The following is a 124,065-nucleotide window of genomic DNA, read 5'->3' as shown; positions in this document are numbered from 1 at the left end:
CATTGTTTTCTCTGATTCTTCTTCCTCTACTTTTTCTCTTCCTCTTGTTTCTTCTCTTCTTTTCATGTTCTCCTTCTTCCCTCATTGTTCATCCTTCTCTATGGAGGCCACTATTTCCTAACAGACTTCTATATTTACTTTCTTTTCTTTCTTATTTTCTCTGACTTTTTCTTCTCTCTTTTCCCTATGTATTTATGCGTTACTTCTCTTTCACAGAATCTTACATGGCTTTATTAGTGATTTTTCTCAATAAAAGAGAAATTCAATTTGATATATACAATTTTTTCAAAGACTATTCATCAATCATTTCTTTTTAACTTTGAAAAATTCTTTAATAGTTACTATGCATTCTTAACTATAATATCACTTCAGAAAAAAAAATAAATTAAATATTTGTAGTAAGCTTTCTGTGAATCTCTTCAGAAATAATTTTCAAATTATTTGAAAAGATGGAAAAATGTTATTTTCAAGCATTGTCTTACAATTCTTATAATTCCTAAGCAAATAAGAACAAATAAGTTGAGTCCTTGCTTCTTTTGTGGCTCAGCTGGTAAAGAATCTGCCTGCAATGCGGGAGACCTGAGTTTGACCCCTGGTTTGGGAAGATCCCCTGGAGAAAGAAAAGGCTACCCACTCCAGTATTCTGGCCTGGAGAATTCCATGGACTATAGCCCACGGGGTCTCAAAGAGTCAGACATGGCTTGGCAACTTTCACTCACTCACTCAAGTTGAGTCCTATGACAATCCCAGTGTTCTGCCTTGAGGCACTATCTGGACTCCAATTGAAAGAGGAGTGAGACCAAGAGAATCTTGTGGTAATCCTCAGGTGAAGCCAGTAAGATCAGTTTCTGTGGGTCAAGGGAGCTGGTTTTGCATAACTGAATACAGTGAGGAGGAAACTTTGAAAGAAATAACTCCAAATATTGGCTTAGATTTCTTGATTCTATTGCTGAATTTAAGCTATGCATACATGGGGTGCAACTAAAGAAATGAAGCAAAAAATAACAAAGAATCTATACTACTTACAGGAGTTCTGTAGGACTGGAAGGCATTCAAGTTAATAGCAGCTAGAAAGAAGAGCTTTCATTGCACATATGGGCCCTGAGAAAACATCAAAATATGGGCAAATCTAGTGGTAAGACAAAATTAATTACATATTCAAGGCTACCCTAATCTTGATTTGACAAAATCTAAAACAAACCTTAAAAGAACCAAGGCAATTCTTCAGTAACTAAACTCTGTGCCAGACAAATTCAATACTCAAAAAAACAAAACACAGAAGCCAGCAGTCAACAATATAATATTCAAACTATCCAACATCCTACAAGCAATTACTTACTAGGTGAAGGAGAAAAGTGTAATCCATAACTAGGAGAGTAAGATTCAAAAGAAAAACACCTACAATGGCAGATATCAGGGAATTAAATACTGGTTTAAAGGTAGTATTTGGTTTATATTATTAATATAAACATTAATTTAAAAAACATAAAATACAGCAAGAAAAAAATACAAAGTACAAAAAGACAACAGAATGCTTAAGGAAAAAAAAAACAGTCTTTGAAAAATTAGCTTACTGGATAGGGGTAAATATTAAGCACTGCAGAAGCAAAAATATTAAAATTTGAGACAAAAATTATAACCAAACTAAAGCACAGATAAAAAATGGCATCAACTGAATTGACATACATGTGTTTTAGATCCTAGAAGCAGTAGAATGAGCAGGGACAGTGAAGAAGAAATAATTGTCTAAATTTCTCCCAATTTTATAAAACTAGAAAGCCACACCTGACTCCAAACTGGATAAACAAAAAGCGTTCCTCACTAAGACACATTTTTTAAAAATCTGGAAGCAGTCAGAAAAAAAGATATTTTAAGAAAAATAAAATAAATACAAGAATGTATTTCTTACAGTTCTTTGTCATTAAATATGCAAACTGTAAGACTATCATATCACAACTTGAAAGTCTGAAACTGAAAAAAAAAAAAGTAAAACTGGAATTCTATAGTTAGTGATCAGATCAGATCAGATCTGTCGCTCAGTCGTGTCCGACTCTTTGCAACCCCGTGAATCGCAGCACGCCAGGCCTCCCTGTCCATCACCAACTCCCAGAGTTCACTCAGACTCACGTCCATCGAGTCAGTGATGCCATCCAGCCATCTCATCCTCTGTCGTCCCCTTCTCCTGCCCTCAATCCCTCCCAGCATCAGAGTCTTTTCCAATGAGTCAACTCTTCGCATGAGGTGGCCAAAGTACTGGAGTTTCAGCTTTAGCATCATTCCTTCCAAAGAAATCCCAGGGCTGATCTCCTTCAGAATGGATGGGTTGGATCTCCTTGCAGTCCAAGGGACTCTCAAGAGTCTTCTCCAACACCACAGTTCAAAAGCAGCAATTCGTCGGCGCTCAGCCTTCTTCACAGTCCAACTCTCACATCCATACATGACCACAGGAAAAACCATAGCCTTGACTAGATGGACCTTTGTTGGCAAAATAATGTCTCTGTTTTTCAATATGCTATCTAGGTTGGTCATAACTTTTCTTCCAAAGAGTAAGCATCTTTTAATTTCATGGCTGCAGTCACCATCTGAAGTGATTTTGGAGCCCCCAAAAATAAAGTCTGACACTGTTTCCCCTGTTTCCCAATCTATTTGCCATGAAGTGATGGGACTGGATGCCATGATCTTCGTTTTCTGAATGTTGAGTTTTAAGCCAACTTTTTCACTCTCCACTTTCACTTTCATCAAGAGGCTTTTTAGTTCCTCTTCACTTTCTGCCATAAGAGTGGTGTCATCTGCATATGTGAGGTTATTGATATTTCTCCTGGCAATCTTGATTCCAGCTTGTGTTTCTTCCAGTCCAGCGTTTCTCATGATGTACTCTGCATATAAGTTAAATAAACAGGGTGACAATAGAATCTTGACGTACTCCTTTTTCTATTTGGAACCAGTGTGTTGTTCCATGTCCAGTTCTAATTGTTGCTTCCTGACCTGCATACAGGTTTCTCAAGAGGCAGGTCAGGTGGTCTGGTATTCCCATCTCTTTCAGAATTTTCCACGGTGTATTGTGATCCACATAGTCAAAGGCTTTGGCATAGTCAATAAAGCAGAAATAGATGTTTTTCTGGAACTCTCTTGCTTTTTCCATGATCCAGCGAATGTTGGCAATTTGATCTCTGTTTCCTCTGCCTTTTCTAAAACCAGCTTGAACATCAGGAAGTTCATGGTTCATAGTTAGTGATATATCCTTCAAAATTAAGGAGGGAAAATCATTTTTAAAACAAACAAATGTAGAAGCTTATGTTGCCAGAATAGTGCCACTACAAGATAGAAGTCAATGTTTTTTTAGAATGAATGAAATAAAACAAAAATAGAATAAGAATGTATGGAAGTTACATAGACAGAAATGATCGGAACTTAAATAGCGAGAGGTCCAACACTGAAAATTTTAGATGTGAAAAACAGACATCCTGGAGCAAAGGGAGCCAACAAATGGCTAAATGGCTTATAAATTTTTTTTAAAGCAGGGAATCATAAAGACATCCAGAAACCAATTTCTCAAAGAGCTTCAGGCAAAAAGGATATCTGAAAATGTACCAACTTTTTTCTGAAGTTGTTCTGATAAATATAAATGCAAAGATCAATGTAAATTTCATGAGATAGACACAAGATATAAAATTTAAAATTATTGAAATATTTGTATTTAAAATTTACACTATCAGGATGCAGAAGACTACTCACACTCACACACACAGAGAAACGCACAGGGAATCAGAACTCACTTTTTATATGGTTTGTTTTCTTTTCTTTGGGCTTTGACTGCTGTTAAACATACAGTCATTTTTCATAATGTGGTAGCTACATGTGTAAAGTTACTTCAAACACTGCATTAGAGAAAACAGAATCACAGCTCCAAAATTGCCTAACATAGAATTAGGTTTCTGGGTGCATCTATGCTCAAAGATTTTGTCCACCAGTTATTATGGAATTTTGTTGAATTTGAGTTTGTTTTAAACCAGCCTTTAAAATGCTGATCTCCACTATATTACATGGAGGGAAAAGTACTAAATGACAGTAAAGGAGGTTTAAATCAAATGATCTGGTTTTTTAAAAGAGAAATCTGGCATATCATAAACCTTAAACACATTGAAATTTCAAAGGAATCCTGATAAAATTAATGAGAAAACAACTCTCTGTTCCTTTGATTGCAATAAGAAGACCAATCAAAGAAGTAACAATGGGGAAAACCGAATGGCAAATTAAGAGGGCAACCTCAGTTGGAAAAATAAATTAACAAGACAAAAATCAAAGAAAAATATGTGTCTATGTGAGTTGAAGAAGGAGATCCTTGCTTGTTGAAGGTAAGGGTAAAAATGTAAGAAAATGTAAATGAAGTCATTCAGTCGTGTCCAACTCTTTGCGACCCCATGGACTGTAGCCTACCAGGCTCCTCTGTCCATGGGATTTTCCAGGCAATAGTACTGGAGTGAATTCCATTTCCTTCTCCATGGGATCTTCCCCACCCAGGGATCGAACCTGGGTCTGCCACATTGTAGACAGACACTTTACCGTCTGAACCACCAGGGAAGTACAAGGTAAGGAAGGTAAGGATACAAGAAACAAATGAAATAATGACAAGATCCCCAGTGGAATACATTATTGGTACTTTCCTTTTTACTGTTCACTGTCCTCTAAAAAGTAGAAGGGAAAGAACAATCCATTCCAAATGGAAGCATTTTGTCAAGAAAAGAGATGGACAAAATTGAAAGCCCTTTTATAATTTACTCTTTGGTATATATTGACTCAGGTCTTACAGCATGGCCTCGTGATAAAGAATATGCCTGCCAAGTAGGAGTCCCGGGTTTGATCCCCAGGTTGGATACATGACATGGAGTAGGAAATGGCAACCCACTCCAGTATCCTTGCCTGGGAAATTCCATGGACAGAGGAGCCTGGTGGGCTACACTGCAAAGTGTTGGGAAGAGTTGGATACGATTTAGTGACCAAATAACAGCAAACGAATAGAAAAGAGATGTTAAATGTAACTGATGAGGTATCTATATCAATTGAGCTTATCCTGGAGAAAAATGATAGGCCAACAAATTAGAAAACACAAACTTGGCACCTATCTTAGAAATAAAATTCTGTTCAATAAAATTCTGGCCATGACTAGAAAGACAAGACAGGTAAAAATGCCATAAATTGAATAGCAAATGAAAGTGGGTAACTTGAGTTGGATGAATAAGATCCTCACATAAAAGTATGTAAAATCATGTCTCGTTTGCATTCAAGAGAGATGATCTTTAAGAGTTGAAGGCAAGAACATAAGAAATAGATGAGAGAATGACAATGTACACAGCGGAACACGTTATTGGTACATGTTTTCCTATTCATTTTCCTCTGAAAAGTAGAAGGAAGAAATAAGCGATTCATTCCAAATAAAAGCATAATGTTAAGAAGGAAGAAAACAAAAATTTGGACTTCTTTCATAGTGTACTGTCTGGTCCAACTTGATCTATATTTGTGGAAACTGGAACCATAAATTTCCAAAGGACATGTTACGAATCAGAAGCTGGGTTGTCTTACATCCCTCCCCCACTTTCTGCTAAAGGAACTAAATTAGGAAATTAAACCATAATAGGAGATAAAGCCAGAATTTTTAAGGGATGCACAATATCAGTCACTCTTCTTTTGTTAGGCCATCCTATTTTACACTGAAATGCAGATATGCACATATGAGGGCTTTCCAGGTGGCTCATGGTAAAGAATCCAACTGCTAATGCAAGAAATGGGGGATTGGACACAACTTAGTGACTAAAGAACATCAACAGGAAACAGGTTCTTAAAAAGATGAAGAGGCATACAGTGAAGGCATCTATCTATGCAAAAATGTAGCTGTAGCAGAGTCATATGAGACTTACTATATACATTAAAGATATATGTTCCTAAATTCCATTCCCCAAAAATAATATAACTGAAATTGTCATGAGAAAGTGGTACAACTGTTTTGGAAAACAGTGTTAGGGTAGCCTGAAAATATAGAAATAAGTTTCCTGTTATGTTCCAGAATTTATTTTCCAAGGAAAAAGTAGTAAAATAGAATTACTACACATATATTTGTTTTTTATTTTTATTTTTGCAATTTAATCAGGTTTAATTTTATCTTTTTAATTAATTTAATTAGAGGCTAATTCAGTTTAATTCAGTCACTCAGTCATGTCCGACTTTTTGTGACCCCATGAACCACAGCACACCAGGCCTCCCTGTCCATCACCTACACCTGGAGTCCATCCAAACCCATGCCCATCGAGTCAGTGATGCCATCCAGCCATCTCATCCTCTGTCATCCCCTTCTCCTCCTGCCCTCAATCTTTCCCAGCATCAGGGTCTTTTCAAATGAGTCAGCTCTTCACATCAGGTGGCCAAGTATTGGAGTTTCAGCTTCAACATCATTCCTTCCAGTGAACACCCAGGACTGATCTCCTTTAGGATGGACTGGTTGGATCTCCTTGCAGTCCAAGGGACTCTCAAGAGTCTTCTCCAACACCACAGTTCAAAAGCATCAATTCTTCGATGCTTAGCTTTCTTTATAGTCCAACTCTCACAACCATACATGACTACTGGAAAAACCATAGCCTTGACTAGATGGACCTTTGTTGGCAAAGTAATGTCTCTGCTTTTTAATATGCTGTCTAGGTTAGTCGTAACTTTTCTTCCAAGGAGCAAGCATCTTATAATTTCATGGCTGCAATCACCATACACTATGATTTTGGAGCCCAGAAAAATAAAATCAGCCACTGTTTCCACTGTTTCCCCATCTATTTGCCATGAAGTGATGGGACCGGATGCCATGATCTTCATTTTCTGAATGTTGTGCTTTAAGCCAACTTTTTCATTCTCCTCTTTCACTTTCATCAAGAGGCTCTTTAGTTCTTCTTCACTTTCTGCCATAAGGGTGGTGTCATTTGCATATCTTAGGTTATTGATATTTCTCCCGTCCATCTTGATTCCAGCTTGTGCTTCCTCCAGCCCAGCGTTTCTCATAATGTGCATCACCGACTCAATGGATGTGGGTTTGGGTGAACTCTGGGAGTTGGTGATGGACAAGGTGGCCTGGCGTGCTGCTGTCATGGGGTCGCAAAGATTGGACATGACTGAGCGACTGAACTGAACTGAACTCTGCATATAAGTTAAATAAGCAGGTTGACAATATACAGCCTTGACATACTCCTTTTCCTCTTTGGAACCAATCTGTTGTTCCATGTCCAGTGCTAACTGTTGCTTCCTGACCTGATATAGGTTTCTCAAGAGGCAGGTCTTAATGTTACAATACTGTAGTGGCTTTCACCAAACAGAGACATGCATCAGCCATGGGTGTACACGTGTTCCCCATCCTGAAACCCCCTCCCACGTCCCTCCCCATCCCATCCCTCAGGGTCATCCCAGTGCACTGGCCCTGAGCGCCCTGTCTCATGCATCAAACCTGGCCTGGCAATATATTTCACATATTTCACATAATATACATGTTTCAATGCTATTCTCTCAAATCATCCAACCCTTGCCTTCTTCCACAGAGTCCAAAAGTCTGTTCTTTATCTCTGTGTCTCTTTTGCTGGCTCGCATATAGGGTCAACATTACCATCTTTCTCAATTACACATACAAGTGTTAATATTCTGAATTGGTGTTTTTCTTTCTGACTTACTTCACTCTGTAAAATAGGCTCCACTTTCATCCACCCCATTAGAACTGACTCAAATGCTATTAGCTGAGGAATATTCCATGTATATATGTATTGCTGCTTTCTTATCCATTTGTCTGCAAATGGATATCTAGGTTGCTTCCATGTCCTAGTTATTGTAAACAGTGCTGTGATGAACACTGGGATACACGTGGCTCTTTCATTTCTGGTTTTCTCGGTGTGTATGCCCAGCAGTGGGGTTGCTGGGTCGTATGGCAGTTTTATTTCAGTTTATTAAGGAATCTCCACACTGTTCTCCATAGTGGCTGTAGTAGCTTGCCTTCCCACCAACAGTGTAAGAGGGTTCCCTTTTCTCCACATCCTCTCCAGCATTTATTGTTTGTAGACTTCTTGATAGCAGCCATTCTGACTGGCATGAGATGGTACCTCCTTGTGGTTTTGGTTTGCATTTCTCTGATAATGAATGATGTTGAGCATCTTTTCATGTGTTTGTCAGCCATCTGTATGTCTTCTTTGGAGAAATGTCTGTTTAGTTCTTTGTCCCATTTTTCCGTTGGGTCATTTATTTTTCTGGAATTGAGCTGCAGGAGCTGCGTGTATAGTTTTTTGAGATTAATTCTTTGTCAGTTGCTTCATTTGATATTATTTTCTCCCATTCTAAAGGCTGTCTTTTCAAATTGCTTATAGTTTCCTTCATTGTACAACAGCTTTTAAGTTTAATTAGGTCCCATTTTTTTATTTTTGCTTTTATTTCCATTACTCTGGGAGGTGGGTCATAGAAGATCCTGCTGGGATTTATGTCAGAGAGTGTTTTGTCTATGTTTTCCTCTAGGAGTTTTATAGTTTCTGGTCTTACATTTAGATCTTTAATCCATTTTGAGTTTATTTTTGTGTATGGTGTTAGTAAGTGTTCTAGTTTCATTCTTTTATAGGTAGTTGACCAGTTTTCCCAGCACCACTTGTTAAAGAGATTGTCTTTTCTCCATTGTATATTCTTGACTCCTTTGTCAAAGATAAGGTGTCCATAGGTGTGTGGATTTATCTCTGGGATTTCTATTTCATTCGATCGATCTATATTTCTGTCTTTGTGCCAGGAACGTACTGCTTGATTACTGTAGCTTTGTAATATAATCTGAAGTCAGGCAAGTTGACTCCTCCATTTCCATTCTTCTTTCTCAAGGTTGCTTTGGCTATTCGAAGTTTTTTGTTATTTCCATACAAATTGTGAAATTATTTATTCTACTTCTCTGAAAGATACTGTTGGTACTTTGATAGGGATTGCATTGAATCTATAGATTGCTTTGGATAGTATACTCATTTTCACTATATTGAGTCTTCTGATCCATGAATATTGTAAATTTCTCCATCTATTTGTGTCCTCTTTGATTTCTTTCATTGGTGTTTTATAGTTTTCTATATATAGGTCTTTTGTTTCTTTAGGTAGATTTATTCCTGAGTATTTTACTTTTTTTGTTGCAATGGTGAATGGAATTGTTTTTCCTTAATTTCTCTTTCTGTTTTCTCATTGTTAGTGTATAGGAATGCAAGGGACTTCTGTGTGTTAATTTTATATCCTGCAACTTTAGTATATTCATAGGTTAGCTCTGGTAATTTTCTGGTGGTGTCTTTAGGGTTTTCTATGTAGAGGATCATGTCGTCTGCAAACAGTGAAAGTTTTACTTCTTCTTTTCCAATCTGGATTCCTTTTATTTCTTTTTCTGCTTTGATTGCTGGGGCTAAAACTTCCAAACCTATGTTCAATAGTAGTGGTGAGAGTGGGCACCCTTGTCTTGTTGCTGACTTTAGGGGAAATGCTTTCAGTCTTTCAGCATTGAGGATAATATTTGCTGTGGGTTTATCATGTATGGCTTTCATTATGTTGAGGTATGTTCCTTGTATGCCTGCTTTCTGGAGGTTTTTTTTTTTTTTTTTTTTTATCATAAATGGATGTTGAATTTTGTCAAAGCCTTTCTCTGCATCTATTGAGATAATCATATGGCTTTTATCTTTCAGTTTGTTAATGTGGTATATCACATTGATTGATTTGCATCCCTGGGATAAAGCCAACTTGGTTATGATGTGTGATCCTTTGAATATGTTGTTGGATTCTGTTTGCTAGAATTTTGTTAAGTATGTTTGCATCTATGTTCATCAGTGATACTGGCCTGTAATTTTCTTTTTTTGAGGCATCTTTGTCTAGTTTTGGTATTAGGGTGATGGTGGCCTCATAGAATGAGTTTGACAGTTTACCTTCCTCTGCAATTTCTAGAAGAGTTTGAGCAGGATAGGTGTTAACTCTTCTCTAAATATTTGGTAGGATTCACCTATGAAGACATCTGGTCCTGGGCTTTTGTTTGCTAGAAGATTTCTGATTACAGTTTCAATTTCCATGCTTGTGATGGATCTGTTAAGATTTTCTATTTCTTCCTGGTTCAGTTTTGGAAAGTTGTACTCTTCTAAGAATTCATCCATTTCTTCCAAGTTGCCCATTTTATTGGCATATAGGTGCTGATAGTAGTCTCTCAAGATTCTTTGTATTTCTGTGTTGTCTGTTGTTATCTCTCCATTTTCCTTTCTAATTTTGTTGATTTGATTCTTCTCCCTTTGTTTCTTGATGAGTCTGGCTACTGGTTTGTCTATTGTATTTATCTTCTCAAAGAACCAGCTTTTAGTTATGATGATTTTTGTTATAGTTTCCTTTGTTTCTTTTTCATTTATTTCTGCTTTAATTTTTATGATTTTGTTCTTTCCTCTAACCCTGGGGTTCTTTATTTCTTCTTTTTCTAGTTGCTTTAGGGGTAAAGTTAGGTTATTTATTTGATTTCTTTCTTGTTTCTTGAGGTACGCTTGTATTGCTATGAACCTTCACCTTAGCACTGCTTTTACTGAATCCCATAGGTTTTGGGTTGTCGTGTTTTCATTTTCACTTGTTTCTAAGCACATTTTGACTTCTTTTTTTATTTCTTATGTGATTTTTTGGTTATTCAGAAGTGTTTAGCCTCCATATGTTTGTATTTTTAATAGTTTTTTTTTTTTTTCCTGTAGTTGACATCTAATCTTACCTCATTGTGATCAGAAAAGATGCTTGAAATGATTTCAATTTTTTTGAGTTTACCAAGGCTAGATTTATGGTGTAGGATGTGATCTATCCTGAGGAATGTTCCGTGTGTACTTGAGAAAAAGGTGTAATTCATTGTTTGGGTGGGAAGTGTCCTATAGATATAAATTAGGTGTAACTGGTCTATTGTATCATTTAAAGTTTGTGTTTCCTTGTTAATTTTATGATTCATTGATCTATCCATAGGTGTGAATGGGTATTAAAGTCTCCCACTATTATTGTGTTACTGTTAATTTCAACTTTAATACTTGTCAGCATTTGCCTTACATATTGTGGTGCTCTGCCAGGAGCCAGCACGGGAGTCCCCACCCATAACAAGGTCATGTGGGAGAGTTCTGGTGGGCAAGGTGAGCCAGAACTTGAGGGGTGCCCCTCTGGGCCTGCCTGAGCATCTACCCCAAAACCAGAGTCTGCCTACTTTACTGCTTTGTGCTCTCACCTACACCTCTGACTTTATGGGGGGCTGTCCCCCACCACCATCTCTCTCTCTGAAAAAGAGTTAACTTACAGCTCCAGTTAATAAAGTTCCTGGGCGTGACAAGAGTGTTTTAGTTCACAAACCCCTCAGATGGCTGTCTAACTTGCCTGACAGTCTTACCTGGACTCCTACAGCTATGCATACGATTGTTTACAGTCTCCCAACCATGAGAGGCACGGGAAGCTTAAGATATTCAAATAGTACAGAGCCTTGCAGAGAGTTAGAAATTGTCAGAATAGAACTAGTAGAAGATTTCATTGTTGAGCCAATGCTTGCTGCCAAGTTTCCACATCCCCTGTATTGTATCCTTGGAAGTGTATTAATTGATATAGTTGGTATGTAGAAAAAATAAGTAGTGGCCTTGGTGTTAACAATTTTAGACCCTTAAGGTAATAAATTCTTTCCTTTGTTGTAAACCCACTGCACCTTTGCCCTATAGGAATGCAACTTTATCTAACACCTTCAGAAGAGGGTGCCATACTTTAAAATAATTACTCTTAGAGAAAATAAGTCTTATGGTTGACAAACCTTTGTCAAAGTCATAAAATGTTAACAGGCCTTCTGGCCAGAAGATGATGTAAATCACCTAAACCATTTGTATACGATAAATTTGCAGAAAAGAAAGCCTGGTCTCAATAAGGATCAAAGACTGCTGACTTTACATGATTTCACACCCCCTATTATCATCTATGTGCAACTTAGGGTATAAAAGCCCCTGTTGAAAATAAAGCTACCGGCCTTGCTCACCGAAGCTTTGTCTCCCCGTGTCGTTCTTTCTCTCACCTTCTGGCTGAATTCCCATCTGGAGCATGGAGGCTCGTCAAGCCTACTAATTTGCCTGCGCTTCTAAGATCTGACTGGGGAGGCCTTAGTGTCTCCTCTCCTTCGGGAGCATGGAAGGATGCCTGCGGCCTACGTAGGTGATGCAAACTCCTTGTCTCGGAGTTTTATTGGTTTTCCACATAAACCAAGTTATTCAGCCTCTTTTCTCCACTGAATTTTCTCACTGAGCTATCCCTATTTAACCACTCTTTATATCTCTAATTAATACTTAATTAAGCTACTGCTATTCTAAATCGCTGACGCTGTCATCCTGAGGGAATCCCTGGATCCAACCGGGGCTGGACCCTGGCAGTGCTCCTATGTTGGGTGCATATATGTTTATAATTGTTATATATTCTTCTTGGATTGATCCTTTGATCATTATGTAGTGTCCTTATTTGTCTGTTTTCATGGCCTTTATTTCAAAGTCTATTTTATCTGATATGAGTATTGCTACTCCTGGTCTCCAGTTGCATGAAATATCTTTTTCCAGCTCTTCACTTTCAGTCTGTGTGTGTCCCTTGTTTTGAGGTGGGTCTCTTGTAGACAGCATATATAGGGGTCTTGTTTTTGTATCCATTCAGCCAGTCTATGTCTTTTGGTTGGGGCATTCAACCCATTTATATTTCAGGTGATTATTGATAAGTATTAACCCATTGCCATTTATTTTGTTGTTTTGGGTTTGAGTTTCCTGTTTTTCCTGTGTTTCCTGTCTAGAGAAGATCCTTTAGCATTTTTGAAGAGCCGGTTTGGTGGTGCTGAGTTCTCTCAGCTTTTGCTTGTCTGTAAAGTTTTTTATTTCTCCTTAATATATGAATGAGATCCTTGCTGGGTATAGTAATCTGGGTTGCAGATTTCTCTCTTTCATCACTTTAGGTATGTCCTACCATTCCCTTCTGGCCTGAAGAGTTTCTATTGAAAGATCAGCTGTTATCCTTATGGGGATTCCTTTGTGTTATTTCTTTCTTTTCCCTTGTTGTTTTTAATATTTGTTCTTTGTGTTTGATCTTTGTTAATTTGATTAATATGTGTCTTTGGGTGTTTCACCTTGGGTTTATCCTGTTTGGGACTCTCCTGGTTTCTTGGAATTAGGTGGCTATTTCCTTCCCCATTTTAGGGAAGTTTTCAACTATTTTTATCTCCTCAAGAATTTTCTCATACCCTTTGTATTTGTCTTCTTCTTCTGGGACCCGTATGATCCAAATGTTGGGGTGTTTAACATTGTACCAGCGGTCTCTGAGGTTGTCCTCATTTCTTTTAATTCTTTTTTCTTTTTTCCTCTCTGCTTCGTTTATTTCCACCATTCTATCTTCTACCTCAGTCATCCTATCTTCTGCCTCAGTTATTCCACTGTTGGTTCCCTCCAGAGTGCTTTTGATCTAGTTATTGCATTATTCATTGTGATTGACTCTTTTTTTTATTTCTTCTATGTCCTTGTTAAACATTTCTTGCATCTTCTCAATCCTTGTCTCTAGTCTATTTACCTGTAACTCCACTTTGTTTTCAAGATTTTGTATTATTTTTACTATAACTATTCTGAATTCTTTTTCAGGTAAACTCCCTATGTCCTCCTCTTTGGTTTGGTTTGGTGGGCATTGACATGTTCCTTTACCTGCTGATTATTTCTCTGCCTTTTAATTTTGTTTAGATTGCTGTGTTTGGGGTGGCCATTCTGTAGGCTGGAAGTTTGTGGTTCCTCTTTATTGTGGAGGTTGCTCCCTTGGGTGGGGTTGGACTAGTGGCTTGTCAAGGTTTCCTGGTTAGGGAAGTCTGTGTCTGTGTTCTGGTGGGTGGAGCTGGATCTCTTCTCTCTGGAGTGCAACGAAGTGTCCAGTAGTGAGTTTTGGGGTGTCTATGGGTTTGGCATGACTTTGGGTAGCCTGTATTTTAATGATCAGGGCCGTGTTCTTGCATTGCTGGAGAATTAGCGTGTTATGTCTTGCCCTGGAACTTGCTGGCTCTTGAGAGGATTTGGTTTCAGTGTACATATGGAGGCTTTTGGATGAGCTCTTTTTGATTAACATTCCCTGGAGTCAGGAGTTTTCTGGTATTCTCAAGTTTTGGACTTAAGCCTCCTGCCTCTGGCTTTCAGTCTTATTCTTACAGTAGCTTCAAGAGTTCTCCATCCATACAGCACTGATGATAAAACATCTAGGTTAATGGTGAAAAGATTCCCCACAGTGAGGGACACCCAGAGAGGTTCACAGAGTTACATGGAGTAGAGAAGAGGGAGGAGGGTGATAGAGGTCACCAGGAGGAAAAGAGGGGGAGTCAAAAGAGGAGAGAGCAGTCTAGCCAGTAGTCAATTCCCCATGTGCTCTCCACAGTTTGGAACACTCAGAGAGGTTCATGGAATTACATAGAGAAGAGAAGAGGGAGGAGGGTGATAGAAGTGACCAAGCAGAGAAGAGGTGGAGTCAAAAGGGGAGAGACCAATCTAGCCAGTAATCAGTTCCCTAAGGAGGAGAAGGGGATGACAGAGGATGAGATAGTTGGATGGCATCACTGACTCAATGGACATGGGTTTGGGTGGACTTCAGGAGTTGGTGATGGACAGGGAGGCCTGGAATGCTGCAGTTCATGGGGTTGCAAAGAGTCGGACAGGACTGAGCAACTTAACTGAACTGAAGTGTTTTCTCAACAGCCCAGAACACCCAGAGAGATTTGCAGAATTAAGTAGAGAAGAGAAGGGGGAGGGAGGAGATAGAGGTGACCTTGGGGAGAAAAGGGAGAGTCAAAAGGGGAGAGAGCAATCAAACCTGTAATCATACCCCTAAGTGAAAATGGATACCAAAGATTAGATTCTTAAAGGTATAAAATTGATAACAAATACCAAAAAGCAAAGGATAAAAATATAGAGTAATGGTTAGACTCTCAAAAATACAATATTAAAAGTATAAAACAAAATCAATCACAAAAATTATTAAAAATATATATGTGAAATTTGCTTTAAAATAGTTTGTTTTTTTTTTTTGCAAGGTAGGTTATAAAAATGAAAATTAAAGGAGTAATAAAGAACTTAAAAATAAAAAGATTTTAAAATTTTTAAAATGATAATAGTAAAAATATATCTAGGAATTTCTCTGGAGCTGTTGTTGGCAGTGTGGGGTCAGTTCAGTTTTAGATAGTTCCTTGTTCCAGCTTGTACTTCTTCTCAAGATCTATAGGCCCCTTCCAGTGCTTAGTCAATGTCAACTACAGGGTTTTAATCTGTTGTACCTGTCAGTGCCAGAGTGGTTCCCTCTTCTTTGTTTATTTTGGCTTCCTCTGTTTGCAAGTCTCTTCAGTATCTAATTTCCGCCTTGACAAAAGGGGGAGAAGGTGGTCACTTATTTAGGCTCACGTGTTCAGTTGTGTTGAGAGGGAGGAACACTGCAAACAAATATCACTGGTGTGTTGGGGGGTGCTCGCAGTATATGGACCACCCTGTGTTTGCCCAAGCTCAAGGCAGCATGTGCTTTCCAGGTCTACACTGCTAAGGCTCCAGGTTGCTCTGCAGGGGAACTATCCAAAGCGGGTCCTGAATTTTGTGCACTTCCCAGGTCTGAGCTGCTCAGGTTCAGGTTCTCAGGTACTCCACAAGGGCACAGACTTGGTTGGGCATGCATTTTGTGTCCTTCCCAGGTCCAAGCAGCTTAGGTGACCAGATGCTTGATGAATACACTGTCCCAGGTGGCCCGTGTATCTTAATCACCTTCCTGGTCCTGGCCACTCAGTTTCCTGGGTGCGGTGTGAGAGCACTGTCTCAGGTGTGCTGCGTGTCTCCTCTGGGAAGCTGATCTCAGGCTGCGACCCTCTTGGCAGACATCAACTGTTCAGGATCCCAGGAAGGCTTGGTTAGCAACTGGAGCCAGGAGCCTGCTCACAGTTTGGTGGAGGATGCCAGTCTCTGGGGCCAAGATGGCCCCTTGCCTTCTGCCTCTGGCTGTTGCATGCCTACCTGTGCCTCCGGCAGCAGGGGAGGGTCCTGTATGCAGCTGGCTAGCTCTCCTTTGGTATTTGTTCAATCTTTTGTTCTGTGAGCGGGCCAGCCTGTGCATTAGGTTAGAGCCTTTCATGGGAAAGTTCTCTCTGTTTTTTCTTTTTTCCCTTTCTCTGGCTATCCCACAGTTTGGGTGGCTATCTCACGAAGCTCCCTCAGATTGTCCTCAGGGGATTCAGGCCTGGTCCTTACCTTAAGCATGCAACCCACGCCTCCCTGTCCAGGCCTTCCTCACTTGTGGCAGACGCGAGCATCTGGGCTACTTCTACTCTGGGAGTTGCAGTTAGGAGCATATTGTGTGTGTGTGTGTGTGTGTGTGTGTGTGTGTGTGTTCTGGTTATGTTGCCCTTAAGATTCCAAAACTCCCTACAGACGTGCAGGAAATGGTTTCCTGGTGTTCGGAAACTTCTCCTCCTTTACTACTTACTACTTCCTCAGAATGGGTCTCCATCCCTAAATCTTTTGTCTCTTTTTTTGTCTTTTATATTTTGTCCTACCTCATTTTGAAGAGAATGGGCTGTCTTTCTGGGTGCCTGGTTCATCCGTCAGAGTTCAAAAGTTATTTTGTGGAAATTGCTCATCATTCAAATGATCTTTTGATGAATTTGTGGGGATGAAAGTGGTCTCCCCATCCACTTCCTCTGCCATCTTAGGACCTCCTCTAAATTGAGTTGAGTTTTAAGCCAACTTTTTCACTCTCCTGTTTCACTTTCATCAAAGGCTCTTTAGTTCTTCATTGCTTTCTGCCATAAGGGTGGCATCATCTACATATCTAAGGTTATTGATATTTCTCCTGGAAGTCTTGATTCCAGCTTGTGCTTTATCCAGCCTGCATTTTGCATGATATACTCTGCATATGGATGGAGGTTCATGACATTATACAGGAGACAGGGATCAAGACCATCCCCCCAAAAAGAAATGCAAAAAAGCAAAATGGCTGCCTTACAAATAGGTATGAAAAGAAGGGAAGTGAAAAGCAAAGGAGAAAAGGAAAGATATATCCATTTGAATGCAGAGTTCCAAAGAATATCAAGGAGAGATAAGAAAGCCTTCCTGAGCGATCAATGCTAAGGAATAGAGGAAAACAATAGAACGAGAAAAACTAGAGATCTCTTCAAGAAAATTAGAGATACCAAGGGAACATTTCATACAAAGATGGTCTTGATAAAGGACAGAAATGGTATAGACCTAACAGAAGCAAAAGATATTAAAAAGAGGTGGCAAGAATACACAGAAGAACTGTACAAAGAAGATCTTCATGACCCAGATAATCAAGATGGTGTGATCACTCACCTAGAGACAGACATCCTAGAATGTGAAGTCAAGTGGGCCTCAGAAAGCATTACTATGAACAAAGCTAGTGGAGGTGATGGAATTCCAGCTGAGCTATTTCAAATCCTAAAAGATGATGCTGTGAAAGTGCTGCACTCAATATGCCTGCAAATTTGGAAAACTCAGCAGTGGCCACAGGACTGGAAAAGGTCAGTTTTCATTCCAATGCCAAAGGAAGGCAATGCCAAAGAATGCTCAAACTACCACACAATTGTGTTCATCTCACATGCTAGTAAAGTGATGCTTAAAATTCTCCAAGCCAGGCTTCAGCAATACATCAACCATGAAATTCCAGATGTTCAAGCTGGTTTTAGAAAAGGCAGAGGAACCAGAGATCAAATTGCCAACATCCATTGGATCATGGAAAAAGTAAGAGAGTTCCAGGAAAAAAAACATCTATTTCTGCTTTATTGACTATGCCAAAGCCTTTGACTGTGTGGATCAAAATAAACTGGAAAATTCTGAAAGAGACAGGAATACCAGACCACCTGAACTGCGTCTTGAGAAACCTGTATGCAGGTCAGGAAACAACAGTTAGAGCTAGGCATGGAACAACAGACAGGTTCCAAATAGGAAAAGGAATACGTCAAGGCTGTATATTGTCACCCTGCTTATTTAATTTATATGCAGAGTACATCATGAGAAACGCTGGGCTGAAAGAAGCACAAGCTGGAAACAAGATTGCCGGAAGAAATATCAATAACCTCAGATATGCAGATGACACCACCCTTATGGCAGAAAGTGAAGAAGAACTAAAGAACCTTTTGATGAAAGTGAAAGAGGAGAGTGAAAAAGTTGGCTTAAAGCTTAACATTCAGAAAACTAAGATCATGGCATCTGGTCCCATCACTTCATGGCAAATAGACGGGGAAACGGTGGAATCAGTGGCTGACTATTTTTCTGGGCTCCAAAATCACTGCAGATGGTGACTGTAGCCATGAAATTTAAAGACACCTACTCCTTGGAAGGAAAGTTATGATCAAACCTGACAGCATATTAAAATGCAGAGACATTACTTTGCCAACAAAGGTCCATGTAGTCAAGGCTTTGGTTTTTTCAGCAGTATGGATGTGAGAGTTGGACTATAAAGAAAGCTGAGCACAGAAGAATTGATGCTTTTGAACTGGGTGTTGGAGATGACTCTTGAGAGTCCCTTGGACTGCAAGGAGATCCAATGAGTCCATCCTAAAGGAAATCAGTCCTGAATATTCATTGGAAACACTGATGCTGAGGCTGAAACTCCAATACTTTGGCCATTTGATGCGAAGAGCTGGCTCATTTGAAAAAATCCTGATGCTTGTAAAGATTGAGGGCAGGAGGAAAAGGGGATGACAGAGGATGAGATAGTTGGATGGCATCACCGACTCAATGGACATGGGTTTGGGCGGACTCCGGGAGTTTATGATGGACACGGAGGCCTGGCGTGCTGCAGTTCATGCGGTCACAAAGAGTTGGACACGACTGAGTGACTGAACTGAAATGAAATGAACTTTGCCTATAAGTTAAATAAACAGGGTGACAATATACAGCCTTGATGTACTCCTTTCCCAATTTGAAACCAGTTTGTTGTTTCATGTCTGGTTCTAACTGTTGCTTCTTGTCCTGGATACATATTTCTCAGAAGGCAGTAAGATGGTTTGGTATTCCCATCTCTTGAAGACTTTTCCACAGTTATTTGAGATCCACACAGTCAAAGATTTGGCTTAATCAAAAAAGCATAAGTAGATGCTTTTTTTTTTTTTTTTTTTGTATTCTCTTGCTTTCCCAATGATTCAACAGATGTTGGATCCAACTAATCAAACCAATCACATGAGCCAAAGCCTTTCTTAGTCATCGAAACTATGAGACATTCTGTGTGGGCCATGCAAGACATATGGGTCATGGTAGAGAGTACTGACAAAACATGATGCACTGGAGAAGGTAATGGCAACCCACTTCAGTATTCTTGCCTTGAGAACCCCATGAATAGTATGAAAAGGCAAAAAGATATGATACTGAAAGATGAACTCCTCAGGACGGGAGGTACCCAATATGCTACTGGAGAAATAACTCAAGAAAGAATGAAGAGATGGAGCCAAAGTGAAAACAATGCCCAGTTGTGGATGTGACTGGTGATGGAAGTAAAATCTGATGCTGTAAAGACCAATATTGCATAGGAACCTGGAATGTTAGGTCCGTGAATCAAGGTAAATTAGAAGTGGTCAAACAGGAGATGGCAAGAGTGAACATCAACATTTAGGAATCAGTGAACTAAAATGGACTGGAATGGGTGAATTTGATCCCCTGGGCTACCTGGACCAAAGGGAACCTCAGAATCCTGGAAATCTGATGGAGAGAGACAGAAAGGGATGGGAGATAGGGAGGCAACAGAAAGACACATGCGGCATGAGTCTCTCAAATCTGGATTCTGATTGAAGTCTGTGAAGGACTGAATGTAAGGAAATTCTGAGTCCTTTCCCTGTTTTTGGCAAAAGCTAGTGTGCCATTCACAGGCCACTGTTTTGCGGAGTCCTCCAATTTGTATTGGGCCAAGCCTTTTTCAGGGTCAAAATTTTCCAGTTTCTGAGAGTGTAGACAGGAGTGAGTTTGAGAGAGGCTCCTGGGATGTACCAGAACCCACTCTTAGCCCACCTGCCATAGAATGGGGTACTGAGAGTCACCAGCTGACACTGTCCCTTTGGTCCCAGTGATCTCTCTGTGTGACTAATGGCACAAAATGGCCAACCATCCCAACAGTTACATCCGAAGTGAGAGGTGGCCCCTGAGAAACATGCAGCTAAGGCACCATATGACAGCTAAGGCACCATGTGACAGAACTGTGAGGCTGACCCAGGCAGACAGACATTCCTGGGAGCCACCAGCTGGCTCACTGTTAGGTGATTTCCTGAAACATGGAACGTGCTCTTGGGATGGCTCAGAGGCAACATATAGGCTCCTGTAAATCAATCCAGACCAAAAGGGGAGAAGTGAAAGTGACAGGGAAGAAGGCTGAGGAATCTGCCCTACAATCCTATTGGGGAGGCGGTGGCCAGGGGACAATGGTCTCTGTTTTGCTTCAACCACTATGTGCCTGACACGTGCATGGAAGTTATCTTGCTGGGGGTGGTTGCCCTTGTGGCCTGATCTGTTCCATGTCCCCCTTATCCTCACGTGGGAGTCTGCATGTGGCAGGTGCCCTAATGGCTTTTAAGTGCCTGACCCATGCCCACACTATATTGGTTGGACTAGTTAGAAAGGAATCTAAAGGAGAGACCCTCACCTATTCGGGCGGCAGCTACTGGAGTGCAGTGAGCAGTGGGGCCTTTGGAATACACAAGAGGGTAATGCTGGCCAGTTCCTCAGTTGTTTCCACAGCACTTGCCTGTTTGCAGAGGGTCCCTATGAGAAAGGAGAAGTGAGGAGGTAGGGAAGAAACCCCAAGTCCCCATATGGGGCACAAAAAATGTTATGGTACAAGTGTGGTTTGGAAAAGAATTTCCAGAAATGAGGCAGAATTAGAGGCGAATAAAGTTTATTAGAGTGAGAGATACCGTTAGAACAGCGGGCCAGCTCAAGGGAGAACTGACATTGAACAGGGGTCTTTAGTCCACTTTTATACCCAGGGTATAAGGAGTGGGATAGGTGTCTTGTGGGTCATTTGCTGATTGGATGAGACATGTGTACTGGGTGTGGGAAGAGTAAAGCAAATACCTTCTCCCTATGGGGTAGGAGGGGAGACAGGTTATACTGCTCAGGAGGACCTGAAATCCATTAATAGTTATGATATAGGGGAGGGAAGGATGGAAAGGGTCTGATTTTTCCATTCTTGCATTCCAAAACCCTTTTGGTTTTATCTGCTTTTTCATCCTTGGGTCACTACATTCATCCCCTGTTTTTAGGACCAATTCTTTGGACCCCTTTGGCAAGCCTCAGGCAGGGGATGTGTTATTTTCTTCCTTCCTGCTGTCCGCAGGTAGACAGGGTTCTGAACAAAGGCACTTCAGTTTAAGTCAGGCAGAGGAGCAGGATTCTCTGAGGCAAATCACTCTGTATGATTATAATAACAAAAGCAATGAAAGCAAGTCAAAGAAACAGTTCCATCATGGAGTCAGAGTTGGCTTCCATGGTTTACTTATTGTGAGGGGGTAGGGGAGCTGATTTAATTATTGTGAGGACTATCAAATCTAAAATCCATAGGGCAGGGCAAGCTGGCAGATTCTATTTGTTTTGACTGCTTCACTTTTAGGGTTGAAATAATTTAGAATAGCACTTTCTAGAAAATACAGCAACCTATAGAATTTTATAATTTTTAAATTAGAAAAGATTTGAGCACTTTATTTAATCAAGAGACTAATCACAGAACTAATGTTCCTTGGGACCATACTTTGAGAATTAATAGCTTGTGGTCATTTAAACTAAGAGCTTTAACACCCACCATTTAACTATAAAGTGAGTTTATCAGCTGGTGTTAGTGGTAAAGAACTCATTTGCCAATTCAGCAGATGTAAGAGACATGGGTTTGATGCCTGGGTTGGGAAGATCCCCTGGGGGAGGGCATGGCGATCCACTCCAGTATTGTTGCCTGGAGAATTCCATGACCAGAGGAGCCTGGTGGGATTCAGTCCATGGGGGCACAAAGAGTTGGCCACAACTGAAGCAACTTAGCATATGTTTACTATAACTCTCTTTGGTCACATTGCTGTTGATTTTACTTCTTTAATCAGAAACCTGTAACTGGTCTTCAGCATGAAGTGTATGTATCACGATGCTTTGGCCTATATAAATAAGAAAAGAGTGAGTTTGTTTAGCAACAGTTGCCTTGGATTTGTGGAGTTAAAAGACTAGGATTTTAGTTCCAGTTCTGGCATCTAGTAAATGCATGACTTTGGAAAATATTAAAATATTATATTTATAACAATATAAATAATCAAAGCCTTACTCCACTCATCTGTAAAATAGGAATTAAGGATATTGATAGCTTTAACATGAAACAATGGGTATTAAGGCATGTGGAATCATGAACACTGAAATACAGATATAATTATCATAGAATTAAGTACTTTTCATAAATTCATTACAATCTTAGAATTTAAAACTTTTTTTCTATGTTGGTTTTCAACTGTTTCATGAAATTTATATAAATGCAGAAATTCTCTGGAGTTTCTGTAACAGGTTTTGGGTTATTATTTTTTTTTAAAGAATAAATCATCAGATTGTGTTTAACAAAACAAAATAAAAAAGAGTACATTGGCTTGCTATGACTATTAATAGACTATAATAAAGTATCACACATTAATTAACCTTAACGACTGAAGTTTATTATATCACAGCTCTGGGGGCAAGAATTGTGATACTAAGGTGTGGCAGGGCAATGCTCTTTCTGAAGGTGCTGGGGAGGAATCTGTTCCAAGTTTCTCTCCTAGCAGCTGGTATTTTGTTAGCAATCTGGCGCATTCCTTGGCTGTGGAAGCAGACTTCAGACTTCACATGGCATTCTCCTTGTGCCTATGTGGATGTCTAAATTTCCCCCTTTTTTAAGGTCAACAGTCTTACTGTATCAGGGATGCTGCTGCTGCTGCTGCTAAGTCACGTCAGTCGTGTCTGACTCTGTGCGACCCCATAGATGGCAGCCCACCAGGCTCCCCTGTCCCTGGGATTCTCCAGGCAAGAACACTGGAGTGGGTTGTCATTTCCTTCTCCAATGCATGAAAGTGACTCCATCTTTAATGACACCTGCAATGACCCCATTTCCAAACAAAGTCATCAGAGGTACTGGAGGTAAAGGATTTCAATATGTAAATTTAGGAAAGGTGGTGAGGGAGATACAGTTTAACCCATAACCTAGAGTATATTCTGAAGGAAATGGGAATCAGAGAAATACAAAAACAGTTTTTATATAATTATTTTGAGAAATTTATGAAAGCAGAGTATAAAGGAGGATCTAGAGTTGGTAGAAAATTGTATTGTTTTGATTTTTAAGGTGGACAAGATTTTGAAAAACATAAGATTCTTGGGAAAAAGCTCGTGGAAAGTCTGAGAGGAACAACTGAAGGATCGAAGTCCAGAGAGCACTGTACAGAATGAATAAAGATGGGTTGGTGTTCCCTGTGAAGAAAGGGAAATACTTCTGTTAATAACACAGTGAGAGAGGAGTAATGGAGAGGTGGAGATTTAGATTTGTTATATTTATTATTACAAAGATGAGATAATTATCTTCTAATTGATTATTGTTAATTTTCTTTTTCAATATGGGAACATGGTCATATATTGAGTATAAGGTGGGAGTAGATTTGGAAGTTGAATGAAGGTAGATTTTTTAATGAATGAGAGGATTACTTGATAGTGCTGGTGTCCAAGTTGTGATAGGTAATCACACACGTAAAGAGGAACCATCTGCTCATATGTGTGGATTTCTATAGCATGTTTAACTGCCAGTATGAGAGATAGGTAATTAGATTTACCCATATTTGGAGGTTTTTTTCAAGTACATGTGATATAAGGGCAATGAGGCCAGAGATTTTTACTCTCTAGTAAGATAATATTTAAAATTATTAACCATGGTAACCACAAAGGAGAGGGTAGGAAGAAAAATCAAGAGCGACTGAAGATTCAGGGGAAATTGGAAGACCCTAATGAGACTGACACACTGGAGTAGCTGAGCAAGCAAGTACAGGACTTTACATTTCTGGTTTCATCTGGATATTCAGCTGTGGATGTCACCTGCTACCATCCTTAAAGGGAGGATGCTGAGTTAGTATTGGATTCAGTTGCAACAGGCAAAAATAAAACACACAAATGGTTTAAAGGTACAAAATTTGTTTCTTACTGGAAGTAATTCAGAAAGTGAGCATATAGTAGTTTCATAAAGCTGTCAAAACTCCAGAATCATTCTATTATATCTTCTTTTCTATCCATATCATATTACATGATCAGAGATATTCTTAGAGATCCACCCATCATGCCACATTCCAGCCATACAAATAGTTAGAGAAAAGAAGAAAATCACATAATTTTCCTTTAAGAACACATTCCAGAGCTGATACTGAATGTAGTTATTTAGTTGACAAGTCATGTCCAACTTTTTGCAATGCCACAGACTGCAGCACTCCAGGCTTCCTTATCCCTCCCCATCTCCCAGAGTTTGCCCAAGTTCATGTCCATTGACTCGGTGATGCCATCCAACCTCTGTCATCCTCTTCTCCTTCTTCCCTCAATCTTTCCCAGGATCAGGGTCTTTTCCAAAGAGTCATACAGAATAATTCATCTTAAAATGCACTGGTCATAATTTAGTCACATTCAGCAGGGGATGCAGAGAAGGCAATGGTACCCCACTCCAGTACTCTTGCCTGGAAAATCCCATGGATGGAGGAGCCTGGAAGGCTGCAGTCCATGGGGTCACTGACGGTCGGACTTGACTGAGCGACTTCCCTTTCACTTTTCACTTTCATGCATTGGAGAAGGAAATGGCAACCCACTCCAGTGTTCTTTCCTGGAGAATCCCAGGGACGGGGGAGCCTGGTGGGCTGCTGTCTATAGGGTTGCACAGAGTCAGACATGACTGAAGTGACTTAGCAGTAGCAGCACGGGATGCTAGGAAATCTCATCTTTCTATTAGACTGTCATAGGCATAGTAATAATTGAGAGACCTTTAACTTAGGAAGAAGGGGAAATTAATATGAGAGGCAACCATCAGTGTGTGTATCAGAGCTTCATCTTAGAATAAACCAATAAAGGAGGAATAAAAAAATGAATTTGTGTCTAGTGGGGAGAACTCTAATCATCGTGGAAGGTTAGGCATATGAATTACAGCATCATTGTATTCTACTCCACCTGGACAATGGTCAGAGGGCCTGAGTCAGAGGACCAAAGTCTAAAAAGTGGTCTTATAACACCAGAAAATGTTTGTTTGGAAAATGTGTAGATGTGGGATCCATCTTTCATGTTATAGAAAGATACATCTCCAGCCACACAATCAAGGAATACTCCCACCCTACAGGGTTTTTCTTTCAGAGTAAGAGAAGTTTCTGGGTATGTGAGGCCCCAGTACTGCCCGTCATAGAGCCTAATGGCCCAGAAACCATTCTGTGGTGACATTATGACCCTCCCATTCCTTTCTACATAATTCCTACAAACTCCAAGGTCCCAGGAATGTGCATTCTGAACCTCTACCTCCCAGAAGTATCTCCCTGAGCTGGCATGCAGCTGACCAAGCACACAGGGAATGGAAGCAAATCTCTCTGGGGAGATGGGAAGATCTTGACATGGTTCTTGCCAGGTTATTCTTCTCCCCTCTTCAGACAGGAAAAGAGCAGGATGGGCAGTGGCTGCATCCAGAGTCAGATTTACTGCAAACATAAGAGTTCATGAGGTTTCTGGGAAGAGTCTCAGTAGGCTTAGGTCAGAGTCTCCCTTCTGTGAGGGCTCCTCTGGCCCTGGGAAGATCCACTTAACACCCGCCCTCCCCATCTTCCCTGGGATTACCCCACAAGGAGCTAGGTCTTTCTTGGATCATTACAGACTCACCAGTCTGGAACTCTTCTTTTCTCCAGTCTGCAAGGAACAAATGAACATAAGAATCCACAATCTGACAGAGTTTCCTGTCTGTCCAGAATACTATGGTAATAAACTCCTTAATTCAAGAATAATGACAACCAAAAAAGAAAAAACAAACAAACCTCTTTTTATATACTTGAACCTCTTTTTACAAGATGATAAATTATGTATGACTTGAAAACCTGTGCCAACCCTATGCTCTCCTCATCCAAAATTCATATAGGATAAATATTTATAATTTATTTAGGTTGTTTGAAAGGAAATATAGGATATGATGAGTCTGACCAAATAATATATTATTCACTCTCAATTCCTCAGATTTTAGCAGATGGTAACCATTCTACCTACAATCAAAAGATAATATTATATGCAATTAAAAACAATAAAACTACTAAAATGTAATATTCTAAACATATTATTATCTGTTAGAATAATGAGTAGTCTACTGGATTCATGAAATAAATCCCTGGAGTTTCCTTGATTTTCAGCAAATCATTTTGCACATAGTAGATGTTCATTTAAAATATCTTTGATAATAGGATTGTCTTCATCAGAACCCGTGTTGCTCACCAGCATATAATGGTATATCCCTCCATACTGCAAAAGAACAAAATAGAAAAAACTTTACTTTTATCCTTGCATGTTTCTTTTACTGTCTTATTTTATTACAAACAAATAAAAGAAATATTTGTCTTTGTTCTATTTCTTCTACTGAATCCTTTGAACTTCCTCTTTCTATCCTATATCCTCATATTCCAATTTTCAAATATGGTGGTAAAAATGATCAGGTGGAGGTTAGATAGAAATATAGAAAAAACAAAGGTGGCGGGGATAGGAGCATGAAGGAAGGGGCATAGAAGGAAGGAAGGAACAAATGAATGAAAGGGGAGAGGAAGAATTACAGGCTGAGTCATTCGTGGCTTGCACTTCAGAGAGAATTTATTGAAAGCATCGATATTTATAAAGATAATGCTTCCAATGCCGCTTTGCTTACGCTAAACATTTTTGTTGTATTTCTGCATTCTATCCCACTATAATAAGGTCAGACTCTAAGAAAAGCAGAACAGTGAAGGTTTCTGAGAGATACTCATTACTCACCGGACTTGAATTGATCCTTCTTCCTCTCTGAAAGAAAATATACAATGATGTATGTATATATAAATAGATTTTGTTAACATCATAAAGAAGATGTGAGTAATGCTATGCATCTGTCAATATTTGTGTCTGAAATTCGCTAAGTAATGTACATTTCAAAAGCAATGAAAGAAATGTCTGAAGTTCATTCCATCTGGAAACTTTACTAAAATTTGAAGAATATAATCTGATATGAAAGGACACCTTGTTGCTGTTCAGTCACTCAGTCGTGTCTGACTCCTTGGGACCCCATGGACAGGCGCATCCCTGTCCTTCACCATCTCCCAGAGTTTGCTTAAACTCAGGTCCATTGAGTCAGTGATGCCATCCAATCATCTCATCCTCTTTCGTTCCCTTTTCCTCCTGCCTTCAATCTTTCCCAGCATCAGGGTCTTTTCCCATGAGTTGGGTCTTTATGTCAGGTGGCCAAAGTATTGGAGCTTCAACTTTAGCATCAGTCATATTGCATCATATTCCAATGAATATTCAGGACTGATTTCCTTTGGAATGGACTGGTTTGATCTTCTTGCTGTCCAGGGAACTCTGAAGAGTCTTCTCCAGCAACACAGTTCCAAGGCATCAATTCTTTGGTGCTCAGCCTTTTTTACTGTCCAGCTATCACATTTATACATGATTACTGGGAAAACCATAGCTTTGACTATACGGACCTTTGCAGGCAAAGTAATGTCTCTAAACAGCATATTTTAATATGCTATTTAGGTTTGTCATAGCTTTTCTTCCAAGGAGCAAGTGTCTTTGAATTTCATGGCTACAGTCACTGTCCTTTTGGAGCCCCAGAAAATAATAATTCTTGAAGTAGGATACTAAAAATAATGTAGAATTACATTAGAAAATAACCATAGAATTTAGAGATATAATATCAATGAAGTTTATTTGACTGACTGAAAAAGATATGTTTAGGACCCTGAAGGAAGAGAAATTTGTTGAATTAACTATTAAATGGTTAAAATAAAAATGAATGTACACTAATAATTTTGGTTGGAAAGAAAAGATGATATAAATTCATGTGAAAATATTTTTATACCTTAGATCACTGGAGATTATGGTCAAGCAAAATGTATCAATATTACATTTGACATTAGTATATGCAAAGTGTTTAGAAGGTCAACAAAAGAGGAAGTTATTCAGCTGCTTTGGAGTCTGAATACTATTCTTAAATTGAAAGAAGATAATATATATATAAAAATGGGGACTCCATCTCAGAGCACATGAGGAAAAATCAAAGTTAAAGGAAACTTCCTATTGAAAGGAAATAATCACATTCTTCTTAGACTAATCCCTTTCATCGCACCAATTTTTTTCACCAACTTTATAATGAAGCTATGAGAGTCAAAAGGAAGATAAAAGAGAAAGAATAAAAAGTAGGGGAGAGAATTAAGAGACTTAATATGGGAGGAGTTCAGAAAGTCAAAGAAAATGGAAAAGATAATTTGAAATTCACAAGAATGCAAAAGAAAGACAGCAGTATGTAAGAGGTGAATGTGAAGAAATGAGGAAAACATTTATCTGGAAACATATCTTTTTTAAAAAGCCATAAAACTTACCAATTTCTTTCTTGAGTTGTTCTGAAAAATATAATGGAAAAATTCGTATAAATTTCAAAGAAAACCAATACAGAAAATGAAAATAAAATTTCCATTGTATAGTAGATAGAAAAGATTAATATAATTTTTTTAAAAAAAGAAAAAGAAACAAAAGTCCTGAAAAATACCAAGGAAGCAAATATTTTTATATTGGAAAAATGGTGAAAATTTGTTCTTGCAGACAAAAAATGTTGCCTGACACTTTGGTAAACAATGAATGTTGCCAACCATGAAGCCATCAGAACTTGATGATGTACCCTGAGGGGATTCAGGATGGAGAAAACAAGATACATGGCCCCAGTATCAATGATGCATATCAAAGGAATAATTTCAGTGAGCTGAGACTCTTGTATTTTGCCAAGTGTAGAAAAGCGTTAACATCATTTACTTGAGATGCCTGTTTTGTTTTTGTTTTTTTTTTAATTATTGTTAGAAGTAGTCTTGATGTGTCCACTACAGTTTTGTTTTGTTTTGTTTTTTCCCCAGTTAAAATTCCTAGATATCTTGAATCCTTCCTTATCTCTCTGTAAGAGTTCCTCAGAACTCTCTGACAGGCTGTATCCCAGGTTTTAGTCCTGAGTAAGGTCCCCAATAAAATAGAACTTGAAACTTTTAGCTTGTGCATTTGTTTTTCAGTCAACAATTTTGGTTTGGTGACCAACAACAGAAGGACCAAAAACAGACTTCTCTGTTCACCTGAACTCCTTCACCTGAACACGAGGACCTTTAGCTTTGGTACCAGATGAAGTTCCCTTGTGCCCGTCTACCTCCTTAGAGTTCCAGATAATTCTGGGTGCATCTTGGGTCTCCTGTTATTAATTGATGTGCCTGAGTTTTAATCGGTGGTATTAAATCTCTGGCTGGAGTAGTAGTTTTTCCTTGAAATTTAGTTTCAAGAAGAGATGCCTGGGTGAAAGACACTGAGAAACTTTTGCTCAATTGAAAGACACTGAGAAAGTTATCCTCAATTGAGATACACTGAAAAGATTTTATCGTGTAAGTATAGAATTTGTACATACAAGTACTTGCTTTGTTGCAAATTAAAGGACATCTCACTATCAAAATGGCCAAATTGAAGCTCTTTTGACATACCCAAATTATGTTTTTGCATGCACAGCTAAAAAAAGCTGGCTTGATGGAATATTTTTTCAGAAATCTGACTTTAAAGGGAAAAAAAAAATCTGCTATGGAGGAACTTGCATTTTTCTCCCTGTGTCTTTGAAATGTAAATGTTCTACCTGCTCTTCTCAGATATTTTTTCTGTGTTTTGAGAGCTTGGTCTCTGTCTTCCAGAAGGTACACATATGGCAAGAATTTGGCAGGCAGTCAGATAGACTAGGATTCTGAGCAATCTTTTTGTCTGGCTATGCCAACTCTTGGTAAGGAATCTGCCTGCAATGCAGGAGACCCAAGTTTGATCCCTGAGTCAGGAAGATTCCCTGGAGAAGGGAATAGCTACCCACTCCAGTATTTTTTCCTGATAGTCTTTGGACAGAGGAGCCTAGTGGGCTACAGTCCATAGGGTCTCAAAGAATTGGACATGACTGAGCAACTAACTACATGATAACTCTCAAAAAATTTGTCACAAGGGGCTCCAACACATAAGGCCTTTGTCATCTTAACCTTCAGTGCATCTGCCTATACAATGATAGCCCTTTACTTAGACAAGTTTTAAGAGTAAACATTTAAAGTCTTGTGAAGATTGCATCCTTTTTGTTCTCTTGTGGAGATACCTTTTGTGTCTTATTGGTGTGAGTTGCTATTAAGATTCTACTTATCAATGGCCAGACAATGAAGTCTTTAAATTGAAGAAACGTTTAAACTGGTGAATTTTTAGAAAGTTCTCACTATGAACAGCTATTTTATTGGCATCTATGGAAAAAAAAAACAAATTAGAAAGTGGATAAAAAATATGTATGAAATGGGTAACGTAAAAACTCACTTAGTTTAACATAAAAAAATTTGAGAAGCCTTATATTTGGTCTCAGCTGCCCATCAATCAGTCTTACAAATGCTAATAAAACATTAGATCAACTTTTAACTAGGTTGATTAATAGAGGAATAAGAAGCTGAAGGAAAATCAAAAAATTTCTTCTCTAATAAGTACAAATTTTAAAGGGCCTCATCCCCAAAAGAGAAATCTTTCCATGGTTATTAAGAAACAGAATTTTAAAAATGAACATTAATGTGATTAAAGCAAAAACTTTTTGCAACACTACTTCAGGTTTGATAGGCCAAAGGAATCCCTTATTGATCCTCAACATGGTGTGCATGCATGCTAAGTCGTTTCAGTCCTGTCAGTCTCTTTGTTACCCTATTGACTGTAGCCTGCCAGGCTCCTCTGCCCAGGGAATTCTCCAGGGAAGAATACTTGAGTGGGTCGCCATGCTTTCTTCCAGGGCATCTTCCCAACCCTGGGATTGAACCAGCATCTCCTTCAGCTCCTGCATTGCAGGCAGATTCTTTATCGTTAAGCCACCATGGAGGCCTCCTCAGCATTAAAGGGCCCCAAATAAGTTTACCTTATTTACCATGGAAGAATAATTACAGAGCTATCTGATAAGCAGTTGGTCACTTGGGGCAAAAATTAGGCCAATTAATCAAGTTAAAATATTGACAAAAGAGCCTTCATCCTTTGGTTCAATCTCTCATTGAGGATGCTGAAGAACTTATTTAAAAAATTGATAATATGGTCAGTGGATAAAAAGAAAACCTTCTGGTACTCTTGGAACACCAAGGCTTGTTAATGGGGTCTTAATGAAAATTAAAGTTAAAGATATAAATTGATATAATTGAGATCAAAGTTTATAAAAATTGCTGTATTTAAATGAGTTTCTGTATTTTAAGATTGTTACATCTCTTTTGCCTGATTATATTGTGGTATAGACATTATGCCTCACTGGGGAGTGCTTCTGGTATTATACCAGAATACCAGTGCTCACTGGTATTATAAGACAAGGCATATAAATCTGTTCCTCAGGAAATATTAATTACATATACTAAAGGGAACCAATAGGGTCACCTGAATGTATACAATGTAAAATAAAACTGAGAGCTAATATTTAAGGCTAATAAAAACAGTAATAGGGATTTTTTGCTGTATGTTTAATTTGTGCACTCAGAAAGAAGATCTTCATTAAATGCCTTGTGCAAATTTTAAGGGATGATAACATTTGAACCCTACAGTTCTAGAAGATAGAAGGCTTGATTTTCAGTTTAGTTGGAAATCTTATCAGTGATATAAAATATCAAGTTAAATAAAATATAGTAAGACAAGTCAATGTTTTAACACCATTTAGGTGGCAGACTGGGCTTCCCTAATGGTTCAGTGGTTAAGAACCTGCCTGCCAATGCAGGAGATGGGTATTCAATACCTGGGTCAGGAAGATCCCGTGCAGGAGGAAATGGCTACCAACTAACTCCAGTACTCTTGCCTGAAAAGTCCCACGGATGGAAGATCATGGTGGGCTACAGTCGATGGGGTTGCAAAACAGTTGGACTGACTTAGCAACTAAATGACAACAACAGGTGGTAGACCTGTTATTTGGGGAATTTAAAGCAAAACTGTAAGAATCAGAAGGATAAATACAACCTACAATGACCTGAGTCTGAACCTAATTAGCTCAAAAAAGTAGAACCTGAAATCAAAGTTAGAGGAAGGGTCTGGGCAGCAGGGAACTGGGGAGGTCTTTTTAAATTCAAATTGGTGGAAAGGCTTCCTCACCCAAAAATCTCATTCACAACCTCCTCAGGGATTTATCAAGAACAAATACGAATCTTAAATGTCTTTTCCACATGAAGTACAGCCTTAATCACCTGAGAAAATAAATTTAACTTATTTCAATTCTTATTTATAAACTAGAAAGTTTACTCCTTATTGCCAAGTTCTGACTTAAATTGAAGAAAGTAGGGAAAACCACTAGATCATTCAGGTATGACCTGAATCAATTCCGTTATGATTATACACTGGAAGTGAGACATAGATTCAAGGGATTAGATCTGATAGACAGAGTGCCTGAAGAACTATGGACAGAGGTTTGTGACATTGTACAGGAGGCAGTGATCAAAACCTTCCCCAAGAAAAAGAAGTGCAAAAAGGCAAAATGGTTGTCTGAGGAGGGCTTACAAGTAGCTGTGAAAAGAAGAGAAGCAAATGGCAACGGTGAAAAGGAAAGATATAACCATTTGAATTCAGAGTTCCAAAGAATAGCAAGGAGAGATAAGAAAGCCTTCCTCAGCAGAAGATATTAAGAAGAGGTGGCAAGAATACACAGAAGAACTATACAAAAAAGATCTTCATGACCCAGATAATCACAATGGTGTGATCACTCATGGAGCCAGACATCCTAGAATGTGAAATCAAGTGGGCCTTAGGAAGCAACACTACAGACAAAGCTAGTGGACGTGACGGAATTCCAGTTGAGTTATTTCAAATCCTAAAAGATGATGCTGTGAAAGTTCTACACTCAAGATGCCAGCAAATTTGGAAAACTCAGCAGTGGCCACAGGACTGGAAAAGGTCAGTTTTCATTCTAATCTCTAAGGGGGCATAGCCAAAGAATGCTCAAACTACCGTGCAACAGCACTCATCTCACACACGAGTAAAGTAATGCTCAAAATTCTCCAAGCGAGGCTTCAACAGTACATGAACTGAGAACTTTCAGATGTTCAAGCTGGATTTAGAAAAGGCAGAGGAACCAGAGATCAAATTGCCAACATCCATTGGATCACTGAAAAAGCAAGAGAGTTCCAGAAAAACATCTATTTCTGCTTTGTTGACTATGCCAAAGCCTTTGACTGTGTGGATCACAATGCTGCTGCTGCTGCTAAGTCACATCAGTCGTGTCCGACTCTGTGTGACCCCATAGACAGCAGCCCACCAGGCTCCACTCTCCCTGGGATTCTCCAGGCAAGAATACTGGAGTGGGTTGCCATTTCATTCTCCAATAAACTGTGGAAAATTCTTAAGGAAATGGGAATACCAGACCACCTGACCTGCCTCCTGAAAAATCTGTACGCAAGTCTGGAAGCAACAGTTAGAACTCGACATGGAACAACAGACTGGTTCCAAATGTGGAAAGGAGTATGCCAAAACTGTATATTGTCACCCTGGTTATGTAAGTTATATGCAGAGTACATCATGTGAAATGCCAGGCTGGATGAAGCACAAGATGGACTCCAGATTGCCAGGAGAAATATCAATAACCTCAGATATGCAGATGGCACCACCTTTATGGTAGAAAGGGAAGAACTAAAGAGCCTCTTGATGAAAGTGAAAGAGGAGAGTGAAAAAGTTGGCTTAAAGCTCAACATTCAGAAAACTAAGATCATGGCATCTGGTCCCATCACTTCATGGGAAATAGATGGGGAAACAAAACAGTGAGAGACTTTATTTTCTTGGGCTCCAAAATCACTGCAGATGGTGATTGCAGCCATTAAATTAAAAGACGCTTGCCCCTTGGAAGAAAAGCTATGACCAACCTAGACAGCATAATAGAAAGCAGAGACAGCTTTGCCAACAAAAGTCTGTCTAGTCAAAGCTCTGGTTTTTCCAGTAGTCATGTATGGATGTGAGAGTTGGACTATAAAGAAAGCTGAGTGCCAAAGAACTGATGCTTTTGAACTGTGGTGTTGAAGACTTTGAGAGTCCCTTGGACAGCAAGGAGATCCAACCAGTCAATCCTAAAGGAAATAAGTCCTGAAAATTCCTTGGAAGGACTTATGCTGAAGCTGAAACTCCAATACTTTGGCCACCTGATGGGAAGAACTGACTCTTTTGAAAAGACCCTGATGCTGGGAAAGATTGAAAGCAGGAGGAAAATGGGACAACAGAGGATGAGACTGTTGGATGGCATCACTGACTCGATGGACATGCTGCTGCTGCTAAGTCACATCAATCGTGTCCGACTCTATGTGACCCCATAGATGGCAGCCCAACAGGCTCCTCTGTCCCTGGGATTTTCTAGGCAATAATACTGGAGTGGATTGCCATTTCCTTCTCCAATGCATGAAACTGAAAAGTGAAAGTGAAGTCATTCAGTCATGTCCAACTCCTAGTGACCCCATGGACTGTAGCCTACCAGGCTCCTCCGTCCATGGGATTCTCCAGGCAAGAGTACTGGAGTGGGGTGCCATTGCCTTCTCCACGATGGACATGACCTTGAGTAAATTCCAGGAGTTGGTGATGGACAGGGAGGCCTGGTGTGCTGTAGTCCATGGGGTCGCAAAGAGTCAGACACGACTGAGCTACTGAACTGAACCAACAATATTTATATTTAATATTTGATTTATGACTAAATTTTAAAATGAAGCCATGAGATCTATAGTTCTGTCAATTTATACGTATGTGTGTATTATACATATGCTATGTCTCTACCTTCAGATAGTATTATCAACATTAAATTATTAAAGAACTCTGTTTAATTAACTTAAAAGTAGATGGTTACAAATCAAATATAAAGGAAACTGGTTCAGATAATTTTAGATTCATGTGATCAGAATTAATTTAATATCAGGTATTAAAATTACTTTAGGCTTTTAATGATATGGACATGGTTTTGGAGTCATCAATATTGAGTATGATACCCTTTTGTACCTAGGTTTACTGTCAGTCATTAAGTTCATGTTATTTCTATTGCAAAGTTTGTCAGCAAGAAAAATAACTTGGCGTAATGATATTTTTATATAGTATAAAATAAAAATAAATGAGATTAGAATTTTCATTGAAATCTAAGAGTAATTGTTTTGGTATGTCTAAAATAGTTTTGCCAGATAAAATTTTAGTTATGATAAGTTAAACAATGGGAAATCACTGAATACTAAGATCATTCATTTAAGATAAAATAATGGAACATTGACTACTAAACCTTTTTACATTTATCTGCTTTGTCTTCTTATGAGAGGAAAACTAATGATGACTTGATTTATTAGACATGTGTTTTGTACCACACTGAGGAAAGAAATTGTGCTATGAGAAGAGGTATATTTCTAGAGGATGTGGAATATTTTTAAGTTTGCCAGTCAAGAAATTCTAGTATGACAAACAGTTCACAATTATGTGCTTGTTGAGTTTCACTAGAGATTAAGGTTTTTAAGGGTTAAGATTATAATATGTGTAATTAAAGTTACTGGGATGACAAGTGAAACATTTCACTATGTAAGGAAAGTAGGAGGTTCAGGAAAAGAAGGTTTGAAAAATGGGGATGTATTTTGTTAAGGGGAAAAACATGATTTTGTCCTAAAGCTGGTTATTCCTAAATGAGGAAGTCAGAGTGTTAGTCGCTCAGTTGTTTCTGACTCTTTGTGACCCCATGGACTGTAGCCCACCAGGCTCCTCTGTCCATGGAATTCTCCAGCAAAGAATACTGGAGAGGGTAGACATTCCCTTCTTCAGGGGATCTTCCCAATCCAGGGATCGAACCCAGGTCTTCTGCCTTGCAGGCAGATTCTGTACCATCTGAGTCACCAGGGAAAAGAGGCTAAATGGGAAAAGGAGGGGCGGGGGAGGGGTTAACTAATGTAGATACAGAAAGTTGTGAAAAATGATTCTGAAAAAATAATTCTGTACATGTTAAGGCTGGAGTGGAATTGGATTTATTAGGTAAATAAATTATGTTCTTGAGGTCGAACTGGGGCAGGACAGGAGTTTTCTCTTTCTGTTAAGAGAATAAAGATTTTTGGAATGTTGAGCTACACTTGATAGCAGATTGTGAATTTCTTTGCCTTCTAAATGTTCTGTATTTGCCTTAAAATATTTTATTGTCACTTTGGTTAGATAAATAAATATTGATTTACAGTTTCTTATGATCCTATTTCGGAGAAGGCAATGGCGCCCTACTCCAGTACTCTTGCCTGGAGAGTCCCATGGACGGAGGAGCCTGGTGGGCTGCAGTCCACGGGGTCGCTAAGAGTCAGACACGACTGAGTGACTTCAGTTTTACTTTTCACTTTCATGCATTGGAGAAGGAAATGGCAACCCACTCCAGTGTTCTTGCCTGGAGAATCCCAGGGACGGGGGAGCCTCGTGGGCTGCTGTCTATGGGGTCGCACGGAGTCAGACACAACTGAAGCGACTTAGCAGCAGCAGCAGCGTGATCCTATATGACCAAGTTTTTTAAAACTTTTTGATACCTTTGACAAACTTACCCAAGGAAAAGACAGAAAAAATTACTATGGCAAGAAAGAAAATAAACCTGGGAAAAGGTATGTAAAATATCTGTACAAGTGAGAGAAGACTTTAGTAAATGGTCAAGGGCATTGGAAGTATGAACCTAAAGTCCACACTGGACCATGCTTTGAAAGGACAATGAAGAAAGAAATATGAAACAAATTCACAAGCAAAACTTCAGGTTAGAATGGGAGACATTCAGAACTGTGAGCCAATAAGTGGCTAATCCATAAAAGTGTTGATTTTGAAAAGTTTTGTGGCTATAAAAGAACATCAGAAATAATTTGCCAGCTTCGTTCTGAAATTCTTCTGCAAAATAAAAAGAGCTATGTAAATATTATTGAAAATAAATGTAAAGAAAATTAAACATATTATATTTGAAATGTACAGTTTCAATGTACATTTCAATTTAATGTACATTGAATTAAATTTAAATGTACATTAAATTAAGTTTAAATGTACATTAAACACATGCCAAAATGAAGCCTGTCTTAGCTCAGTTACATGAAGGGAAGGATGGTAAAGTATAACATGGCAGGGGAAGCGAAAGTGTTAGTAACTCAGTCGTGTCCAACTCTTTGCGACCCCATGAGGTGTAGCCCACCAGGCTCCTCTATCATGGAATTCTCCAGGCAAGAATACTGGTGTGGATTGTGGTTCTCTTCTTTGGGGGATCTTCCAACCTAAGGATCTAACCCATGTCTCCTGCATCGCAGGCAGATTCTTTATAGTGCAAGCCATCAGGGAAGCCCACATGACAGGGAAGGGGGTTCAGATCAACAGAACTGAGCCTGACTCAAAGCAAACATATCAGAAATGTTAAAAATATCAAAACTCCACAAGCACATGGTTAATAATATTCACTAGACAGAAAGGACATCTCTCCCTGGATTGCAAAGGCAAGAGAAATCAAATGAGTGGCATGGGGGAAACTGAAGAGAAAATGAAGATTTCACACTTCAGTTAGATAATGACAATGAGAATAAATTATGGAACACTGAATAGATGTTTGGGTGGAGGAAGCTGATCATTAAGAGACAAATACAGAGATCTAAGTAGCAGATTAAATAGTGACTAGGAACAGAATGAAATACACTTTGTTATTGATTGAAAAGCTACCTTTTCTCTATGCTTCTGGAATAATGAATTATTTCCCTAACAGTCTTCTACTTTAGCCATGTAAATGTGAATTATTAACAACATGTGCATATTTAACACATTTAATGTATTTAAATTTTTTTCCGGTCATAATTCCTTTGATATTCAGTCTCTAACATGACTGTGAAGTCAGATTTTATTCAAGGGAAACCTGTATCCTCTTAAAATGACCTTAGACGGCTTTTACAGCTTGCTCACTTGCTGGTTTAACAAGATGTTCCCAAGTCATTATGACATTCCCCAAGTGACCTGGAAATGGCACAATTTTTTTGAGAGATTTTCCATTCTTTTCCTGAGCTATGGCTTATAGAGATCATGTTCTTGGCCATGGGGCTTTGGCCATGGTGGCTGTAATTGTTGGGGGAAGATCAAAATATCTGGATATATTCAGTGAAACAAAATATATGTATATCTTTCTATACATATTAACTATATTATTGACTTGCCTTTTTCCTGTTCTTTCTTGTTTGAAAAATAAAAGGGAGAAAAAAATCAATTTACCAGAATGAAAGTACAACATCAGGAATAAGGATGATCAACAATTTGATAACATCCATAGTTTTTTTCAAAATGACCAATATTTCTGAGAATTAAAAGGTTCTGTAAGTTTTTTAACTCCGCGAAACCAGTCAGAAGCAATGTGTACATCACTCAGTTCTTAGAGCAAAAGAAGTTAAGATAGGAAATGACACTGTGAGAGGGAGTAGGTGATATGTCCTCTGGCATAAAAATGACAATCATTGCTCTTTCCTTGGACCTTCTACCTTTTTCAGAGTAAACTACAAACACCTTGTATGCACAACAGAGGCTACTAAGAAAGTGATGAGGATGCATGGAGGCAAAGCCTCCATATGACCAGAACTGTGTCTGTAGCAGCAGTCATAGGAAGCCTGCTGTGCACATTCAAGAGATATAGTTCCCAACTCCATCCAATTTGAAAACAGAAAAAAGTGATTGAGAAATACTGTTATAATGCTGCTGCTGCTAATTCGCTGCAGTCATGTCTGAGTCTGTGCGACCCCATAGACAGGAGCCAATCAGGCTCCCCCGTCCCTGGGATTTTCCAGGCAAGAGTACTGGAGTGGGTTGCCATTTCCTTCTCCAATGCATGAAAGTGAAAAGTGAAAAGTGAAAGTGAAGTCGCTCAGTCATGTCTGACTCTTAGCAACCCTATGGTCTGCAGCCTACCAGGCTCCTCCATCCATGGGATTTTCCAGGCAAGAGTACTGGAGTGGGGTGCCATTGCCTTCTCTGACTGCTACAATGGAGGATGGTAAAATTTTGGAAACATCATATGCTATTACCTTCTCTTCCTGTTTACATTAAAAATTCAGAATACAGATATGTATTATCAGAGAACATTTCTGAAGAAAGTGCTTCTAAATACATCAAAGAATTGCATTTGTAGAGTTACTATTATGCAAATCAAAGTGCAAAAATAGAAATAATTATAATGGTTGGTAGAAAAAGATGCCAGGAAACTTTGTGTGAAGTATATACTTGAGAATGCTTTGTACTATGATCAAAGGTAGTGGAAAACTGAGATTCAAGCTCTCCGTTCCCAAAGGATGACATCGGAATTGACTTATCTTTCACAAGGCAAAACACAGCAAAACTTACAGAATAAGTGATTTATCAAAGTTTGGGGAAATATCAGTTGCATAAACTCTTATTTCCCCAGTTAGTCCTAATATTTGAAATTCGTGACAAAGGTCCAAATTTGGTGTCTTCAGAAATACATACAGGGTATAAACCAGGTGGGGAAAATTGAGCAACATGGGAAGATGGCAGACATCACTTGGAAAACTAAAAGAGTAAGATGAAATCATGTAATAGTACAAATGTGGGAGTTGAGGAAGATGATCATTGATAGTTGAAGACAAAGGCACAAGTTACAGATGAAACACCTGCTAAGAAGAGGCAAAAAAAAAAATTTTTGACTTGCCTTTTTCCTGTGCAATCTCATCTGAGAAAAGAAAAGCAGAAAAATAAATTCAACAGAAGCGGATCTTTACACGAGAAGAGCGATGTTGAGTATAAAAGGAAAGAGTGGCAAAAGATGGGATTTAGGTCACATAAAAAGACAGAACTTTTTTTAAGGTGCAAGGAATAGATGAAACAACGAAGAATATGTGAAGAAAAATTTGACTTACTTTTTTCCTGTGCAATCTCATCTGAGAAACAAAAAGAAGAGAAAAGCAGTTAAAAGAAGCCAGTTGTTTTAGGGGAAGATTGACATGAATTACAAAAGGAAAGTATAGGAAAAGATGGAATTTAGGTGACAAAACAATGACAACTTTTTTTTTTTCTTAAAGTGCAAGTTACAGATTAAACAACAAATAAGAATAGGCAAATAGATTTTGACTTGCCTTTTTCCTGTGCAGTCTTATCCGAGCAAAAGCAAAGAAGAAAAAAGCAATTCAAAACAAGCTGATCTTTACAGGGGAAGTGTGTAGTAAAGTAAAAGAAGGAAAGGATGGGAAAAGATGGAAGTTAGGTTACAGAAAATGACAGAACATATTTTAAGGTGCAAATAAAAGATGAAACAACAGTTAAGAAAATGTAAAAACTTTTTTTTCACTTGCCTTTTTCCTGTTTCATCTTCTCTGAAGAAAAAAGAGGGAAAAAAATATTTTGTCAAAATGCAGGCCCAATGACAAAAAAAAAGAGGGCAGAAATTTGGAACCCTTCTATAGTTTACTCCAAAGGTCAAATTAACCACTATTTTGGGAATTGGAAAGGTGACGCCCCACAGGACATCCTGCAGTCAGGGGCATTGTTGTATTACATCCCACCACCCCCATCTCCAGCTCCTGAAGCAAAGGTAGCAAAGACAGATAATGACTCAATGAGAGGAAGTAGAACAGGACTGCTAGGGCCAACAATATCCATCATTCATCACTCAGTGGACCTTCTTTTTTTCAGGGTGCAGTGCAAACAGGCACCACCATGTGAAGTGTTTACTGGTGAGCCTTTGGAGGCTTCCCTGGTAGCTCAGTTATTTGCCTGCCATGCAGGAGACCACCTGTGGTGCAGGAGATCCAGGTTCCATCCCCGGTTTGGGAAGATCCCCTGGAGAAGGAAATGGCAACCCACTCCAGTATTCTTGCCTGGAGAATCCCATGGACAGAGGAGTTGGCAGGCTATAGTCCATGGGGTTGCAAAGAATCAGACATGACTGAAGTGACTTAGCACACATGCATGCAAGGAAGGAACACTTGGGACTATGGTCAGTATCATCAGAAGACTTAGATTCAAGATTACATTTGACCACAGAAGGACATCAGAACTGACTGATCTTTCACAGGACAAGAGATAGTGAAAACTGCCAAACAAATAATCTCTCCAGGTTCGGGAAAAAAATATCAGTTGTATAAATGTTGGTCCTGATCTTTGAAATTTCCGACAGTGCTCCAAAGATTTGGTGTCTCTAGTAATACATATAGGGTAGAAACCAAGTGGCTATTAGTCGAATGCCCTTTATCTCACCACTTCTTAGTGAAACTATGGGAAATCTCTGGAGAAAAAAGAAGCCAGTGTTTCTAGGGGGACAGTGGTGTGGAGTACAAAGAGAAAGAATGGGATGTGGGAAACAGAAAATGACAGAACTTAATGAGGAGTAATCCAGCACAACATTTGGAGAGAAATGTGTATACACCCAGGAGAAGATGGAGCCCATAGATGACATACAGATAAAAGGGCAGAACATATTATGGCGAAACCAATACAATATTGTAAAGTAATTAGCCTCTAATTAAAATAAAGAAATTTAAATTAAAAAAAATAATAAAGTCACTCAAAAATGAGTTTGTTTTAAAGGCATTTTGGAGTAGAGAGTTGTCAGAAAATTTACCTAAATTGTGCAGCAGTACTTCTGAAAAAGAAAATGGAAGGATCAATGTAAATATATTGTGAGGGAAACATGAAGAAAATCCAGTGTGCTCAAAAAATTTTTATTTAACATGAAACAAATCAGGATGCAGATAAATATGAAAACATTGTTTGCAAATATACACACACAAACACAGAGACACTGGCTGAGAGCTCACACTGAGAGCAGACGGTTATCCAGAGAACAGTCTGCAGCAGTGCACACAGAGATAAAGAAGAGAATTTACTGACTGAGAAGTATCTTAAAAATACCACATATGATGACTACATTTTAAAAGTGTTATTATTATTTTTTTTTTACATTTTTTTTTTTTTTTATGCTTGTACATTCTCCTGCTGATGAATATCTGGTTTGTTTCTGGCTATTACAAATAAAGTTGCTATGGAAATTCTCATATTAAAAATAAATTAAATAAATACAAAAAAAAAATAAAAGTGTTATTATTTCCTTTTGACAATACTGAGACTTTTAGTACTCGACTTCCTAGCTTTAGAAGGCATTGGCTACCCTAACTTGAAAGAAAGAGAACTGTGGTATCAATGCCAGTAGGAAGAGTTCTAAATCAAATGACCTGAGTTTTTCTTGAACAATACCTTAACATCAGATAATATAAAACTGCTGAACTTTTTAGGTATATTAATAATAAAGTCTATCTGACAGTATGGAAGTGTCTACATTGATTCCTTGGCCAAAACAAATGAAAGAGGTAGGAATAGGGGAAATTGAGCCACTTGTGAAGATGGCAGACATCACTTGGAAAACTAAGAGAGTAAGATGAAAGCATGTAATTGTACGAATGTGGGAGTTGAGGAAGATGATCATTGATAGTTGAAGACAAAGGCACAAGTTACAGATGAAACACCTGCTAAGAAGAGGCAAAAAAAAAAAAAATTGACTTGCCTTTTTCCTGTGCAATCTGATCTGAGAAAAGAAAAGCAGAAAAATAAATTCAACAGAAGCGGATCTTTACACGAGAAGCGCGATGTTGAGTATAAAAGGAAAGAGTGGCAAAAGATGGGATTTAGGTCACATAAAAAGACAGAACTTTTTTTAAGGTGCAAGGAATAGATGAAACAACGAAGAATATGTGAAGAAAAATTTGACTTACTTTTTTCCTGTGCAATCTCATCTGAGAAACAAAAAGAAGAGAAAAGCAGTTAAAAGAAGCCAGTTGTTTTAGGAGAAGATTGACATGAATTACAACAGGAAAGTATAGGAAAAGATGGAATTTAGGTAACAAAACAATGACAACTTTTTTTTTTTCTTAAAGTGCAAGTTACAGATTAAACAACAAATAAGAATAGGCAAATAGATTTTGACTTGTCTCTTTCCTGTGCAGTCTTATCCGAGCAAAAGCAAAGAAGAAAAAAGCAATTCAGAACAAGCTGATCTTTACAGGGGAAGTGTGTAGTAAAGTAAAAGAAGGAAAGGATGGGAAAAGATGGAAGTTAGGTTACAGAAAATGACAGAACATATTTTAAGGTGCAAATAAAAGATGAAACAACAGTTAAGAAAATGTAAAAACTTTTTTTTCACTTGCCTTTTTCCTGTTTCATCTTCTCTGAAGAAAAAAGAGGGAAAAAAATATTTTGTCAAAATGCAGGCCCAATGACAAAAAAAAAAGAGGGCAGAAATTTGAAACCCTTCTATAGTTTACTCCAAAGGTCAAATTAACCACTATTTTGGGAATTGGAAAGGTGACGCCCCACAGGACATCCTGCAGTCAGGGGCATTGTTGTATTACATCCCACCACCCCCATCTCCAGCTCCTGAAGCAAAGGTAGCAAAGACAGATAATGACTCAATGAGAGGAAGTAGAACAGGACTGCTAGGGCCAACAATACTAATTTTCATCTTTTAGTAAACTTTCTCCTTTTTCAGGATAGAGTGGAAACAATGACACATATTTAGGAAGTCATAAAGAAAAGTCCATGGTTTAGTGGAGACTGGCATGCCACAGTCTGTGGGGTTGCAAAGAGTTGGAAATGACTCAGCAACTGAGCACAAAGAAGTCTACAGGCTTCTCAGGTGGTGCTGGTGGGAAAGAACCCATCTGCCAATGCTTGAGACATGAGATGTGGGTATGATCCCTGGGTCGGGAAGATCCCCTGGAGGAGGGCATGGCAACCCACTCCAATATTCTTACCAGAAAAATCCCATGGACAGAGGAGCCTGGAAGGCTATAGTCCTTAAGGTTGCAAAGAGTCAGACATGACTGAAGCAACTTGGCACACATGCACTCAAAGAAGCCTACAGTAAAAGTAACCATCAGCCCTATATGGTATCTGTAACTATAATCTTATAAAGGCTGCTCAGTATATAGAAGAGGTGTGCTTCTAAGTTCATTAAATTGTAAACACAATATGACTGAAAACCATCATTAGGAAATCAAGGATGTTAAACTTTTGATGTTTATATTATTGTATTATGAAGAAACCTTTTATGAGTGTATAGGATTATAGTTTTTCACATCATCCATATAACATTTCAACACAGAAATTTTTTGTATATTTCCTTTTAAAAGTCCTTCTACCAAAATCTGAAAATAAAGGCAGTTTGCTAAATTAATAATTATGTCAGAATAAAAATGAAGAAAAAAATGAAACTATTACTACAGTAAAAAAGAAAATAAACCAAGGGAATACCATTAAATGTTTATTATTTAGGGCACTTGGGTGATATGCTCAACGGCAGAGGAAGAGGGAGTCTGAATGCTACAGTGGAACCATGAAGGATATCTGAGTTTTCATAGTCCTTAATGCTTAAAATTCTCCAAGCCAGGCTTCAACAGTATGTAAACCATGAACTTCCAGATGTTTAAGCTGGATTTAGAAAAGGCAGAGGAACCAGAGATCAAATTGCCAACATCTGCTGGATCATCGAAAAAGCAAGAGAGTTCCAGAAAAACATCTACTTTTGCTTTATTAACTAAGCCAAAGCCTTTGACTGTGTGGATCACAAAAAAAACTGTGGAAAATTCTTCAAGAGATGGCAATACCAGCCCACCTGACCTGCCTCCTGAGAAATCTGTATGCAGGTCAAGAAACAACAGTTAGAACTGCACATGGAACAACACACTGGTTCCAAATCAGGAAAGGAATATGTCAAGGCTGTATATTGTCACCCTGCTTATTTAACTTCTATGCAGAGTACATCATGCAAAATGCCAGGCTGGATGAAGAACAAGCTGGAATCAAGATTCCCGGGAGAAATATCAATAACCTCAGATATGCAGATGACACCATCCTTATGGCAGAAAGCGAAGAAGAACTAAAGAGCCTCTTGATGAAAGTGAAAGAGGAGAGTGAAAAAGTTGGCTTAAAACTCAACATTCAGTAAACTAAGATCATGGCATCCGGTCCCATCACTTTATGGCAAATAGATGGGGAAACAGTGGAAACAGTGTCAGACTTTATTTTTTGGGGACATGAGTCTGAGTGAACTCTGGGAGTTGGTGATGGACAGGGAGGCCTGGCGTGCTGCGATTCATGGGGTTGCAAAAAGTCGGACATGACTGAGTGACTGAACTGAACTGAACTGAAAAATGAAATCTATTCAACATTATTTTTAAATGTTATATATTATTATAAGGAAATTAAAATATCATATCTTGTTAAGTAAAGAGCAGGAAAAAATGTTATCAAATAGGTCATTACATATTTAAATAAATTATTTACTTTTTAAACTATTATTATGTGGTTAATTAAGCTATCTTCTTATCTTTTAACAGCCCTTCAAATGGCTATAGGTTATCATCCTCAGGTCTGAAACTTCCCTTTGGCCATTGACTAAAATGAATAAAATGAGTGTCAAAAAATTTGGAAAATCTCTATTCTTAAAGGCAATATTTACTTCTGCTAAACCTTAACAGCACTTAAAATCTGTGTCATGTATTGATTGTACATAGACTTGCCTTGTTCTTTATTTCTGCCATAATTTTATGTATATTAAACTAAGCTCCCATAGATAATGGAAACCTACTCTATAGCAGAAGGAACTCTACTCAGTGCTCTGTGGTGACCTAAATAGGAAGGAAATCAAAAGTGAGTATATGTATATACATATAGCTGATTCACTATGCTGTACAGTAGAAACTAACACAATATTGTAAAGGAACTACACTCCAATAAATTTTTTTTTAAAAAGAGATGAGGAAGGAAAGAGAAAAAGCATTCATTTTCCAAAAAATGTATAGCAATAGCAATGAATCTTAATACATGCATTAAAGAAATATATTCCTAAATATCATTACCTCCTTTGAAAACAGAATTGTAATTGAAATTTTTCACTAGAAAAGAAGGATGTTAAGTTTAAAATGAATATCAGGGTGATATAAACAAAAAATAAAACAACTATAAAAACCATTAAAAAAATTTGCTACATCTGATTCAAGGAGAACAGAAATTTGTAATCCTTTTATAGTTTACTCCAAGTTTCAAAGTGACCAATATTTTTTAAATTGGAAGCAAATATTTCTGAAGGACATCTTGTCAAATAGGAGCAATGGTATATCACACACACACACACACACCACTTGATGCAAAAGTTATAAAGATGGAAAATGACACTGTGAGATAGAATAAGGCTTCTGAGATAAGCAACATAAGTCATATGTATTTCGCTGGATCTTCTCTTTTTGTCAGAATACAACCCAAACATGCACACATACATGAGTACTTAAGGTACTTAGGAAGTCATGAGGAAACCTACAGAAAAAGCACCCATCTAGCTAAAACTCCACCAGTAGCAGTAGTCCCATGAAGCATGATTCATGCATTAAAGACATGTATTCCCTACTTACATTGAACCTATAACCAAAAATATAGCTGAAAAATATCATTATAAAAGGAAGAATGTTAAACTTTTAATGGTTATATTAGAATTTCATTAAAAAAATATTTAGGAGTATCCTAGAAATCTAGCCTCTCATGTCATTCACATAAAACTTCAAAATGGAGAAATATGTTGTTAACAATCTTGCTCAGTATACAGAGTCCTTCTACAAACACTTCAAAATTATTGCTGCTTGTCACATCAATAATTATATCAATAAAATACAAAATAAAAACAGAAAAATTACTCTGGTATGAGGGAAAATAAATCCAGGAAAGGGCATGCAAAATACCTGAGAGAAGACTAGTGAATAATCAAGGGCATTGGACGTGTGAGCCTAAAGTCCACACTGTATCTATGAGTGACACCTGAATTTATAGTCTTTGAGAGGACAAGAGTTGGAGAAAATTCACTCAGCAAGTGTGGAGTCTTATCTCATAAAGCTTGGGAGGTATCCATGGTATGTTAATAGCCACCTGAACTTTCAATACATGACAGAAAGCCTAAGTTATTGAAAGTGTACCAGAAAATGAACACAGAATGTAAACAGTGTGCCCCTCAGTCTCATCCCCATCATCTCACAAAATTCATAGTGAAACTGAGAAGGCTCTGGATGACAGAATAAGACAGTGTTTATAGGGAAGGAACATAGGAAATGTACTGCGAAAGACTTACACAGGTTTAGGCTAATAGATGGAGAGAATTGAGGAGAAAAGAGTAGATAATGAGATACAGTGTGAGCCAAAAGATGAAGTGAAAATAAAGTGTTAGTTGCTCAGTCATGTCCAACTCTTTTGTGAGTCTATGGGCTGTAGCTCACCAGGTTCCTCTGTCCATGGGATTTTCCAGGCAAGAATCCTGGGGTGGGATACCATTTCCTCCTCCAGGGGATATTCCCTACCCAGGGATCTAACCTGGGTCTTTTGCATTGCAGGCAGATTGTTTACCATCTGAGCTATCAGGGAAGCCCCAAGTCAAAAGATGGCATATAGAAAAAAAAAAGAAAATGATAAAAGAACCAAAAATGTGGTTGTTTAAAGCTTATTGGAACAAAAATGTCTTCAGGGATATTTACCTATTTTTTCCCAAAGAATACCTGAAAAATTAAGAGAAAAAATAGCTAAGTTTAATAGGATGAAAGGTCAAGAGAAACTAAATTTAGTGAAAATTTACATACAATTATAAATGTAATAGGATTTAAACAAACACAGACACACACAAACATATGCAGGCATATACAATGTGCCAAAGTAGCTGACAGCTTTCTTTGGTGCTGATCAAAAATTAAATGAGGAAAAGGAATAATCTTGTTGACTTGAGGAAAAATTTCAGGTGTATCAGTAGTAGTGATTACCTTTTGAAAATGTTCTTGAATTATTTGGACACTACTTGGGCTGTTATGATTTGGTTGGTTACCTTTAATACAGTCTTTTGCTGCTACTAAATATAAATCATCATCTCACATAAAATATCCACAAGGAATGAATTCAAGTGTACTGAACTACTTCTAGAAAAATGCAGGATTTGATTCTTAGGAACCACTATTAACATTTTCTTATGCAATGATGATATAACTTTATTTTTGGTGAATTGCTATTTTAGTTCATGCCAAAAAGAAGCTCATCTTATTTCAATCACCTTTTCAAAGAAATGTAAATATGAACCCATGCAAACAGAATTTGTTAAGAAGAGATGAGGAAAAATCACCCATATGTTCAAAACATTATCTGTAGCAATAACTACATGAACTCTGCTGCATGCATAAAAGAGATGTTTCCTCCAAATACAAATGTATACTGAAAAATGTCCTTAGAAAAAAATAGGATATTAAATTTTAATGAATAATTTTGTGTTTTATGGAAAAAATCTTATGGAAAATTACAGAACAGAGATTATGATTTCATTCACATAAAATATTCAAGTTAGGAATATGTACTATTTTTTAACATTTCTAACAGTATAAAATCTTTTCACAAATAGCTGAAGTAATTGCAGTTGTCTGTATTAACAACTGTGTTAATAAAAGTAAGAATGAAAATTACTCTCTTTGGATATAAAAAAATTTCAGGAAAAAAAGAAAATCTGGGTACTACTCTTAGATTTTAAGGCAGTGTAAGGATGACCTTCATCAATGAATCATTTCAGATTTTAATCAGGCTTTCAAAGACTAGAAAAGAGAAGGATATGAGAGAAGGTGACATGGAAAATATTGCCTTAGAATGGTAGAAATACTGTAGAGTGCAAACCAATGATGACCATACATATTGATGAAAAGGTGGAATATTTTTAAAACATCAGGAAAACAGGCATTTTAAAGTGTTTTGGGATTACCAGGATGTCACAGATACTTTATAATAGTTTTTCTGAATTTTGTCTGTGAAATACAATGAAAAATCAATGCAATTTTCATTGAAAAGAAACACAAAGAACTAAACTTTCAGATCAGAAACTTAAAAATTGCAAAATTTTACAATTAAGTTCATATTTGTATACACTTTACAAAGAGCAAATATCTGCATAAATTGTACAGATGGGACAAGTTAAAGCAAAAGTAATGGAGCACTGAATAACCCATGAAGAGGAAAACCTTCAGTTGAAATAATCCTAAAATGAGAGAAAAGTGATGTAAATTCACATCTACATTGCAGTGGAGGAAGATGATCACTGAGATTTGAAGACCAAAGTCAAAGAAAGGATGAAACATTACAAGGTACCAAGTGTGAAATATTATTGGGACTTGCCTCTTTCCTGTTCACCCTTATCTGAAAAATAAAAGGAAGATATAACCAGTCAAACCAAATGAAGGCACAATGTAAGGAAGAGATGGCAATAATTTAATTTCTTTCCATTATTTATTCATTCAATAAAGTGATCCCGCTTTAAGAATTAGAAACTCATGTCCCAAAGGCCATGTAACTCAAGAGAGGCAATGCTGTTTTAAGTTCCCTCATCCTTTTCTGCAAAGGAATTACCACATGAAAACTTTCTTTGGGAAAAACTGAATCAATATTTGGTCTTGAATTGGGCTTTCCAGCTCTTTATTTAAGCTCATAACAAATGACAAACATGCTCAAATATATGAAATAGGTACTGTAAATGTGATTCAAAAGTATATAATGAAAGTATTCCTCTGTCACCTGCTAAATATCTTAAAAGTGTATGTTCCCAAGTTCTATCCCATCTGTAAACCATGAGGTAATTGAAAATGTCATTAGAAAAGGAAGATGTTATGCTTTGAAATTTGAAGTGCTTTATGAAGAACAATTTTGGAAACATCCTAGGACAACAGTTTTCCTTTTCATTCATATAAAAAGTCCTGAAAATTGAGATATATCATTTATTAATTTTCCTCAAGATATAACCGCCTTGTTTAATTATTGAAAAGGCATTGCAGTTTGCAGAAATAATAATTGTATGAATAAAAATAGAAAAGAATAAAGAATACTTTATGGGAAAATGACAGGGAAATATTATAAAATAAACCTTAAACCTGAATATTTGTAATATATTCAAGAACAGTAAACTAGTAAACTATTTACCACACTTATCTAGTGGATTGCATAGAGTTTATAAGATGTTTAACAGGACAATGGAGGGAGAAACTTCATTATCAAATTGGGAGTTTTCTCATCTCTTAAGACTGGAAAAGTATTAATAGTTTAGTAAAGGCCCCTTGATTTTGGATACTTATAAAGCTTCTAAATTATCTGATATTTCTCAGAAAACAAATAGAGAATGGTAAGTATTTGCTGGTTAGTTCAATCTCTTCATCTCAGAAAATCATGATACAAATATGACAAGTCTCAGAGAGCAGACAAAACCAATGTTATAAGAAGGAAAGGGAAAAAAAGATGCTGTGAGCAATGATGGAACATAGGGAAACAACAATAGAAGGAATGAAATAAAAAAGAGGATTACATCCAAAAATTGGATAGAGAAGAATGGATAGTCAGGTGAAAAGTGAGCCAGTGGATGGCATAATGAGAAAAGAGCAGGGAATATTCAAGACAACATGGAAGCAGTCACTGGAAGAATTACTGGAGTGAAGAGTTGCTAGAAACTTACCGATTTTTTTCAGAAGATCACCTGGAAACAAAATGGAAAGCTTCATGTAAATACCATGGAAAATAAACATGAATAAAAATAAAATATTTTGAAGAGTCCAAAAGTAATGTTAACACTATCTAGATGCATTTAAACACATTCACATGTATTCATGGTGAACACAAAATAAACTCACCAATAGTGGCCGACATCTCCTCTGTTTTATCCAGAGATCATTCGATTTTAAAAAAAGAAAGAAAGAAAGAATAAAAAGGGAAATACAGTCAATTTTAAATGAAGAGAGATTTTTAGAAATATTAGTTCAAGTAGTTACATTTTCAAAGTTTTATATATTTTTTTATTTTATTTGGGCTCTTATTAGTCACTGTGCTTCTCTAATAAGCTTCTTGAAGGTTATTAAAATTATATAGCCCATTCTCAGTTTTATTTTAGCTCTGTTGTATGACGGCCATAAACACTGAATCCAGGATCTTGAGCCACTGCTCCCAGCAGAAAATGAATTCATTTCTGGGTGCCTCTATTCACAACATCTTCATTAACCAATTAATTTATTACCAAGTTGTATGTGTGTTTCTATTTCAATTAATGCCTAAATGAAGTTTATCTTAATTAAATCACATGACAGGAAGGAAACGATATAATCAATTTAAATAGAGTTCTAAATCACATGACTAGCGTTGTAAACACTAGTGTTCACTTGTTTTCACTACATGTATAGTGTTTACACATGTTGTAAAACTTTCACATCAGTCACTGAAAATGCCAATAATTCAGAGGTATATGATTAATTAAAATTTCATGACTGAAGGCAGTTTCATGACAGTTGAAAACACAGGACAAATCTCAGAGTTATAATGGCAGAAGCAGAATGAAAAATAAAGCTGTCAAATTCCAGTCAGAGAGACTAGACAGTGAGAAAAAACATGAAAATATGAATATGTTTGACAAACAAGATGTTTATCCAAACTTTGACTAGATTTATAGGACTTGGGATTTTTCCCTTCAAACTTACTGATATCATAAAAAGGGAAAGATCTTAAAACACATTCAAAATGAAGGTACCAGGGCAGGAAAGGAAAAGAGCAAATATTTGAAAATTTTTCATCCTTTACACTGTGGTACAGTCTGACTCACATTTTCTGAGAACTGGCACCATTCACAGAAAAGACTTAATGGCCGTCTCAAATATCAGAGAAAACCTTTTTAACTTTCATTCACCCCTTGGTGCCAAAGACATAATGAAAATGACACTGTAGTAGGAGGCAGAACTTCCTCTGGGATAAACAATACCTATTACGGGTACTGCATTACTTTCCAGTTTTTTCAGAATCAGTTGCCTACACAACTCACAAGGTTATTTAAGAAGTTATGAGGAAGCAAAAAAAAAACATTCATTGTCCCAAGCTATATGTGTACCAGTTGTTACATGAGGCCTGCTAAAATACTCTAAAGTAATCCCTATATTCCACTTCTTCTGTAAAAAAATTAAATGAAAAAATGTTATTGAGAAGGAGAATGTCAAGCTTTCAGTAATTCCATAAGTATAGTAGGGGAAAAGATCCATGAACATTTGGCTACATTCTCATGGGAAGATGACAGGAATGTGGAGTGCTTCTCTAGTTTCCTCCAAGTTTCAAAGTAAGAAGTACTTTTAGAACTGGGAGCAAAGTTTTCCAAGGACATCTTGCCCCCCAGAGGCATGTTTTATTGTATCCTCCCCTGCCACCATGACCTCTTGATTCAAAAGTACAAAGATAGAACAATGACACTATAAAAAGAGGTAGAAAAGGACTTCTTCTGGGAATAAATGTTGTTCATATACATTCCATTGAAACTTCTTTCACTGTACTATTCTTTTCTAGAATACAATGCAAGCATGCACACATACAGGAGTCAGATACTTAAGGAGTCATGAGGACGCCCACAAAAAAAGCACCCATCTAGCTAAAATTCCATCAGTAGCAGCATTCATATGAGGAATACTTCATACATAAAAGAAGTGCATTCACTACTTTCATTCAAACTGTATTCAAAAATATAATAGAAAATATCACTACAAAAGGAAGGATATTAAATTTTAATGGTTATATTAGTGTTTCTTTGAACATTTATGAGTATCTTAGGACTCTAGCCTCTCATGTCATTCACGTAAAATTTCAGGATGGAGAAATGTGTTATAAAGGAACTTTGCTCAATATACAATACAAACCCTGAAAGTTATTACAGTTTAACAAGGTAAAAATTATGTCAATATAATGCAAGAGAAAGACAGTAAAATTACTATGGTATGAGAGAAAATAATCCCAGCAAATGGTTTGTGCGCTTGAGAGAAGACTAATAAATGGTCCAAGGCATTGGAAGAATGAGTCTAAAGCCCACAGTGGTCCAGTGAATTACACCTGAATTTACACAGTCTTTGAAAGGATAAGTGTTGGAAAAACTTCACTCAGTGAATACGGAGTCTTGTCTTACCTCCTGAAGTTTGGGGAAGTATCAATGGCATATCAATGACCCCGTGAACTTTGAAACCATGACAAACTTTCCAAGTCAATGGAAGTGCTCCGAGTAATAAATATAGAATGTAAACCATGTTTTCATCAGTCCCATTTTCTTCAACTCACAACATTTATAATGAAACTAGCAAAACTCCGAATGATAGACTGGGACAATGTTTAGAGGGAAGGAACATAAGAAATGAAAAAAGAAGCATTGGGAAAGAATCAGCTGTAGGGTAATAAAAGTGGAGAGAATTTAATATGCATGAAGTTCCTAAACAAATAATTTGGGGAGTTAAAACAGACATCCAGGAAAAAGATAAGCAAGCCAACAGATGGCAAGCCAACAGAAAATATTCAAATTGCTGAGAATGGATACTTTAAAGTCTTTTGGAATATTAATGCTGTCAGATATATTTACCAAATTTTTTCTGAAAGTCATCTGAAAAATAAAAACAGAAAACTACTGTAAAAATCATGCCACAAAAGCACAAAAGAATTCAAATTTAGTGAAATATTCACATACAATGGTAAAGGTTACAGGATATAGACCAACACTGATACATACACACAATGTGCAGGCACACACACAGGTACCAACGTAGCTGAAAGCTTCCTTATGTCCTGATAGTACTGATCAAAAATTAATAAAAGGGAAAGGAGTGATCTTCCTGACTTGAGGAAGAGTTTCAAGAATGATACTGTTAATGGTTTTCCTTATATAAGTTATTGATTTTTTAGAATTACAGGTGATTACTTGTTTGGTTAGTTAGCTTTAATAAATTTATTGGTTGCTGTTAAATATAAATAATCACATCTCATATTTGTTGTAGCTTTGATGTATAAAAAACCTACAAACAATAAGTTAGAGAATACTGAACTGCTTTAGAGAAAATGCAGTGTTTGGTTCTTGGGAACCTATATTCACATCATGTTAAAAATGAAGGCACAACTTTGTGGTGAATTGCTAGATTCACACATGTCAAAATGAAGTCGTCTTATCTCAATCATCTTATCAGGAAAAACATTAACATGCACCCATGCCAACAGAGCTAGTTAAAAAGAGATGAGGAACTAGAGAAAAAAGATTACCCATTTGTTCAAAACAGTATCTGTAGCAATAACTACCTAGCCTTTGATGCATGAATTATAGAGATAAATTTGATTTCCCTGAAAACAAAAGTATACTGAAAAATGTCATTAGAAAAATAAGATATTAAAATTTTAATAAATAATTTTGTATTTTATTTCAAAAAATAACTTATAGAGGCATTGCAGGACAACAATTTATGGTGACATTCTCCTAAAATATTCAGATTTGAGATATATGCTTTTTTTAAATCATTCGTAAAAATTTAAAATCTTTCCAAAATAGCTGAAGTATGGCTAAATTGACAATTGTGTTGATAAAAATAAATAAGAATGAATTTAAATTACTCTCTTTGGATATAAAAAAATTCCAGGAAAAAAAAATGTGAGTATTTGCACACCTGGGATTATTAGACTTTAGCCAGGGTAAGAAGGACCCTCATGTTTACGCTTGATCAGTGAATGATTTCAGGTTTTATTCAGGCTTTGAAAGACCAGAAAAGCAAGGAGTACAAGAGAAGTTGATAAAACAAATATTGTCTTAGAATGATAGAGATCCTGGTGAGTGCAAACCAATGAAGGCTTCTTGATGAAAGCTGGGATTTATGTAAGACATCAGGAAAGCAGGCCTTTTAAAATGTTTTGAGAGTAGATGGATATCAAAGATACTTTACCATCTTTTTTTGGAGTTTTTTCTGTAAAAAATACAATGAAAAGTCAATATAAATTTCACTGGAAAGAAACATGAAAATTCAGATTTGTTGAAAATTGTATGCAAATTTAAATTATCAGGATGCAAATAAACACTCAAAAACCACATACACTTATACCAATACACACAGGATGCAGTGTTTGAAAATTTCCTTTTAAGAAAAGAATAGTATTCAACAAATGAAGAAGGGGAAAGGGATACATTTTCTGAATTGAGAAAACTTAAGAAATACTTGGTAATTACTTCATAAAGCTTTTATGATTCCTTTTGGCAGTATATACTCTTTTGTTACTCAGATTTTTATCTTTAATAAGAGACCTGTGTACTGTTAAATACATTCACTCAACTGTTTGAGAGTGGTAGCTTTGCCATATGAAATGACCAAACACTGAATTACACAATTCTGAGCTACTGCTCTTGTAGGACATCAGTGTCAGGTTCATGAGTGCCTCTTTTCACAATTTTCTCAACTGCTTAGTGAATTAACTGCATTTTATGAGACTTTGATTTCAACTCATTCCTCAATGAACCTTACTTTTACAAAGTAAAATGAAAGAGTGGTTAATAAAACACTAAATGGCAGTAAATGGATTTCTAAATAAAATGAAGGAAACATCTTGGATAAAACTTTCAGAATAGAAAGTTAAAAATTGCAAAACTTTGCAGGTAATTTCGTACTTGAATATATTTTACAAATAGGAAATGGTTGTTTAAATGGCACAGGTGGGACAAATCAAAGGAAAAGTAATGGAGCATTGATAACCCATGAAGAGGGCAGACCTCAGTTAAAGTACTCATAAAATGAGATTTTAAAAAATGATGTAAAGCTATATGGTATGTACATTGCAGTGGAGGAAGATGATCACTGAGAGTTGAAGAAAAGCCAAAGAAAGAGATGAAACATGACAAGGTACAAAGTGTGAAATGTTAATGGGAGTTACATTTATCCTGTTCACCTTTATCTAAAAATTGAAAGAAATAACCATGCAAACCAAAGGCACAATGTGAGAAAGAAAAGACAATAATTTGATTCCTTTCCGTTCTTTATTCATTCACTATAAATGAAGACACTTTTCTAAGAATTTGAACCTAACATTTCAAAGGCCATGTAACTCATGAGAGGTAATGCTGTTTTAAGTTCTCTCACCCTTTTCTGCCAAAGAATTACCATATAAAAGTAGATCAAGGTAAAGTGGAAATTCTTCTGGGATAAACTGAATCAATATTTGGTTTTGAATTGGGCTTTCCACCTTTTTCATAACAAAAGACACACATACTCACATTGATGAAATAGTACTATAAGTATGATATAAATGTGCATAGTTAAAGTACCACTCTTTAGAAACCTGGTCTGTGGCTATTTTCATTTGAAGCCTGCCAAATGCCTTTAAGGGATATGTCCCTAAAATTTATCCAGTATGTAAACCAAGATGTAATTGAAAAATATCAAGGAAAAAAGGAGGATGTTAAACTTTGAAATTTGAAGTGATTTGTGAAAAATTTTTTGGAATTATTCTGATACAATAGTTCCCTTTTCATTTACATACATAGTTCTAAATTTTGAAATATACATGATTCTTTCTTAAGATACAATATCTTGTTTAATTATTGAAAAGACACTGCAGTTGGCAGAAATAATAATAGCATTGATAAAAATTTCAAAGTATGAATGATACATATAGATGGGAAAAAGACAAGAAAATATTGTAAAATATTTGTAGAACTGGAACATTTGAGTAATTTGTTCAAGAATAGTAAAAGAGTGAGACTCAATCTCACACTATCCAGTGGATGGCATCAGATTTTATAAGATCTTTGACAGGACAATGGAGGGAGAAACTTCATTATTAAATTGGGAATCCTCTTTCTCTTAAGCATTGGGAAATAGTAACAGTAGAGTAATCGCCCCCTTCAACTTGGATACTTGTAAACGTCCTAAAATAACTGACATTTATCAGAAGACAAGGAGAACATGGTAACTATGTGTGGATGAGTTCAGTCCCTTCATCTCAGAAAATCATGATACCATTTGGGAAGTCTCTGGAAGACAGACAAAGCCAATGTGATTAGCAGGAAAGGTAGAAAAGATGCAATGAGCAATGACGGAACACAGGGAAAAAACAACAAAAATGATGAAATAAGAAAGAGGTTCATATACAAAAACTGGACAGAAGTGAATGGCTATCCATGTGAAAAGTGAGTCAATGGATGGTGTAATAATAGAAGGACAGGGAATATTCAATACAGTGTGGAAACAGTCACTGAAAGATTTACTGGAGTGAAGAGTTGTTACAAACTTACCAAGTTTTTTCAGAAGATCAACTGGAAATAAAAGGGAAAGTGTCACGTGAATATCATGGAAAACAAACATGAAGCAAAATAAAATGTTTTGAAGAACCTGAAACTGATGTTAACTGTGTTTGTATACATATAAACACATGCAGGTTTGTACATCATGAACACAAAACAAACTCAACAATAGTGGCTGAAAGCTCCTGTCTTTCAAACATAGAACATTGTATTAAAAAAAAGGGGGGGGGGGCAAACACAGTCAATTTTCTAAATGAAGAAAGATGTTTAGAAATATTAGTTCAAGTAGTTACACTTTCAAATATTTTGTGTACCTTTTGACTTTATTTAGGCTCTTATTATTCAATATGTTTGTTCTAATAAGTTTCTTGACAGCTACTGAAAATATATAGTCAGCTCTCAGTTTTACTGTAGCTTAGTTATTTAAGTTCATCATAAACACTAAGTTAAGAATCTTAAGCCTTTGCTTCTAGCAGAAAATATAGAACTAGGTTTTTGGGTGCCTCTGTTTGTATCATCTTTATTTTCAAATTGTTTTATGTATGTTTCTATCAATGAATGCCTAAATGAAGGCAAAGGTACAAGAAAAAGGTGAACCTTTAACTAGGTTCATAGGGAAATACATCAGTGGGGTGTATTGGGATTTTTCTCTTCATACTTATTGATAAAATACTAAGGGAAAGAACTCAAAATTCATTCAAAATGAAGGTGCAATGTCAGGAAAGGAAAAGGACAAACATTTGAATAACTCCATTCTTCAGAGTGTGGCTCAACCTGACCAAAATTTTTGAGAATTGGCACCATTTTCAATGAAGGCTTGGTAGTCTTCTTGGAAGTCAGAGGAACCTTTTTTTTTTTTTTTTAATTTACATTTACCTCTTTGGTGCCAAAAGAAACAAGACTGGAATGACAGCATGGGAGCAGCTAGGTCAGGTCTTCCTCTGAGATAAGCAGCACCCATACAGGGACTGTATTGCTTGCTTTTTTTCAGAATCAAATGCAAACACAATTCAAACACAAGAGTGCTATTTAAGATGTTATTAGGGAGATCTCCCAGACAGTTCAGTAGTTTAGATTCTGTGCTTTTACTGTAGGGAGCACGAGTTGGCTCCCTGGTCAGAAAACTAAGATCCCACATGCCATCTTTGGACTGTCTTTTCTCATTGATCTATATTTTTTGTGAATTGACCTAGAGATTGTCATACAGAGTGAAGTAAGTCAGAATGAGAAAAACAAATATCATATAATATCATTTACATGTGGAATACACAAAAATAGTACAGATGAACATATTAGCAAAGCAGAAATAGAGTCAGAGATGTAGAGAACAAACTTATACACTACTATGTATAAAATATATAACTGATGAGAACTATAATATATAATAACTAGAGCTACTGTATAGCACAGGGAACTCTACTCAATGCTCCCTGCTAACCTGGGAAGGAAATCTAAAAAGGAGTGGAAGTATATATATTTACAACTGTTCCCCTATGCTGTAGAGCAGGAACCAACAAAGCATTGTAAAGCAACTATAATACAGAAACCAAAGCAAAACAAAATACCAGAAATAGCAACCGTACTACCTCTTCAAAAAAGCATAGGTGCTATTAGAAGAAAAAAAAAATCCCACAGCCCTCATGGTGCAGGTAACAGAAATAAAGACACCAAAAGTACAAGCATGCACTTGCCCCAAGCTGTGTGTTTACCAGATGTTATTTGGAGCCAGCTAAATACACTAAAGTAACTCCTGTACTCCACTCCCTTGTAAAAAAAAAATGTACACAAAAGATGTTATTTGAGGAGAATGTTAAGCTTTCGATGACTCTCTAAGTACAGTAGGGGGGAAAAATCCACAAACATTTGGCTACATTCTAATGGGAAGATGACAGAAACATAAAATGCTTCTATAGCTTGCTCCAAGTTTCAAAGAGTCAAGCATTTTAAAACTGGGAGCAAAGTTTTTCGGAAGATACCTTGCCACTCAGTGGCATGCTTTTTCATCCCCACTCCACCCCCACCTCTTGATTCCAAAGTACAAAGAAGATGACGCTAAAAGAGGCAGAAAACGGTTTCTTCTGGGATAAAAGTATCAATAATATACTTGGACCTTCTTTCACTGTACTATTCTTTTCCAGAATACAATGCAAGCATGCACACAGATCGGAGTCAGATACTTAAGAAGTCATGGGGAAGCCTACAACAAAAGCATGCATCCAGCTAACACTCCATCAGTAGCAGTATTCATAGGAGGCATGCTTCATACATAAAAGAAGTGTATTCCCTACTTTCATTCAATCGGTAACCAAAAAATATTGAAAGATATCACTATAAAAGGAAAAATGTTAAACTTTTAATGGTTATATTGAAAGTGAAAGTGAAAGGTTTTCAGTCATGTGGGACTCTTTGCGACCCCATGGACTGTAGTCCATGAAATACTGGAGCCAGAATACGGAGTGGGTAGCCATTCCCTTCTCCAGGGATCAAACCCACGTCTTCTTCATTGCAGGTGGATTCTTTACCAGCTGAACTACCAGGGAAGCCCAATGGTTATATCAGTGTTTCTTTAGACAAACATTTAGGAATTTCTTCAGAATCTAGCCTCTTGTCATTCACATAAAATTTCAAAATGAGAAATGCATTATAAATGATCTTTGCTCAATATACTTAGTCTTTCTACAACACAAACACTGAAATTTATTGCAGTCTGACAAGTTAAAAATTATGTCAATAAAATGCAAGAAAAAGACAGTGAAATTACTATTGTATGAGAGAAAATAATCCCAGTAAATGGTATGCAAAATATCTGTGCATCTGAGAAAAGACTCGAGTGAATGGTCAAAGGGCATTGGAAGTGATCCTAAAGCCCACACTGGACCTATGAGTTAACACCTGAATTTACAGTCTTTGAAAGCCCAAGAGTCGAAGAAGCTTCACTCAACAAATTCATAATCTTATCTTACATCATAAAGTTTGGGAGGCATAAATGGTGTATCGATGACCCCTTGAATTTTGAAAACATAGCAGAATTTCCAAGTCAGTGGAGGTGCTCCAGATAATAAATATAGACTGTAAACCATGTTACCATCTTCATCTCACAAAATTTATAATGAAACTGGCAATACTTTGAATGATAGTATGGGGGCATTTTTATAGAGAAGGAACATAGGAAATGAAAAAGGAAGCTTTGGGAAAGAATCAGTTGTAAGGTAATAAAAGTGGAGAGAATTTAATATCAATGATGTTCCTAAAGAGTTAAAAAGGGAAGTTGAGTAGACATCAAGGATAAAGGCAAGCCAACAGATGGTTTAGGGTTAAAAAGACAGTAAATATTCAAAATGTGGAGAAAGAAGAGCATCTTGATGAAAGTGAAAGAGAAGAGTGAAAAAGTTGGCTGAAAACTCAACATTCAAAAAACTTAAGATCATGGCATCCAGTCCCATCACTTCACGGCAAGCAGATAGGGAAACAATGGAAACAGTGACAGACTTTATTTTCTTGGACTCCAAAATCACTGCAGATGGTGACTGCAGCCATGAAATTAAAAGACGCTTACTCCTTGGAAGGAAAGTTATGATCAACCTAGACAGAATATTAAAAAGCAGAGACATTACTTTGCTGACAAAGGTCCGTCTAGTCAAAGCTATGATTTTTCCAGTAGTCATACATGGATGTGAGATTTGGACCATAAAGAAAGCTGAGCATCAAAGAATTGATGCTTTTGAACTGTGGTGTTGGATAAGATAATTGAGAGTCCCTTGGACTGCAAAGAGATCAAACCAGTCAATCCTAAAGGGAATCAGTCCTGAATATTCCTTGGAAGGACTGATGCTGAAGCTGAAACTTCAATCCTTTGGCTACCTGATGCGAAGAACTGACTACTTAGAAAAGACCCTGATACTGGGCAAGATTGATAGCAGGAAGAGAAGGGGATGACAGAGGATGAGATGGTTGAATGTCATCACTTTGGACATGAGTTTGAGCAAGCTCCGGGAGTTGGTGATGGACAGGGAAGCCTGGCCTGCTGCAGTTTATGGGGCTGCGAAGAGTCGGACACGACTGAGCAACTGAACTGAACTGAGAGAAACTTACCTATTTGTTTTTGACTGTCATCTGAAAAAGAAAAACCAAACATCATTTTAAATATCATGGCTCAGAAATAAAAAGGAATTCAAATTTAGTCACATAATCACGTACAATGCCAAATGTAATAGGATATAGACAAACACAATTTAGCAGCTAAACAACAACAACAACAACAAATAGACAAGCACAGATACATAAACACATGTATGAAGCACACACAAGTACAAATGTTGCTGAAAGCTTCCTTTTGTGCTAATCATATTAATTAAATAAAGAGGAAATAGGAGCGATCTTCCCAACCTGAGGAACAACTTCAGGTATAATACTGCTAGTAGTTTTCCTTTAAATAGTTTCTTGATTTACTGGGCTTCGCTTGGGCTGCTAGTATTTGGTTGGTTGTTGTTGTTACTTGGAAACATCACAGGACAATAGTTCTTGATGTCATTAGCATAAAATATTCAGGATTGAGATATGTATTATTTTTCAACTTTCCTAACAATATAAACTCTTTCTGCAACCAAGTAATTGCAGTTGACCAAACTGATAACTGTGTCAATAAAAGTCAATAAGAATGAAGTAAAATTACCCTTTTCTGACTTAAAAGAATTCCATGTAAAAAATTTAAGTGAGTTTTTTGCATATATGGAACCCTAAGGTAGTTTAAGAATGACCCTCAAGTTTACTTGTGACCAGTGAATGATTTCAGATTTTATTCAGGTTTAGAAAGACCAGAAAGAGAGGAATATGGGAGATATTGACAACAAAACTGTTGCCTTAGAATGGTAGAGATTCTGAAGATGGCAAGTCAATGATGGCATTTTGATGAAAAGCTGGGATTTTTGTAAGACATCAGGAAAGCAGGCTTTTTAAAGTGTTTTGGGAGTAGAGGGATATCAAAGATACTTTAATATTATTTTTCCAAATTTTGTCTGTAAAATACAGTGAAAAGTCAAAGTAAATTTCACTGGAAAGAAACATGAAGGCAGCATCCTCTGCTCCCCTTCTGATGTCCATGTCAGAAGCTTTCTCTGTCCCTTTTCTTACTTTAATAAAACTGCTACACAAAAGTTCTTGAGTGATCAAGCCTGGAACCTGGTCCCAGGTTATATCTTCTTCTTCAGAGATCACAAATCCGACATGTTCACTGTAAGCTGTCATCTTGGGGGTTTGTCCGGGATCTTCAGGACAAGATGGGAGTGAGCAGTTCCAGAACCAGCCCTTTAAAATGTATTTTTTAAAAAAGCTGGGACAAGTTTGATCCCCAGAGTTTAAAAAGACATGCCTGATCTTCTTCTGTGATACTAAATGGTTACAAAAAGAGAGGTTTGGACCAAATCAGCCCAAACTGATCAGTCCAATCAGAAAAGCTGTTGCAGCTGGCTCCGACAGTATATTACAACAGAGAATATGAGGAGGAAAATATTGGCAAAAAAGAACCAGGCAAAACACTGAAGGCCCAACAATGGCTGTTAGATCTGCCCTGAAACAGTCTGAGGAAAAATGCCCCTGGGACCCAGGTGAAAAGGGATGGGCTTGTTATTACTGTGGAAAGGAGGGGCATCTCAAGTGGGATTGCCCTTAGGCATCTGAGCCACCACTGGCTCCATGTCCAATCTGCAAAGGACCATACTGGAGAAGAGACTACCCTCTCAGGTGTAGGCACCAGAAGTCAGGTGCCTGGTGGTCCCCACACAAGCCCCAATCCTAATAACACCTGAGGAACCCCAGGTATTAATAACTGTGGAGGGTCAATCAGTCTATTTCTTTTGGACACTGGGGCAAATTTCTGTGTGCTCACTGAAGCCCCTGGTCCACTTTCCTCCTGATCCAGTGCGGTAATGAGGCTGTTTGGATGAGCCAAATGCTATTATTTCTGTTATCCTTTTAAGCTACAACTGCGACTCTGCTGTTTTCTTGAGTTTCTAATCTTGCCAGCATCTCCCTCATTCCTTCTGGGGAGGGATATACTGAGCAAGGTCCAGGCCTATGTTCCATGAATATGGAACCTGTTCTCTTTAACTGAACAAAATGTAAATCCTAAAGTGTGGGCTGATGGAAAAATTGTGGGTGGAGCACAAAATGCTGTTCCTGTCTTTATCAAGCTCAAAGACTCTCACCTATTTTCATATCAAAAGCAGTTTCCATTAAAGCCTGAGGTGTTAAAGAGGGGTTAAAACCCTTCACTGAGAATTTAAAGGAACAGGGGCTATTAATTCCCTGTAACAGTCCATACAACACTCCTATTTTGGGTGCAAAAAAGTCAAATGATAAATGGAGACCTGTTCAAGATATAGGAATGCATGCATGCATGCTAAGTCGCTTCAGTTGTGTCTGACTCTGTGCAACCACATGGACAGCAGCCCACCAGGCTCCTCTGTCCACAGGATTCTTCAGGCAAGAATACTCGAGTGGGTTGCCATTTCCTTCTCCTGATAGAGGAATATAAGTGTCTAATCCTTATACTTTATTGTCTGAAATTCCTAAATGAGCCAAATATGACTTTAAGATAATTGAGAGGATTCTTGGGCATTACAGGCTATTGCTGCATTTGGATTCCGGGTTATGGGGAAGTTGCCCAGCCTTTATATAAAACTTATAACTGAGACTCAGTAGGCCCAAACCAACAAGCTGGTTTGGTCCCCAGAGATTCAAAAAGCTTTTAAGGCTCTTCAAACTTCTCTCTTACAGGCTCTAACTTAGAGCTTGCCCACAGGATCAGAGTTTAGTTTGTTACTGAAAAAAGGTTATGGTCACATTGCTTAAGTGTAATTGTTACTATTGTTTTGCTAATTCCTAAAGCTTATAAGTTCACTAATGGGTGAAATTTTACTATACTGACTTCTTCTGATGTAAGTGGGATCTTCAGAGTGACAATGGCTTCATCTTTAAAGCTGTTGTAACTCAAGGGAGGTCAAAAGCTCTAGAAATAGACTATCACAATGTTTCTGGAGACCCCAATTTTCAGAAAAAGTTGAAAAGGCTAAAGACATTAAAAGACATCCATGTAAGCCAACTCAGGAAACACAAGACAGTTGGTTTACAGTTTTACCCATAGCTTTAATGAGGGCTCTAACTGCGGGCCCCACCCCACCCCTCCAAAAGAAGGGACTGTCTCTATAACAGGCTATTTTTGTGCACAGATATTGTCATAGATCCTGAAGCCCTAAAATTAGCTAGGTGACTCAGATTTTAGCTTTTCAACAGACGTTATCGGAAGGTTAACTCCTGACCCAGCCTTTAGTCAAACAAGCCGCTATTTGAGCTAGGAACCAAGATGGGCCTGAGAATCTATGTGGGCTTGCTTCTGCTGACTCCAAAAGTCCTGAATCTGCCGTTTGACCCTCAAGACAACGCCTTCCTGTCCTGGGCTCATTCCTAAGAAGCATTCCACAATTGACATAATTGCTGGGTCTGTGGAGCACTCCCTCCTCACCAACTGAACACTTCCCATGGTGGGTTTCTCTGCTTCAAGGAAGACTTTCTTCAACTCTGTGATGACATCTAACAGTGCTACGATGGACTGATGTAACTATGGACATAATGTAACTTTTAATTTTGATTAGGTTTTAACTTGGTTTAGTGACTATTTTGCCTTACATCTGTAACTGTAAAATGGAGTTTGTTTCTAACTGTTTGAAAGCTTTCAAGTTACAAATGATTGTCCAGGCTCCTATGAGTGCCACCGCCTCCTCTAACTATTACTTGGGGCCCCTGGATCAGAGACCCTCTATATGAGGGTTATGAGATTATGTTGTCTCAACAATTTAGGGATGATGCCCCTCAACAGCAGGAAGTAGTTATGGAATAAAAACCATGCCCCTTTCCCTTGGCAGCATAATTCTCCTAAAAGAAAAGTGGGTAATGAGAGAGTCAATTCCTAGGTAAGTTGATAAGAAGTCCAGGGTTCCCAAGGAGGAGAAAGGGTTCCAGAGGCCCTCGAGAAGGAGAAAGGGGCCCGGGGGTCTCAAGGAGAAAAGGACAAACGTTCTTTTCTACATCGCTTTGTCTTAGTCAGTGTAACAATGTATCTTGATCGAAGACATATTTCTCCTTAACAAGAACCTTCTGACTAATTCTGTCATCTTAAAATGTATATTATGGGAGTGGTCTGGTAAGATCTTTCTATTGTTCCTTCTAATCTTGTTAATTTAAAATGTGTTGTGGGAGTGGGTCTGAAAAAAGTATATAAAGCCTTGGTAAGACTAGCTGGGGGGCATCTTTTGTCCCTCTTCTCATGTCTGTGTTAGAAGCTTTCTCTGTCCCTTTTCTTATTTTAATAAAACTCTGCTACACACACAGACACACACACAAAAGAAAGAAACATGAAGAAAATTCAGACTTATTGAAAATTCTATGTAAATTTAAATTATTAGTATGCATATAAACATACAAAAACCACACACACGTACACAGATATATACATACGCATATATACAGTGCTTGAAATTTCCCTTTTGAATAATGAATAATTTTTGAATAATGAATTTGACATTATGCACTACTTTGTTACTCAGTTTTTCATCTTTAATTAAGTGATGTGTGCTGTTAAATATATATACTCATCTGTCCTAGCATAGAGCTTTACCATATGAAATCATGAAACACTGAATTACAAAATCCTGAACTACTGCTCTTGTAGGATATCAGGGTCAGGTTTGTGGGTGCCTCTATTCACAACATTTTTCTCAACTAATTAATGCATAACTGTATTTTGTGAGACTTTGATTTTAACTCATTCCTCAGTAAAGCTTACTTTCACAAAGCAAAATGAAAGGGAGGTTAATGAAATACTAAATGGGAGTGAAGGAGCTTTTATATCAAATAAATGAAAATATCATGGATAAGACTTTTAGATCAGAAACTTATAAAAATTGCAAAATTTAATACCTAAGTTAGTATTTGTATACATTTTACAAAAAGAAAATGTCTGCATAAATTACACAGATGGGATAAATGAAAGCAAAAATAGTGGAGCACAGAATAACCCATGGAGAAGGAAGATTTCAATTGAAATAACCATAAAATGAGAAAAAAAATGATGTAAATTTATATCTACATTGCAGTGGAGGAAGATGACCACTTAAGAGTTGAAGATCAAAGTAAAAGAAAGAGATGAAACATGAAAAGGTAAAAAGTGTGAAACATTAATGGGACTTACATTTATCATTTTCACCCTTATCTGAAAAATAAAAGAAAGAAATAACCATTCAAACCAAATGACGGCATATGTGAGGAAAAGAAGACAATAATTTGATTACTTTCCATTATTTATTCATTCAACAAAATGGCCCCCTTTTTCTAAGAATTTGAACCGAATGTTCCAAAGGTCATGTGACTCATGAGAGGCAATGATGTTTTAAGTTCCCTCATCCTTTTCTATCATACCAAAGGAAATCAAGGTAAAGTGGAAATTCCTCTTGGATAAACAGAATCGATATTTGGTCTTGAATTGGGCTTTCCAGGTTTTTCATAATAAAAGACACATATGCTCACATAGATGAAATGGTTCTATAAATGTGATATAAACGTTTATAGTTAAAGTACTCCGTCAGAAATTTGATCTGTGGCAGTATTCATATGAAGCCTATGAATTCATATGCATCCAAATTTCATCCAATATGTTAAACTAAGATACAGTTAAACATATAATTAGAAAAGGAGGATGTCAAACTAACTTGAAGAGCTTTATGAAAAAAAAAAATTTTGGAATTATACTAGGCCAACAGCTTTTGTCATTCACATACAAAATCCTAAATTTTGAGATATACTAGAGAATTTTGTAAGATATAACATCCTTGTTTAATTCCTGAAAAGATAATTTTCAATTATTTATGCAGTTTGAAGAAATAATAATTGCACAAATAAAATGTAAAAGTATAAAGAATAATCTAGATGGGAAGAAAGACAAGAAACTAGTGTAAAATATTTTAAAAACTGGAATATTTTGAGTATTATGTTCAAGAACAATAAAGAGTGTGACTCAATTTCACACTTAAGCAGTGGATGGCATCATATTTTTATAAGATCTTTGACAGGACAATGGAGGTAGAAACTCTTTTATTAAGCTGGGAATCCTCTCCTCGCTTAAACACTGGGAAAATATTAATAGTTTATTAATGGCCCCTTCAACTTAGGTACTGGTAAATGTCCTAACTTTACATGGTAACCATGTGCCGGGTAGTCCAAACCCTTCCTCTCAGAAAATTATGATACAAGTTTGGCGAGTTCTGGGGAGACAAAGAAAGCCAATATGATAAGATGGAAATGGAAAAAAGATGCAATGAGCAATGATGGAACACAGGGAAACATCAATGGAAAGAAGATAAGAAAGCTCACATTGAAAATTGGATGGAAATGAATGGACATCCACGTGATGGTGGGCCAGTTTGATAAAAGGGCAGAGAATGTTCAAGACTATGTGGAAGAAGTCACTGGAAGTTACTGGAGTGAAGAGTTATTACAAATTTACCAATTTTTTTCAGAAGATCACCTAGAAAATAAAACAGAGAGCTCCATGTAAATACCATGGAAAACAAATATGAAGAAAAGCAAAATATTTTTAAGAATCCAAAAGTAATGTTAACACTATCGAGATACACTGAAACACATTCCCATATACACATCATGAACACAAAAGAAACTCACCCATAGTTGCTGAAATCGCCTCTGTTTTATCCAGAGAATATTCTATGGTTAAAAGAAGAAGAAGAAGAAAAGCAAATGCAGTCAATTTTCTAAATGAAGAGAGATTTTTAGAAATATTAGTTCACATAGTTACATTTTCAAAATTTTAGTGTACATTTTGAATTTATTTAGGCTCTTATTATTCAATGCTGTGCTGTGCTTAGTCGTGTCTGACTCTTTGTGACCCCATGGAGTGCAGCCCACCAGCCTCCTCTGTCCATGGGGATTCTCCAGGCAAGAATACTAGAGTGAGTTGCCATGACCTCCTCCAGGGGGTCTTCCCAACCCAGGGATCAAACCCAGGTCTCCCACATTTCAGGTGGATTCTTTACTGCCTGAGCCACCAGGGGAGCCCAAGAACACTGGAGTGGATAGACTAAGCCTTCTCCAGGGGATCTATCCAACCCAGGAATCAAACTGGGGTCTCCTGCATTGCAGGTGGATTCTTTACTAACTGAGCTACAAGGAAAACCCTCTTATTATTCATTATGTTGGGTCTTATAAGTTTTGTGACGGCTACTAGAAACATGTGGCTAGTTCTTAGTAGTTGTGGTCAGTTGAATAAGTTAGTTGTAAACACTGAATCAAGAATCTTGAACTTGAATCAGGACTTCCTCTGAGATAAAAGAAAAAAAAAATAAAAAACACCCATCACGGGGACAATATTGCCTTCTCCGTTTTTTCCAAAATCAAATGTGAATACAACTCACACACAACAGAGATATTCAAGAAGTTATTTGGGGGACTTTTCTGGAGGTCCAGTAGTTAAAACCCTGTGTTTTCACTGCAGGGGGCATGGGTTTGATCCCAGGTCAGGGAACCAAGGTCCTACATGCCTGGGTTTATCTCTGGACTTTTTATCTTGTTCCATTGATCTATATTTCCCATGGATGGACCTAGATACTGTCATACATGATGGAATAAGTCAAAAAGAGAAAGAGAAATATCATATAATATTGCTTATATGTGAAATCTAGAAAAATTGTACAGATGAACTTAGTTGCAAAAGAGAAATAGAAACACAGAAGTAGAGAATAAACTGATGGCTACCAAGGGGGTGGTGGTGGCAGTGGGATGAATTGGGAGATTGGGATTGACTTATATATACTACTATGCATAAAATAGATAAATAATGAGAACCAAATATATAACACAGGGAACTCTACATGGTGCTCTGCGGTTACCTAAATGGGAAAGAAATCTAAAAAGAATGGACATATGTAGAGTATTACTGATTCACTTTCTCGTAGAGCAGAAACTAACAAAACATGGTAAAGCAAGTTTACTCCAATTATAAGAGACAGGAATAGCAAACTGTATTACCTCTTCACTCAGGATTAGGTGTTATTAGAAGGAAAAAATTTTCCACATGCCATGTGGTACAGGTAAAATTAAAAATTAAGTTATGAGGAAGCAAAATAAAATAATCCAAGCTGTATGTATAAAAGTTGTTATATGAAGCCTGCTAAATACACAGAAGTAAATCCTACATTCCACTCCTTTTGTAAACAAAATTTTAAATGAAAAAATGTTATTACAGAAGAGGAATGTTAAGCTTTCAATGACTATTAGTTTTGCAGGGTTAAAAAACCCACAAACATTTGAGTACATTTTAATGGGAGGATGATAGAATATGAAATGCTTCTACAGCTTATTCCTAGTTTCAGTGTGAGAAGTATGTTAAGAACTGGGACAAAATTTTCCAAAGGACAACTTGATTCAGTGGCAATTTTTCTTGCATCCTCCGGCCCCCACATCTTGACATAAAAGTACAAAGATAGAAAATGATATTATGAGAAAAGGTAGAATAAGACTTATTCTGGGAGAAACAATATCTATCATATATCTCTCACTGGACCATCTCCCTTTCCAGAATACAGTGCAAACACGCACACATACATGTGTCAGATACTTAAGAAGTCATGAGGAAGCCTATAATCAAAGCACCTATCTAGTGAAAACTCTATCAGTAACAGTGTCATAGGAGGCACACTTCATACATTGAAGCGATGTATTCCCTACCTCTATTCATCTGTAACCAAAAATATCATAGAAGAATATCACCACAAGACAAAGGATGTTAAACTTTTAATTGTTATGTCAATGTTTCTTTAAAAAAGCTTTTAAAATTATGCTAGGACTCAAGCCTCTTATGTCATTCACTTAAAATTTCAAAATGGAGACATATGTTATAAATGATCTCAAAATTATTACATTTTCCAAGTGAAAAATTATGTGAATAAAATGAAAAAAAAGGAGAGAAAATTACTATGCTATAAGAGAAAATACACCCAGGAAATGGTATATAAAATACATGTACACATGAGAGAAGATTCTAGTGAATAATCAAGGGCATTGGAATTGTGAGCCTAAAGTCCACTGGACCAATGAATTCACACAGTCTTTAAAAGTACAAGAGCCATAGAAACTTCACTCAGCAAATTTGGAGTCTTGTTTGAACTCATAAGATTTGGGAAGATATCCATGGCACATTAATGACCCCTTGAAAACATGATAGAGGTTTCAAATGAATGGAAGTGCTCCAGAAAATAAATATAGAATATAAACCATGTTTCCCTCAGTGTTATACCTTTCACCTAACAAAACTTATAATGAAACTGGCAAAATTCTGAGTGATAGAGTGGGACAGTTTATAGGGAAGGAACATCATGTACACCCATGGCTGATTCATGTCAATGTATGGCAAAAACCACCACAATACTGTATAGTAATTAGCCTCCAATTAAAATAAATAAATTAATTTAAAAAAAACTGGGATCCAAAAAAAGAAAAAGGAAACATTAGGAAAGAATCAGATGTAGGGTAACAGATGTGAAGAGAATTTATTATTGGTGAAGTTTCAAGCAAATAATATGGGAAGTTAGAATAGACATGCAAAAGGAAAACAACAGATGTTTTAGGGTTAAAAGGACAAGAAATATTCAAATCATTGAGAAAGGATAATTTAGTGTGTTTGGAAGATTAATGATATAAAAGAAATTTACCAACTGTTTTTTGAAGGTCGTCTGAAAAAGGAAAAGGAAACACCATTATAGATATCGTGGTTTAAAAACAAAAAATAATTTAAATATAGTGGAAAATTCACATACAATATTAAATGTTACAGAATATAGATAAACACAGATACATACACACAAGTGTGCAGGCACACACATGTACCAGTGTGACTGAAAGCTTCTTTTCATCCTGAGAGTATTGGTCAAAAATTAAAAAGAGGAAAAACAGTGATCTTACTGACTTGAGGAAAAATTTCAAGAATGCAATTACTAGTGGTTACTTTTAAATAAGTTTTTTATTTACGGGACATCACTTGGGCTCTCGCTGTTTGGTCTGTTTATTGCTGTTGTTTTTTAGTTGCTAAGTCATGTCCAGCTCTTTTGTGGCCCTATGGACTGTAGCCCATCAGGCTCTTCGGCTCCTGTGTCTTTTCCCAGGCAAGAATTCTGTGGTGAGAAGGATGTCACAGTCATCTGTGATTCCAGCCCTCCAGGGCACTCAGGAAGGAGAACACCTGCTCAATCTGGTAGCCCTCAGACTGCAGTCACTCCTTGTGGTGAGCACTGAGGAATTCAGGATGTGAAAAAAACACAGGATACTGGCCCCAGGATAGCTGAGATGCATATTAAAGGAATTACTTCAGTGAGCCCAAACTCTTGCTGCTTCCCATACATAGAAAAACACTAAATTCCTCAATTTAGGATATCCAGTTCTCTTTAATTCACAAAATTACTTTTTGTGTTCACACTGCCAGCCCTTCGTTTCAAGTTTCTACAAAACCTGACTTCTTCCCTCTCCTCCTTGGAGCAGTTCTCTCAGGGTCACTTGAGATGCTGTCTTCTAGGTTTGAAGTCCTAAAAGTTCCCAGCAAATAAAGTGTAACTCAACTTTTAGGTTGTGACTGTTTTTTAACTTGACAATGGAATTTTTCATTTTCATTGAGACCTTGACAATTTGGTTCAAGGAAATAATGTTGATTCACAAATACTTTTATGTTTTCTTTCTCCTTTCAGAATTGAGCTTGCTCAGTCTTGTTTTGGTTAAGAATTTGCAGGGTAGGGACAATTGCAAGACAAATGAACAATTAGTCTATGGTTTTCTTCCATAAATTTTCAGTGGTCTGCATAGTTTAAGAATCATTACTCTTGATTTACCAGAGACTCTGAAACTAAGACTCAGCTTGATTTCATTTAATTGAGCTATACTAATCTATTGGGCTAAAGGAGTCACTTTTCACAAATAAATTTTCTCAACTTAAAAAAAAGTATACTAGAATGGGTTGCCATCTCGTTCTCCAGGGAATCTTCCCAACCAAGGGATGGTAAGTCTTCTGCACTGGCAGGTGGATTTTTTTTTTTTTTTTTTTTTTAACCACTGAGTCAACTGAGTCACCAGAGAAGCCCCTTTGGTTGGTTACTTTTAATAATTTCTTTGGGTGCTATTAAATATAAATTATAAAGTCTCAGATTTATTGTAGCTGTATTGTATAAAATATCCACAGCAGTGAGTTAGAGAATACTGAACTGTTTCAAGAAAAAATGCAGGGTTTGTTGTCATGGAGCATCTATTAAAATTTTGTTAAGCAGTGATGACATAACTTTGTTTATGGTGAATTGCTATTTTAGCACATGCCAAAATGGAGTTCATCATATCTCCATCACCTTTTCAGAAAAAAAAAAATATTAACATGCACCCATGCAAACAGAATTAGTTAAAAAGAGATGAAGAATCAAAGAGAAAAAAATCACCCACTTCTTCAAAACAGTACCTGTACCAGTAGCTATATGACCTCTGCTGCCTGAATTAAAGAGATACACTTGATTTCTTCTGAAAACAAAAGTATATTCACAAATGAATAACAGGATTCATTAGAAATCCTGTTTTAGATTAACAGGATTTTAGAAAAACAGAATATTAAAGTTTAATGAGTAATTTCTGGTTTTATGGAAAATCTTTTGGAGACATTGCAAGATAATAGCTTTTGGTGTCATTCACATTTAAGTAGTTTGGTTTGAGATATGTATTATCTTTGAACTTTCCTAACAACATAAAATATTTCCACAAATATCTGAAGTAATTGCAGTTGGCCAAAATGACATTTGTGTCAATAAAAGTAAATAAGAATCAATTAAAATTATACTTTTTGGATATAAAAAATTATGTTAAGTGTTTGCATACCTGGAAGTAATAAACTAAATGGCCATGTAAAAATGACCTTCAAGTTTACACTTGAAATATAAATGATTTCAAATTTTATTCACATCTTGAAAGGGAAGAAAAGGGAGAAATAAATATGGGAGAAGTTCACAAGCAAACTATTGCCCTAGAAAGTAGAGATCTGGGAGTGTGCAAGCCAACGAGGGCAAACTGATTAAAAGCTGGGATATGTTTAATACATCCCCAAAGCAGGCATTTTTAAGTGTTTTAGGATTATAGGAATGTCAATGATACTTTACCAATTTTTATCTGAAGTTTTTCTGTAAAATAAAATGAAAATCAATGTAAATTTCATTAGAAAGAAACATGAAGAAAATTCAGATTTGTTGAAAAATTGTATGTAAATTTAAATTATCAGAATGTAGATGAATACACTAAACACACACACATAAAAACATACACACACACAGAGTTTGAAAGTTTCCTTTTGAGAAATCAATAGTACTCAATAAATGAAGAAGGGAAAAATGAATATACTTTCTAAACTGAGAAAATTAGAAATGTTATATTTGGTAATTACCGAATAAAATTTGTCATGATTACTCAGTCATTAAAAAGAATACATTTGAATCAGTTCTAATGAGGTGGATGAAACTGGATCCTATTATACAGAGTGAAGTAAGCAAGAAAAACACCAATACAGTATACTAACGCATATATATGAAATTTGGAAAGATGGTAACAATAACCCTGTATACGAGACAGCAAAAGAGACACTGATGTATAGAACAGTCTTTTGGACTCTGTGGGAGAGGGAGAGGGTGGGATGATTTGGGAGAATGGCATTGAAATATGTATAATATAGTATATGAAATGAGTCGCCAGTCCAGGTTCGATGCACAATACTGGATGCTTGGGACTGGAGCACTGGGACGACCCAGAGGGATCGTATGGGGAGGGAGGGGGGAGGAGGGTTCAGGATGGGGAACACAGGTATACCTGTGGCAGATTCATTTTGATATATGGCAAAACCAATACAATATTGTAAAGTTAAATAAAATTAAATTAAAAAAAATTTGTCATGATTTCTTTTGAAAGTATTTACTCTTTTATTACTTAGCTTTTTTATCTTTAATGAGTTCTCTGGCCCTGTTGAATATATAGACACACGTCTCTTATACTGGTGTTTTTGCTGTACATAGAATCATCAGATGCTGAATGACAGAATCCTGAACCACTACTTTTATGATATTCAGGGTCAGGCTCATGGGTACTTCTTTTCTCAACACTTCATTAACTGATTAATGTGTAACTGTATTTTATGGGAGTTTGATCTTAACTATGCCTCAATGAAGTTTACTTTCACAAAGTAAAAGAAAGGGAGGGGAAGGAAATATTAAGTGAGAGTGAAAGGACTTTTTAAGTCAAATGACTGAAACTATTTGGACAAAGCTTTCGTATCAGAAACTAAAAATAGAAAAATATTACAAGTAAATTCTTTGTAGTATGTACTTGAGAAAAAGGACATTTCTTTATAGATAATAAGGACTGGATAAATCATACAATAACACATAAAAAGGTAAACTTCAGTTGAAATCATAATAAAATTTAAAAATGTGATGGAAAGTTAGGTGTATAGGTTGGAGTTGAGAAAGATGACCATTGAGAATTAAGGACAATATAATAAAAGAAAAAGGTGAAACGTAAGCTATGAAATGTAAAAAAATAGGGGGACTTACCTTTATCCTGTTCACCCTTAACTGAAAAACAAAATGAAGCAATAATCATTCAAATATATGAAGGCACATTGTCAACAAGAAAATTGGACAGTAATTTGAAACTTTTTTATTCCCTATTCTTTTCTTAAAACTGGCCCATCTTTCTAAGGATTGGAATCAAATTTTCCTAATTCCATGTAACCCATGAGAAGCAATGTTGTTTTATAGCCTCTTATGTTTTCTGCTTTTTTTTTTTCATTTATAGAGTGAAAACAAAACCAAAATATGACTTTATTATTTCCCAAGGACTTTTCTCCTTTTCTTTTTCATTTTTTAATTGGAGGATAATTGCATTACAATGTTGTACTGGTTTCTGCCAGATAACAACGGGAACCAGTCAAAATTGTATATTAATATGTATCCTCTCCCTCTTGAGCTTCCCTCCTCCATCCTGTCCCACCCCTTCTAGTAGTCACACAGAGCCACCTGGCTGTTTATACAGCAGGTTCCCACTAACTGTCTGTTTTACACATGCTACTTTCTCAGTTTTTCCTATCCTCTCCTTCCCCTACTGTGTCCACAATTTCATTCTCTATGTCTGTGTATCCATTCCTTCCCTGCAAATAGGTTCATTAGTACTATTTTTCTAGATTCCACACATATGCATTAATATACGATATTTGTTTTTCTCTTTCTGACTTACTTCACTCTGTTTAACAGACTCTCGATTCATACAACTCACTCCAACTAACTCAAATTCATTCTTTTTTATGGTTGAGTGCCACCTTTATGGCAGAAAGTGAAGAGGAACTAAAAAGCCTCTTTATGAAAGTGAAAGAGAAGAGTGAAAAAGTTGGCTTAAAGCTCAACTTTCAGAAAATGAAGATCATGGCATCTGGTCCCATCACTTCTTGGCAAATAAATGGGGAAACAGTGGAAACAGTGTCAGACTTTATTTTTGGGGGCTCCAAAATCACTGCAAATGGTGATTGCAGCCATGAAATTAAAAGATGCTTACTCCTTGGACAGAAAGTTATGACCAACCTAGATAGCATATTGAAAAGCAGAGACATTACTTTGCCAACAAAGGTCTGTCTAGTCAAGGCTATGGTTTTTCCAGTGGTCATGTATGGATGTGAGAGTTGGACTGTGAAGAAAGCTGAGCGCCAAAGAATTGATGCTTTTGAACTGTGGTGTTGGAGAAGACTCTTGAGAGTCCCTTGGACTGCAAGGAGATCCAACCGGTCCATTCTAAAGGAGATCAGTCCTGGGTGTTCATTGGAAGGACTGATGCTAAAGCTGAAACTCCAGTACTTTGGCCACCTGATGCAAAGAGTTGACTCATTGGAAAAGACTCTGATGTTGGGAGGGATTGGGGGCAGGAGGAGAAGGGGCCGACACAAGTTGAGATGGCTGGATGGCATCACCGACTCAATGCACATAAGTTTGGGTGAACTCTGGGCGTTGGTGATGGACAGGGAGGCCTGGCGTGCTGTGGTTCATGGGATCACAAAAAGTCGGTCACAACCGAGTGACTGAACTGAACTGAACTGAGTATTCCATTGTATATATGTACCACATCTTCTTTCCCATTCATCTGTCCATGGACATCTAGGTTGCTTCCATGTCCAGGCTTTTGTAAATAGTGCTTCAATAAAAACTGGGGTACACGTGTCTTTTTGAATTGTGGTTTTCTCAGAGTATGCCTCCAGTCGTAGGACTGCTGTCACATATGGTAGTTTTAGTCCTAGTTTTTTAAAGAATCTCCATGACTATTCTCCTTAGTGGCTGTATCAAATTACATGCCCATCAACAGTGCAAGAGGTTCCTTTTCTGCACACACTCCCCAGCATTAACTGTTTGCAGGTTTTTGAGGATGGTTATTCAGATTGGCATGAGGTGATACCTTCCAGTAGTTTTGATTTGCATTTCTCTAATAATGAACAATGTTGAGCATATTTTCATGTGTTTATCTGTATGTCTCCTTTGGAGAAGCCCCTCATGGTTTTGTGCACAAAGGATTAAGATGAGAAAGAAAATAATGATAAATGTAGAGTAGAACTTTCCCTGCTATAAAAGCCATGACAATCGTTGATCTTACATTGGACCCTCCAGCTTTTTCACAGTAATAGACAAAGATGGTCACACGTATAGTACAGGTATCTACAGTTTTTACTTATGAAAGCATATGGTAAAAGTACCCTGTGTTACAAACTGTATCTGTTACTGTACCCATATGAAGTCTACTTCATGTTATTAACAAATATGTTCCCTAATTTCTTTCAATTTGCAAATCAAAATATAATTGGAAAATATCATTAGAAAAATGAAGATGTTAAACTTTGAATAAATATATTAGTGCTTTATGAAAAAATCTTTTGGATTTATGCTAGGACAGCAGCATCCCTTGTCATTCAAATGAAAACTTCTAAATTGAGATATATATTGTACATAAACTTTTCTTAAACTATAACATCCTTCTGCAAACATTGTAAAAGGATTGCGTTTTGAAGAATTAATATTTATGTGAAAAAATACAAAAGAATAAAGAACATTTACTATAGTTTTTAAAAAGTCAGGAAAGTATTGGAAGGTATTTGTAATATTGGGAAAAGTTAGGTAATATGATAACAGGTTAGAAAGGGAGGAGGACAACAATTTAAAATACCTTAGTGTCCTGTGGGATTCTAACATATATCTATTTCTGACACTGAAAATGTGAGATTCCAAGGTTATCTCAGTAATTAGAAGATAATGTTTTGTACTTCCATATATGCCTGGTTGCAAAAAAGAAAGAATATTATTGAAAATGTCACCCAACTAAGTCATTGTATAGCACTCCCTCTAGGATAAAAAGATATCAATCATTGCTCTTGCATTGAGCCTTCCACCTTTTCAGAATATGATGAAAACATATACAAACTCATTCACCAGAAAGGTAATTGAAAATAGATGACAAAGTAAAGGCACCCATCTGTCCATAGTTCTGCTGTTTAACAGTGGTCAAATGTCTGATACATAAATAAATTTAATATATGACTGAATTGAATTCTTTCTGAAGTGAAAATTGTCATTAAAATATTTTTTTAAAATGTCAAAGTTTTAAGGATTATATCCTGATGTAGGAAAATTTTCTTTGGCAACTTCCTAGGACAACGTTTTTCTTTGGCTTTCACTTCACTGACTCAGTGGACATGAGTTTGGGTAAACTCTGGGAGTTGTTGATGGACAGGGAGGCGTGGGGTGCTGTAGTCCATGGGGTCGCAAAGCACTGGACACAACTGAGCGACTGAATTGAACTGAGGACAATGTTCTTCTTTGACTTCCACATCAAAAGTTAAGAACTGAGTGAAAGTTATCAATCATTGAAAAATTTTTGGCATATAAATTTCTTCTAAAGCATTAAACAAAATTCAAGTTGTCAACATGATCATTGTGTCATTCAAACTCCAAAAAAAGAAAACAAATATATGAAGGAAAATTACCATTGTTGAAAGAACAATTCCAAAACCAATCTCTGGAAATATTTTTGTGCTTGGGAATGCTAAGGTAATGTATTTGGGTTCAGTGGGTCAATCTTTTTCAAAATTCAATTAAAACAGACACAGACTAAACTACAGGAGAGGTACTTGACAAGGATGAGGAAGAGCAGAGTAAAGACACCCATCTGTCCACAATCTACCTGCAGCGGAAGTTATATCAGTCTTCCTGCACAATTTTGACATATAACTGAATTAAATTATCTTTGAAATTAAAAAAATACCACTGAAAGCTATCATTAAAAGATGCTAAAGTTTTATATATTCTATCATGCTGTAGGAAAAAAAAAATATTTGGCAGCTTGCTAGGGCAATGCTTTCTTAGTCTCTCACACTGAAAATTGAGAGAGGAGTATAAGCAATTAAAAATTTCCTAGGACATACATTTCTTTTAATATCACTAAACAAAATTCGGGTTGCCAAGAAGATCATGTATTATTCAAAGTGCAGAACAAGATTACGAATATTGGAAGAAAAAATTGCAAGGATAACATCAAAAATATTATTATATTTGAAAATGTGTTCAGGCACAGCAGAAGAATCAGTGTGAAGTTAATGGACCAAGAAAAGAAAGCAAAACTTATACAGGCTTAGAAGAATCAATGAGTAGCCAAACTTAACTCAGCCTTCTTTATAATCCAACTATCACATCCATACATGACTACTGGGAAAAACAGCTTTGACTAGATGATCTTTGGTTGGAAAAGTAGTGTCTCTGCTTTTTAATATGCTATCTAAGTTGGTCATAGCTTTTGTTTCAAAGAGAAAGCAACTTTTAATTTCTTGGCTGCAGTACCCATTTGCAATGATTTTGGAGCCCCCCAAAAAATGAAGTTCTCATTGTTTCCCTATCTATTTACCATGAATTGATGGGACTGGATGCCACGATCTTCATTTTCTGAATGTTGAGCTTTAAGCCAACTTTTTCACTCTCCTCTTTCACTTTCATCAAGAGGTTCTTTAGTTCTTCTTAGCTTTCTGTCATAATGGTGGTGTCATCTGCATATCTGAGGTTATTAATATTTATCCTGGCAATCTTGATTCCAGCTTGTGTTTCATCAAGCCCAGCATTTCACATGATGTACTCTGCATAGAAGTTAAATGAGCAGGGTGACAATATACAGCCTTGACATACTCCTTTCCCTATTTGGAACCAGTCTGTTGTTCCATGTCCAGTTCTAACTGGTGCTTCCTGACCTGCATACAGGTTTCTCAAGAGGCAGGTCAGGTGATCTGGTATTCCCATCTCTTTCAGAATTTCCCACAGTGTATTGTGATCCACACAGTCAAAGGCTTTGGCATAGTCAATAAAGCAGAAATAGATGTTTTTCTGGAACTCTCTTGCTTTTTTGATGATCCAGCAGATGTTGGCAATTTGATCTCTGGTTCCTCTGCCTTTTCTAAAACCAGCTTGAACATCTGGAAGTTCACGGTTCACATATTGCTGAAGCCTGGCTTGGAGAATTTTGAGCATTACTTTACTAGCGTGTGAGATGAGTGCAATTGTGCGGTAGTTTGAGCATTCTTTGGCATTGTCTTTCTTTGGGATTGGAATGCAAACTGACCTTTTCCAGTCCTGTGGCCACTGCTGAGCTTTCCAACTTTGTTGGCATACCTTTTCAAATAATTCATAATCTCTTTTGTCATTAGTTAGGCTTTCATTATTCATTTTTAAGGTATGATGAGCTATTTTACACTCAGTGGGGAAACTAAATGGTAAGATATTTCTATGGCAAAGTATATAAGTCTAAACTCTATCTGTATCAGTAGTTATATATTTATCAAATAGGTACATTTTAAATGAATTCTATCAAAATCTACAATATAGTTATAATGTAATGTATCAGAATTACAGCATCTGAATGCAGAGTTCCAAAGAATAGCAAGAAGAGATAAGAAAGCCTTCCTCAGTGATCAATGCAAAGAAATAGAGGAAAACAACAGAATGGGAAACACTAGAGATCTCTTCAAGAAAATTAGAGATATCAAGGGAACATTTCATGCAAAGATGGGCTCGATAAAGGACAGCAATGGTATGGACCTAACAGAAGCAGAAGATATTAAGAAGAGGTGGTAAGAATACACAGAAGAACTGTACAAAAAAGATCTTCATGACCAAGATAATCATGATGGTATAATCACTGACCTAGAGCCAGATATCCTGGAATGTCAAGTCAAGTGGGCCTCAGAAAGCATCACTACGAACAAAGCTAGTGGAGGTGATGGAATTCCAGTGGAGCTATTTCAAATCCTGAAAGATGATGCTGTGAAAGTGCTGCACTCAATATGCCAGCAAATTTGGAAAACTCAGCAGTGGCCACAGGACTGGAAAAGGTCAGTTTGCATTCCAATCCCAAAGAAAGACAATGCCAAAGAATGCTCAAACTACCGCACAATTGCACTCATCTCACACGCTAGTAAAGTAATGCTCAAAATTCTCAAAGCCAGGCTTCAGCAATATGTGAACCGTGAACTTCCAGATGTTCAAGCTGGTTTTAGAAAAGGCAGAGGAACCAGAGATCAAATTGCCAACATCTGCTGGATCATCAAAAAAGCAAGAGAGTTCCAGAAAAACATCTATTTCTGCTTTATTGACTATGCCAAAGCCTTTGACTGTGTGGATCACAATAAACTTTGGGAAATTCTTCAAGAGATGGCAATACCAGAACACCTGACCTGCCTCTTGAGAAACCTGTATGCAGGTCAGGAAGCACCAGTTAGAACTGGACATGGAACAACAGACTGGCTCCAAATAGGGAAAGGAGTATGTCAAGGCTGTATATTGTCACCTTGCTTATTTAACTTCTATGCTGTGTACATCATGAGAAACGCTGGGCTGGAAGAAGCACAAGCTGGATCAAGATTTCCGGAAGAAATATCAATAACTTCAGATATGCAGATGACACCACCCTTATGGCAGAAAGTGAAGAGGAACTAAAAAGTCTCTTGATGAAAGTGAAAGAGGAGAGTGAAAAAGTTGGCTTAAAGCTCAACTTTCAGAAAACGAAGATCATGGCATCTGGTCCCATCAATTCACGGCAAATAGATTTGGAAACAGTGGAAACACTGTTAGACTTTATTTTGGGGGGCTCCAAAATCACTGCAGATGGTGACTACAGCCACGAAATTAAAAGATGCTTACTCCTTGGACAGAAAGTTATGACCAACCTAGATAGCATATTGAAAAGCAGAGACATTACTTTGCCAACAAAGGTCTGTCTAGTCAAGGCTATGGTTTTTCCAGTGGTCATGTATGGATGTGAGAGTTGGACTGTGAAGACAGCTGTGCACTGAAGAATTGATGCTTTTGAACTGTGGTATTGGAGAAGACTCTTGAGAGTCCCTTGGACTGCAAGGAGATCCAACCAGTCCATTCTAAAGGAGATTAGCCCTGGGTGTTCTTTGGAAGGAATGAGCTAAAGCTGAAACTCCAGTACTTTGGCCACCTCATGGGAAGAGTTGACTCATTGGAAAAGACTCTGATGCTGGGGGGTATTGGGGGCAGGAGGAGAAGGGGCCGACACAAGTTGAGATGGCTGGATGGCATCACCGACTCGATGGACGTGAGTTTGAGTGAACTCTGGGAGCTGGTGACGGACAGGGAGGCCTGTCATGCTGCAATTCATGGCATCACAAAGAGTCGGAAACGACTGAGCATTGAACTGAACTGAGAGCGACTGAACTGAACTGAATGTATCAGAACACATTAAATGTTATAACTGTATTCCTGATTGAAGGTAATTTGAAGGAAAGAAATATATCCCTTACTCTTGAATTGGAAGAACTAATATTGTTAAAATGGTCATACTACCCAAAGCAATCTACAAATTTAATACAACCTCTATAAATTACCTATGACATTTTCCACAGAAGTAGAACTAGTAATCCTAAAACTTTTATGGCCCCACAAAAGACCCAGAAGTGCCAAAGCCATGCTGAGGGAAAATAACAAAGCTGGATGCATGACCATCCCAGACATCAGACAATTTTACAAAGCTACAGTAATAAAAACAGTTTTGGCACAAAAATGGACATAAAGATTCAGAGAACAAGATAGAGAGCACAGAAGTAAACCCAAATTACAGACAATTATCATTCAGCAAAAGATGCCAGAATATACTATGGAAAAAAGACAGTCTCTTCAGCAAGTAATGTTAGGAAAACCTGACAGCCTCATGTAAATCAATGAAGTTAGAACACTCCTTCACACCACACATAAAAGTAAAGTCAGAATAGATTAAAGATTTAAATGTAAAACATAACGCCATAAGAGTCCTAAAAGGTAACATATGCAAAGCTTTCTCTGATATAAATCATAGCAATATTTTCTTAGGTCAGTCTCCCAAGGCAAAAGAAAGAAAGCAAAAATCAAAAAAATAGGACCCAATCAAACTGATAATATTTTGCAGAACAAAGGAAGCCTTAAACAAAATGAAAAGACAACATACGCATTGGGAGGAAATATTTGCAAACAATTAGACTGACAAGGGATAATTTGCAAAATATACAAACAGCTCATACAGCTCAATAAAATAAAATTTAAAAATGGACAAAAAACCTAAATAGATATTTCTCCAAATAAGTAAGTGAAAGTCACTCAGTCGTGTCCAACTCTTTTTGACCCCAAGGACTGTAGCTCACCAGGTCCATGGAATTCTTCACTCAAGTATGCTGGAGTGGGTTGCCATTTCCTTCTCCAGGGAATCTTCCCAATCCAGGGATCAAACCCAGGAGCCCTGCATTGTAGGCAGATTCTTTAGCATCTGAGCCACGAGGGAAGCCCAAAGAAGACATACAAATGGCAAGTGGCACATAAAATGATGCTCCACACTCCTGATGTCATCTTCAAAAATTCTACAAATAATAAATGCTGGAGAAAGTGTGAAGAAAAGGGAATTCTGCCACCCTCTTTATGGGAATGTAAATTGGTGTAACCATTATGGCAAAAAGTATTGTGATTTCTTTAAAAACTAAAAATACAGTTATAATATGTTCTGGTAGCCCCAGTCCTGAACATATTAATATATCCAGAAAATATAAAGACTAATTTTGAAGAGGTGCACGTACCATGATGTTCATAACATCATCATTTACAATAGCCAAGACATGGAAGCAACCTAAGTGTCGATCAACAGATAAATGGATAAAGAAAATGTGATATATCTCCATATGCAATGAAATATTATACAGTCAGGAAACATGAAGTATTGGTATTTGCAGCAATATGGATGGACCTAGAGATTATCATACTCAGTGAAAAACTCACAGAAAGAAAATCATATATAATATCACTTATATGTGGAATGCAAAAATAATGCATATGAACTGTTCTACAAAATAGCTATGGACTCCCATAGGGAAAGAACTTATGTTTTCCAAAGAGGAAAGGTGGAAAAGGGATAAATTAGAAATAAGGTATCAACCAGATACACACTACTGTATATAAAATAGATAAACAACAAGGATTTCCTGTATAGCCCAGGGAATTATATTTAATATCTTGCAATAACCTATAATGAAAAGAATCTGAAAAAGATTCTATATATTTATATATGAATTTATATATAAAATATGAATATATATATATATAATATATCTCTCACTTTGTAGTACACCTCAAACTAACCCAATATTGCAAATCAACTATACTTCAATAAGCTAAAACTATATTCCTGTAGTAGGAAAAACATTTGAAATCATCTTTGGTAATTAATCCCATGAAATTTTAATGAAAATTGACATTTTAGAGGTATTTATAATAGAACAATTCCTGAGATATATGTCCTTCTATAATTATTTGTCAGGAATGTAAACTTGGCAACTAAAATTATGTTTTTGAAGATGCAAAAGTAGAAAAGAACAGATTGTACATTAAAATTTTTCCAAGAGAATCAAGTAAAATTATTTGTATACCAGGAAATGTTAAGATAGCATGTTAAAGAGAAGTGAATAAATGATCTCCATATTCATATTAGCTAGTGACTGATATTTACTCATGTTTTAGAGGAGAATGGATGGAAAAATATCACTCACATGATAGACATCTTTTCTCATCTGCAAATGTTTGGAGAAGTATCATTGACATATTAATAGAAATGGTCTCTTGGACTTGGTATATGTGACAGAGTTCCTATTTTTGGATTTGTTTCAGAGAGACAAGCAAAATATGCCTATCAACTTGGTTGCCCTTCAGCTCACTAATTTCTCCATAAAAATATTGCAAGTGTCTAGAAACAAAAAGAAACAATGTCCATAGGTAAAGAATGGTATGGAATAAATGAAGTAAGAATGGAATATGTAAGAAGATTATGAAATTAAAAGAAAGTTAACTTTAAGTAACTTAAGAAAGAAGTGCATAAATATTTAATTGAGAAGGAAGGTATATATCCAGGAGAAGAGCTAATCAATGGATGCTTGTAGGTTAAAAGGCAAAGGACATCAATGCAAATAGAAACCATCATTTTAATGGCTTTGGGAGGAAGAGGGTTTTTAAAAATTTACCTGATTTCACTGGAGTTTTTTCTGAAAAAGAAAATGAAAAGATCAAAATAAATATAAAAAAGGGAAGGTAATTTGAATTTAATGCAAAAGTTATCTTTCAAGTTGAACTCATGTAAATGTGCAAATACACACATGTATATGCCATTGCAAGAAGGTGCACACACTTACATACTTATACACATGCCCAGTAGTTGAGAGCCCAGTTTTATCCAGTGAGTTTTTCTCAAAGTGAAAATGGACATAAAATTAGTCAGTATTCTGATTTGAGAGAACTTTTTAGAAACTGCAGTTCTCATGCTCACCTTTAAAATGTTCCTTCTCCTGTTTGAGATAATTAGGCTTTTATTATTCAGTTTATATGTTATAATAAATATTTTACCTTTTAATATGTGCATTCAATCTGGTTATTATGACATTTATATGGTATAAAATAGCCACAAACAATGATTTGGAGGATCTTAAACCACTGTTTCCAGAGGTAATATAGGGTATACCACCTGGACTCCTCGATTAAGAATATTTACATTACCCAAGGAATATATAACATGGTGTGTGTAAATTTATCTTTTGCTGCTGTTGTTGTTGTTCAGTCATCCCACCACATCTGACTCTTTGCAACCCCATGGACGGCAGCACGACAAGCTTCCATGTCCCTCACCATCTCCCAGAGTTTGCCTAAATTCATGTTCATCTTATTAATGATGTCATCCAGCCATCTCATCCTCTGATGCCCTCTTCTCCTTCTGCCCTCAATCTTTCCCAGTATCAGGGACTTTTCTAATGAGTCTCCTCTTCTTATCAGATGGCCAAAATACTGCAGCTTCAGCTTCAGAATTAGTCCTTCCAGTGAATATTCAGGGTTGATCTCACTTAAGATTGACTGGTTTGGTCTCCTTGCTGTCCAAGGGACTTTCAGGAGTCTTCTCCAAGACCACAGATCAAAGACATCAATTCTTCTGCATTCTGCCTTCTTTAAGGTCCAGCTCTCACAAGCATATGTGACTAGTGGGAAGACCATAGCCTTCACAATGTGGACTTTTGTTGGCAGAGTAACGTCTCTGCTTTTCAATACACTGTCTAGATTTGTCAGAGCTTTCCTGCTGATATAAAATCATCTTTTGATTCCATGGCTTCAGGCACCATCTGCAGTGATTTTGAAGCCCAAGAAAAGGAAATTTGTCATTACTTCCACCTTTTCCCCTTTTATTTGCCATGCAGTAATGGGGCCAGAAGCCATGATCTTAGATTTTTAATATTTAGTCTTAAGCCAGCTCTTTCACTCCCTTCCTTCACCCTCATCAAGAGGCTTTTTAGTTCCTCTTCACTTTCTGCCATTAGAGTGGTGTCATTGTGTATCTGAGGTTGTTGATGTTTCCCCCATCTATCTTGATTCCAGCTTGAAGTCATCCAACCTGGCATTTCTCATGATGTGCTCAGCATCTAGATTAAACAAACAGGGTGACAGCAGACAGCCCTGTTGTACTTCTTTCTCAATCTTGAACCAATCAGTTGCTCCAAATGGGGTTCTAACTGTGGCTTCTTGACCTACAAACAGGTTTCTCAGGAGACAGGTAAGATGGCCTGATATTCCTGTGTCTCTAAGACCTTTTCACAATTTGTCATGATCCATTCCCTCAAAGGCTTTAGCATAGTCGATGAAACAGAGACAGATGCTTTTCTGAAATACCCTTGCTTTCTTTATAATCCAGTGAATGCTGGCAATTTGATCTCTGGTTCCTCTTCTTTTTCTACATCCAGCTTGAATATCTGGAAATTCTTGGTTCACATTATCTTGAAGCCTATCATGCAAGATTTTAAGCATGACCTTACTAGCATGGGAGATGAGTGCAAATTTATCATTTAACAATGCACAAATGAATTTTTTCTAAAGTTCCATGAATAGAAAAGAAGCATTAAAAATCAGTGAAGCAGGTCTAAATGAAGTGACCTGAGCGTATCTTGGACAAAACTTCCACTTCAGCCACTTGAAAAGCCAATACGTTAGAGAATATTATCAATAAAATTTACTTGACTCAATAGGAATGCCTGCCTACATTGCAGCAAGGGGACAAATTAAATAGCAATCCTGAGGATAATTGAATAGCTAATGAAGATGGAACCCTTACTTGCAAAGATCAGACTAAAGAGAAAAAATCTTGTAAAATATGCATATCTTGGAGTTGAGAAAAATGATGTTTGGAAGTTGAATTAAAAGGTATTAATACAAGTAACAGCTGAAACCACACTCTGTGGTAAAAAATCCACCTGCCAAGCAGGAGATGCCTGTTTGATCCATGTGTTGGGAAGATCCCCTGGAGAAGGAAATGGCAACCCACTTCAGTATTCTTGCCTGGGAAATGCCATGGATAGGAGCCTGGTGTATACAGTCCATGAGACTGAAAAAAGTCAGACACCATTTAGTGATTAAACAACAACAAAACAGTTGATACCCTGCTTAGGGACACAGGGAAACATATTTATGGGACTTATCTTTCTTTTTTTCTTCACCTTTGTCAATAACTAAAAGAAAGAAACCATTCATTAAAGATGAGGCCCAGTACCATAGAGGAGGAGGACAAAATTTTCAAGCATTTCCAAATTTGTTTCTGACAGTTGTTTCCTGAGAATTGAAAGTGCAGTAGTGTTCAAAGACCATCTCACTAACCAAAGGAAGATTTATTTCACTTCTGTATATCTCTTGATGAAAAAGGGACTAAGCACAAATCACAGAACGCAAGGCAGTGGAATAGCACTCCTTCTGAGTTAAAAGCTATGTGTGTGCATGTTAAGTCACTTCAGCCATGTCTGGCTCTTTGCGACCCTATGGACTGTAGCCTGCCAGGCTCCTCTGTTCATGGGATTCTCCAGGCAAGAATATGCACTGAGCTGCCACTTCCTTCTCCAGGGGATCTTGTCAATCCAGGGATTGAACCTGTGTCTCATGTCTCCTGCATTGTCAGGAGAGTCTTTACCACTAATGCCAGCTGGGACGCCTGGGTTAAAGGTTATGGGATACATCAATCATTGATTTCTATTGGGCCTTTGACTTTTCACAGAATAAAGGAAAATGCACAGCATACAAAGAAAGTGGTACTTGAAAAGAGACAAAAAGTATAAATTAAAGGCATTATTGTACAATACTGTCTGCATTACTAAATTTATACACGGTTCTATAGAAGTCTTAAATCAATATACATTTGAACTGAATTCCCCTTAACATAGAATTATCATTTAAGATACCATTACTTGGGGTAAATGTACAAATTAAGGAGAAGGATAAGAAAAGGAAAGAATAAAGATGAAGAGACTAAGAATGTTAAGGTCTCAAGTCCACTAAGTAAAAGGGTTTGTGAGCAGCTAGTTCTTAGCATACATACCATTTCTTTCCTTTGGTTCTTTTAAAAATAAAATGATAAGTTTAAGGTCAATATTATGGAAATGGAAGAAGAAAAACCAAAATTCATCAAAAATTCATATTTAAAATTACAACTATTTGAAAACATATACAAACACACACTGTACACATGGGCTAAAGGATCAGTAATTAGTTTTAGCCTTCTACTATACTGCTAAGTTATATTTCCTCTGAAACAAAGATGTAAATGAAAAACATCAAGAGAATAAAGGAGACAAACATATAGTGTTTGAATTAGTGTTTTCTGAATAAGTCTTTTAAATTTGTTTTGTACCAATTGAAATTTTTAGTTAAAAGAGGCTGCACAATACTCTGGGGCTTCCTCATTAGATACAGCATTTGTATACCTGGAAACAACTGGATAATAAGATCAAGGGGAATGCGAGAGTAGGTTTAGAGCTCCCATATAATAAAGGAATGTCACTGAATTAATAGTCTTTGAAAGAGCAGAAGGCAGAGTAATTTGCTCAACAAATTTGGAGTTATCTGTTCACTTCAGTTTTGTGTCAATATCAATCACATGGTTATTCTCCCTTGAACTTGAAAGGTCACAGTGATTTGACATCAGTGGTCATTTACATGAAAGCATCTATTTCATGGGAATGATGTAGTGATCAGTCTGATATCCCTCATCCCTACAAAAGTTAGAATCGAATCACAACAACTCTCAGGAGACATAAAAAGGAAAACACTGAAGTATATAGACCAGAATAGGTATATCATGAAAAGCAAGGAATAGGAAGAGTTGGAACTAGGGAAAAACCGATGGAAGAAGTTGATATGAAAGTAGTCCATATAAAGACAATTGGAGAGGGAAGAGGGGAAGGATGAGAGAATAGGTGCCAAAGACATAGAAAGGGAGGGAATGATGGTAGTCACTTAAATGGCTATGGTGAAAATGTCAGAAATACTTACCAATTTTATTTCCTAAAATATCTAGGAAGCCTAGGGTAATGTATTTGGGCACAGTGGAGAATGAGTGTCAAACTCATGGATCAAGAAATAAAGCAGAATGCTTACATGCTTTGAAGGACAATAAGAGGCAACCTTTACTGAGAACATTAGGCATCTTCTCCTCTATCTCTGCAGGTTTAGGGAAGTCTCGTCACAATAAACATGAGCCCTAGATACAGGCATTTTACAGAGGTCCTAACAATGGATGTGTCCTTGGAGATAAGCAGAATGGAACTCAGTGCCTTTTAACATAATATCCTTCATCACATACTCTTTATAGTGAGCCTATAACATGTCTGGACAACAGGAACAGCTAATGTTTACAGGAAAGAAGGATAAAGATTGGAAAATAGAATGCATTTTAGATGGGGGACTGAATAGAGAGACTCTCTATGGGGAATATGAATACTAGCATTAAATGGACAGGAAGTAAATGTTTGCAGATTTTGCAATAAGACAAATCACAGAAGGATAAATGGGGAAAACTGAAAAAAAATGGTCCATAGAGTAAACATCCATTATAAAGACAGAAAGGCGAGACAAAATCATACAAGAATGTGTGCATATTGACTTTGAAGAAGATGGAGATTGAGCATTGATGACAAAGGTACAATAACAGAGGAAACCATGTCTAGATCCACAGGGAAATACATTAATGAAATTTGCCTTTTTTCACCTAACATTTACTAACAACGTCAAATAAACTAATAAACAATTCACAAAATGAAGTAACATGACAGGAAGGGAGGAGAACAAAATTTTAAGACACAGCCTTGGTTTTCTTTGTGTTCTTAACTGACACACATTTCTGAGCATTTAACCTTGAGTTTCAAAGGACATCTCACCAATTAGGGGGTGATGTCATTGTACTTTTATAAATGCCTGGTTTCCAAATGAATAAGAATGAAAATGACACCATAAAGTGGGGAGGTTAACCCTCTGTCTGAGGTAAGTGTCATTACATTCATTGATCTTGCATTGGGTCAATCTCCTTTTCCAAAATTCAATGAAAACAGACAGAAATTGAACTATAGGAGAGGTACCTGAAAAAGATATTGAAGACCAGGAAAAGGATTTTGAAGAGTAGAGTAAAGACACCCATCTGTCCACAATCCACTTGTAGAAGAAGTTATGTCAAGCTTCATTGTTATTTAATCGCTAAGTTGTGTCCAACTCCTTTGTGACCCCATGGCCTGTAATGCATCAGGTTCCTTTGTCCATGGGATTTCCCAGGCAAGAATATTGGAATGGGTTGCCATTTCCTTTTCCAGGGGATCTTCCTGACCCAGGGATTGGCCTGCACTCCTGTATTGGCAGGCAAACTCTTTACCCCTGAGCCAGCAGGTAAGCCTCCATGTCAAGACTACAACATACATAATTTTGATACAGATCTGAATTAAATAATCTTTGAAATAAAAATGTCACTGAAAACTATCATTAAAAGATGCTAATGTTTTAAGGATTATATCATGTTGTAGCAAAAGAAATATTGGCAACTTACAAGGGCGATAGTTTCATAGTCTCTCATGTTGAGAACCAAGAGAAAAATGTAAACAACTAGATATTTCCTGGGATGTATATTTCTTATCAAAACACTAGACAAAATTCAGGTTACAAAGACCATCATTGTGTCATTCAAAATGCAAAGCAAAAAACAAGTAGAAAGGAAAAGAGTACTATTGTTTGTAGAAAAAATTGCAAGAATAACATTGGAAATATTATTATACCTGGAAATGTATTCAGGCACAGTGGAAGAAAAGTGTTGTTTATTGATCAAGAAATGAAAGCAGAATTTATACAGGCTTTGAAGGGACAATGAATAAACGAACTTTATCAGTCTGTTAGCAATCTTCTCTGATCTCTGCAGGCTTCAGGAAGTCTTATTTACCTAAGTGGGGCCCTCGATATTGGAATATGGCAGAGGTCTTAACTGAGATGCTTCCTGCCAGATAGACAAGATGGAATCCAGTTCCTTTCAACCTGATATCCTTTATCTCGTTAACTTTTAAGTAAGCCTATGGGGGAGCCTGATGGGCTTCCATCTATGGGGTCGCACAGAGTCAGACACAACTAAAGCGACTTAGCAGCAGCAGCAAAAATAGATAAAAATTAAATAGAAAGGAAATGATATAGAATGGAAAAGGAATTGAAATAGATTTTAGAAGGGGAAATTAATGAAGTGAACTCTTTATGGGTAAATCTCTAAGTAACAATTTTAGAGGTAAAGGTAGACATTCAGAAACAGGCAATACAAAGAAAGCATGTGGATTATGAGAGTGGGAATGTCAAGCCTCAAGAAATCACTCATGTAAATGAAGTTTGTGAGAAAAAAGGTTTAGAGAGTGTTTTCCCTATGTTCTCCTCTAGGAGTTTTATAGTTTCTGGTCTTATGTTTAGATCTTTAATCCATTTTGAGTTTATTTTTGTGTATGGTGTTAGAAAGTGTTCTAGTTTCATTCTTTTACAAGCGGTTGACCAGTTTTCCCAGCACCACTTGTTAAAGAGATTGTCTTTAATCCATTGTATATTCTTGCCTCCTTTGTCAAAGATAAGGTGTCCATATGTGCGTGGATTTATCTCTGGGCTTTGTATTTTGTTCCATTGATCTATATTTCTGTCTTTGTGCCAGTACCATACTGTCTTGATAACTGTGGCTTTGTAGTAGAGCCTGAAGTCAGGTAGGTTGATTCCTCCAGTTCCATTCTTCTTTCTCAAGATCGCTTTGGCTATTCGAGGTTTTTTGTATTTCCATACAAATTGTGAAATTATTTGTTCTAGCTCTGTGAAGAATACTGTTGGTAGCTTGATAGGGATTGTATTGAATCTATAAATTGCTTTGGGTAGTGTACTCATTTTCACTATATTGATTCTTCCAATCCATGAACATGGTATATTTCTCCATCTATTAGTGTCCTCTTTGATTTCTTTCACCAGTGTTTTATAGTTTTCTATATATAGGTCTTTAGTTTCTTTAGGTAGATATATTCCTAAGTATTTTATTCTTTCTGTTGCAATGGTGATTGGAATTGTTTCCTTAATTTCTCTTTCTGTTTTCTCATTATTAGTGTATAGGAATGCAAGGGATTTCTGTGTGTTGATTGTATATCCTGCAACTTTACTATAGTCATTGATTAGTTCTAGTAATTTTCTGGTGGAATCTTTAGGGTTTTCTATGTAGAGGATCATGTCATCTGCAAATAGTGAGAGTTTTACCTCTTCTTTTCCAATTTGGATTCCTTTTATTTCTTTTTCTGCTCTGATTGCTGTGGCCAAAACTTCCAAAACTATGTTGAATAGTAATGGTGAAAGTGGGCACCCTTGTCTTGTTCCTGACTTTAGAGGAAATGCTTTCAATTTTTCACCATTGAGGATAATGTTTGCTGTGGGTTTGTCATATATAGCTTTTATTATGTTGAGGCATGTTCCTTCTATTCCTGCTTTCTGGAGAGTTTTTATCATAAATGGGTGTTGAATTTTATCAAAGGCTTTCTCTGCATCTATTGAGATAATCATATGGTTTTTATTTTTCAATTTGTTAATGTGGTGTATTACATTGATTGATTTGCAGATATTGAAGAATCCTTGCATCCCTGGGATAAAGCCCACTTGGTCATGGTGTATGATCTTTTTAATGTGTTGTTGGATTCTCATTGCTAGAATTTTGTTAAGGATTTTTGCATCTATGTTCATCAGTGATATTGGCCTGTAGTTTTCTTTTTTTGTGGGATCTTTGTCAGGTTTTGGTATTAGGGTGATGGTGGCCTCATAGAATGAGTTTGGAAGTTTACCTTCCTCTGCAATTTTCTGGAAGAGTTTGAGCAGGATAGGTGTTAGCTCTTCTCTAAATTTTTGGTAGAATTCAGCTGTGAAGCCATCTGGACCTGGGGTTTTGTTTGCTGGAAGATTTCTGATTACAGTTTCAATTTTCGTGCTTGTGATGGGTCTGTTAAGATTTTCTATTTCTTCCTGGTCGAGTTTTGGAAAGTTGTACTTTTCTAAGAATTTGTCCATTTCTTCCACGTTGTCCATTTTATTGGCATATAATTTTTGATAGTAGTCTCTTATGATCCTTTGTATTTCTGTGTTGTCTGTTGTGATCTCTCCATTTTCATTTCTAATTTTATTGATTTGATTTTTCTCCCTTTGTTTCTTGATGAGTCTGGCTAATGGTTTGTCAATTTTATTTATCCTTTCAAAGAACCAGCTTTTGGTTTTGTTGATTTTTGCTATGGTCTCTTTTGTTTCTTTTGCATTTATTTCTGCTCTAATTTTTAAGATTTCTTTCCTTCTACTAACGCTGGGGTTCTTCATTTCTTCCTTTTCTAGTTGCTCAACATCACTCATTATCAGAGAAATGCAAATCAAGACCACTATGAGGTACCATTTCACACCAGTCAGAATGGCTGCGATCCAAAAGTCTACAAATAATAAATGTTGGAGAGGGTGTGGAGAAAAGGGAACCCTCTTACACTGTTGGTGGGAATGCAAACTAGTACAGCCACTATGGAGAACAGTGTGGAGATTCCTTAAAAAACTGGAAATAGAACTGCCTTATGATCCAGCAATCCCACTGCTGGGCATACACACTGAGGAAACCAGAGGGAAAGAGACAAGTGTACCCCAATGTTCATCGCAGCACTGTTTATAATAGCCAGGACATGGAAGCAACCTAGATGTCCATCAGCAGATGAATGGATAAGAAAGCTGGGGTACATATACACAATGGAGTATTACTCAGCCATTAAAAAGAATACATTTGAATCAGTTCTAATGAGGTGGGTGAAACTGGAGCCTATTATACAGAGTGAAGTAAGCCAGAAGGAAAAACACCAATACAGTATACTAACACATATATATGGAATTTAGAAAGATGATAACAATAACCCTGTGTACGAGACAGCAAAAGAGACACTGATGTATGGAACAGTCTTATGGACTCTCTGGGAGAGGGAGAGGGTGGGAAGATTTGGGAGAATGGCATTGAAACATGTAAAATATCATGTATGAAACGAGATGCCAGTCCAGGTTCAATGCACAATACTGGATGCTTGGGGCTAGTGCACTGGGACGACCCAGAGGGATGGTATGGGGAGGGAGGAGGGAGGAGGGTTCAGGATGGGGAGCACATGTATACCTGTGATGGATTCATTTTGATATTTGGCAAAACTAATACAATTATATAAAGTTTAAAAATAAAATTAAATTAAAAAAAAGAAAAAAGGTTTAGGATACTTACCATTTTTCCTCTGGGGTCCTTTAGAAAGATAAAATGGGAAATTTAAGGGCAATATCATGGAATTGGTACACCAAGAAACAAAATTTATTGTAAAATTCACATTTAAATTTTAAGTATCCAAATGCAGATACACACACACACACACACACACACACACTCACACACACAGTGGCTGAGAGCTCACTTGGTTAAGAGACTATTCTCCAAAGGGAAATAAATATAAAAAATAAAAGTATTGCATTAATTGTGAAAAAATTTAAAATAATAATTCTAAAGTTTTCAGTTAAAGAAATGTTCTTTATCTATATTGAATGCACTACTCTTATTATTATTTGGCTTATTACCTCTAATAAACACCTGTGCTTTTACTACATAGATGCATTCAACTTCATTACTGCTATACCTAAGACATACTGAAACAATGGGACAAAGCACAGAATGTCGGAAACTGAGTAACAGATGAATATGTCACACAACCATTGAAAAGAAAAAAGATGAGACAGTTATAGAAGAATATTAGTATCCTGACTTTGAGGAAGATAATGATTGAGCATTGAAGACAAACGTTCAAAGACAGTTGAAACTATGACTCAATACCCAGGTCGTAGTACATTATGTACCCAGTACATTAACAAGATCTTCCCTTTTTCTTCCCTAACAGTTACTGACAGTCAAAAGACAAATACAAAATGCACCCCAAAAGAAGTAACGTGTCAAGAATGGAGGAGGACAAATTTTTCGAACACTGCCATCATTTTCTGTGTATTCTGAAACCAATACACATTTCTGAAAATCAAAATCATGAGATTCAAAGCCCATTTCACCACTTAGAAGGAAATACAGTCTTTCTTGGTGGTTCACATGGTAAAGAATCTGCCTGCAGTGCAAGAGACCTATGTTCCATCCCTGAGTCGGTAAGAACCCCTGGAAAAGGGAACAGCTATCCACACCCGTATTCTTGCCTTGAGAATTCCATGGACAGAGGAGTCTGGTGGGCTACAGTCCATGGGGTCACAAAAAGCAGGACATGATGAGTGACTAACACTTTCACTTTTCATTTTTTTATGTTGTACTTCCAAATATTCCAAGGTTTAAAAAGAATAAGATTGAAAATGACACCATGTAAAGAGGTAGCATAGCTTGCCCTCAGTGATAAAAGTCATTTCAATAATTGGTCTTGCCTTACTCCATTGTCCTTTTTAAGAACATGCAGACAACAAAGAAAACTCATTTGTAAGAGAGGTACTTGATAAGCCATGAAGAGGGACCAAGTTCCTCTTTCCACAGATCTACTTGTAAGAATAGTCGTTTAACTCCTGCCAAATATGTTTACTTGAAATTACTGAGTTGAATGTTCTTTGAAATAAAAATTGTCCCTGAAAACTGTTATTAAAGGATACCAAAATTATTAAAATTTTAACCACTTTTAGAAAAAAAATTCTCACTGACTTCCCAGGACAATGGTTTCATTATCTTTTACATCAAAAATTGAGACTTGAAAGAGAATATAAACAAGTGAACATTTCCTGAGACACAAATATATTGGAGATCTTAAATTCAGGAGTTTTTGGATAAGATACTCAAGCTCAGTGGAAGAATATGCCTCAAGTTTATGGATGAAGGAAGAATATCAGAATACACACAGGCTTTGAAGGGACAAAGCAACTGCACTCTGTAGGCAGTTTCGCTCAACTCTGCAGGTTTGGGAAAGTCTCATTCGCTTAAATGTGGTGAAATTGAAATGTGATAGAGGTGCTATCTAGGGAGGTGTCCTGGAAGACACACAAAGTGGAATCTAATCCAATAGTCTAATCTAATGCTCTTCATCTCATCAACTTTTCCATGAGCCTTATTATAACAAACCACTAAAAAAATAGAAAAAATAAAGACATGATACAGAATTTAAAAAAAAAAAAAAAAAGAAATTGAAATGGATTCTAAGCTGAGAAAATAAATGGAGAGAAATTTCTATGGGGAAGTCTATAAATAAAATCTGCAACTGCAAAGGTACACATCCAGGAGAAGGGCAAGACAAGGAAAAGCATTAAGTCTGGAAAGATAAGGGTGCAAGCAATTCAGTCATATAATAAGGATTTGTGAATAATAAGTTTTTAAAATACTTACTCTTTGTTTTCTGAGGTTCTTCAAAAAGATAAAATGAAAAGTTTAAGGTCAATATCATGAAAATGGAAAGACAAGAAACAAAATTTATTATAAAATTTATGTATAAATTTATAACTATCTGAATGCAGATACACAGACACACACCACACACATAGGGGATGACATCTCACATTTTCAATAGAGGAATAGGAGGAAAAAACAAATCATCTTAAGAAAAAACTATTAAAAGAATAGTTTTGAAGTTTATATTTGAAAAATATTCTTGGGCATCCCTAGTGCCTTGTGCCTCCGTGGTAAAGAATCTGCCTGCCAATGCAGGAGACGTGGGTTCGATCCCTGGCCCAGGAAGACCCCACATACCACAGAGCAACTAAGCCCACGTGTCACAACTATTGAGCCTGTGCTCTGGAATTCGGGAACCACAACTACTGAGCCCATGTGCCACAACTGCTAAAGCCTGAGCACTCTAGAGCTTGCGTTCTGCCCACAACAGAGAGAAGTCACTGCAATGAAAAACCCACACACCACAACTAGAGAGTAGCCTCTGCTCTCTACAACTAGAGAAAAGCCTGCACAATGATGAAGATCCAGCACAGCCAAAAGCTAACTAAATAAAATTATATATATACATATATATATATTCTTTAGCTTTTTTGCTATTTTGTCATAAGTGGTTTATTATTAGGGTTATTAGCTTTGTTTATTATTAGGGTTATTAGCTTTATTTATTATTTATTATATATTTATTTATTATTATTAATTATTTATCATTAGGGTTTTAGACTCTAATAAATTCTTTGGGTTGTTGCATAATAGATGGTGTCCACTTCATTATTATAATAACTAAGATACCTTTAAAGACATGAACATTGACTTAACATCTTTGGCCAGTGTTGCAAAAGAAATGCAGGATTTGTTTCCTGGATAATTCTATTCAGATTTTTATCTACTGATGAATACATAAACTTTTGTAATAGAAATTTCTATTTTAAATAATACCTAAGTGAAGTACTTCTTAATGGAATTACATGAAAGAAGAAATTTATGTACTAAATGACAGTGAAAGTAGTTGTAAAGAAAATGACTGAATATATATTGGAGAAAATTTATACTTCAGAATCTTGAAAATGCAGACTTTTGAAATGTATAACTGCTAAAATTGAGTTGACCCAAAAGAAGTCTCTGCCTAGATTATATCAAGAAAATAAATCACAGAAGTAGTAATGGGGGAAATTGAATAACAAAGGCAGAAGGCAGGCTTCCTTTGGAAAGACAATCACAAGACAAACCATATGCACACGCATGATGTAAGCCACATGCACGATGGTGTTGAGGAGGATGATAATTGAGGGCCAAAGACAAAGTTATGAGAAACACGTGAGAGTACACTTAGGTTCACACTGAAATATGCTGTGAGACATGCCTTTTTCCATCTTCAATTTATTAATGGAATATAATAAAGGATATAATAAATAAATAAAGGAAATAATGTAGAAAACGGGAAGAAAATGGTAGAAAGGGAGGGAGGAGGTCAAATATTTTTTTAACGCTTCCTTGGTTTTCTCTTAGATTCAAACTGACAGACATTTTGAGAATCCAAATCATATAGTTTATGTCTATCTCACTAAAGAGAAGTCACGTAATTTAAAGTTCATACACTTATTTCCCAAATGGATATACAATGGGAAACAGCTCCATAAAAAGAGGCATTTTAGGAGTTCCTCCAGGTTAAGCAACATCAATCTTTGGTATTGTGTTAGTCCTTCTGACTATATAAAAGAAAATATATTAATACCATTAGCAGACATCCTGGAGATACATTTTAAAAGTGATGAGGAAACGAACAATAAAGGGACCCTTCTCTACACATGGGTTAATAGAGAATTAGGTACTTTTAGCTGCCTACGAAATATAAAGAGGTATCTTGTTAAGTTCAATTCACTGAAACAAAAATGTAAACCAAAAGCATCAAGAGGATACAAGTGGTAAAAGCTTAGTATATGAATTCATGTTTTCTGAAAAAGTCTTTTAAAAGTTTCCAAGGAAAACTCACTATTTTTTTCACTAACACAACATTTCATTAATGAGAAATATGTTATGAAATGAGCCTTCTTTAACTGGAAAATTCTTAAACAAGTTAAGAAAAAATGCAGTTTTGAAAAACTAGTAATTTTGAAAGAAAGCACAATATTAGGTAAAACATTTATTGTCCTCAGAACAAGTGGTTAATAAGATCAAGGTTTATTGGAGAGTTAGCTTAGAGCTCACACTTGACCAATGAATGACATCAGAATTTATAGTCCTTGGAGGACCAGAAGATGGAGAGGCTTTACTTAGCAAATTTGCAGTTTTCTTTTCACTTAAGTTTTAGGTCAGTATCAAGTGTATGGATATTGTCCTTTGAACTTGAAAGGTCACAGAGATTCTACATCAGTGATTATTTGCATGAGAACATATACAGGATGAAAATGATGTGGTGATCACCTAACGTAACTCAATTTTACAAAAATCAAAATCAAATCAATTCTCTGGAGACATACGAATTTTTTCACAGCTAATGTTTACAGAAATAAAAGGTCTTCAAAGAAACCAAGGAATGGGAAGAGATGGAATTATGTAAAAAAGAAAAAATTACAATTGTTGTAGTCTATATAAAATATCAGTAAATGAAGGGAGAAAAATGAGTCAATGAATGGAATATAAATAGAAAGGCAGACAATGTTACAATTATAGGTTTATGGGGTAGAGAGTGTCAGGAAAATTTTACCATATATTTTTAGAAGAGCCCCTGGAAAAAAAAAAAAAGAGAGAAGATCTATGTAATTATTTAAAAAAACAAAGACAGTTCACCTTATTTAAAATATTGCTTGTAAAAATTAAAGTTATTCTGAGTCTAATACAAATACAAGAAGAGTAAGACACATATGGAACATAAATATACGCAGGAGCACACAGACATACACACATTTAACACAGTCAGAAGACCAAAACCTGTCAATTTGCTCAAGGATATGCTCTAGAAATCGAGAGAGGCATAAAGTAAGTCATTTTACTATTTTGAGAAAGAATGTTAAGAATTTTAATTATAGAAGTAATCTTTTTAAATAGTTCATAGTCTCTTTTGTCATGAATTAGGCTTTCATTATTCAGTTTTTGCTTCTGGTAGGTCCATACCATTTCTGTCCTTTATGGTGCCCATCTTAACGTGGAAAATTCTTAGAGATGGGAATACAAGATCACCTCCCTTGCCTCTTGAGATATCTACATGCAGGTCAAGAAGCAACAGTAAGAACTGGACATGGAACAACACACTGGTTCCAAATTGGGAAAGGAGTATGTGAAGGCTGTTTATTGTCACCCTGCTATTTAACCTATATGCAGAGTACATCATGAGAAACATTGGGCTGGATGAAGAACAAGCTGGAATCAAGATTGCCAGGAGAAATATGAATAACCTCAGATATGCAGATGACACCACCCTTATGGCAGAAAGCTAAGAACTGAAGAGCCTCTTTATGAAAGTGAAAGAGGAGAGTGAAAAAGTTGGCTTAAAACTCAATATTAGAAAACGAAGACCATGGAATCCAGTCCCATCACATCATGGCAAATAGATGGGAAAACAATGGAAACAGTGAGAAACTTTATTTTCCTGGGCTCCAAGGGAGTCCCTTGGACAGCAAGGAAATCCAACCAGTCAAAACCAAAGGAAACCAGTTCTGAATATTCATTGGAATGACTGATGTAAAAGCTGAAACTCCAATCCTTTGTCTACCTGATGCAAAGAACTGACTCATTGGAAGAGACTCTGATGCTGGGAAAGATTGAAGGCAGGAGGAGAAGGGGATGACAGAGGGTGAGATGGTTGGATGGCATCACTGACTCAATGGACATTGGTTTGAGTAAGCTCTGGGATTTGGTGATGGACAGGGAAGCCTGGTGTGCTGCAGTCCATGGGATCACAAAGAGTCAGACAACACTGAGTGACTGAACTGAATTAAATTTACTCAGTTTGTAAGATAAAATAAGCTATTTGTCTTTCAACAGGGAAACTAAAAGGATAGAAATATCTATGGCAAAGTCTATACCTTTAAACTCTATCTGTAACAGTAGTCATATGTTCATTAAATAGAGAAATTTTTGAAGTGAATTCTGTTGAAATCTAAAATACAGTTGTAACACATCATTACCAAAATACATTAAACACTAAAAATTATATTTCTGATAGAAAATGACTCAAAGAAATGGAAAGATATTCCATGTTCTTGGATTATAGCTAATAATACTTCTAAAATGTCCACACTAATACCCAAAGCAATAAAAAATTTAATGTGATCCCTAAAAAATTACCTCTGACATTTTTCACAGAACTACAACAAGTAATATATATGAAATTTCTATGAAATTGACAAAGCAGTCCTGAGGAGAGAGAACCAAACTGGAGTCATAATGCTTCAAAACTTCAGACAGTGGTACTATTTTCCAGGAGAATCAATTAAAATTATTTGTATACCTGAAAATGCTTGAACAAAATGGTAAAGAGAACTGGATGAATGAGCTTCAAATTCAAATTAACTAATGAGTCATGTTTATTCATGTCTGAGTGGACAATACATGGAAAAACATAACTCACATGATAGACATCATCCCTCATCTCTAAATGTTTGGTAAGTATCATTGCCATAAAAATGGTCCCATGAACCTGATATATGTGATGGGCATCCTATCTTTGGATGTGTTTCATAATGGAAAACAAAATGTACCTATCAGACTAATGCCCTTCATCTCACCAATTACTCAGTGAAATGACTGCAAGTGTCTGGAAAAGCCAATATCCACAGGTAAAGAATGGTTTGGAATTTAAAAGAAGGAATGGAAAATAAAGGAAGTTTGGGTTACTAAAATGACACTAACTTTAGGTCACTTAAGAAAGAAGTGCATAAACATTTAATTGGGAGGGAAATGTAGACATTCAGGAAAGAGCAGACCAGTAATAGATACAGATTAAAAGGCAGAAAATGTTAATGCAATGAGAAACCACCGTTTTAAAGAATTTGGGAGCAACAGGTTTTTTGAAAATTTACCTACTGTCAGTGCAGGTCTTCCTGAAAGAGAAAATAAAGAGATCAAAGTAAATATAATATAAAAGTTGGGAGGTAATTTAAATGCAATGAAAAATTTATGTTTCAAAGTGAACCCACATGGATGTGCACACAAATACACACATGTACATACCACTGCATGAAAACACACACACTCCCACAATATACACGTGTCCAGTGGCTGAGAGCTCAAATATTTCCAAAGAGTCTTTTTCTCAAAATGAAAATGGGCATAAAATGAATGAGTATTCTGATTTGATTTAACATTTAAGAAACTTCAGTTCTCGTGGTACCCTTTAAAAAGTTCCTCATCCTATTTGATATAGCTAGGCTTTTATCATTCAGTTTGTATGATCTGATAAGTACTTTGCCTTTCAGTTAATATGTACATTCATTTTGGTTATTACATCTAAGTGATTAAAGTAGCCACAAACACTGAATTGGAGGCTCTATCACTGAATTGGAGGATCTACCACTACTTCGAGTGGTACTACAGAATGTATTGCCTAGGCTCCACCACTAAAAATATTTTCATCAACTAGGAATACATAACACTGTGTATGTGAAGTTCTCTTTTCCTAAATAAAATTTCTCTTAAGTTCCTTGAGAAGAAAAATAAAATAGTGACTGTGAAGTGGGTCTAAATGAAGTGACTTAGGTACATCTTGGACAAAACTTTCACGTCAGCCACTTTGAAAAACCTAATGGCTACAGAGGACTAGGATTAGTAAAATTTACTTGACTGAAAAGGAATGCTTCATTCATTATGATAACAGGACAAATGAAATAACAATATTGGGAGAATAATTTAATAGCAAATGAAGACGAAACCCTTAGTTGCAAAGATAAGATCCAGAAAAAAAAATCATGTAAAATATTCATAATTTAGAGTTGAGATAAATGATTCTTAGAAGCTGAAGTGAAAAGCACAAGTAACAGATGAAACCATGTTTACATACACAGAGAAACACACTTATAGGACTTACCTTGCTCCCCTTCACATTTATCAATAAAAAAAGAAAGAAAGAAACAATTTATTCAAAATTAGTCATGATGTCAGAAAGAAGGAGGGCAAAACATTCAAATACTTCCAAAATTGTTTCTTAGAGTTGTATTCTGAGAATACAGACTGCAATGTTCAAAGACCATCTCATCAATCAAAGAAAGATTTATTGCACTTTGGTACATAAGGGATAAAGAGATAATTATAGACTGCAGGGCAGTATGATAGCCCTCCCTCTGGGATAAAGGATATGGGATATGCCAATCATTGGTTTGTATTGGGCTTTCCAACTTTTTCAGAATAAAAGGAAAACACACATTCATAACCAAAAAGAGGTACTTGCAAAGAGAAAGAATAGATCAAAGCCACCATTCCCCAATAATCTGTGTGTTACATACAGCTTCATTGAAATATTAAATCAATATATAGTTGAATTTCCTTTGAAATAGAAATTATTTAAAAATACAAATACATGGAACCTGTTAAAGTTCTAATTGCATTATATTTGTATTGTAAGACAATATCTTAGGCAAAATCCCACAGTAATGATTTCTATGTCTTTCACAGGAAAAAATGAGAAATCAGAAAAGTAAAAATGTTAGTCACTCAGTTGTGTCTGACTCTTTGTGAACCATGGACTGTAGCCTGCCAGGCTCCTCTGTCCATGGGATTCTCCAGGCAAGAATCTGGAGTGGGCTGCCATTTCCCCCTCCAGGGGGTCTTCCAGACCAAGGGATTGGGCCCTGATCTCCTGCACTGCAAGCAGATTCTTTATGGTCTGAGAGGTACACAGCAATTGAAGATACCCTGTGAATTAAATTCTTTCTACAAATACAAACTTGGAACTGAAGATTAATAAAAATAAATTGTTTCATTGCAAAGGTAAAAGAGAAAGAACAGCAGTTACATACATGAAAATTTCCATGAGAATCATGAAAGAATATTCATATGCTTTGTAAGTGTTCTTTATATATTCTAGAGGTTATTGTTGTTGTTTAGTGGCTGAGTCATGTTGGACTACTTTGCCACCCCATGGACTGTAGTCCATCAGCCTCCTCTGTCTGTGGAATTTCCTAGGCAAGAATGCTGGAGTGGGTTGCCATTTCCTTTTCCATGGGAACTTCTCCACCCAGAGACTGAACCTGAATGTCCTGCATTAGCAGGTATATTTTTAACACTGAGCCACCTGGAAGGTCCAAATATTCATATACTTTGGAATGCTGGTGTAATATACTCTACCAGTGGAATAATGAGGCTCAAATTCATCTTTGACCAATGCACAATATCAGAATTGACACATGCCTTTTTACATAGACAAACTCAAATCAGCAAATGAGAGTCTCCTTTCATCTCTTAGCTTATAAAAGCATCAGTGGTATAAAAACTGGCCCGTGCACATGGCCTCTGTGACAGGAGTCCTAATATTGGATGTGTTCCAGGAAAAGGTACAAAAGGGAAACGATGTCCCTATCAGACTAGAGCCCTTTATCTCATCACCTTCTGAGTGAAATCATAGCAAATGCTTGGGAAACAGAAAAGCTAATGATGTAGGGAAAGAGCACTTTGGAATGAAAAGAAAGGAATATAGAAAATACAAAAAAGAGGGAAGTTGTAAGAAGAGAAACTTAATCTGGGAAAAGTCTATAAGATGTTAATTGAGAAAGTAAAGATAGACCCTCAGGAGCAGCGTGAATGGGTGACTGACATCGGATGAAAAAGCAGGGAATGTTAAGGCAACAGGAGAGCAGTCATTCTACTCAGGTGGGGAGGAGGTTTACAGGATTTCAGAAAATTTACCATATGATGGCCAATGTTGTCATGAAATGAAAATGGAGAGATCAATTAAATATTATGAAGAATGGGAAAAATTCCAACTTAATGCAAAATTTATACATAATAATAAACCAATGAGGACAATGATGCACACACACACACATAAATGCTGTGATATTGGGCCGATTTTACCCTGAGGGGATACGCCTTGAAATAAAAATGTTATTAAATTAGTGAATTTAGTGATCTGTGAGAAAATTTTAGGAATAGTAGTTCCCATGGTTACCTTTTAAAATATTCCTTATCCTTTTAGACATTACTTAGGGTTTTATTATTCAATTTGTATGATTTCATAAGTACACTGATTTTCAATTTACATGCACTAATCTGTTTTCCACAATAAATACTAGATGAGAGGATCTCAAAGCAATGCTTCCAGAGATACTACAGAGAAATTTACCTGAGCACCTCAATTCACTTTTTAACTAACTGATACATATATACATAACCTGTGTTTTGTAAGTTTCTATTTTTAATACATGCCTAACTAATGTTCTTATTAATAAAATTCCATGAAAAGAGGAAAAAGAAGTGTTACATGGCAGTGAGATGTAACTGTAATGGTTTACATAAAATGACCTGACATATCTTGGACAAAACTTTCCCATCTGCATTATGGGAAATGCCAATATTCTATATGATATGTTTAATAAATTGGCTCGAAAGGAATATCTGCATAGGTTACAACAAAAAGACAAATCAAAGAACAAGGTGGAGTATTTGAATAGCAAATGATGGCAACCGTCAGGGCAAAGATAAGGTTGGAGAAAATAAAGTAAACATGTAAGTCCAATGAGAATGATGATTTAAGGGGTTTAGAGAAAATAAAAAAGCAGATAATACTTTGATTATGTACACAGGGAAATACATTAATGTGATTTGTTACTTTCTTCTTCATATTTATTGAGAAAATAAAAGCAAGAAAGAAACTATTAATTCAAAATGAAGGCACAATATCAAGAAGAGAGAAAACAGAACTTTCAAAGACTGTTATAGTTCTCACTGTGATCCTAACTGGCACACGTTTCTGAGAACTGGTGCTACAAGATTAAAAACCATCTCACCAATCAGAACAAAAAAAAATGTGTGTGTGTTTTACTTTCTTATACCCCTTATTGAAAAAGGAACATGATTGCAAATACACCACACAAGGAAGTAGACTGAAATGCTATTCTATTTCTCTGGGATACAAGATATAGCAATCATTGGTCTTGTATTTTACCTCCTGCATCTTTCAGAATAAAATGAGAATACACACTTATTCATAAGAGAGATACTTGGAAATAGATGAAAAGAACAGTATAAAGTTGCCCATTTGTCCATGACTCTATCTGTGGCTATAGTCATATAAACATTATATGAATGATAAACCAGTATATTCTTGAGTTGAATTTTCTTTGACTTAAAAATTTCCATTGAAAAACTATCATTAAAAGAGGTCATTCAACTTCTAAGAAGTGTATTTTGTTATAAGAAATATGTTTTTAAAAGCTTACAATAATAGTTGCCCATGCATTACACATGAGAAATTGAGAATTAAGAGATATACTATGATTGAACACTCCCTGTGCTATAGAACTCCTCTTTACATATTTAATAGAAATTGCAGTGTGTTAATGATAAATGTGACATTGAGAATGCCCAAAACACAAAACAATGTTTATGGTTAAAAAAAATTCTGAGAATACTTATGGGAAATATTTTTACACCTGGGATTCTTTGGACAATAAGTTCTGTCACAGAGAATAAGCCTTCATTTCTCATTGTCTAGTGGATTGTAACATAAATTTCATAGGCTTTGAAAGAACAAAGGAAGGACAAATTTTACTCAGTATGTGAGATCTGATTGATCTCACCTCTCATCTCTTTTAGTTTGGGCAAGTTTCATTGGCATCGAAATGAGCCCTTACTCTTGAGATATGTGCAAGAAGTCCCATCTTGCAATGTGTTCTGGAAAAATATGCAGAATGAAAACAATGTGCCTTTCAACTGAATGCTCTTCATCTCAACAACTTCTTAATGAGACTATAACAGGTCATAGAAAGACAGAAAATACTAATGATTATAGGAACAAAATTATATGGCACAGAAAAAGTGAGAACTGAAAAATATTATTAGAGAAACTAAGGAAAGAGAACATAATCTGAAGATCTGCAGCTTAAAAATTAGGGAGAGAAAGGTAGAGACATAGGAAAAGAACAAGACAAGGAAAGGTGTATAGATTAAGAGCATGGGAATCTCAAGGGCTCAAGAAATCAATCACATGAGAGCAATCTGTGTGTAACAAGTTTTTACAAATTTTACCATTTTTTTCCTGAGGGTCTTCTGAAAAATAAAATGGGGAGATCAATAAAAACATAATGTAAATACAAATCAAATGCACAATTAATTCAAAATTTATATTTAAAACTCATCCTATCACAATTCAGATAAGCACATTCTTACTCACACATACAAGCATGCATACATTGCACGTAGGAACACAACTCATGCATACAGATGCACCATGTCTAAGGTCTCAATTTTCTCCATAGCATGCATGCGTGCTAAGTTGCTTCAGTCGTGTTCAACTCTTTGTGACCCACCAGGCTCCTCTGTCTATGGAATTCTCCAGGCAAGAATACTGGAGTGGGTTGCCATGTTCGCCAGGGAATCTTCCCAACCCAGGGACTGAACATTGTCTCCTGTGGCTCCTGCATTGCAGGTGGATTTTTCACTGCTGAGCCCCCAGGGTAGTCCTGTCCATAGCATATTGTCTCCCAAAGCAAAGTTGGCATGAAATGAATAAGTGTACTGTCTTGAGAAAAATTGTCAGGAATATTTCTTCTCATGTTCACCTTTTAAAAATGGTCCTGATCCCTTTTGTCACTAGTTAGGCTTTTATTGTTCAGTTCATTGAGATTTGTTAAGTTTTATTTTACTTTCAACTACTGCGTGTACTCAATTTTCTATTGCAAAGGGTATGTGGTATAGAATTGCCACAATAACTAAATTAGAGAATATTGAATTACTGCATTGTAATATATTACAGGGTAGTTTTTCTGTGTTACTCTATACAATTTCCATCAACTGATGAATGCATAAAACTGTGTTTTGTGACTTTCTCTTTAATGCCTAAATTAAATTCTTCTTAATGGAATTCCATGAAAGTAAAGGAGACTAATGTTTAATGGCAGCAGATTAAATCTATGTCAAATAATCTGAATACATATATTGTGGATAAACATTCACTGTAACCATGTGAAAAATGTCAGCACTTCAGAGGTGTGTGATTAATAAAATTTCCTTGACTCAAAAGGAATATTTGCATAAATTACAATAACCTGATAAATTAAAGAGTCAATAAGAGAGGATGACCAATAACTGATGAAGCTTTCAGTTGGAAAGATAAGTTTCAAGAACAAATTATGATCTTTGGGTGTGAAGAAAAAGGTGTGAGTCACAAATGAGTTAACTCAAGATGAACGGTGAAATACATTTATAGGAACTACCTTTGACTTCTTCAAATTCATGAATAAAATAATTGAGAAAAGCAAATCAATATGAGAACACAATATCAAGAAAGGAGGAGGATAAAGATTTTATTCACTTCTATAGTGTATAGAGCTCCTATCTTTGCATGTGTTTCAGAAAGACAAGCAAACATGCCTATCAACTTGGTTGCCCTTCAGCTCACCAGTTTCTCTGTGAAAATATTGCAATTCTCTAGAAACAGAAAAAGTCAATGTCCATAGGTAAAAACGGTATAGAATAAATGAAGTAAGAATGGAATATGAAAGAAGTGTGTGAAATTAAAAGGAAGTTAACTTTAAGTAACTTAAGAAAGAAGCACATAAATAATTAATTGAGAGGGAAGGTAGATATCCAGGAGATGAGCAAGATATAGGTTATAACTATATAGGTTATAACCTATGGTTATAGGTTAAAAGGCAAAAGACATCAATGCAAATAGAAAGTATCATTTTGATGGGCTTGGGAGGAAGAGGTTTTTGAAAATTTACCTGATTTCACTGGAGTTTTTTCTGAAAAAGAAAATGAAAAGATCAAAATAAACGTAAAATTAAGAAAGGGAAGGTAATTCAAATTTAATGCAAATGTTATCTTTCAAGTTGAACCCATGGAGATGTGCAAATACACACATGTATATGCCATTGCAGGAAGGCACACACGCTCACATACTTATACACGTGCCCAATAGTTGAGAACCCAGTTTTATCCAGTGAGTATTTTTCTCAATGTGAAAATGGACATAAAATTAGTCAGTATTCCGATTTGAGGGAACTTTTTAGAGACTGCAGTTCTCATGCTCACCTTAAAAACTTTCCTTCTCCTGTTTGAGATAATTAGGCCTTTTTTATTCAGTTCATATGTTGTTATAAGTACTTTGCCTTTTAACATGTGTATTCAATATGGTTATTATGACATTTATATGGTACAAAATAGCCACAAAACTGAACTGGAGGATCTTAAACCACTGCTTCCAGAGGTAACATAGGGTATACCACCTGGGCTCCTCAATTAAGAATATTGACATTACTGAAGGAATATGTAACATGGTGCATGTAAATTTATCTTTTGCTGCTGTTGTTGTTCAGTTGTCCCGCCTTGTCTGACTCTTTGCAATCCCATGGACAGCAGCTCGCCAAGCCTCCATGTCCCTCACCATCTCCCAGAGTTTGCCCAAGTTCATGTTCATCATATCAATGATACTATCCAGCCATCTCATCCTGTTATGCCTTCTTCTCCTTCTGCCCTCAATCTTTCCCAGCATCAAGGACTTTTCCAATAAGTCATCCCTTCTCATTAGATGGCCAAAATACTGCAGCTTCAGCTTCTGAATTAGTCCTTCCAGTGAATATTCAGGGTTGATCTCCCTTAAGATTGACTGGTTTGATCGCCTTGCTGTCCAAGGGACTTTCAGGAGTCCTCCAGCACCACACTTCAAAGACATCAATTCTTCAGCATTCTGCCTTCTTTAAGGTCTAGCTCTCACAACCATATGTGACCACTGGGAAGAACATAGTCTTGACTATATGGACCTTTCAGGGCAGAGTAATGTCTCTGCTTTTCAATACACTATCTAAATGTGTCAGAGCTTTCCTGCTAATAACAAAGTGTCGTCTGATTTCATGACTGCAGTCACCATCCGCAGTGATTGTGGAGCCCAAGAAAAGGAAATCTGTCACTACTTCCACCTTTTCCCCTTCTATTTGCCAGGTGGTAATGGAGCCAGAAGCCATGATCTTAGATTTTTAATATTTAGTCTTAAGCCAGCTCTTTCACTCCCCTCCTTCACCCTCATCAAGAGGCTCTTTAAATCCTCTTCGCTTTCTGCCATTAGAGTGATGTCATCTATGCATCAGAGGCTGTTGATGTTTCTCCCATCTATCTTGATTCCAGCTTGTAATTCATCCAGCCTGGCATTTCTCTTGATGTGCTCAGCATCTTGATTAAACAAACAGGTTGATAGCAGGCAGCCCTGTTGTACTCCTTTCTTGATCGTGAACCAATCAGTTGTTCCATACAGGGTTCTAACTGTTGCTTCTTGACCTGCAAAGAGGTTTCTCAGGAGACAGCTAAGATGGTCTGGTGTTCCCATGTCTCTAAGAGCTTTTCACAGTTTGTCATGATCCATTCCCTCCAAGGATTTAGCATAGTCGATGAAACAGAGACAGATGCTTTTCTGAAATACCCTTGCTTTCTCTATAATCTAGGGAATATTGGCAATTTGATCTCTGGTTCCTCTTCTTTTTCTAAACCTAGCTTGAATATCTGGAAGTTCTTGGTTCGCATTATGTTGAAGCCTACCATGCAAGATTTTAAGCATGACCTTACTAGCATGGGAGATGAGTGCAAATTTATCGTTTAACTATGCACAAATGAATTTTTTCTAAAGTTCCATGAATAGAAAAGAAGTATTAAAAGTCAATGAAGCAGGTTTACATGAAGTGACCTGAGCATATCTTGGACAAAACTTCCACTTCAGCCACTTGAAAAGCCAATACGTTAGAGAATATTATCAATAAAATTTACTTGACTCAATAGGAATGCCTGCCTACATTGCAGTGAGGGGACAAATTAAATAGCAATCCTGAGGATAACTGAATAGCTAATGAAGATGGAGCCCTTACTTGCAAAGATCAGACTAAAGAGAAAAAATCTTGTAAAATATGCATATCTTGGAGTTGAGAAAAATGATGTTTGGAAGTTGAATTAAAAGGTATTAATACAAGTAACAGCTAAAACCACACTCTGTGGTAAAAAATCCACCTGCCAAGCAGGAGATGCCTGTTTGATCCATGCATTGGGAAGATCCCCTGGAGAAGGAAATGGCAACCCACTTCAGTATTCTTGCCTGGGAAATGCCATGGATAGGAGCCTGGTGTATACAGTCCATGAGACTGAAAAAAGTCAGACACCATTTAGTGATTAAACAACAAAACAGTTGATACCCTGCTTAGGGACACAGGGAAACATATTTATGGGACTTATCTTTCTTTTTTTCTTCACCTTTGTCAATAATAATAAACAAATGGGACCTAATTAAACTTAAAAGCTTCTGCACAACAAAGGAAACTATTAGCCAGGTGAAAAGACAGCCTTCAGAATGGGAGAAAATAATAGCAAATGAAGCAACTGACAAACAGCTAATCTCAAAAATATACAAGCAACTCCTACAGCTCAATTCCAGAAAAATAAATGACCCAATCAAAAAATGGGCCAAAGAACTAAGTAGACATTTCTCCAAAGAAGACATACAGATGGCTAACAAACACATGAAAAGATGCTCAACATCACTCATTATCAGAGAAATGCAAATCAAAACCACTATGAGGTACCATTTCACACCAGTCAGAATGGCTGCGATCCAAAAGTCTACAAGCAATAAATGCTGAAGAGGGTGTGGAGAAAAGGGAACACTATTACACTATAGGTGGGAATGCAAACTAGTACAGCCACTATGGAGAACAGTGTGAAGATTCCTTAAAAAACTGGAAATAGAACTGCCTTATGACCCAGCAATCCCACTGCTGGGCATACACACTGAGGAAACCAAAATTGAAAGAGACACGTGTACCCCAATGTTCATCACAGCTCTGTTTATAATAGCCAGGACATGGAAGCAACCTAGATGTCCATCAGCAGATGAATGGATAAGAAAGCTGGGGTACATATACACAATGGAGTATTACTCAGCCATTAAAAAGAATACATTTGAATCAGTTCTAATGAGGTGGATGAAACTGGAGCCTATTATACAGAGTGAAGTAAGCCAGAAAGAAAAACACCAATACAGTATACTAACGCATATATATGGAATTTAGAAAGATGGTAACAATAACCCTGTATACAAGACAGCAAAAGAGACACTGATGTATAGAACAGTCTTATGGACTCTGTGGGTGAGGGAGAGGGTGGGAAGATTTAGGAGAATGGCATTGAAACACGTAGAATATCATGTATGAAACGAGTCACCACTCCAGGTTCGATGCACGATACTGGTTGCTTGGGGCTGGTGCACTGGGATGACCCAGAGGGATGCTATGGGGAGGGAGGAGGGAGGAGGGTTCAGGATGGGGAACACATGTATACCTGTGTTGGATTCATTTTGATATTTGGCAAAACCAATACAATATTGTAAAGTTTAAAAATAAAATAAAATTTTAAAAAAAATTTAAAAAAAAAAGAAAGAAACCATTCATTCAAAATGAGGCCCAATACTACAAAGGAAGAGGACAAAATTTTCAAGCATTTCCAAATTTGTTTCTGACAGTTGTCTCCTGAGAATTGAAAGTGCAGTGGTGTTCAAAGACACAGCAAACATTATCCTCAATGGTGAAAAATTGAAAGCATTTCCTCTAAAGTCAGGGACAAGACAAGGGTCCCACTTTCACCATTACTATTCAACATAGTTTTGGAAGTTTTGGCCACAGCAATCAGAGCAGAAAAAGAAATAAAAGGAATCCAAATTGGAAAAGAAGAAGTAAAACTCTCACTATTTGCAGATGACATGATCCTCTACATAGAAAACCCTAAAGATTCCACCAGAAAATTACTAGAACTAATCAATGACTATAGTAAAGTTGCAGGATATACAATCAACACACAGAAATCCCTTGCATTCCTATACACTAATAATGAGAAAACAAAAAGAGAAATTAAGGAAACAATTCCACTCACCATTGCAACGGAAAGAATAAAATACTTAGGAATATATCTAAAAGAAACTAAAGACCTATATGTAGAAAACTATAAAACACTGGTGAAAGAAATCAAAGAGGACACTAATAGATGGAGAAATATACCATGTTCATGGATTGGAAGAATCAATATAGTGAAAATGAGTACACTACCCAAAGCAATTTATAGATTCAACACAATCCCTATCAAGCTACCAACAGTATTCTTCACAGAGCTAGAACAAATAATTTCACAATTTGTATGGAAATACAAAAAACCTCGAATAGCCAAAGCGATCTTGAGAAAGAAGAATGGAACTGGAGGAATCAACCTACCTGACTTCAGGCTCTACTACAAAGCCACAGTTATCAAGACAATATGGTACTGGCACAAAGACAGAAATATAGATCAATGGAATAAAATAGAAAGCCCAGAGATAAATCCACGCACATATGGACACCTTATCTTTGACAAAGGAGGCAAGAATATACAATGGATTAAAGACAATCTCTTTAACAAGTGGTGCTGGGAAATCTGGTCAACCACTTGTAAAAGAATGAAACTAGACCACTTTCTAACACCATACACAAAAATAAACTCAAAATGGATTAAAGATCTAAACGTAAGACCAGAAACTATAAAACTCCTAGAGGAGAACATAGCCAAAACACTCTCTGACATACATCACAGCAGTATCCTCTATGACCCACCTCCCAGAATATTGGAAATAAAATAAAAAATAAACAAATGGGACCTAATTAACCTTAAAAGCTTCTGCACAACAAAGGAAACTATTATCAAGGTGAAAAGACAGCCTTCAGAATGGGAGAAAATAATAGCAAATGAAGCAACTGACAAACAACTAATCTCAAAAATATACAAGCAACTCCTACAGCTCAACTCCAGAAAAATAAACGACCCAATCAAAAAATGGGCCAAAGAACTAAATAGACATTTCTCCAAAGAAGACATACAGATGGCTAACAAACACATGAAAAGATGCTCAACATCACTCATTATCAGAGAAATGCAAATCAAAACCACTATGAGGTACCATTTCACACTAGTCAGAATGGCTGTGATCCAAAAGTCTACAAATAATAAATGCTGGAGAGGGTGTGGAGAAAAGGGAACCCTCTTACACTGTTGGTGGGAATGCAAACTAGTACAGCCACTATGGAGAACAGTGTGGAGATTCCTTAAAAAACTGAAAATAGAACTGCCTTATGATCCAGCAATCCCACTGCTGGGCATACATACTGAGGAAACCAGAAGGGAAAGAGACAAGTGTACCCCAATGTTCATCGCAGCACTGTTTATAATAGCCAGGACATGGAAGCAACCTAGATGTCCATCAGCAGATGAATGGATAAGAAAGCTGGGGTACATATACACAATGGAGTATTACTCAGCCATTAAAAAGAATACATTTGAATCAGTTCTAATGAGGTGGATGAAACTGGAGCCTATTATACAGAGTGAAGTAAGCCAAAAGCAAAAACACCAATACAGTATACTAACGCATATATATGGAATTTAGAAAGATGGTAACAATAACCCTGTGTACGAGACAGCAAAAGAGACACTGATGTATAGAACAGTCTTATGGACTCTGTGGGAGAGGGAGAGGGTGGGAAGATTTGGGAGAATGGCATTGAAACATGTAAAATATCATGTATGAAACGAGTTGCCAGTCCAGGTTCGATGCACGATACTGGATGCTTGGGGCTAGTGCACTGGGACGACCCAGAGGGATGGTATGGGGAGGGAGGAGGGAGGAGGGTTCAGGATGGGGAACACATGTATACCTGTGTTGGATTCATTTTGATATTTGGCAAAACTAATACAATTATGTAAAGTTTAAAAATAAAATAAAAATAAAAATATCATTTTATGATAAAAAAAAAAAAAACAAAGACCATCTCACTAACTGAAGGAAGATTTATTTCATTCTGTGTATCTTGATGACAAAGGGACTAAGCAGAAATCACAGAATGCAAGGCAGTGGAACAGCACTCCCTCTGAGTTAAAAGCTATGTGTGTGCATGCTAAGTCGCTTCAGCCATGTCTGGCTCTTTGTGACCCAAGGACTGTAGCCTGCCAGGCTCCTCTGTTCATGGGATTCTCCAGGCAAGAATATTGGGGTAAGTTGCCACTTCCTCCTCCAGGGGATCTTGCCAATCCAAGGATTGAACCCGCGTCTCATGTCTCCTGCATTGGCTGGAGAGGTCTTTACCACTAATGCCAGCTGGGAAGCCTGGATTAAAGGCTATGGGATACATCAATTACTGATTTCTCCTGGGCTTTTGACTTTTTTCAGAATAAAGGAAAACACACAGGCATACAAAGAAAGATGTACTTGAAAAGAGACTGGAAGTATAGATTAAAGTCACCATTGTACAATACTCTCTGCATTTTTAAATTCATACACAGTTTTATAGAAGCCTTAAATCAATATATACTTGAATTGATTTCCCCTTAAGATAGAATTATCATTTAAGATATCATTGCTTGGTATAAATGTACAAATTAAGGAGAAGGGTAAGCAAAAGAAAGAATAAAGATTAAGAGACTGGGAATGTTAAGGTCTCAAGAAATCCACCACATTAAAGGGTTTGTGAGCAGCAAAATTTTAGCATACATGCCATTTCTTTCCTGAGGTTCTTTATTAAAATAAAATGATAAGTTTAAGGTCAATGTTATGGAAATGGAACAAGAAAAAAACAAAATATATAAAACAATTTGTTTTTAAAATTATAACTATCTGAAAACATATACCAACACACACGTAGCAAGCACACACAACACACGCACACAGAGTAGTTGGGAGCTCATTTGGTCAGGGGACTATTCTCCTATATGACAATAGAATAAGAGATAAAATTATGTGTCTTAAGTGAGGAAAAATATTAAAATAATAATTTTGAAGTTTACCTTAAAATATATTTTTACCTATTTAGATATTAGTAGTCTCTTTATTAGCTCCAATATGTTTCCTGTCAGTTATTAAGTAGATGCGATCAAGTTTATTATTGTAAAAGCAAAGAGGTATTAAGAAGACATGAACATTGAAATAACATTCTGAATCATTGCCATAGAGAAAATGCCTGGTTCATGTCTCATATGATTCTATTCATACTTAGGTCAACTAGTGAACACAAAAACTCCTTGTAACATGAATTTTTACTTTAGCTCAAACCTAGGTGATGCATGTCTTAATGAAATCACACAAAAAAGGGAGTTAATTACTAAATGATAATGAAATTGGTTGTAAATCAAACAATGGAGCATATACGGGAGAAAACCTATACTTTGATAGCTTGAGGATGAAAAAGTTTGAAAAGCACCATTACTCACATGTAGTTGACACTCACATTTAGTAATGTCTGCCTAAATTACATCAAAATGAGAAATCATAGAAGTACTAATGGAAGAAAGTGAATAACAATTACAGAATGCAAACTTCTAATACTCTGCCTAATATCTCTAATGGCTACAAAAATCATAATAAAATAAGGGCACTTCACTGGCCACACATACAATAAGGCTCTAATGTTTACAGAGAAGAAAAGATATGAAATGAAAAACAAGAAATGAAGAGGGAAGGAATTTGTAAAACAGATGGAGGAAATTCATACAGCATAGTCTATATCCAAAAAATTAGGAGGGAAAGGTGAGCCATGGGTGGCATATACATAGAAAGGTAGAGAATGTTAGCATCCATTTAAAGGTTATGAGGCAAAGAGTGTCAAAAAAAAATTATTGATTTTTTTCCTCCAAAAAATCTGAAAAATAAAATATAAATATCAAAAGAAACAAAAAAGATAATTCAATATTATTGAAAATTTTTATAGAGATCTGTATTTACTATAAAATAATTACTATGCAGATACACACACATAGAATAGAAAAACCCATATGGAACATGAGAATATATAAGAATACATATGCAAGCTCGTAAATCCACATCGGCAAACCTGGCTCTTCCTAAAGGATATTCTCCAGAAGTGGAGAGGGGCATAAGTTGATATATAAAATGTATTATACTTAGAAATATATTTAGAAACTTAGTCCTAGAATTTACCTTTTTAAAAATTTCTGAACTATTTCATGAGTTCGGTTGTCTTTTTCAGTTTGTAAGACAAAATAGGCTATTTGGGTGCTACTATTCATCTTGAAGAAAGTATGGAAAATCACTAGACCATTCAGGTATGACTTATTTCAAGTCCCTTACGACTATAGCATGGCAGTGACAAATAGATTCAAGGTTTTAGATTTGATAGTGAGCTTGAAGAACAATGGATGGAGGCTCATAACATTGTACAGGAGGTGGTGACCAAAACCATCTCCAAGAAATGCAACAAGGCAAAACAGTTGTCTGAAGAGGCCTTACAAATAGCTGAGAGGAGAAGTGAAAGGCAAAGGAGAAAGGGAAAGACATACTCATTTGAATGCAGGGTTCCAAAGAATAGAACAGAGAAGTAAGCAACCCTTCTTAAGTGAACAAAGCAAAGGAATAGAGGAAAACGATAGAACAGGAAAGACTAGAGATCTCTTGAAGAAAATTAGAGATACCAAGGGAATATTTCATGCAAAGATGGGCACAAAAAAAGGACAGAAACAGTAAGGACCTAACAGATGCAGAAGAGGTTAAGAAGAGGTAGCAAGAAGATGCAGAAGAACTGTACAAAAAGGTCTTAATGAAGTGGATAACCATGATGGTGTGGTCACTCAACTAGAGCCAGACATCCTGCGGTGTAAAGTCTAGTGGGCCTTAGGAAGCATTACTATGAACAAAGCTAGTGGAGGCTATGGAGTTCCAGATGAGCTATTTCAAATCCTAAAAGATGCTGCTAAAGTGCTCTACTCACTATGCTAGCAAATATGGAAAACTCAGCAGTGGTGACAGAGCAGGAAAAGGTCAATATTCATTCCAATCCCACAGAAAGACAATGCTAAAGAGTGTTCAAGCTTACTGCACAATTGTGCACATTTCACATGCTAGTAAAGGAATGCTCAAAAATCCCTCAAGCTAGGCTTCAATAGCATATAAACAGAGAACTTCTAGATGTACAAGCTGGATTTAGAAAAGGTGGAGGAACCAGAGATCAAATTGTCAATATTCACTGGATCCTAGAAAAAGCAAGAGAATACTAGAAAAACATCTACTTCTGTTTCACTGACTAGGCTAAAGCCTTTGACTGTGTAGATGACAAAAAATCATGGAAAATTCTTAAGAGATGGGAATACCAGACTATCTTACCTGCCTCCTGAGAAACCTGTATGCAGTTCAAGAAACAACAGTTAGAATTGTACAAGGAACAACGGACTGGTTCAAAACTGGGAAAGGAGTACATCAAAGCTGTATATTGTCACCCTGCTTATTTAGCTTCTATGCAGATTACATCATTGAAATGCTGGACTGGATGAATCACAAGCTGGAATCAAGACTGCAGGGAGAAATATTAACAACCACAGAGAGGCAGATGATACCACCCTAGTGGCAGAAAGCAAAGAGGGACTAAAGAGCCTCTTGATGAAAGTGAAAGAGGAGAGTGAAAAAGCTGGCTTAAAACTCAACATGCAAAAAGTGGAGATTATAGTATCTGGTCTCATTACTTCATGGCAAATAGAACAGGAAAATGATGGAAACAGAGAGAGACTTTATTTTCTAGGGTTCCAAAATCACTGTGGATTGTGACTGCAGCCATAAAATTAAAGACGCTTCCTTCTTGAAACAAAAGCTAATACAAAGACAGTGTATTAAAAAGAAGAGGCATCATTTTCCCTACAAAGGTCCACATAGTCAATGCTATGGTTTTTCCAGTAGTAATGTATGGATGTGAGTGTTGGAACATAAAGAAAACTGAGAGCTGAAGAACTGATGCTTTTGAACTGTGGAGCTAGATAAGATTCTCGAGAGTCCCTTGGACAGCAAGGAGATCAAACAAGCCAATCCTAATGGAAATCAACCATGAATATTCATTGGAAGGACTGATGTTTAAGCTGAAGCTCCAACACTTTGGCCACCTGATGGGAAGAGCTGACTCATTAGAAAAGACCCTGATGCTAGAAAAGATTGAGGCCAAGAGGAGAAAGGGACAACAGAGGATGAGATGGTTGGATGGCATCACTGACTCAATGGACATGAGTTTGAGCAAGTTCAGGGAGATAGTGAAGGACAGGGAAGCCTGGCATACTGCAGTCCATGGGGTCACAAAGAGTCAGACATGACTGAGTGACTGAACAACAACAAATTCATCTCTGGGCTTCCTGAGTGGCTAGATGACATAGAATCTGCATACAATGCAGGATGAAAAAGGGAAAGTGAAAGTCGCTCAGTTGTGTCCAACTCTTTGTGACCCCATGGACTATAACCAATCACGCTCCTCTGTCCATGGAATTCTCCAGGCCAGAATACTAGAGTAGGTAGACTATCCTTTCTCCAGTTTATCTTCCTGATCCAGGATTTGAACTGGAATCGCCTGTATTGCAGGTGGATTCTTTACCAGATAAGTTACCATGGAAGCAATTCAGGATACTTAGGTTTAATACTGGGTCAGGAAGATCCCTGGAGGAGGGCATGAAAGCCCACTCCTGAATTCTGGTCTCGAGGATTCCATGGACAGTGCAACTTGGCACACACACACACATTTCAACCAATGCCTAGATGAAATTATCTGAATTAAGTCTCATGAAAGGAAGGGAAATAAAATATTCAATTCCAGTGAAACAAGTTCTAAATTACATGACAAGAACCTGTCTTAGACAAACATACTACAAGAGCCACACTGAAAATGACAATATTTCAGAAGAATGTTATCACTACCTTTAACTTGACAGGAAGAAAACATCTTCAGAGATTGCAACTCTATGATGAATCATAAAAGTACCAATGGGGAAAATTGAATAACAACAGAAAATGTCAAACATCCCTTGAAAAAACAAAGAAATGAGACAAAAATCATACAAGAATGTTCATATAATATCTCTGAAAAGGATGTTAACTGAATGTTAATGACAAAAATACCATATCAGATGGATCCATGTCTAGGTACACAGGGAAACACATCAATAGGATTTGCCACTTTTCCCCCCATATTTATTCACAAAGTCAAAGAAACAAATAAACAATTCACTCAAAATAAGAGTAAAAAGTCAGGAAGGAAAGAGGACAAAACCTTCTGTAGTTACCTATCAGGTTCTAACAGACACATATTTCTGAGCACTGAAACTGTGAGATTCCAAGACTATTTAATTAATGATAAAATAATGTATACCTCTATACATGCCTAGGTTTAAAAGAGAATATTATTGAAAATGACAGCAGGCAAAATAAAAAAGACAATAGAAGGACAGAGTAAAGGCATCCATCTGTCAACAATTCTAGCTATAATAGTAGTCAGATAAAACCTGCTACATAAACTAATTTGACATTTAACTGAATTAAATTATTTTTGAAATGAACATTATTACAAAAGCTGCCTTTAGGAAATATCAAAGTTTCGAGGATTATATCCTGTTGTAGGAAAAGAAATTCTTTGGTAACTTCCTAGGACAATGTCTTCTTTGACTTTCACATCAAAAGTTAAGAACTGAAAGAGATACGTGAAAGTTAAAGTGTCTCAGTCATGTCCAACTCTTTGTGATCCAGGCCAGACTCTGTGAATTCTTTGTGAAGACTCTTTGTAAATTCTCCAGGCCAGAATACTGGAATGCTTAGCCTTTCCATTGCCCAGGGGATCTTCTCAACCCAGAGAGTGAATCCAGGTCTCCCACCTTGAAGGCAGATTCTTTACCAGCTGAGCCACAAGGGAAGCCCAAGAAAACTGGAGTGGGTAGCCTAACCCTTCTCCAGACCATCTTCCCAACCCAGGAATCAAACTGGTGTCTGCTGCATTGCCAGCAGATTCTTTACCAACTGAGCTATGAGGGAAGTATAAGAGACAGACAAACAACTAAAAATTTCCTGGAATATATATTTCTTCTAAAAACACTAAACAAAGTTTGTATTGCCAAGATGATCATTGTGGCATTCAAAATGCACAACAAAAATTCAAATAAAAAGGAAAAAATTACCATTCTTGAAAGAAAAAAAATCCAAGAATAACTGGAAATGTTTTTACGCCTGGGAATGCTAGGGCAATGAATCTGGGTACAATGGAAAAATGTGTGTCAAGTTTATGGGCCAAGAAGAAAGCAGAATTTACACAGGCTTTCAAAGTGAAGAAGAACTAAAGCGCCTTTTGATGAAAGTGAAAGAGGAGAGTGAAAAAGTTGGCTTAAAGGTCAACATTCAGAAAACTAAGATCATGGCATCCAGTCCCATCACTTCATGGCAAATTAATGGGGAAACAGGGGAAACAGTGGCTGACTTTATTTTTCTGGGCTCCAAAATCACTGCAAATGGTGATTGCAGCCATGAAAGTAAAAGACGCTTATTCATTGAAAGGAAATTTATGACCAACCTAGACAGCATATTAAAAAACAGAGACATTACTTTGTCAACAAAGATCCATCTAGTCAAGGTTATGGTTTTTCCAGTGGTCATGTATGGATTTGAAAGTTGGACTATGAAGAAAACTGAATGCTGAAGAATTGATGCTTTTGAACTGTGGTGTTGGAGAAGACTCATGAGAGCCCCTTCGACTGCAAGGAGATCCATCCAGTCCATTCTAAAGGAGATCAGTCCTGGGTGTTCATTGGAAGAACTGATATTGAAGCAAAAGTCCAATAACTTTGGCCACCTGATGTGAAGAGCTGACTCATTTGAAAAGACCCTGATGCTGGGAAAGGTTGATGGCAGGAGGAGAAGTGGACGACAGAGGATAAAATTGTTGGATGGCATCACCGACTCAATGGACATGGGTTTTGGTGGACTCCAGGAGTTGGTGATGGACAGGGTGGCCTGGTGTGCTGTGGTTCATGGGGTTGCAAAGAGTCGGACACAACTGAGCGACTGAACTGAATTGAACTGAAGGGACAATGAATAGACAAACTTCACTCAGCCTGTTAGGTATCTTCTCTCAACTATGCAGATCTGGGGAAGGCTTATTGACCTAAATGTGTGCCCTTAAAAATAGAGTATGATGAAGTTCCTGACTAGGGATGTGCCCAGAAGGTAAACAGGATGGAACCCTGTGGTTTCAGTTTAATGTCCTCTGTCTCTTCAAGTTTTCAATGAGCCTGTATCATGTCCTCAGAGACAGACTGAGGAAAACAGAAAATGCTGATATGTGTAGGAAGGAAATGATGTGGAATAGGGACAGTGGGAATTGAAATGGCTTTTAGGAGGAGAAACTAAATTGAGAGAACAGCCTCTGAAAAAGTCTATAACAAATTTGGAGATATAAGACAGACATCCAGGGGAAGGACAAGACAGGGAAACCTATGGATTAAGAGATTGTGAATGGTTTGGTATGAAGAAATTAGTTATGTATAAGTCATTTGTGAGTAATAAGTTTTTACTTACCACTTCTTTCCTGTGGTTCTTTTGAAAAACAAAATGGAAAATTTAGGGTCAATCATGGAAACAGAAGATCAAAAAACAAAATTTATAGCAAATATTGACCACATATGTAAAATTATAGCTCTCAGAAAGCATACACAGCAACACATAAGCACACAGAAAACACACACTGTGGACTGTGTGACAGCTCTTTTTTAAAATATAGTATTATCCTGAAATAGACAATTAAGTATTATCTTAATTGGAGAAAATGATTAAAATACTAGTTCTGAAGTTGACCTTTCAAACTGTATTTTATCTATGTTGACAGAACTAATGTATAATTATTCATATTATTAGCTCTATAAATTTATTTGGCTACTACTTAAAAGATTGGGTTAAATCGATTATTGTAATATCTAAAATGTTAAGAGCCACGAGCATTGTTTAACATCTTGAACCAGTGTTGTCAAAGAAATAATGGGTTTGTGGCCTAGATGATTCTATTCACATGTTTGTCAATAAATGAATATTTAAACTACTGTAATGCAAATTTCTATTTTACTAAAGTCTAAATGAGACAGGTCTTTCATGTATAAAAATAAATGCATGAGGAAAAGGTATGCAAATACTAAATGATGGTGAAAGGGTTTGTACATCAAAAGACTGAGCATATGTTGGAGAAAACTCACACTTCAGAAGCCTAAAACTGGTAAATCTTTGAAATATACCAATACTAACATTTAGTCGACACAAAAGAAATGTCTGCCTAGTTTGTATCAAAATGAGAAAATCACAGAAGTACTAATGGGGAAAATGGAATGCCAAATGCAGAAGACAAACAAAATGTGGCAGACTAAATAAAAAGACATATCATGTAAGTTATTTGTTTGATGGTGCTCAGGAACATGGAAATCGATTGTTGGAGAAAAAGGTATAAAAACACAGATGAAACAATGTGTAGGTTCATAGTGAAAAAAACATTTTGAGTCATGCGTTTTCCTTCTTCACACTATTGATCAACAAAAGGAAAGCAATCCAATTCATTCAAATCTGAGGACAACGTCAGGAAGGGACCAGGTCAGAAACTGGAAACACTTCCTTCGTTTGCTTTTGGGTTCAAATGGACCACCATTTATTGGAATTAAAGCCAAAAGTTTCAAAGTCCACCATACTAATGAGAAGTACCCATTTTCATTCCACATATTCCATTGTGCAAGGTTGGAATGGCCCCATAAGGGGAGTTAAATTGTGAGTTCTCTTAAATAGTATCAGATCCTTGCGTTTGTGTTGGCACTTCTGCCTTTCTCAGTATAGAAAATTAGTGTGAACTGATAGACAAGCAACATATTTAAAAGGTGATAAGGAAATATAAATGGACTTTTGTATACATGGGCTAATGGATCAGTAACCAGTTTTAGCTTTCTACTATACTGCTAAGTTCTATTTCCTCTGAAACAAAGATGTACATGAAAAACATCAAGAGAATAAAGGAGATAAACATTTAATGCTTGAATTAGTGTTTTCTGAATAAATCTTTTAACTGTGTATTTTGCACCAATAGAAATTTTGAGTTAAAACAGGGTGCACAATACTATGGGGCTTCCTCATTAGATAAAGCATTTGTATACCTGGAAACAACTGGATAATAA

General features: G+C 36.7%; 1 protein-coding gene across 1 annotated transcript; it reads right to left on the bottom strand.

Annotated features, from left to right (window-relative positions):
- Positions 1 to 24,204: 24,204 nt before the first annotated feature.
- On the bottom strand, positions 24,205 to 101,947 carry LOC104969893 (butyrophilin subfamily 2 member A1-like). The gene is made up of 32 exons (XM_059880601.1): positions 101,935 to 101,947; positions 99,617 to 99,637; positions 96,850 to 96,867; positions 94,726 to 94,743; positions 88,498 to 88,515; positions 85,121 to 85,141; positions 75,102 to 75,122; positions 73,662 to 73,682; positions 71,193 to 71,213; positions 68,149 to 68,190; positions 67,973 to 67,993; positions 66,662 to 66,682; positions 61,510 to 61,530; positions 57,409 to 57,429; positions 55,070 to 55,090; positions 53,728 to 53,748; positions 50,987 to 51,007; positions 50,812 to 50,832; positions 49,488 to 49,508; positions 47,822 to 47,842; positions 43,454 to 43,474; positions 43,022 to 43,042; positions 42,814 to 42,834; positions 41,875 to 41,895; positions 40,607 to 40,627; positions 40,175 to 40,195; positions 39,967 to 39,987; positions 28,658 to 28,678; positions 27,057 to 27,083; positions 26,529 to 26,555; positions 25,929 to 25,955; positions 24,205 to 25,750 (listed from the first exon to the last, which is right to left on the bottom strand). The coding sequence occupies exons 10-32, from the start codon at positions 68,150 to 68,152 to the stop codon at positions 25,227 to 25,229; spliced, it is 987 nt and encodes a 328-aa protein (XP_059736584.1). The 5' UTR covers positions 68,153 to 68,190; positions 71,193 to 71,213; positions 73,662 to 73,682; positions 75,102 to 75,122; positions 85,121 to 85,141; positions 88,498 to 88,515; positions 94,726 to 94,743; positions 96,850 to 96,867; positions 99,617 to 99,637; positions 101,935 to 101,947; the 3' UTR covers positions 24,205 to 25,226.
- Between the last annotated feature and the right edge of the window lie 22,118 nt (positions 101,948 to 124,065).

The sequence above is a fragment of the Bos taurus genome, chromosome 23, assembly GCF_002263795.3.
Source record: "Bos taurus isolate L1 Dominette 01449 registration number 42190680 breed Hereford chromosome 23, ARS-UCD2.0, whole genome shotgun sequence".
NCBI classification, from domain to species: Eukaryota; Metazoa; Chordata; class Mammalia; order Artiodactyla; family Bovidae; genus Bos; species Bos taurus.
The sequence above is the reverse complement of the archived record's forward strand: the minus strand, read 5'-3'. Positions and strand labels throughout refer to the sequence as shown.

What these genes read in the sequence shown, in the direction of transcription:
- LOC104969893 (XM_059880601.1), bottom strand. An exon ending in TGAGATTGCACAGGAAAAAA is followed by an intron (nt 39,988 to 40,174) that starts GTAAGTCAAATT and finishes TTCTTTTCTCAG; the next exon opens with ATGAGATTGCACAGGAAAAA. An exon ending in GAAGGATCAATTCAAGTCCG is followed by an intron (nt 26,556 to 27,056) that starts GTGAGTAATGAG and finishes GTTCTTTTGCAG; the next exon opens with TATGGAGGGATATACCATTA.